Consider the following 144,179-nt stretch of genomic DNA (forward strand, 5'->3'; position numbering starts at 1 on the left):
GCAATTTCCGGACGATATTTGGCAATAATGCGATCATTATACATGACCAAAAGATTCGAAAGGCTATAAACCAATTCGGTGGCCACGGAGGAGTCTGTTATGCGACCTGAGAATTTAGAAAGTTTTAATTAAATGTTTTGCTACCTTGCAAATCGTACCCACCTGCAACAAAATAAGATGCCCATTTTGCTGTTGTTTCAAAATCGCCCACAGTATCGGGATTCTTGGATACCCATGTTTCGTAAGATTTTAGTATGTATTTGATTTTATCCATTATTGTTTTAATCTAATCAATCTATCGAATTAAGGTCGCTAGTATCACAGTTTATACGACACGGATTATCTTGTTCAATTACAACTTCCCCAGTACTTTTTATTGATATAATGGGATTACAAAGCCCTGGGAAACTCATGAAAGTAACGGCGTTGTGAACAAATGCGGCACCAAGCTAATTTGAGACACAATGAAAACAGTAAAACGTATGACGACCAATTAGAAACAATAATAAAGCAAGTTAATTAGGAATAATAAGAGGAAGAAGAAAATTAACAATTATTTATATAATTTTAAAAACATATTAAATAACATAATTTTTCTGTTTATTTGATTAAAGATCCCCATTTTCTCTCTCTCACACACACACAAAACGCTATGTATGAATTTTGTTCAACGGCGCCAAGTTAATTTGAGCTACAATGGTATGTTTGACAAAACGAAGAAAACAAAAAGAAACCTCCTTTTATCAATTCATTTAATAACATTTTCGTATTTTCTTAATAATTTAGTAGATTAAAAAAAACCGCGTGTTATAAAAAATGTAAATTCCGTACATATGCCGCAAATAAATGACATATTTTACCAAAACAATTGCTTCAGGTGCTAGTGTAAATTGGGTTTATGATGTGAGATCCTCTTTTTGTTTATTCATTGCGGCAAAATACAACTCTGCATGTTGTTTATTGTGGCGCACAAAACAAAGGCAGGTGACATTTTCTTGAGGGAAACAAACAAAAGGCGAGAAGGATATCAAGGATACATACATAAGAAAGAATATACACACAATTTTTCAAAGGAATTTTCCGAATTTCCCCGCCGAACCTGAAACAAAGAAAATCGCCTTACAACAACAATGTGTACTGTACTACTAACGTAAACGGCGCGATCAGAGAAACACAAAGTGAAGGGAAAAATATCAAATTACGCAGTATTAGATAAGAATTTGTGAAATAAGGACACTCGCACCAGTCATAAAACAGGAGGATAGCTTTCAAGAATAATTTAAACTGAGTTTATTAAGGAATAGAAAAAGAACAGCAACAAAAACAAAGAAAACTTAGCAGAAAACATGGCTACGCCGCAAAATAATACACGAATAGCATTAACAGATCGTTTGGAGGCATTGCGAGTGGCCACTACACCATCAGCTAGACCGAGTGATCCCATACCAGCTTCAATATTTGCCTCATCACTAATGGACAATACTACGAATGTTGCTTTACAGGATTATGAGGGTCACATAGCATCGCCTGATGAACTGGTGATACGGCAGAGGGGAAGAAGAAGGTAATAGTACGTTTATATATAATCGGATTTTAAATGTTAATTCCATTACATTTACGTCAAACAAATCCTGATAATGAAGGTTAACCTCCCAAAAAGCTCTAATATAAAAAGCATATAACAATTTTTATTTATTTACTTAATAATTTTATTGATTTTCTCATTTTAATTATTTAAAATTATTTATATTAATTGTTATTTATAACAAAATTCATTTTTGTATAACTTGTTATTAGGCCACTAACGGATTGGACACCAGAGCAAGCCTTAAACACGGCCGCTAATATACGTAATCCTTTCCAAAGGACACCCACAAAAATGCCCCTAAGTACAAATATGATATTGAGAAGTTCGCCAAGGAAACGTTTATCCATGGGCAGTACACCACCAGAACCCATAATAATGAATAATTCGCCACATAAAACAAATGCCAAACAACAACTGTGGCCTGGATCACCAAGTGCTGCCAAGAAATTGCGTTTGGGCGATGAAGAACGACCAATGGGCCAGACAAATGAAGAAATACCATTGGCCACAGTGCTGCAAGGATTTTCCCAACAACAACTGATCGACATGATTGTGTCGAAAGTGGCAGGAGATGCCAAGGCTGAGGCAGAGTTAAGGGCAAAACTACCAATGCCGGATATTGAGTAAGTTACAAAATTAAATGATGAAAAAAACATTTTAAAATATAACTTGTTTCTTTTAGGAAATTGGAGCAGGATCTCCTACATGCCAAGCGCATGATATTTAAGTCCCTGCCAACCTCACGTCTTTGCAAGAAAACCGACAGCACAGCCTTTACCAGGGCCGCCCTTCATTTAAGTGAATTCAAGAGACTATTAACACATCACACAAAACAATTACACGACTCAGGACACTGGGATGCCCTGATGGATTATATATTCATGGCATGGCAATGTGTAAAGTCCACACCAAACTGGGATAATCCCATACACAATGCTGTCAGGAAGCAGTGTTTTAAAGTGCTTACCTGTGGTTGTATGGCAGCTGTTAAATTTGGCGGTTTACGTTTGGGTACACAGCGTTTACAGACTCTGGAAAAGAACCTCAAAGAATGGTCTCAAGACTATGAGGATGTTATGTCTTGTGTAAATACCTTAAGTAAAGCATTCACCAAGGGACGTACAAGTTTATGAAAAACTAACAAAACACTTAACGCAATTTTTTAGGACGAAAAAGCAATTTCTTTTTTTGATATTTATGTATTGTACATTTTCTTAGGCTTACGAAAAGAACTACTTTAATTGGGCGTCCCAGCCATTAATTTTCGTTTAATATACATACATTTTGCATTTAAGTATTATATACATCTTATCATCTTATATAACTTGTAAGTTATAATTTTTCCCAACCTGCACAAAGATACTCATTATCATGCATGCCATTTATATAAATAAGAAAATTTGATATTTTTAATATTTTTATAAGGAAATTTATTGCCATATTTTCATATGTTTTTTGTTTTTATGTGAATTTATTTTTTCTGTTTTTTTTTTTTTTATTTCAATTTACCTTCTTTTCAAGCAAACCATTCACAACAAACCCCCCCACAAGTCATTATTTTAGTTCATGTATATTCTTTTATTTTTGTGATGTATTATTGCCCTTCGCTTATAACACTTTTTGTGCATAAGAAATTTGTAAGTTTGTACAAATTATTTTTTCATAATAAACTACACAATATTTTTTACCAAATTAATATTGTTTTTTTTTGCATGAACTTTTCTATACGAAAAGTAGCTATTCAGCAACTTTTCTATACGAAAAGTAGCTATTCAGCAACTTTTCTATACGAAAAGTAGCTATTCAGCAACTTTTCTATACGAAAAGTAGCTATTCAGCAACTTTTCTATACGAAAAGTAGCTATTCAGCAACTTTTCTATACGAAAAGTAGCTATTCAGCAACTTTTCTATACGAAAAGTAGCTATTCAGCAACTTTTCTATACGAAAAGTAGCTATTCAGCAACTTTTCTATACGAAAAGTAGCTATTCAGCAACTTTTCTATACGAAAAGTAGCTATTCAGCAACTTTTCTATACGAAAAGTAGCTATTCAGCAACTTTTCTATACGAAAAGTAGCTATTCGGCAATTTTTCTATGCGAAAAGTAGCTATTCAGCAAATTTTCTATACGAAAAGTAGCTATTCGGCAACTTTTCTATACGAAAAGTAGCTATTCAGCAACTTTTCTATACGAAAAGTAGCTATTCAGCTACTTTTCTATACGAAAAGTAGCTATTCAGCAACTTTTCTATACGAAAAGTAGCTATTCAGCAACTTTTCTATACGAAAAGTAGCTATTCAGCAACTTTTCTATACGAAAAGTAGCTATTCAGCAACTTTTCTATACGAAAAGTAGCTATTCAGCAACTTTTCTACACGAAAAGTAGCTATTCAGCAACTTTTCTATACGAAAAGTAGCTATTCAGCAACTTTTCTATACGAAAAGTAGCTATTCAGCAACTTTTCTATACGAAAAGTAGCTATTCAGCAACTTTTCTATACGAAAAGTAGCTATTCAGCAACTTTTCTATACGAAAAGTAGCTATTCAGCAACTTTTCTATACGAAAAGTAGCTATTCAGCAACTTTTCTATACGAAAAGTAGCTATTCAGCAACTTTTCTATACGAAAAGTAGCTATTCAGCAACTTTTCTATACGAAAAGTAGCTATTCAGCAACTTTTCTATACGAAAAGTAACTATTCAGCAACTTTTCTATACGAAAAGTAGCTATTCAGCAACTTTTCTATACGAAAAGTAACTATTCAGCAACTTTTCTATACGAAAAGTAGCTATTCAGCAACTTTTCTATACGAAAAGTAGCTATTCAGCAACTTTTCTATACGAAAAGTAGCTATTCAGCAACTTTTCTATACGAAAAGTAGCTATTCAGCAACTTTTCTATACGAAAAGTAGCTATTCAGCAACTTTTCTATACGAAAAGTAGCTATTCAGCAACTTTTCTATACGAAAAGTAGCTATTCAGCAACTTTTCTATACGAAAAGTAGCTATTCAGCAACTTTTCTATACGAAAAGTAGCTATTCAGCAACTTTTCTATACGAAAAGTAGCTATTCAGCAACTTTTCTATACGAAAAGTAGCTATTCAGCAACTTTTCTATACGAAAAGTAGCTATTCAGCAACTTTTCTATACGAAAAGTAGCTATTCAGCAACTTTTCTATACGAAAAGTAGCTATTCAGCAACTTTTCTATACGAAAAGTAGCTATTCAGCAACTTTTCTATACGAAAAGTAGCTATTCAGCAACTTTTCTATACGAAAAGTAGCTATTCAGCAACTTTTCTATACGAAAAGTAGCTATTCAGCAACTTTTCTATACGAAAAGTAGCTATTCAGCAACTTTTCTATACGAAAAGTAGCTACTCAGCAACTTTTCTATACGAAAAGTAGCTATTCAGCAACTTTTCTATACGAAAAGTAGCTATTCAGCAACTTTTCTATACGAAAAGTAGCTACTCAGCAACTTTTCTATACGAAAAGTAGCTATTCAGCAACTTTTCTATACGAAAAGTAGCTATTCAGCAACTTTTCTATACGAAAAGTAGCTATTCAGCAACTTTTCTATACGAAAAGTAACTATTCAGCAACTTTTCTATACGAAAAGTAGCTATTCAGCAACTTTTCTATACGAAAAGTAACTATTCAGCAACTTTTCTATACGAAAAGTAGCTATTCAGCAACTTTTCTATACGAAAAGTAGCTATTCAGCAACTTTTCTATACGAAAAGTAGCTATTCAGCAACTTTTCTATACGAAAAGTAGCTATTCAGCAACTTTTCTATACGAAAAGTAGCTATTCAGCAACTTTTCTATACGAAAAGTAGCTATTCAGCAACTTTTCTATACGAAAAGTAGCTATTCAGCAACTTTTCTATACGAAAAGTAGCTATTCAGCAACTTTTCTATACGAAAAGTAGCTATTCAGCAACTTTTCTATACGAAAAGTAGCTACTCAGCAACTTTTCTATACGAAAAGTAGCTATTCAGCAACTTTTCTACACTATAACAAATTTAAAATGCCATTTCCTTATCAAAAAGTTCAATTTCTTTAAAATAAATTACCTTCCCCTAAAGTATAATTACCATTTCCCTAAGTAAATGCACCTGGAAATTTCTATCCAAATTGCCTACGTTATAGAGAAGTTCCACTGTATTGCATTGCGTTAGTTTGCATTCTTGTAATTTTTGTCATATTGCCTCATATTTGGCTTATTACAAAATTCAATGCATACTTTATGGCGGTCTTTCCATCTTGATTTGCTGAAAATATGAAATACAGTGTCATTTAAAACGATACAGGCTGTAGAGATGCTTTACAAGATGTAAAAGCTTGGATTTGTTCAATAAGATTACAGTTATTTTTTCACATAAATATATCTTGATATATGAAGTAACATTCTCCCCTTTGAACCTAACCTCACTTACCTTTTAGAGGAGACCTTTATTAATTTTAACAAAAAATATGTATGTATTTTATGATTTTTATTAGAATTTTATTCCACATTTATTCTATTTCTATTTATAATTTTGATATATTTTTTATTTGTTTTTTTTTTGCTTCATATTATTTGATGTTTAGTTTGTTCTATATACTATTTTCTAAATTTTTATTTGTACAGTAGTTTTTTTTTTAGTTTTTGTTATATTAAGTTTAATATTATTAGAAATTAATATTTAAACACTTAAATTATATGCATTTTTACGAATTATATATAACATCAATTATATTGATACTTAATTTAATTAAATTATTTGTGTGTTTCCTACGTACAAAAAAGGAAAATAAATACAGTGCTACCGTCCAAAAAAATATACTTGGAAAGTAATAAAGACAATGGATGTTGTTGAAGGGATAAAATCCAACAAATGAATGTGAGGTTATAAATGAATGTTAGTATAATGCTTAGTTTACATTTGGCGTCGTTTCGTGATTTCGAGGGCGTTTCGTGATTTCGCGCGAAATCAAGCAAAATTTATCATGATTTCGCATACAAAAATGAAATCCTCTCATTTCGTGATTTCAGCGAAATCAACATCGAAATCACAGTACACATGATATACAACCCTGCTTTTGCCTAAAAAAGTACCAAAAGTTGCAACACTTTTCACGTATCACAATAAACAAGGTAGATGGTCAATTGCTGCAACAAAAAATTTTAGTATCAAAATTTGTAAACAATGTGAAAAAATATTAAATTACTTTGTTACAATGATATTTTTTATTGTGTTCCCGTACTTTTTAATGGTAATGTTAGAAAAAAGTGCGAATTGTCAAAACTTGCTTTCCCATACAAATTTCATAAAAAATAAGGGAACGGAAAAATGACGGAAATTGCAAAAACTCCAGCATAAATATCAAAATCGGCTATAATATTAGATGCCAATGAACATGCTTGCTGCTAGTTTTCTACTAGGCCAAAATTGTATGGCAGAAAACAGAAGAAGAGGGTGTCATTCGGCGCTATTTTTGTTTAAAGAGAAGTGCAAGTCTTGCTAGATTTCGGAGTATGGGAACACATTTTTAGCACTAAACGGGAAAACTACTGCAAGTACTAATTTTGTGCAGGTTCTGAGCACAATTTTTATCTATCGAATGGCCTGTTCCCGTACTTTATAAAGTAGTAAAAGTTGTAACAGTCGTAAACGATTTTCATATACATTTTGCGTAAGGGAACGAAAATGTGTAAAAGTGGTAAAAATTGTAAAAACTTTTTAGTTCTGGAACAGAGCTAAAATTTATTATAACAATTTACAACAACTTGTTTTGAAAATTCATGTTCGATCAGCTGCGCATATGCATCCACCTTGATCATTGTGATATGTTTGAAATCAACAAAAAAATAAGTGTAAACACCGGGGTATATTTCAGGATTTCGTGAAATCCAGTGGATTTTGGAGCGCAAGTATAAACTTGGCATAAAGGAGTCTCTTTTTAAGTGAAAGTATGATTTTTTGTGAAAAAATCCCCCTTTCAAGTAAAAGTTCCTTTTTCTGAGAAATATACACTACATTTAAGTAAATGTAACTTTTTCTTAAGTAAAAATATCGCATCTTTAAGTGCTTCAATTGTCTTCGTATTTTTTTTTTAATTTTCTTGAACAAAAGACACATTCATTAACCCTGCGTTTACAAATGACAGGACAGTTGAGTTCATGTATTGATTGTCAAAATCCCACAACTTGCCTGTGTGACGTAGGCGTCCCGACAACTGCAAAAACAGTTTTAAAATTTTGAATGAAAATGGTCAATTTCTTTTTATTTTCCGTTCAATATTTTGTTTTCAACACATTTCAATTATTATTTCACCTATTTTTACAAAAATGCCAAAAATTTGTCTTCCTTACTGTCTGTGAAAAAATTATGGACAGCTGGGAGACAAACGACAAATGTATGTATGTGTTAGTAAATCAGAGTTGTATTTGAAGACAAACTGTCTGGTGTAAACGCCTAGTAAGTTATCTTAACTAAATTCAACAACTTTATTTGATCAAAATGTCAATTTTTAAAGAACACTTGCATGAAATTGTCTTGTGGCCGGGCAGCTTTAACCCATTTCTAGTCATATTCCAATTACAAATGTGAATGAAGTGTAAAAATGCGAATTCATAATTTTTCTTGTTAAAATTTTTGGAATTTTTAAAGAAATTGACGTGTAGCCTGGCAGCTTCACCCATTTCTAGTCACACCCAGCAAAAAATTTTGGAAGTTGTGCAATTGGAGTTATGATTTCACAACATCTTTCGATGTAGTTCAAAAGAGTTATGAAAAATGCACTCCGTTCTATACATTTTTGGGCTGTTCCTTTACTTTTGAAAATGGTAAAACCGGCAAAAGTGGTAGAAGTTGTAAACTACTGCCACATGAATTGTATGGTCTCTAAAGTAAAGGAACGCTTTTCGAGCAAAAAGTGGTAAAACTTGAAGATTCTTGCACGTAAAGGAACAGAGCTTTTATAAGCAGTTGCTGTAGAGATCCCTAAAGAAAAAAACAGTTGGTTGATCCCTACACATTTCTTCAAAAGATAAACAAGAGTGTATACATTTCGAAGAATTTTGTATAAAATAAAGAAATAACAACTTAAGTTGCGAAATTTTTTGCGGTAATTTACGAGACGGAAATTTTTAATGGAGTGGAGTTGGAGTCCATGTCGAAAGCTGAACTAGTGATGGGAAGGCAACATAAAAAAAAACTTTAGGATGATGAAAGAAAATCAGATGCATTTAGATTAAATCGAGAACGGAGGAAGTAAGCTCACATGTGAATGAATTTAATGGAAACTTTCTTTAATTTGTGTTTATATGTATGTATAATAAAGTTCTTTGTGTTCATGTTTTACACAAATAATACATGCATTTTATTTATTTTGGGATATTTCGCAATGGCTTGCATTTTAATTGTATCTTTAGACTGATTAAAAATGAAATCCGAAGGATGCATATAAATTCAATCCAAAGCACTGCATCTTAAGTTGTGATTTGGATCGAAAATGGAGTGCACCCCAGGTGTGTGCTGTGGAAGCAAATTGGAGTGCATCCTAGCTGCGCGCTCTCTTGTAAAATTCATAAGTGAATTCATAGGAAAAGATATACTCCAACGGCAAATGTACCATACACTTGTAGTGATTCAACTGCATCCGCGGATGCAAACTTTTGCTGGGATATTTCAATTATTATGAATGATGTGTAAATATGACGAATATTGCTCTATTGTTTACGTTTTTGCAACGGATAGGCTCTCAACTTTCTTCTTTATTTACATTGCAGAAAACATAGCATCCTTTAAGGTGGCCATTTGCTTTTAATTGTAAAAAAGAAGTATTTTATAGTTTCCTTTAATGAAATCATTCCTTTAAAGAAATCTGATATGTGGCCTGACAGCTTCATCCAATTCTTGTCATAATAAGAAGGTACAGCGCCAAAAACAGCTTATTTTCAGACTATTTGTCAAAATGCATTATTGTGAATAAAATCTCATACAAAATGTAAACAAGCAATTCACAGCACTGCATTATTGTGATCAAATTTGACGTTTGGTATGATTTGATGTAACACCTTCTTACACTATGTTTACATTTACGAAATCCACTCGATTTCAAATGTCAATTCCATTGCTGAAACGTCAAATGAAATCCAATCGATTTCAAATGAGTTTTCATTTGACGTATACACAAAGGAATTGACAGATGAAATCGAGTGGATTTCGTAAATGTAAACATAGTATTATTCCACCATGATATTGCTCATATTGCAATTACTATTGTGAATGATGTCCAATTGTGACGAATGCCACTCTTTTGTTTACATTTTTGCCATGATGCAATTATAAGGTGGAGTCATGGCACAATACATGGTGGAATAATAAGTGCTCTGTTCCAGAACTTGCAACAAGCTACTATTTTTTTACTACGATAACATTTTTTCCTTTATGTTATCGGAAAAAATAGTAAAAATTAGTAGATTCTTGCAGTTCTGGAACACACCAAAGGTGTAACGCCAAAAACAGCTGATCTTCATTCCAGTTGTCAAAATGCGTTATTGTAAATAAAATCACATACAAAATGTAAACAAGCAATTCACAGTAATGCACTATTATGAGCAAATTTGACGTTTGACATGATTTGATGTAACACCTTCTTATTCCACCATGGCACAATACGGGTACAACGGCAAAAACAGCTGATTATCACATTAGTTGTCAAAATACATTATTGTGAATAAAATTACATACAAAAGGTAAACTAGCAATTCACAGTAATGCCTTATTTTGACGTTTAAGGCCTGCGTACATAAGCTGCCTTACCTGCTTACCTTGCTTACTTCTGATAAAAGAATAAAAAAGAAAAGGGCAACCCAGTTCGAAATTTTCTCGGCCTTCTTTATTCTTTTATTTTTATTATGTCAAAAATGAAGCAGGAAAGCAAGGCAATTATTATTATTGTTATCGATGTAACACCTTCTTATGCTTGGTTTACATTCGGCGTCGTTTCGTGATTTCGAAGGCGTTTCGTGATTTCGCGTGGAATCATGCAAAATTTATCATGATTTCACGTACAAAAACGAAATCATCTTATTTCGTGATTTCATCGAAATCAACATCGAAATCACAGTACACATGATATACAACCCTGTTTTTGCCTAAAAAAGTACCAAAAGTTGTAACACTTTTTACGTATCACAATAAACAAGGTAGATGGTCAATTACTGCAACAAACACTTTTCAATCTGTCAATTTTTTTTGTTATTGTAAATAAATTGTACAAAAACGTAAACAAAAAATTTGACATATTGAAAAATTTTTGGCCAAAATAGAGTTGTTGTAAGAGTGTTTGTTATTATGTTTGTATGTTCATTCTTCTGTTCAATCTGGCTCTGGGTCTATATCCAGTTCCAGAAAAGTGGCTGCTTCGATGGGATGTAACCACAGATCCACTGGAGTTAGATAAGTAGGTTTGGCTGGGCAGTTGAAAAGGTGTTTTGTGTCGTGCGGGCCCATGCCACATACTGGGAAGATGTCTTGCACGGCGCGGTTGATTTTCGCCCAATAAGAATTTAGGCGACTGCAATATCCCGAGCGTAGTTGAGCAAAAACAACTCTAGTTTGTCGCGGCAGCTGACGCTCCTCAGCTGCAATAGATGGGGGATGTATTTCGAGGACTTTATTCACACTATAATTGCTTAAGGCAACTGCATCCGTGTGAATACTATTCAAACCTGCTTGATATGCTTGTTGATCTAGGGGTTCTCTCCTGTATCGTTGGACCTCTCCCTCTAGAGCATGGTTATCCTTCGTGATCTGCCTGAATGTGTCGGGCCTACCCACAAGATGGTTATTGGGATGGCTCGCACGGTAACAAACAAGCAACGAAAGCATCTCATTGTGTTGCTTTACTGGAAGAATCGTTGCCTCCTCATGTAGATGATCCACTGAAGATTTGAGGAGTCACCCTGTTGCTGTTCTCAGGGCGGCATTCTGGCAAGATTGAATCTTTTTCCATAATCTCGGGGACCAGACTGGCGCCGCATAGCTTACCACAGACGGACCTATCGTGTTATATGGGGTCAAGAAGGTTTCTTTATCTGCCCCCTAAAGCTGCCGGCTAGGGACTTGAGGACCTTGTTCCTACTTTTTAGTTTGTCGCCGATAGCTGTGGCGTGCGCGCACGGCGTGAAAGTAGTGTTGAATGTGACCACTAAAATTTTGGGGCAGTTTGTGGCCGGAATTCTGCTACCGTCGACCACGACGTTCAATTCTCTTCAAAACTGCGCTGTCCATGTGGTGAACAGAGTGGCTGTTGATTTTGTGGCGGAAATCTGCATAAAAAAGTTGTTGTTGTTGTGCTACTTATGTGACCTGGTAAATGGACCTTGATTTTTGGCTCACTGTTCTTCTTTAGACATATTACAGAAAATGTAGCATACTTTAAGGCGATAATTTGCTTTGAATATTAAAAAAATAAGTTGTTCATCCTTTTCTAAACTAAAGTCACCACAGTTTATACAGTTGGCCATTCAGCCCAAACTAGTTAGCCCTGACTATTTAGTTTGCTGTCAAATACATTATTGTGACATAAAATACAAAGGAAATCAAATCACAATAATGAACAATCTATTATGTTTATTGTCAAATGTTGTTAACAGAACTCTGAATGGCCAACTGTATAAACTGTGAAAGTCACATATTATTTGATCAAAATTTCCATTTTTAAAGAAAACTTTCATAAATCTAGCATGTGGCCTGGTAACTTCATTCAATTCTTGGCATATTTCAATTACTATTGTGAATGATATGTAAATATGATGAATATTCACTATTTTGTTTACATTTTTGCAACGGAATGACTATCACATTTCTTCTTTATACACATTACAAAAAACATAGCATACTTTAAGGAGATATTTTGCTTTGAATAGTAAAAATAACTTTTAAAGTATATTTTTTTAGAAATGCTGTAGCACTGTGTTATTATTAAGTAATTGTATTTTTCATATACTTTGATTTCATTTGCAGTTTTGTGGTTTCGTTTTTGTTTTTGATTTAAAAGGTTATGTTTTAAAAACTAAAAACAATTAAACAAAATATTACAATTATACATAAATTATTTTATATATGGACACATATGAGGAATTATAATGGTAATAAGTATGTAATTAGCTTACAAACAATATTATGCACAAAAAATACGTATATTAAATAATAACAAAAAAAAAACTATACAGGTAAGCTGTATAAAAAACTTAAAATGGAGGTGTTTATTTGTTTAGAAGCAGACTATGGCGGCTGATTGAGATAATAAAAATTACTATATTTCATTTTAATAAATGTTGCACCTGTCTCTGCATTTGTAACCATTTTGTTTGTCATACTCCCTATAGCCTTTCATAGATAGTTATTAAACAACAAATAAAATATATAGCAATATAAAACACACACATATTACATACATTTCGTAACGTCATGACTAGTTTATAAATATGTAGTTAATTAACACGTTTTAGCACTGCTAAATAAAATAATTTTTTCTTCAATAGAATATTTAACAACTAAATAAATACTTTGACAGTAGTGGTTTTTTTGTTTTCTCTTCGTGGATTGAGGGGGTTTTGGAATTGTTCATCTATGTATGTGCCTTAGAAATACAATTGTCTAATTAATAGATACAAACAGGTGATTAGTAGTATATCATGGTAATTGGAAAATATTGTCGATGAACTGTGATACAGGCTGGGCGAAGAAGATATGTGGCGCCCTGAAAAAAGAGAAAATAACAAAAAAGTCAATTAATAGAAAATAATTATAAATTTTATTAAATAGAAAATATAAATATATTTTTTCTAAAATTAAGAGCATGTTTCACTATGTCGAAAGAAAATGATTGCGAACGAAAAACACCTAAACTTTAGTTTTCATGGCAATATTGACTTTTTGTGTTTGCTTTAAAACTACAAAATTTAAAAATCATACACTGGTTTAGTTGCTTTTCTTTCGTTTTCATTTTCGCTCGACATAGTGAAACAGGCTGTTAAGTCAGGTAACTAATCTAATAAATTTAAAATAGATTTCAAAATTTGTTTTCCTCAAAACAAATTCTTCTCTCTAATTCAACAATTATTAGCATTTATTTCGTTTTCTTTATTTTGTTTATTTGCCTATTAGAAATTTATAATTTATTTACATTGCCTCTTCTCTTTGAAGTCCATAAGTAGTTTATTTGCTCTTGAATGCTCTATTTAACACCTTCTATATAATTAAGTTAATAAACAAATAAAAGTATTATAGACATAAAAACATTAAAGCCATAAAAACCCCTCTAATTTGACACATGCTAATATAAAAAATGTGCTACATAACAACAAAACTTTAATTTAAACAAATCAAATTTTCTTAAAAAATAACATTTTTTGCTAATTTTAAGAACCGTAACATTTATTAGCACTTTTCAAATTCTCAAGAATATTTCTTGACTAATAAATAATTATCACAAATTTATTAAAAATTAAGTGAAGTGTGCAAATTGTTTATATTTCACAAAAAATTCTTTGATGTTTCATTATGAAAACATGATATTGAGCAGGTTTTGTAGGGGAAATCTTGATATTCACCAACATTTCAATAGGAAAATGTGATATTCTAAGAAATTTCAATTCAAACATTTGATAATCAGAAAGACTTCAACACAGGCGCATAATATTCAGGAAGTTTTTGTATGGAAATATGCCAGTCAGCAAGTTTCTTATATGGAAATATGTTATTCAGGAAGTTTCTATACGAAAACATTCTACTCTACATGTTAAATATGCGAAACACTGTTTTTTAGCAAGTTTCCAATACTAAATCATAATTTTCATTTATCAAAATATCCATTTTCAAAGAAAACTTGGATGAATTTGACTTGTGTTCTTACAACTTCACCCAATTCTAGGCATTCGTTTAAATTTTTGCTTCAGAATAGGTCCGTACGATAACTCAAAAGTTTGTACAAACTTTGAAGGAGTTTCAAGAATTTGCAAATATTTTTCTTGCGAAGTTATCGAACAGGCCTAATGTCTCCAATTGTTCTTCTCAAGCACATTTTCTTAAGTAAGGGTACACTATATTTAACCAAAAAGTAACCTCTTCTTAAGTAACCCTGCGTTTACAAATGACAGGATAGTTGACTTCATGTATTGATTGTCAAAATCCCACAACTTGCCTGTGTGACGTAGGCGTCCAGACAACTGCGAAAACAGTTGTAAAATTATGAATGAAAATCACCGATTTCTTTTTGTTTTCCGTTCACATATTTTGTTTTGTACATATTCTTTTGTTTTCAGCACATTTGAATTATCATCTCACTTCTTTTTCACAAAAATGTCAAAAATTTGTCAACCCGGCTGTCTGTGAAAAACTGATGGACAGCTGAGAGACAAACGACAAATGTATGCATGTGTTAGTAAATTAGAGTTGTATTTGAAGACAAACTGTCTGGTGTAAACGCCTAGTAAAGGCAGCTTTTTAAGGAAATGTACAGTTTTCATTAATTAAAGAACAATTTTCTAGAACAAAAGGAAAAATTACCCGTTTGATATAATTTTATCTTTACCATAATTCCAGTCATCAGTTTCATCCATCAACTATTCATTTTTTAAAGAAAATTCTCATTAATCTGACAGGTGGCCAGGCAGCATAATCCAGTTCTGTAGTGGGATTCTGTAACTCATTTTTGCTGTTACCGACAAAAATCGGTAAAATTAAATCGCAAAATTATGACTAAAACATAAAGAAAAGTTGGCATCACTGTTTGTGTCGGTAGAGGCTAGCGACTACTTTTTATTCATCGTTAACTTACCGAAAATTTTCGTTAATTATCGAAATTATAAGTATTTCAATTTTACCGACAATTATCGATAACAGCAAAAATGAGTTAAGGTAGAAACACAATTGGTCTGTTCCTTTACTTTTGAAAGTGGTAAAACCGACAAAAGTAGCAAAAGTTGTAATCTGCTTCCATATGAATTGTATGGTGTCTGAAGTAAAGGAACGCTTTTGGAGTGAAAAGTTGTAAAACTTGAAGATTCTTGCACGTAAAGGAACAGAGCTAATGAAATACGCCGCTTTTTCACGCTCAGTTTCATGTAAATGATTAAAGGCCAAGTACTACCCAATTCAAATGAATTAGGCAGCATTTGAATTAGGTAGTACTTGGCCTTTAATCTTTTACATGAAACTGAGCGTGAAAAAGCGGCGTATTTCATTCTGTTCACACCTTTACAGAATCCCACTTGTGTAGTAGGATTCTATAACTCATTTTTGCTGTTATCGATAATTGTCGGTAAAATTAAAATGCTTATAATTTCGATAACTAACGAAAATTTTCGGTAAGTTAACGATGAATAAAAAGTAGTCGCTAGCCTCTACTGACACAAACAGTGATGCAACTTTTTACCGATTTTTGTCGGTAACAGCAAAAATGAGGTACAGAATCCCACTACTGGTCATATCAATTGCTATTGTGAATGATGTGTAATGCTTGGTTTACATTTACGAAATCCACTCGATTTCAACTGTCAATTCCATAGCTCAAACGTCAACTGAAATCTCATCTGGACTTCATTTGACGTTTAACCTATGGATTTGACAGTTGAAATCGAGTGGATTTCGTAAATGTAAACCAAGCATAAAAGTTAATTTTTTGCAAGGAATGTCAAGTTAGTGGGTTTCCCGCTTCATGTGGTGAATTTTGACGTACAAAAACCATTGTTTAAGCTGGAATGTCAACAGTTCCGAGGTAAAAATTGCTACAGATCTATGGTCTGTAGCGCCTTTACCTCAGAGCAGCATCCCTGAATATATGGAATATATCTTATTGTTCTTCTTTAGGCATATTAACAAAAAATGATAGAATTATAGACTGTGGATAGAATACTTATAGGCTATTATTTGTTTTGATTAGTAAAAATATGAAACCGTTCTACTTGGCAATTTTTTTTTGTAATAAAACGTGTATTCGGCAAGTTTTCGATGTCTTATGCCTCACGCTGAATCTTGCACTAAAAACTTTCCCATTTTATAGGGGTTCTTAAATCGAGTTACCCACTACAGCATTTTAATAAAATTACTCTAATTAGAGTAAAGGCCTGCGTACATATGCTGCCTTGCGTGATTGCCTTGCTTTCCTGCTTCATTTCTGGCATAATAAAAATAAAAGAATAAAGAAGGCCGAGCAAATTTCGAACTGGGTTGCCCTTTTCTTTTTTATTCTTTTATCAGAAGGAAGCAAGGTAAGCAGGCAAGGCAGCTTATGTACTCAGCCGTTAAAGGCTTCGACACACAAGAAGCATGACATTTGGTCTGTTCCTTTACTTTTGAAAATGGTAAATCCGGCAAAAGTAGCAAAAGTTGTGAACTGCTCTCATATGAATTGTATGGTGTCAGAAGTAAAGGAACGCTTTTCGAGTAAAAAGTGGTAAAACTTGAAGATTCTTGCACGTAAAGGAACAGAGCTATTCTTGCTGAAGTCATCTATATTAATAAAAGAGTAGAGTGACTGATTCACTGACTGACTGACTGATTGATTCATCAACGCCCAGACGAAACGGCTGAAGCTAGAATCCTGAAATTTTGGGTGTGGATCACTCTTGGTCCGAAGGGGTCAGATAAGGCTGGGTTTTTGGAAATTCGAACCGGAAGGGTACGAAAAGTACTAAAAGGTACTAAATATGGTACCGTTTGTATTTGGCGAACCGGTAGAGCTAGAACTTTGAAATTTGGAATGAAGGTTACTGATGGAGTGTAGGAAAGATGCACTAAAGGGTTTTTAGAAATTCGAACTATAAGTGTACGAAAAGTACTAAAGTGTACTAAATTTGGTGCCAATTCGTACTTTGTGAACGAATAAAGGTTATAGGTTGAAATTTGGTGTGAGAATCAAGGTTAAAAGGTACAGTTGACATAAGGAGGTGGTTTAGGAAAAGTGTACACATGTGTACGAAAAGTACTAAATGGTACTAAATTTGGTACAATAATGATTTGAGCGAACGGATAGAGCTGGAATCCTGAAATTTGGGTTAAGGCTGCTGTTAGAGAGTAGAATGGAAGTAGTTTTGATAATTCGTACTTATGAGTATGACAAGTAGTCCATATTTACATTAGGCAATTTTCCTTGAAGCAATTGTCAGTTTGTCGGTGAGAGAGGGTGTTGAGAGGCAAAGGGTTACCATATGCCTCACCTCTCTCACCTTCAAACTGACAATTGCCAAAAGGAAAATTGCCTAATATAAATATGGACTTACTAAATGGTACTACATTTTGTACAATTTGGATTTAGGTTGAGCGGATAGAGCTGGAATCCGGAAATTTTGAATTAAGACTGCAGTTGGAGGGTAGAATGGAAGTAGTTTTGAAAATTCGTACTTATGGGTACGAAAAGTACTAAATGATACTAAAATTGGTACAATTATAATTTAGGCGAACGGATAGAGCTGGGATCCTGAAACTTGAATTAGAGAGTAGAAGGGAAGCAGTTTTGAAAATTCGTACTTATGGGTACGCAAAGTACTAAATGGTTCTAAATTTGGTACAATTACAATTTGGGCGAACGGATAGAGCTGGAATCCTGAAATTTGAGTTAAGGCTGCTGTTAGAGAGTAGAATGGAAGTAGTTTTGAAAATTCGTACTTTTGAGTACGACAAGTAGTCCACATTTACATTAGGCAATTTTCTTTGAAGCAATTGTCAGTTTGTCGGTGAGAGAGGGTGTTGAGAGGCAAAAGGTTACCATATGCCTCACCTCTCTCACCTTCAAACTAACAATTGCCGAAAGGAAAATTGCCTAATATAAATATGGACTTACTAAATGGTACTACATTTTGTACAATTTGGATTTAGGTTGAGCGGATAGAGCTGGAGTCCGGAAATTTTGAATTAAGGCTGCAGTTGGAGGGTAGAATGGAAGTAGTTTTGAAAATTCGTACTTATGGGTACGAGAAGTACTAAATGGTACTAAATTTGGTACAATTACGATTTGGGTGAACGGATGGAGCTGGAGAGTAGAACGGAAGTAGTTTTGAAAATTCGTACTTATGGGTACGAAAAGTACTAAATGATACTAAAATTGGTACAATTATAATTTAGGCGAACTGATAGAGCTGGAATCCTGAAATTTGTATTAAGGCTGATGTTAGAGAGTAGAATGGAAGTAGTTTTGAAAATTCGTACTTATGGGTACGAGAGGTACTAAATGGTACTAAATTTGGTAGAATTACGATTTGGGCGAACGGATAGAGCTGGAATCCTGAAATTTTGAATTAAGATTGATGTTGTAGTATGGAGACAATTTGGAAATTCGTTCTTATGGGTTACGAAAAGTAATAAATTTCGTACAATTAAGATTTGGGTCAGCGGATAGAGCTGAATTTCTGAAATTTGGAATAAAATTTGCTGCTGGAGTATAAGACTGGCTACTGTTGGATTGTAGAATGGAAGTTGTTTTGAAAATTTGTACTTAAGTTTACGAAAAGTACTAAGTGGAACTAAATTTGGATTTAGGGTGAACGGATAGAGCCCTGAAATTTCGAATTAACATTGATGTTAGAGTATGGGATTGAGATAATTTGGAAATTCGTACTTCGTAGGCTACATTTGGAGTGTAAAATGGAAGTAGTTTTGAAAATTCGTATTTATGAGTACAAAAAGTACCAAATTTGGATTTGGGTGAACGAACAGAGCTGGAATAATGACATTTAAAATTAAGCTTGCTGTTGGGGTGTAAGATGGAGTTAGTTTTGGAAATTCGTACTTAGGGATACGAAAAGCAATACTTTTGGTATAATTTGGATTTGGGTGAACGGATAGACCTAGAATCCTGAAATGTGTTATTGAGATTTCTGTTGGAGTGTAGGATTGTGGTAGTTTTGGAAATTCGTACTTATGGGAACGAAAAGTACTAAATTTGGTACAATTGGGATTTGGAATCTGGAAACCTTGAAATTAGAATTGAGATTACTGTTGGAGTATAGGATTAAGGTAGTTTTGGAAATTCGTACTTATGGGTACGAAAATTACTAAATTTGGTACAGGTGAATTTGGTAAGACTACGGTTGGAGTATAGGATTGAGACATGAAGGTAGTTTTGGAAATTCGAACTTATGGGCACGAATCCTGTTATTGGAATTAAGATTTCACCAGTAATTAATTAATTATACCAGTGAAGGATTGAGGCAGTTTTGGAAAATCGAACTATTGGGTGTAGGGACAGTGCTGGAATCGGTATTTTTTGGATTTAGAGTATTGCTGTGCAATGTTGGTCTCGCTGTTAATTTTCAGTGCTCGGCATTTCCATATTATATATTGTTTATATGTTTTTTATATCCTTTCCGCATACGAAGTAGCGGGCACTTTGCTAGTATCTGATAAAAGACTAAATACCAAGTTCGACCTAATTCAAATGTGATTCTGAAATATTTTTATTAGGAAGAACTTGGTCGTTGGTTTTTTATCAGATATGACTTCTGCAAGAATGACATGCTTCTTATGTGTCGAGGCCTTTACTCGACGTAAGAGCGCAGAATTTTATTTCGCCGTGTGCTGGGGCTATGCGAAGAGAGGCTACTCGGCAAGTTTTTTTGTACAAAAATGAAAAATGCCTATTCAGCTACTTTTCTATAATAAAAATACCTCTTCGGTTACTTTTCTATACGAAAAATACCTATTCAGCAACTTGATTGATTTCATTGAAAAAATTTCATGAACTTAGGCGTGCTTAAATTGAGTTCCTCACTACAGCAATTTCGTGATGTTACTCTACTATGATCTAGGGACACATAATTTCATGAAATTTGTTCGATGAAATCACTCTAGTGTGGACCGGGACTACCAATTCAGCTACTTTTCGATACAAAAATCTTTATTCGGCTAATTTCTATACGAATAGTACCTACTGATCTTTTGCTATACCAAAAATACATATCGTCACCATAACTGCCCGAAGACGTAGCCCACAAAATCAAAACTTTACAGGAGAAGCAAAAAAAATTAAAAACTGTTTTATGGAATATAATTCTTACGAGGGCGAGTATTCGGGTTATTATCAATCCTATACGAATGGGAGTTATAAATGAAACCAAAACAGCGGAAACGCTTGGTTTTGGGATCCGTCATTACAACAAAATCTGCAATATCAACGCATTTTCCGAAATGCAATTTCCTGAATAGGATCGTTGTTTTTGAACGTAGAAGCTTGAAATTTTGCCAGACCATGTATTTTTACTTTATGTATCAGATCCCATCAAAAAACGAGTTCGATTTGCGTGTAGGTTTCGTCTTCGGGCATTTTTGGTGACGATATTCAGCTTCATTTTTACACCAAAAATATCTATTCAGCTACTTTTTTATACCAAAAATACCAACTATGCTAGTTTTTTATACCAAAAAATCTTATTCATCTACTTTTTTATACCAAAAGTTTGTATTCACCTACTTTTTATACCCTCAGCCTTTAGGCTCATCGAAATAATGGTATGTATGTTTGGACGAAATGTGTTTCAGACAATTTGGAGTTGATTTTGCAATGTCCGTCCGTCTGTCTGGCTGGCTGGAGCGCACGATAACTCTCGAAGGGATAAACCGATTCGGTTAAAATTTTGGCTTTCGTAATATTTTACCCAAACTTAGTTTAAGTTCGAAGATGGTCTATATCGGTCCACTCCTTCCGGTACCTCCCCCACAAAGGTTCCAAAATGTTCGGAAAATTTGTGGGCATGCTAACTCTTGAAGGGAGTAACCGTTTTAGTCCATACTTTGCACATCGTGAAATTTCTACCAGACTTAGATGAGGTTCCAATATGGACCCAATCGGCACACTCCTTCGGGTACCTCCCACACAAAATTTCGGATAAGATCAGTTTAGGGCCTGCTCTCGAATTGTTCTGATTTTTGTTGCAACAACTTGTATTCACTTCCCCCATACGACGGTACATGTTTCATCAGGGGCAAGTCTATACTTCCTGAGGAAATCGGTCCACTCATTCTGGTACCTCCCTCACAAAAGTTCTAAGTTTTTCGCTAAAATGGTGTGCACGGTAACTCTCGAAGGTAGTAACCGAGTTGGTCCATACTGTGCACATCGTAATATTTCTACGAGACATAGATTAGGTTCGAATAATATATATGTCAACTCCTTCGGGAGCCTGCCACACAAAATTTCCGAAAAGTGCAGTTTAAGAGCTGCTCTCGAATCCCTTTGATTTCTGTCGTAGCTATTTGTATTCGTTGTCCCCATTACGACGGAACAAGTTTTTTCAGAGGCAAGCCTATAGTTCCTGAGAAAATGACCCGAAAGCTGTAAAACCCCTACGACGTCAGTAGCTGGAGCGGACGGCAAGTTTCGAACGGATCTGCCGATTCGGTCTAAAGTTTGGCCATCGTAATATTTTACCTCCACCACAAAAGTTAAAAAAAATGTCACTAAAATGGTACGCACTATATCTCTAAAACGGGCATACCGATTTGGTCCAAGGGTATCTAAAGATCTCCTAATATTTTATCCAAATGTAGTTTAACTTCCAAAATGGTCCATATCGATCTTCTCTTTAGGGTTACTTCACACAGGCTGAGGGTATATCTATCTCTGTCGGCAAAGCCGACTGATACTTTTTTACTTGTTTATACCAAAAAATCTTATTCGTCTACTTTTTATACTAAAAATTTGTATTCAACTACTTTTTTATACCAAAATAAATATTTATCAACTTTTTTATACCGAAAATACTCACTCAGCTTCTTTTTTATACCAATAATACTTATTCAGCTACTTTTTTGTTCCAAAAATACCTATTCAGCTACTTTTGTATTCCAAAAAATACGTATTCTGCTTCTTTTTATAACAAAGAAACCTATTCGGCTACCATTTTATACCAATAATATATATTCAGCTACTTTTTTATATCAAAAGTACATATTCAGCTTCTGTTTTGTATCAAAATTACCTATTCAGTTACTTTCCAACACAAAAATCAATATTCGGCTAATTTTCTATACGAATAGTATATTTTCAGCCACTATTTTATACCAAAAATACATATTCAGCTACATTTGTATACCAAAAATATGTATTCAGCTGCATTTCTATACGAAAAATATATATTCAGCTGCTTTTTTTATACCAAAAATACCTATTCAGCTACTTATTTATACCAAAAATGCCTATTCAGCAACATTTCTATACGAAAGTACCTATTCAGCCAATTTTCTATTTTAAAACCAGATATTCAGCAACTTTTCTATGCCAAAAGTACCCAATCAGCAAGTTGCCTATACAAAACCTGATATTCAGCAAGTTTTCTATACGAAACCCTTTCTTTAAGTAAAAGTACAGTTTCTTTAAGCAAAAGTACCCTTTCATTAAGTAAAAGTGTAATTTCTTTGTGTAAAAGTGCTCTTTATTTAAGTAAAAGTACACTTTCATTAAGTAAAAAACCTTTCATTTAGTAAATGTATCCTTTCGTTAAGTAAATGAACCCTTTTATTAAGTAAAAGTAGCCTTTCTTTAAGTAAAAGTACCCTTTCTTTAAGTAAAAGTACCCTTTCTTTAAGTAAAAGTACCCTTTCTTTAAGTAAAAGTACCCTTTCTTTAAGTAAAAGTACCCTTTCTTTAAGTAAAAGTACCCTTTCTTTAAGTAAAAGTACCCTTTCTTTAAGTAAAAGTACCCTTTCTTTAAGTAAAAGTACCCTTTCTTTAAGTAAAAGTACCCTTTCTTTAAGTAAAAGTACCCTTTCTTTAAGTAAAAGTACCCTTTCTTTAAGTAAAAGTACCCTTTCTTTAAGTAAAAGTACCCTTTCTTTAAGTAAAAGTATCCTTTCTTTAAGTAAAAGTACCCTTTCTTTAAGTAAAAGTACCCTTTCTTTAAGTAAAAGTACCCTTTCTTTAAGTAAAAGTACCCTTTCTTTAAGTAAAAGTACCCTTTCTTTAAGTAAAAGTACCCTTTCTTTAAGTAAAAGTACCCTTTCTTTAAGTAAAAGTACCCTTTCTTTAACTAAAAGTACCCTTTCTTTAAGTAAAAGTACCCTTTCTTTAATTAAAAGTACCCTTTCTTTAATTAAAAGTACCCTTTCTTTAATTAAAAGTACCCTTTCTTTAATTAAAAGTACCCTTTCTTTAAGTAAAAGTACCCTTTCTTTAAGTAAAAGTACCCTTTCTTTAATTAAAAGTACCCTTTCTTTAAGTAAAAGTACCCTTTCTTTAAGTAAAAGTACCCTTTCTTTAAGTAAAAGTACCCTTTCTTTAAGTAAAAGTACCCTTTCTTTAAGTAAAAGTACCCTTTATTTAAGTAAAAGTACCCTTTCTTTAAGTAAAAGTACCCTTTATTTAAGTAAAAGTACCCTTTATTTAAGTAAAAGTACCCTTTCTTTAAGTAAAAGTACCCTTTCTTTAAGTAAAAGTACCCTTTATTTAAGTAAAAGTACCCTTTCTTTAAGTAAAAGTACCCTTTCTTTAAGTAAAAGTAACCTTTCTTTAAGTAAAAGTACCCTTTATTTAAGTAAAAGTACCCTTTCTTTAAGTAAAAGTACCCTTTCTTTAAGTAAAAGTACCCTTTCTTTAAGTAAAAGTACCCTTTCTTTAAGTAAAAGTACCCTTTCTTTAAGTAAAAGTACCCTTTCTTTAAGTAAAAGTACCCTTTCTTTAAGTAAAAGTACCCTTTCTTTAAGTAAAAGTACCCTTTCTTTAAGTAAAAGTACCCTTTCTTTAATTAAAAGTACCCTTTCTTTAAGTAAAAGTACCCTTTCTTTAAGTAAAAGTACCCCTTCTTTAAGTAAAAGTAACCTTTCTTTAAGTAAAAGTACCCTTTATTTAAGTAAAAGTACCCTTTCTTTAAGTAAAAGTACCCTTTCTTTAAGTAAAAGTACCCTTTCTTTAAGTAAAAGTATCCTTTCTTTAAGTAAAAGTACCCTTTCTTTAAGTAAAAGTACCCTTTCTTTAAGTAAAAGTACCCTTTATTTAAGTAAAAGTACCCTTTCTTTAAGTAAAAGTACCCTTTCTTTAAGTAAAAGTAACCTTTCTTTAAGTAAAAGTACCCTTTATTTAAGTAAAAGTACCCTTTCTTTAAGTAAAAGTACCCTTTCTTTAAGTAAAAGTACCCTTTCTTTAAGTAAAAGTACCCTTTCTTTAAGTAAAAGTACCCTTTCTTTAAGTAAAAGTACCCTTTCTTTAAGTAAAAGTACCCTTTCTTTAAGTAAAAGTACCCTTTCTTTAAGTAAAAGTACCCTTTCTTTAAGTAAAAGTACCCTTTCTTTAAGTAAAAGTACCCTTTCTTTAAGTAAAAGTACCCTTTCTTTAAGTAAAAGTACCCTTTCTTTAAGTAAAAGTACCCTTTCTTTAAGTAAAAGTACCCTTTCTTTAAGTAAAAGTACCCTTTCTTTAAGTAAAAGTACCCTTTCTTTAAGTAAAAGTAACCTTTCTTTAAGTAAAAGTACCCTTTCTTTAAGTAAAAGTACCCTTTCTTTAAGTAAAAGTACCCTTTCTTTAAGTAAAAGTACCCTTTCTTTAAGTAAAAGTACCCTTTCTTTAAGTAAAAGTACCCTTTCTTTAAGTAAAAGTACCCTTTCTTTAAGTAAAAGTACCCTTTCTTTAAGTAAAAGTACCCTTTCTTTAAGTAAAAGTACCCTTTCTTTAAGTAAAAGTACCCTTTATTTAAGTAAAAGTACCCTTTCTTTAAGTAAAAGTACCCTTTCTTTAAGTAAAAGTACCCTTTCTTTAAGTAAAAGTACCCTTTCTTTAAGTAAAAGTACCCTTTCTTTAAGTAAAAGTACCCTTTCTTTAAGTAAAAGTACCCTTTCTTTAAGTAAAAGTACCCTTTCTTTAAGTAAAAGTACCCTTTCTTTAAGTAAAAGTACCCTTTCTTTAAGTAAAAGTACCCTTTCTTTAAGTAAAAGTACCCTTTCTTTAAGTAAAAGTACCCTTTCTTTAAGTAAAAGTACCCTTTCTTTAAGTAAAAGTACCCTTTCTTTAAGTAAAAGTAACCTTTCTTTAAGTAAAAGTACCCTTTCTTTAAGTAAAAGTACCCTTTCTTTAAGTAAAAGTACCCTTTCTTTAAGTAAAAGTACCCTTTCTTTAAGTAAAAGTACCCTTTCTTTAAGTAAAAGTACCCTTTCTTTAAGTAAAAGTACCCTTTATTTAAGTAAAAGTACCCTTTCTTTAAGTAAAAGTACCCTTTATTTAAGTAAAAGTACCCTTTCTTTAAGTAAAAGTACCCTTTCTTTAAGTAAAAGTACCCTTTCTTTAAGTAAAAGTACCCTTTCTTTAAGTAAAAGTAACCTTTCTTTAAGTAAAAGTACCCTTTCTTTAAGTAAAAGTACCCTTTCTTTAAGTAAAAGTACCCTTTCTTTAAGTAAAAGTACCCTTTCTTTAAGTAAAAGTACCCTTTATTTAAGTAAAAGTACCCTTTCTTTAAGTAAAAGTACCCTTTCTTTAAGTAAAAGTACCCTTTCTTTAAGTAAAAGTACCCTTTCTTTAAGTAAAAGTAACCTTTCTTTAAGTAAAAGTACCCTTTCTTTAAGTAAAAGTACCCTTTCTTTAAGTAAAAGTACCCTTTCTTTAAGTAAAAGTACCCTTTCTTTAAGTAAAAGTACCCTTTCTTTAAGTAAAAGTAACCTTTCTTTAAGTAAAAGTACCCTTTCTTTAACTAAAAGTACCCTTTCTTTAAGTAAAAGTACCCTTTCTTTAATTAAAAGTACCCTTTCTTTAATTAAAAGTACCCTTTCTTTAATTAAAAGTACCCTTTCTTTAAGTAAAAGTACCCTTTCTTTAAGTAAAAGTACCCTTTCTTTAAGTAAAAGTACCCTTTCTTTAAGTAAAAGTACCCTTTATTTAAGTAAAAGTACCCTTTCTTTAAGTAAAAGTACCCTTTATTTAAGTAAAAGTACCCTTTCTTTAAGTAAAAGTACCCTTTCTTTAAGTAAAAGTACCCTTTCTTTAAGTAAAAGTACCCTTTCTTTAAGTAAAAGTAACCTTTCTTTAAGTAAAAGTACCCTTTCTTTAAGTAAAAGTACCCTTTCTTTAAGTAAAAGTACCCTTTCTTTAAGTAAAAGTACCCTTTCTTTAAGTAAAAGTACCCTTTATTTAAGTAAAAGTACCCTTTCTTTAAGTAAAAGTACCCTTTCTTTAAGTAAAAGTACCCTTTCTTTAAGTAAAAGTACCCTTTCTTTAAGTAAAAGTAACCTTTCTTTAAGTAAAAGTACCCTTTCTTTAAGTAAAAGTACCCTTTCTTTAAGTAAAAGTACCCTTTCTTTAAGTAAAAGTACCCTTTCTTTAAGTAAAAGTAACCTTTCTTTAAGTAAAAGTACCCTTTCTTTAACTAAAAGTACCCTTTCTTTAAGTAAAAGTACCCTTTCTTTAATTAAAAGTACCCTTTCTTTAATTAAAAGTACCCTTTCTTTAATTAAAAGTACCCTTTCTTTAAGTAAAAGTACCCTTTCTTTAAGTAAAAGTACCCTTTCTTTAAGTAAAAGTACCCTTTCTTTAAGTAAAAGTACCCTTTCTTTAAGTAAAAGTACCCTTTCTTTAAGTAAAAGTACCCTTTCTTTAACTAAAAGTACCCTTTCTTTAACTAAAAGTACCCTTTCTTTAATTAAAAGTACCCTTTCTTTAATTAAAAGTACCCTTTCTTTAATTAAAAGTACCCTTTCTTTAATTAAAAGTACCCTTTCTTTAAGTAAAAGTACCCTTTCTTTAAGTAAAAGTACCCTTTCTTTAATTAAAAGTACCCTTTCTTTAAGTAAAAGTACCCTTTCTTTAAGTAAAAGTACCCTTTCTTTAAGTAAAAGTAACCTTTCTTTAAGTAAAAGTACCCTTTATTTAAGTAAAAGTACCCTTTCTTTAAGTAAAAGTACCCTTTCTTTAAGTAAAAGTATCTTTTCTTTAAGTAAAAGTACCCTTTCTTTAAGTAAAAGTACCCTTTCTTTAAGTAAAAGTACCCTTTCTTTAAGTAAAAGTACCCTTTCTTTAAGTAAAAGTACCCTTTCTTTAAGTAAAAGTAACCTTTCTTTAAGTAAAAGTACCCTTTATTTAAGTAAAAGTACCCTTTCTTTAAGTAAAAGTACCCTTTCTTTAAGTAAAAGTACCCTTTCTTTAAGTAAAAGTACCCTTTCTTTAAGTAAAAGTACCCTTTCTTTAAGTAAAAGTACCCTTTCTTTAAGTAAAAGTACCCTTTCTTTAAGTAAAAGTACCCTTTCTTTAAGTAAAAGTACCCTTTCTTTAAGTAAAAGTACCCTTTCTTTAAGTAAAAGTACCCTTTCTTTAAGTAAAAGTACCCTTTCTTTAAGTAAAAGTACCCTTTCTTTAAGTAAAAGTACCCTTTCTTTAAGTAAAAGTACCCTTTCTTTAAGTAAAAGTACCCTTTCTTTAAGTAAAAGTACCCTTTCTTTAAGTAAAAGTACCCTTTCTTTAATTAAAAGTACCCTTTCTTTAAGTAAAAGTACCCTTTCTTTAAGTAAAAGTACCCTTTCTTTAAGTAAAAGTACCCTTTCTTTAAGTAAAAGTACCCTTTCTTTAAGTAAAAGTACCCTTTCTTTAAGTAAAAGTACCCTTTCTTTAAGTAAAAGTACCCTTTCTTTAAGTAAAAGTACCCTTTCTTTAATTAAAAGTACCCTTTCTTTAAGTAAAAGTACCCTTTCTTTAAGTAAAAGTACCCTTTCTTTAAGTAAAAGTAACCTTTCTTTAAGTAAAAGTACCCTTTATTTAAGTAAAAGTACCCTTTCTTTAAGTAAAAGTACCCTTTTTTTAAGTAAAAGTACCCTTTATTTAAGTAAAAGTACCCTTTCTTTAAGTAAAAGTACCCTTTCTTTAAGTAAAAGTAACCTTTCTTTAAGTAAAAGTACCCTTTATTTAAGTAAAAGTACCCTTTCTTTAAGTAAAAGTACCCTTTCTTTAAGTAAAAGTACCCTTTCTTTAAGTAAAAGTACCCTTTCTTTAAGTAAAAGTACCCTTTCTTTAAGTAAAATAACCTTTCTTTAAGTAAAAGTACCCTTTCTTTAAGTAAAAGTACCCTTTCTTTAAGTAAAAGTACCCTTTCTTTAAGTAAAAGTACCCTTTCTTTAAGTAAAAGTACCCTTTCTTTAAGTAAAAGTACCCTTTCTTTAAGTAAAAGTACCCTTTCTTTAAGTAAAAGTACCCTTTCTTTAAGTAAAAGTACCCTTTCTTTAAGTAAAAGTACCCTTTCTTTAAGTAAAAGTACCCTTTCTTTAAGTAAAAGTACCCTTTCTTTAAGTAAAAGTACCCTTTCTTTAAGTAAAAGTACCCTTTCTTTAAGTAAAAGTACCCTTTCTTTAAGTAAAAGTACCCTTTCTTTAAGTAAAAGTACCCTTTCTTTAAGTAAAAGTACCCTTTCTTTAAGTAAAAGTACCCTTTCTTTAAGTAAAAGTACCCTTTCTTTAAGTAAAAGTACCCTTTCTTTAAGTAAAAGTACCCTTTCTTTAAGTAAAAGTACCCTTTCTTTAAGTAAAAGTACCCTTTCTTTAAGTAAAAGTACCCTTTCTTTAAGTAAAAGTACCCTTTCTTTAAGTAAAAGTACCCTTTCTTTAAGTAAAAGTACCCTTTCTTTAAGTAAAAGTACCCTTTCTTTAAGTAAAAGTACCCTTTCTTTAAGTAAAAGTACCCTTTCTTTAAGTAAAAGTACCCTTTCTTTAAGTAAAAGTACCCTTTCTTTAAGTAAAAGTACCCTTTCTTTAAGTAAAAGTACCCTTTCTTTAAGTAAAAGTACCCTTTCTTTAAGTAAAAGTACCCTTTCTTTAAGTAAAAGTACCCTTTCTTTAAGTAAAAGTACCCTTTCTTTAAGTAAAAGTACCCTTTCTTTAAGTAAAAGTACCCTTTCTTTAAGTAAAAGTACCCTTTCTTTAAGTAAAAGTACCCTTTCTTTAAGTAAAAGTACCCTTTCTTTAAGTAAAAGTACCCTTTCTTTAAGTAAAAGTACCCTTTCTTTAAGTAAAAGTACCCTTTCTTTAAGTAAAAGTACCCTTTCTTTAAGTAAAAGTAACCTTTCTTTAAGTAAAAGTACCCTTTATTTAAGTAAAAGTACCCTTTCTTTAAGTAAAAGTACCCTTTCTTTAAGTAAAAGTAACCTTTCTTTAAGTAAAAGTACCCTTTCTTTAACTAAAAGTACCCTTTCTTTAACTAAAAGTACCATTTCTTTAAGTAAAAGTACCCTTTCTTTAAGTAAAAGTACCCTTTCTTTAAGTAAAAGTACCCTTTCTTTAAGTAAAAGTACCCTTTCTTTAAGTAAAAGTACCCTTTCTTTAAGTAAAAGTACCCTTTCTTTAAGTAAAAGTACCCTTTCTTTAAGTAAAAGTACCCTTTCTTTAAGTAAAAGTACCCTTTCTTTAAGTAAAAGTACCCTTTCTTTAAGTAAAAGTACCCTTTCTTTAAGTAAAAGTACCCTTTCTTTAAGTAAAAGTACCCTTTCTTTAAGTAAAAGTACCCTTTCTTTAAGTAAAAGTACCCTTTCTTTAAGTAAAAGTACCCTTTCTTTAAGTAAAAGTACCCTTTCTTTAAGTAAAAGTACCCTTTCTTTAAGTAAAAGTACCCTTTCTTTAAGTAAAAGTACCCTTTCTTTAAGTAAAAGTACCCTTTCTTTAAGTAAAAGTACCCTTTCTTTAAGTAAAAGTACCCTTTCTTTAAGTAAAAGTACCCTTTCTTTAAGTAAAAGTACCCTTTCTTTAAGTAAAAGTACCCTTTCTTTAAGTAAAAGTACCCTTTCTTTAACTAAAAGTACCCTTTATTTAAGTAAAAGTACCCTTTCTTTAAGTAAAAGTACCCTTTCTTTAAGTAAAAGTAACCTTTCTTTAAGTAAAAGTACCCTTTCTTTAACTAAAAGTACCCTTTCTTTAACTAAAAGTACCCTTTCTTTAATTAAAAGTACCCTTTCTTTAAGTAAAAGTACCCTTTCTTTAAGTAAAAGTACCCTTTATTTAAGTAAAAGTACCCTTTATTTAAGTAAAAGTACCCTTTATTTAAGTAAAAGTACCCTTTCTTTAAGTAAAAGTACCCTTTCTTTAAGTAAAAGTACCCTTTCTTTAAGTAAAAGTACCCTTTCTTTAAGTAAAAGTACCCTTTCTTTAAGTAAAAGTACCCTTTATTTAAGTAAAAGTACCCTTTCTTTAAGTAAAAGTACCCTTTCTTTAAGTAAAAGTACCCTTTCTTTAAGTAAAAGTACCCTTTCTTTAAGTAAAAGTACCCTTTCTTTAAGTAAAAGTACCCTTTCTTTAAGTAAAAGTACCCTTTCTTTAAGTAAAAGTACCCTTTCTTTAAGTAAAAGTACCCTTTCTTTAAGTAAAAGTACCCTTTCTTTAACTAAAAGTACCCTTTATTTAAGTAAAAGTACCCTTTCTTTAAGTAAAAGTACCCTTTCTTTAAGTAAAAGTACCCTTTCTTTAAGTAAAAGTACCCTTTCTTTAACTAAAAGTACCCTTTATTTAAGTAAAAGTACCCTTTCTTTAAGTAAAAGTACCCTTTCTTTAAGTAAAAGTAACCTTTCTTTAAGTAAAAGTACCCTTTCTTTAACTAAAAGTACCCTTTCTTTAACTAAAAGTACCCTTTCTTTAATTAAAAGTACCCTTTCTTTAAGTAAAAGTACCCTTTCTTTAACTAAAAGTACCCTTTCTTTAACTAAAAGTACCCTTTCTTTAATTAAAAGTACCCTTTCTTTAAGTAAAAGTACCCTTTCTTTAAGTAAAAGTACCCTTTCTTTAAGTAAAAGTACCCTTTCTTTAAGTAAAAGTACCCTTTCTTTAAGTAAAAGTACCCTTTCTTTAAGTAAAAGTACCCTTTCTTTAAGTAAAAGTACCCTTTCTTTAACTAAAAGTACCCTTTATTTAAGTAAAAGTACCCTTTCTTTAAGTAAAAGTACCCTTTCTTTAAGTAAAAGTACCCTTTCTTTAAGTAAAAGTACCCTTTCTTTAACTAAAAGTACCCTTTATTTAAGTAAAAGTACCCTTTCTTTAAGTAAAAGTACCCTTTCTTTAAGTAAAAGTAACCTTTCTTTAAGTAAAAGTACCCTTTCTTTAACTAAAAGTACCCTTTCTTTAACTAAAAGTACCCTTTCTTTAATTAAAAGTACCCTTTCTTTAAGTAAAAGTACCCTTTCTTTAAGTAAAAGTACCCTTTATTTAAGTAAAAGTACCCTTTATTTAAGTAAAAGTACCCTTTATTTAAGTAAAAGTACCCTTTCTTTAAGTAAAAGTACCCTTTCTTTAAGTAAAAGTACCCTTTCTTTAAGTAAAAGTACCCTTTCTTTAAGTAAAAGTACCCTTTCTTTAAGTAAAAGTACCCTTTATTTAAGTAAAAGTACCCTTTCTTTAAGTAAAAGTACCCTTTCTTTAAGTAAAAGTACCCTTTCTTTAAGTAAAAGTACCCTTTCTTTAAGTAAAAGTACCCTTTCTTTAAGTAAAAGTACCCTTTCTTTAAGTAAAAGTACCCTTTCTTTAAGTAAAAGTACCCTTTCTTTAAGTAAAAGTACCCTTTCTTTAAGTAAAAGTACCCTTTCTTTAACTAAAAGTACCCTTTATTTAAGTAAAAGTACCCTTTCTTTAAGTAAAAGTACCCTTTCTTTAAGTAAAAGTACCCTTTCTTTAAGTAAAAGTACCCTTTCTTTAACTAAAAGTACCCTTTATTTAAGTAAAAGTACCCTTTCTTTAAGTAAAAGTACCCTTTCTTTAAGTAAAAGTAACCTTTCTTTAAGTAAAAGTACCCTTTCTTTAACTAAAAGTACCCTTTCTTTAACTAAAAGTACCCTTTCTTTAATTAAAAGTACCCTTTCTTTAAGTAAAAGTACCCTTTCTTTAACTAAAAGTACCCTTTCTTTAACTAAAAGTACCCTTTCTTTAATTAAAAGTACCCTTTCTTTAAGTAAAAGTACCCTTTCTTTAAGTAAAAGTACCCTTTCTTTAAGTAAAAGTACCCTTTCTTTAAGTAAAAGTACCCTTTCTTTAAGTAAAAGTACCCTTTCTTTAAGTAAAAGTACCCTTTCTTTAAGTAAAAGTACCCTTTCTTTAACTAAAAGTACCCTTTATTTAAGTAAAAGTACCCTTTCTTTAAGTAAAAGTACCCTTTCTTTAAGTAAAAGTACCCTTTCTTTAAGTAAAAGTACCCTTTCTTTAACTAAAAGTACCCTTTATTTAAGTAAAAGTACCCTTTCTTTAAGTAAAAGTACCCTTTCTTTAAGTAAAAGTAACCTTTCTTTAAGTAAAAGTACCCTTTCTTTAACTAAAAGTACCCTTTCTTTAACTAAAAGTACCCTTTCTTTAATTAAAAGTACCCTTTCTTTAAGTAAAAGTACCCTTTCTTTAAGTAAAAGTACCCTTTATTTAAGTAAAAGTACCCTTTATTTAAGTAAAAGTACCCTTTATTTAAGTAAAAGTACCCTTTCTTTAAGTAAAAGTACCCTTTCTTTAAGTAAAAGTACCCTTTCTTTAAGTAAAAGTACCCTTTCTTTAAGTAAAAGTACCCTTTCTTTAAGTAAAAGTACCCTTTATTTAAGTAAAAGTACCCTTTCTTTAAGTAAAAGTACCCTTTCTTTAAGTAAAAGTACCCTTTCTTTAAGTAAAAGTACCCTTTCTTTAAGTAAAAGTACCCTTTCTTTAAGTAAAAGTACCCTTTCTTTAAGTAAAAGTACCCTTTATTTAAGTAAAAGTACCCTTTATTTAAGTAAAAGTACCCTTTCTTTAAGTAAAAGTACCCTTTCTTTAAGTAAAAGTACCCTTTCTTTAAGTAAAAGTACCCTTTCTTTAAGTAAAAGTACCCTTTATTTAAGTAAAAGTACCCTTTCTTTAAGTAAAAGTACCCTTTCTTTAAGTAAAAGTACCCTTTCTTTAAGTAAAAGTACCCTTTCTTTAAGTAAAAGTACCCTTTCTTTAAGTAAAAGTACCCTTTCTTTAAGTAAAAGTACCCTTTCTTTAAGTAAAAGTACCCTTTCTTTAAGTAAAAGTACCCTTTCTTTAAGTAAAAGTACCCTTTCTTTAAGTAAAAGTACCCTTTCTTTAAGTAAAAGTACCCTTTCTTTAAGTAAAAGTACCCTTTCTTTAAGTAAAAGTACCCTTTCTTTAAGTAAAAGTACCCTTTATTTAAGTAAAAGTACCCTTTATTTAAGTAAAAGTACCCTTTCTTTAAGTAAAAGTAACCTTTCTTTAACTAAAAGTACCCTTTCTTTAACTAAAAGTACCCTTTCTTTAACTAAAAGTACCCTTTCTTTAAGTAAAATTACCCTTTCTTTAATTAAAAGTACCCTTTCTTTAAGTAAAAGTACCCTTTCTTTAAGTAAAAGTACCCTTTCTTTAAGTAAAAGTACCCTTTCTTTAAGTAAAAGTACCCTTTCTTTAAGTAAAAGTACCCTTTCTTTAAGTAAAAGTACCCTTTCTTTAAGTAAAAGTACCCTTTCTTTAAGTAAAAGTACCCTTTCTTTAAGTAAAAGTACCCTTTCTTTAAGTAAAAGTACCCTTTCTTTAAGTAAAAGTACCCTTTCTTTAAGTAAAAGTACCTTTTCTTTAAGTAAAAGTACCCTTTCTTTAAGTAAAAGTACCCTTTCTTTAACTAAAAGTACCCTTTATTTAAGTAAAAGTACCCTTTCTTTAAGTAAAAGTACCCTTTCTTTAAGTAAAAGTAACCTTTCTTTAAGTAAAAGTACCCTTTCTTTAACTAAAAGTACCCTTTCTTTAACTAAAAGTACCCTTTCTTTAATTAAAAGTACCCTTTCTTTAAGTAAAAGTACCCTTTCTTTAAGTAAAAGTACCCTTTATTTAAGTAAAAGTACCCTTTATTTAAGTAAAAGTACCCTTTATTTAAGTAAAAGTACCCTTTCTTTAAGTAAAAGTACCCTTTCTTTAAGTAAAAGTACCCTTTCTTTAAGTAAAAGTACCCTTTCTTTAAGTAAAAGTACCCTTTCTTTAAGTAAAAGTACCCTTTATTTAAGTAAAAGTACCCTTTATTTAAGTAAAAGTACCCTTTATTTAAGTAAAAGTACCCTTTCTTTAAGTAAAAGTACCCTTTCTTTAAGTAAAAGTACCCTTTCTTTAAGTAAAAGTACCCTTTCTTTAAGTAAAAGTACCCTTTCTTTAAGTAAAAGTACCCTTTCTTTAAGTAAAAGTACCCTTTATTTAAGTAAAAGTACCCTTTATTTAAGTAAAAGTACCCTTTCTTTAAGTAAAAGTACCCTTTCTTTAAGTAAAAGTACCCTTTCTTTAAGTAAAAGTACCCTTTCTTTAAGTAAAAGTACCCTTTCTTTAAGTAAAAGTACCCTTTCTTTAAGTAAAAGTACCCTTTATTTAAGTAAAAGTACCCTTTCTTTAAGTAAAAGTACCCTTTCTTTAAGTAAAAGTACCCTTTCTTTAAGTAAAAGTACCCTTTCTTTAAGTAAAAGTACCCTTTCTTTAAGTAAAAGTACCCTTTCTTTAAGTAAAAGTACCCTTTCTTTAAGTAAAAGTACCCTTTCTTTAAGTAAAAGTACCCTTTCTTTAAGTAAAAGTACCCTTTCTTTAAGTAAAAGTACCCTTTCTTTAAGTAAAAGTACCCTTTCTTTAAGTAAAAGTACCCTTTCTTTAAGTAAAAGTACCCTTTCTTTAAGTAAAAGTACCCTTTCTTTAAGTAAAAGTACCCTTTCTTTAAGTAAAAGTACCCTTTCTTTAAGTAAAAGTACCCTTTCTTTAAGTAAAAGTACCCTTTCTTTAAGTAAAAGTACCCTTTATTTAAGTAAAAGTACCCTTTATTTAAGTAAAAGTACCCTTTCTTTAAGTAAAAGTAACCTTTCTTTAACTAAAAGTACCCTTTCTTTAACTAAAAGTACCCTTTCTTTAACTAAAAGTACCCTTTCTTTAAGTAAAATTACCCTTTCTTTAATTAAAAGTACCCTTTCTTTAAGTAAAAGTACCCTTTCTTTAAGTAAAAGTACCCTTTCTTTAAGTAAAAGTACCCTTTCTTTAAGTAAAAGTACCCTTTCTTTAAGTAAAAGTACCCTTTCTTTAAGTAAAAGTACCCTTTCTTTAAGTAAAAGTACCCTTTCTTTAAGTAAAAGTACCCTTTCTTTAAGTAAAAGTACCCTTTCTTTAAGTAAAAGTACCCTTTCTTTAAGTAAAAGTACCCTTTCTTTAAGTAAAAGTACCTTTTCTTTAAGTAAAAGTACCCTTTGACTAAGTAAAAGTACCCTTTGACTAAGTAAAAGTACCCTTTCTTTAAGTAAAAGTACCCTTTTATTAAGTTAAAGTACCCTTTTATTAAGTTAAAGTACGCTTTCTTTAAGTAAAAGTTCCCTTTCATTAAGTAAAAGTATCGTTTAATTAAGTAAAAGTACCCTTTCACTAAGTGAAAGTACACTTTATTTATGTAAAAGTAGGCTTTCCTTAAGAAACTAACTCTTTGGAGAAGAATTCGATGCGTTACCATGCGGCTTCATTGTATAATTTTTCCATTGTGAATGAAATGCAAAAATACATCCCTGATTATTTGTATGCCCCTTTTCTTGTTGTCACTGTTTGTATGGAATTTCTCTCAGTGCTCTACATTTACCTATTACAAATCGTGCTGCATACTTCTAGGCGGCATATTGCTTTGAACTTGTTAGAATGTCAAGTGACACTTAAGCACAGCTTGTAAATGTAAAGTTCATATAAAACAAGTAAAAAAGTATCAGTCGGCTTTGCCGACAGAGATATACCCTCAGCCTGTGTATATTGAAACAATTTTTTCCCAAAAAACGCATGTATTTAGGGAGTTTTAAAAATTTTGGGCGTTTGAACTGACAAAAATGTTGATTAGGATTAGAGATCAAAAGTTTTGCGGAGGAGATACTTAAAGGAATGGATCTCCAGCCACTACATATGGTACCATAGGTGTTTTTTACAACTTCAGGGATGTTTGCTCAAGAAGTATGGACTTGCCCCTGAAACAACTTTTACCATCGCAATTGAGGCAGCGAATGCAAGTTGCTTCAACAAAAATCAAAGCGATTCGAAAGCAGGTCTTAAAGTGAGCATGTATCCGAAATTTTGTGTGGGAGGTACCGGATGGAGTGGACAAATATAGTCCATATTTGAACCTGATCTATATCTGGTAGATATATTAGGATGTGTAAAGTATGGTCCAATTCGGCCACTCTTTTCAAGAGTTATCGTACGCACAATTTTTCCGAACATTTTTGAACTTTTGTGGGGGAGGTACCTGAAGGAGTGGACCGATATGGCTTATCTTCGAACTTAAACTATGTTTGGACAAAATATTACTAAGGCCAAACTTTGGACCGAATCGGCAGACCTGTTCGAGAGTTATATTGCCCTCCAACCTCCTCACACATATCATAGGGGTTTTTTGCAACTTTCAGGCTATTTTCTCAGGAAGTATGGACTTGCCCCTGATGAAACTTATACCGGCGTATGGAGGGCAGTAAATACAAGTTGCTAAAGCAAAAATCAAAGCGATTCGAGAGATGGTCCTAAACTGAACTTTTCCAAAATTTTGTGTGGGAGGTACTCGACGGAGTGGACCGATTGAGTCCATATTAAAACCTGATCTAAGTCTGGTACACGCTCCACGATGGGCAAAGTATGGACCAAATCGGTTACACCCTTCAAGAGTTATCGTGCGTACAAATTGTCCGAACATTTTCGAACTTTTGTGGGGGAGGTACCGGAAGGAGTGGACCGATATAGCTCATCTTCGAACTTAAACTAAGTTTGGACAAAATATTACGAAAGCCAAAATATGAACCGAATCGGTTCATCCCTTCGAGAGTTATCGTGCGCTCCAGCCAGCCAGACAGACAGACGGACGGACATTGCTCAATTGACTCCAAATTGTCTGAAACACATTTCGTCCAAACATACTTGGGGTCTAAAACCATTATTTCGATGAGGCACATTTTGCCCGTATGAAAGTGTATATACCCTTCATAGCCTAAAGGCTGAGGGTATAAAAATACATATTCAGCTACTTTTTTATACTAAAACTTTGTATTCAATTACTTTTATATATCAAAAATACCTGTTCAGCTGCACATCTATACAAAAAAAAAAAAAAAAAAAAAAACACCTATTCAGCTACTTTTCTATACCAAAAATACCTTTTCAGCTACTTTTTTATGCCAAAAATGTCTATTCAGTAACATTTCCATACGAAAGTACCTATTCAGCTACTTTTCTATTCGAAAACTAGATATTCAGCAACCTTTCTATTCGAAAACTAGATGTTCAGGCACTTTTCTATACGAAAGTACCTATTCAGCTACTCTTCTATTCGAAAACTAGATATTCAGCAACTTTTCTGTACGAAAAGTCGCTATTCTGCAACTTTTCTATACGAAAGTCGCTATTCAGCAACTTTTCTATACAAAATGTCGCTATTCAGCAACTTTTCTATACAAAAAGTCGCTATTCAGCAACTTTCCTATACGAAAAGTAGCTATTCAGCAACTTTTCTATACGAAAAGTCGCTATTCAGCAACTTTTCTATATGAAAAGTCGCTATTTAGCAAAAGTGTTTTTTTATTTAAGTAAAACTATCCTTTCATTAAGTAAAAAAAATTTCATTTAGTAAACGTATCCTTTCGTTAAGTAAAAGTACCTTTAATTAAAAAAAGTAGTCTTTCTTTAAGAAAAAGCAACCTTCTTTAAGTAAAAGTAGACTTTCATTCAGTAAAAGTACCCTTTCACTGAGTAAAAGTACCCTTTCTTTAGGTAAAAGTATCCTTTCATTAAGTAAAATTACCCTTTGTTATGTAAAAGAAGGCTTTCCTTAAAAAAATTTCCTCTTTGGAGAAGAATTTGATATGTTACCATGTAGCTTCATTGTATAATTTTTCCATTGTGATTATTATTTGTTTGCCCCTCTTCTTGTTGTCACTGTTTGCATGGAATTTCTCTCAGTGCCCTACATTTACCTATTATAATTCGTGCTGCATACTTCTATGCGGCATACTGCTTTGAACTTGTTAGAATGTCAAGTGACACTTAAGCACAGCTTGTAAATGTAAAGTTCATATAAAAAGAGGATTATTTTAACTTTTCTTGTTATTTTTGGTAGGGATTTTTGGAATGGGAATAAAAAACAAGGTTAATTCATTCATTAAATACTTATTTTTCATTTACATATGACTTTGACGATTATTTAAGGGCATAAATAAAAGGCAATGAAGACAAAGTAGTAGCACGTTTACATTTCAGGGGATTTAGAAAATCTTTACAAAGGAGGTTAAACTGCAAAAAGGTTTAAAGTAAACATGGATTGGGAAAGGGGACAATATGAGATTGGCTAAATAAATAATAAGACTAAAAATCAAATAAAAATAATAACAAATTTTAGTGTCTATTGTTATTTGGTAGCCTCAAATTCCTAATTGATTATTTCTATTTATTATTTCCTCGAAGTGTGTAGTTTTCAATATGCTGTTTTGATTTATTATAACATATTTTAACATAAAAATATGTACCTCACCACTAAAATCACCACACAAATATGTATAAGAATTCTTTTAATTCTTTAGATGATTTACAATCATGTCTAGCATATTTGTAAATAAAAACATTGCTAAATTTTATTCATAGATAAAACACCCAATCAAATTTAGCTTCTAAAAAACATCCATACAAAATTTAATAAAAACAATGTTTCAAAATCTTTCCCTTCCTTTAGTATCATTCCAAACTGATATATTAAACGTGTAAACGCTGCTTGTCTTATATTTTTTATTAACTTTTTATTAACATTTAAGCTTTTAAATGGTGCCTGCCCGCCACTACCGCCACCATTTAGTCCCGCCCACATACCTGGCGCTGCCACATACACACGACTGACTGCTAATGAGAATGTTGTAAATTATATATTGTTACTTATTTAAATGCTTGATTAACAGCAAAGAATTCTGCTTGTTGCCAACAACAACAGCAATAACAACAACATTTAAATATCTTCTAACACGTTGTAGTTGGAAATGAGGTAGGTAATCTGAGAGAAATTCAATAAATTTCAAATAAAAACGAATTATTGTTCTGTGGAAATTTGTTTTTTTTTTAACAACAAATGATGAGGTGTGAAATTAATGGGTAAAGGAAATTGTATAAATTGGAAACAAAAAGAAGAAGATGAAAGTGAAAGTAATTGAAATTGTTTTTTCAAGTAAAAATAGCAATTTCTGCGGTGATAGTACACTTTCTTCCAAGGGAAAAGCTCACTTTATTTGAAATATGTACACTTTTATAAAGAAAAAGTCCCAGTTTCTATTTCTTAAAGGAAAGATTTTCGTACGTCAAATAAAAAAAAACATTTCCCACGAATATGCCTTAAAGGACAAGGATAAACTTCTCTCATATCAAAAAGTGCAGATCGACTTTTTTATTTAGCTCGGGTCATTATCAAAATTTGTTTGCAGCAGGTGTATGAAGGAGTAGCCCTAACCCTGCGTTTACACATGACAGGACAGTTTAGTACATGTATTGATTGTCAAAAACTCAAAACTTGCCTGTGTGACGTAGGCGTCCAGACAACTGCAAAAACAGTGGTAAATTATGAATGAAAATCGTCGATTTCTTTTTGTTTTCCATTCACATATTTTGATTTTGACCTTTAATTATGCAAGGGTACCATTTATGTTATGTTTTCTTTTATTAAATAAAAATATATTTTCATTATGTAAATGTAACCCTTTTTATGATAAATTGTAATTTTCTTCAAAATTTGTTTCTTTTCTTAAGAAAAAAATGCAAATTGATCCTAATTTTGTGGATGATTTGATGTGTTACCATGCAGCTTCAATGTATAAATTCTCTATGGCGAATGAAATCTAAAAATGTATCACTGATTATTTGTACGCTTCTCTTGCTGTCACTGTTTGCATGGAATGTCATTAATACCCTTTCCTTATGTAAAAGGACCCTTTATTTAGGTAAAAGTACCCTTTCTTTAAGTAAAAGTACCCTTTCTTTAAGTAAAAGTACCCTTTCTTTAAGTAAAAGTACCCTTTCTTTAAGTAAAAGTACCCTTTCTTTAAGTAAAAGTACCTTTTCTTTAAGTAAAAGTACCCTTTCTGTAAGTAAAAGTACCCTTTCTTTAACTAAAAGTACCCTTTCTTTAAGTAAAAGTTCCCTTTCTTTAAGTAAAAGTACCCTTTCTTTAAGTAAAAGTACCCTTTCTTTAAGTAAAAGTACCCTTTCTTTAAGTAAAAGTACACTTTCTTTAAGTAAAAGTACCCTTTCTTTAAGTAAAAGTACCCTTTCTTTAAGTAAAAGTACCCTTTCTTTAAGTAAAAGTACCCTTTCTTTAAGTAAAAGTACCCTTTCTTTAAGTAAAAGTACCCTTTCTTTAAGTAAAAGTACCCTTTCTTAAAGTAAAAGTACCCTTTCTTTAAGTAAAAGTACCCTTTCTTTAAGTAATAGTACCCTTTCTTTAGGTAAAAGTACCCTTTCTTTAAGTAAAAGTACCCTTTCTTTAAGTAAAAGTACCCTTTCTTTAAGTAAAAGTATCCTTTCTTTAAGTAAAAGTACCCTTTCTTTAAGTAAAAGTACCCTTTCTTTAAGTAAAAGTACCTTTTCTTTAAGTAAAAGTACCCTTTCTGTAAGTAAAAGTACCCTTTCTTTAACTAAAAGTACCCTTTCTTTAAGTAAAAGTTCCCTTTCTTTAAGTAAAAGTACCCTTTCTTTAAGTAAAAGTACCCTTTCTTTAAGTAAAAGTACCCTTTCTTTAAGTAAAAGTACACTTTCTTTAAGTAAAAGTACCCTTTCTTTAAGTAAAAGTACCCTTTCTTTAAGTAAAAGTACCCTTTCTTTAAGTAAAAGTACCCTTTCTTTAAGTAAAAGTACCCTTTCTTTAAGTAAAAGTACCCTTTCTTTAAGTAAAAGTACCCTTTCTTAAAGTAAAAGTACCCTTTCTTTAAGTAAAAGTACCCTTTCTTTAAGTAAAAGTACCTTTTCTTTAAGTAAAAGTACCCTTCCTTTAAGTAAAGGTGCCCTTTCTTCAAGTAAAAGAACCCTTTCTTAAAGTAAAATTACCCTTTCATTAAGTGTAAAGTACCCTTTAATTAAGTAAAACTACCCTTTAATTAAGTAAAAGTACCCTTTAAAGTACTTTAAAGTACTCTTTCATTAAATAAAAGTACCCATTAATTAAAAGTAGCCTTTATAATTAAAGTGGGGTACACACGATCAGCTTTGACTGTCAGTTTTGCTCAAATAAATGGTTGTTTGCCAGTGTGACCGTTCATTTTTGTCAGTCATCAGGCAACTACAAAATATTTTGTGGTTGCTGGACAGTTTGACATTTATCGATATTTCCGAAAAATCGACAGTCAAAACTGATCGTGTGTACTCCGCTTAAGTTAAAGTACCATTTCCAAGACCTACAGAAGGTCGGCCATCAAGATTACTGTTAACAACTGGTCTGTTCCTTTACTTTTGAAAGTGGTAAAACCGGCAAAAGTAGCAAAAGTTGTAATCAGCTTCCATATGAATTGTATGGTGTCTGTAGTAAAGGAACGCTTTTCGAGTAAAAAGTTGTAAAACTTGAAGATTCTTGCACGTAAAGGAACAGAGCTAATATTTGACAACAAACATTATAGATTTTACACTAGCTGACCAGGCCCGCGTTGCTCGCCCGTTTTTGAGGTCCCGGTATAAACATTTACAACTACAACTTTTTTCTACAACGGATTTCTACTACCAACACACCAACTAATGATGTAGACCACAATTACCAATGTCACGTTTACCAATAATAATATCTGAAATTTCACGTTTTGGTCAAAACAGTTGTGGGGAAGGTCACCCGAGACCACTACTTCCCGTTATACTATGAGAATTGCATTGAAAGCTGTTATTTCGATATTTTGAAGAACTTTGGCTGATTTCCCAATCGATTGTTTTGGAATTTTGGTCAAGTGCCATTTCAAATTGTCGGAATTTTACTGTGAAAATTGTGAAGTTGACCGCAATGTCTAACTTATTGTAGCCAGTTTTTATAGCGCTTTTAAAGACACGCGTACTAAGATTACGGATATTATCTGCAATTATACATTTTTGAAAAAAAAATGTGGACCGCGATATTTCACTTCCGCGATGATCATTCAGGGTCAGGGTAATAATTACCATAGCATTGCAAACAATTTTTAAACAATAGGTTGAAAAATACCTTCGATTTCACGTTTTGTTAAAAAAATTTGTGTGGGAGGTACCCTGGTCACTCCATTGACCACTATAAAAAGTAGTTAAAACCCTATTCTCAAACCTACAAACTCCACATACAAAATTTCATCAAATTCGGTCCAAACGTTTCGGAGGAGTTCAAAGCCGAACACCGTGACAGGAGAATTTTATATATATATAGATTATTGTGATATTAGTTTCTTTGTATTTTAAATCACATGTTTTTGACATCAAACATCATAATGAGCTGGGCTTATTGGCCGACCTTTTCTTTAAAAATTGTCTCGTTTGAGACGAATTTGATGTGTTACCATGTAGATTCAGTGTATCGATTCCCTATTGTGAATGAAATGCACAAATACATTCCTAATTATTTGTTTAGCTCACTTGTTGTCACTGTTTGCATGGAATGTCTCTCAGTCATGGCACAATAATACAGGTACAGCGGCAAAAACAGCTGGTTATCACACTAGTTGTCAAAATTCATTATTGTGAATAAAAACACATACAAAATGTAAACAAGCAATTCACAATAATACATTAATGTGACCAAATTTGACGTTTGGTATTATTTGATGTAACACCTTCTTATTCCACCATGCTCTCAGTGTTCTACTTTTGTCGTATTACAATTCCCGCGGCATACTTTTGGGCGACATTTTGCTTTGAACTTTTTAGAATACCTGAAATCCTTTGGGAGAAAATTTATATGGTAATTACATTCTTGAGACTTTTTAAGCACTTTTTAATAAATAACTTTTTTCTCAAAAACGTATAGTTTTCCAGTAATTGGGCCTCTTTTGAATAAAATTTTATTTTATGTTTATTTTTTGATTTATTGCAATGTAGCTTCACTGCATGGTTTTTCTATGGTGAACGATCCCAAAATGCCATTTTTGTTAAGTCGAATATACTAATAGGTAATTTTTGTATGGAAGGCTAGCTGAATAAGTAACTTTCGTATTGAAATGAAGGTAACTTTTAAGAAAAGTACACACTACATTATTAATTATTACAGATCCCTCAAGAAAAAGACAATTTATTTAAGAAACGGAGGTATCATTTAAGAAAACAATACATATTTCCTTTAAAAATAACTATACCATTGACTTTTCTCCTTAAATAAAGATATCCCTATTAAAGTGTTGTTTCCTTAAAGAAAACTAACCAATCAATAAAAAAACAAGTAAAAAAGTATCAGTCGGCTTTGCCGGCAGAGATATACCCTCAGCCTATGTGAATTGAAACTTTCATCTACGGATAAATCGACACAATTGTTGAACTTTTGTTCGAGAGTTATCGTGCGCTCCAGCCAGCTAGACAGACGGACGGACATGGATAAATCAACTCCAAATTGTCTGAAACACATTTCGTCCAAACATACTTTGGGTCTAAAACCATTATTTCGATGAGGCACATTTCGTTAGCATAAATGCTGAGGGTATAATTATTTTCAGTTTGATGTATGGCCTACATGGCCATTACATGTTAATTTTATTGTGAATAATTCAAAAAGGCATTACAGTTGTCATTGTTTTGCATAAAATGTCCCTCATTTGTCTCCTTTAGACAATTTTACAAAAACCATTGCATACTTTTAGGGGACTTAAAAGTGAACTAAGCTTTTCTAAAAAACATTTACCGAATTATTAAACGAAATTATGTTAAAACTTAGAATATACTTACATTCTCTCGCTAAAAGCGCTGAACAGCAACATTCCTTCACTTCTTCGTAGACAAAGCACGAACCCACCGATGGTTTGTAGGCCTTCTCACCCACATAGCACATGTGCGGCACAAATGGCAGACCCTCTGAAAAAATATAGAGAAAAGAAAACAATTAAAAATATTAAAAAAAAGAACGATATTTTAATAAGGCATAATAAAAAATAGCTGAATAGGCATTTTCACATAAAACAACGGCTGAATAGGTATTTTTTGTATAGAAAAGTAGCTGAATATGATTTTTTGCTATAAAAAATTAGCTGAATAAGTATTTTTAGTATAAAAATTAGCTGAATAGGAATTTTTCATATAGAATAGTAGGTGAATATGATGTTTTGGTATAAAAAAGTAGCCGTATAGGTATTTTTGGTACAAAACAGTAGCTGAATAAGTATTTTTAGTATAAAGTAGTAGGTAAAAACGTAGTTTTGGTATAAAATGTAGCTGATTATTTTTGTATTTTTGGCATAAAAAGTAGCTGAACAAGTATTTTTGGTAAAAAAATTTATCTGAATAGGTATTTTTGGTTTAACAAAGTAGCTGAGTAGGTATTTTTGGTATAGAAACGTAGCTGAATAAGTATTTTGGTATAAGAATGTAGCTGAATAGGTATGTTTGGTTTTAAAAAGTAGCCATATAAGTATTTTTGGTTTAAAAAAATAGCTGAGTAGGTACTTTTGGTATAAAAAGTAGTTGAATATGTAGTTGCTTATTGAAAAGTAGATGAATAGATATTGTTTAGTACATAAAAGTAGCTGAGTATGTAGTTTTGGTATAAAAAAGTAGCTGGATGTGTATTTTTAGTATAAAAAAATAGCTGAATTGCTATTTTTGGCATAAAAAGCTAGCTGAATAGTTATTTTTGGTGTGAAAAAGTGTCTGAATGTGTATTTTTGGCATAAAAAGTAGGTGAATAGGAACTTTTGGTATAAAAAAGTAGCTGAATATGTATTTAGTGGCATAAAAAGTAGCTGAATAGATATTTTTGGTATAGAAAAGTATCTGAATAGGTATTTTTCCTATAAAAGCGTAGCTGAATAGATATTTAAAAAAAAACGTAGCTGAATACGTATTTTCGGTATAAACAGTTGCTAAATAGATCATTTTTGTACAGGAAAGTAGCTGAATATCTATTTTTGTTATAAAAACGTAGCTGAGTATGTTTTTTTTTGGTATAAAAAAGTAGCTGAATGGGACTTTTATGTATAAAAATGTAGCGGAATTGGTATTTTTGGTATTAAAAAGTAGCTGAATAGATATTATTGGTATAAAAAAGTAGCCGATTATGTATTTTTTGTATAAATAAGTAGCTGAATATGTATTATTGCTATAAAAGAGTAGCCGAGTAGGTATTTTTGCTATAAAAAAGTAGCTGAATAGATATTTTTGGTGTAAAAAAGTAGCCGAATATGTATTTTTGGTATAAATAAGTAGATGAAAATGTATTTTGGCTATAAAAGAGTAGCTATATTAGAATTTTTGGTATTAAAAAGTAGCTGAATAGATATTTTTGGTATAAAAAAGTAGCCGATTATGTATTTTTTGTATAAATAAGTAGCTGAATATGTATTATTGCTATAAAAGAGTAGCCGAGTAGGTATTTTTGCTATAAAAAAGTAGCTGAATAGATATTTTTGGTGTAAAAAAGTAGCCGAATATGTATTTTTGGTATAAATAAGTAGATGAAAATGTATTTTGGCTATAAAAGAGTAGCTATATTAGAATTTTTGGTATTAAAAAGTAGCTGAATAGATATTTTTGGTGTAAAAAAGTAGCCGAATATGTATTTTTGGTATAAATAAGTAGCTGAAAATGTATTTTTGCTATAAAAGAGTAGCTAAATAGGTATTTTTGCTATAAAAATGTAGATGAATAGGTACTTTTAGTATAAAAATTAGCTGAATATGTATTTTTGGTCTACAAGAGTAGCCGAATTGGTATTTCTAGTATAGAAAAGTAATTTTAGTATAGAAATTGTTATTTTTGGTATAAAGAAGTATCTGAATATGTATTTGTAGTATGAAAAGTAGCTGAATAGCTAGTTTTCGTATAAATAAATTGCTGAATAGATACCTTTCGTATAGAATTGCTGGTTTCCATATAGAAAAGCAGCTGAGTAGCTAGTTTTCTTGTGGAAATCTTGCTGACTGATACGTTAGTATATGTCCTAAATTCCAAATATAATTTTCCATTATGATATCATAATTATTGACTGAAAATAGACTCATAATCTTAACACCACTGAAATTGACAACCCCGAAAAAAGAGAAAATAAACATTTACATTTAAGCAAATATTTAGAGTGGATTTTTCAATTACAAACAATTTGTGTGTGTGTTTTTTGTTTGTTCTTAAAGGAAAATCCATAAAGAAATGTGAAAAGAACACGTCCACCGTGCCGTGCTGGCTGCCTGTGGATTTACATGTCGATACTTTTCACAATCTTATTTTCACTGCTGTGTTTTTGTAAATGGAAATCTTTTTACAGATTACTCTTTGTTTGGTTCCCAGTGAGGGTGTGTGTGGCTATTTGGAAAAGTGCAATGTGTTTTTTTTCGCTGCCCATGGTGTGTGACTGGCCAAACACCGATCATTGAAACACCAAAAACATTGACCAACGTCTATATTCTCCAGCTTGCCTTGCTATAGCTGCTGAGTTTATTATTTCTTGTTGTTATAATTTTCCAGAGTTCATAAATTTCCATGCCACATTGTAAACACAATCGAACACACAGACCTATAGAACAGTTTACATTTGCTGCTACTTTTTATTGTTGTTTTGATGTTTGCTGTATAACCAAGAACATGGAAAGCAAGCAAAAAATATTTGTTCTATAATTTGGTCAATGCAAATACTTAACGAGCCAGCCGATCAAAGTAATTTCGTTGTTTTTTCAATCATCGTTTTTATGAAGTCATCATTTTATGATCTACGCCTTGCAAGGATTGATGAGATTTTTATGACTAAATTGCCACTTATGGACATAAATAAATGTGGAACAATCAAGGTTAGAAGACACTTTGAATTGAAAATGTTTCAATCAGAATAAAGGAGAGAAACATCTTTGCCAAATTTTGGGTTTTTTTTTCATTTTAAATTTTAATCGACCTTAGTCATGATAAATTCCTCAGAAACGCCTTGTTTTCATTACCAATTCGTATACAATTTTAAGATGGGTGTACCTGGTTAATGTCTATTTAGAAAAAAATCAACGTTGTTGTGCGTAGTTGAAGGCATCATAAATATTCTTAAAGAAAAACAAATAACATTTTTTTTACCCTCCCTGCCTTTCAATAATTTTCCAATTTTTTGCCAAAGAAAATTGCAATCATCACAAATTCTATTGCAGCCAAATCTCCACCCAAATCTCATACTGAAATGCAATCAATAACATCGACCAACACGAAACTAAATAACAACAAAAACACAGACAACGCGATGAGTGATTTATCGATTTTGAAACATAAAATAAAATTTATTGATTTGTAACATAATGGAAATACTATTCAGCAAGGTTTTGATTTATTTTTTTATTTTCTATGCGAAAATTAGATTTTCATCTAATTTTCGAGAAGAAAATTACCTATTCAGCAATATTGCTCTACGAAAACTAGCTATTCAGCAACTTCTTTAAACGAAAACTAGCTATTCAGCTACTTTTTTATTCCAAATATTCAGTTACGGCTTAATGCCAAAAATACCTATTCAGCTACTTCTTTGTACCAAAAATAACTATTAATATACTTTTTTATATCAAAAATAACTATCCAACTACTTTTCTCTACCAAAAATACCTATTCAGCTACTTTTTTCTTTTTTTTTCAAAAATACCCATTCACCCACTTCTTTATATCAAAATATCTATTGTGTATAACAAAAATACCTATTCAGCTACTTGTGTACACCAAAAATACCTATCCAGTTGCTTTTGTAAGACAAAAATACTTATTCAGCAACTTTTTTATACCAAAAAATACCTATTCAGCTACTTTTTTATACCAAAAATACCTATTAGTCTATTTTTTAAAACAAAAATACCTATTCAGGTACTTGCTTATACCAAACAATACCTATTTACATACCAAAAATACTTTTTAATACCAGAAATACCTATTCAGCTACTATTTGATTCCAACAAAATCCTATTCAGCTAATTTTTTTATACCAAAATACATATTCACCTGTTTTTTATACCAAAAATACCTATTCAGCAACTGTTTATACCAAAAATACCAATTCAGATACTTGTTTATACCAAAAATGCCTTTGTAGCTACTTTTCTGCACCAAAAATACCTACTCAGCTATTTTCAACACGAAAATAGCTATTCAGCTGTTTTTCTATGCAAAAAATGCATATTCAGCTATTTTTTATACAAACAATAGTTACTCTGCTACTATTTATACCAAAAATACCTATTCAGCAACTTTTTTATACCAAAAATACCAATTCAGCTACTTGTTTATACCAAAAAATACTATTCAGCTACTTTTTATACGAAAAATACCTATTCAGCTACTTTTTTATACCAAAAATACCCATTCAGCAACTTTTTTATACCAAAAATACCAATTCAGCTACTTGTTTATACCAAAAATGCCTATTCAGCTACTTGTTTATACCTATTTAACTATTTTTTATACCAAAAATACCTATTCAGCAACTTTTTTATACCAAAAATACCAATTCAGCTACTTGTTTATACCAAAATTGCCTATTCAGCCGCTTTTTTATACTAAAAATACCTATTCAGCTATTTTTTATACCAAAAATACCTATTCATCAACTCTTTATACCAAAAATAGCTATTCAGCTACTTTTTTATACCAAAAATACCTACTCAGCTACTTGTTTATACCAAAAAAATACATATTCAGCTACTTTTTTATACCAAAAATACCCATTCAGCTACTTTTTTATACCAAAAATACCTACTTAGCTACTTTTTTATACAAAAAAAAAATACCTATTCAGCTACTTGTTTATACCAAAAATTCCTATTCACCTACTTTTTTATACTAAAAATACCTATTCAGCTACTTTTTTATACCAAAAATACCTATTCAGCAGCTTTTTATACCAAAAATACCAATTCAGCTACTTGTTTAACCAAAAATGACTATTCAGATACTTTTTAACGAAAAATACCTATTCAGCTACTTTTTTATACAAAAAATTCCTATTTACCTAATTTTTTATACTAAAAATACCTATTCAGCTCCTTTTTTTACCAAAAATACCTATTCAACAATTTTTTTATACCAAAAATACCAATTCAGCTACTTGTTTATACCAAAAATACCTATTCAGCTACTTTTTATATGAAAAATACCTATTCAGCTATTTTTTATACCAAAAATACCTATTCGTCATTTCTTTATACCAAAAATAGCTATTCAGCTACTTTTTTATACCAAAAATACCTACTCAGCTACTTGCGTATACCAAAAATACCTATTCAGCCAATTTTTTATACCAAAAATACCTATTCAGCTACTTTTTCATACCAAAAATAGCTATTTGTCAACTCTTTATACCAAAAATAGCTATTCAGCTAATTTTTATACAAAAAATTCCTATTTACCTCCTTTTTTACCAAAAATGACTATTCAGCTACTTTTTATGCTAAAAATACCTATTCAGCTACTTATACCAAAAATACCTATTCAGCAACTTTTTTATACCAAAAATACCAATTCAGCTACTTGTTTATACCAAAAATGCCTATTCAGCTACTTTTTATACTATTCAGCTACTTTTTATACCAAAAATACCTATTCGTCAACTCTTTATGCCAAAAATAGGTATTCAGCTACTTTTTTATACCAAAAATACCTACTCAGCTACTTGTTTATACCAAAAATATCTATTCAGCTAATTTTTATACCAAAAATACGTATTCAGCTCCTTTTTTTACCAAAAATACCCATTCAGCTACTTTTTTATACCAAAAATACCTATTTAGCTACTTGTTTATACCAAAAATTTCTATTCACCTACTTTTTTATACTTAAATACCTATTCAGCTACTTTTTTATACCAAAAATACCTATTCAGCAACTTTTTTATACCAAAAATACCAATTCAGCTACTTGTTTATACCAAAAATACCTATTCATGTACTTGTTTAAAACAAAAATACTATTTCAGCTGATTTTTTATACCAAAAATACCCAATCAGCTACTTGTTTATACCAAATATTCCTATTCACCTACTTTTTTATACTAAAAGTACCCATTCAGCTACTTTTATATACAAAAATAGCTATTCAGCTACTTTTTTATACCAAAAATACCTACTCAGCTACTGTTTTATACCAAAAATACCTATTCAGCTAATTTTTATACCAAAAATACGTATTCAGCTACTTTTTTATACCACAAATACCCATTCAGATACTTTTTTATACCATAAATACCTATTTAGCTACTTTTTTATACCAAAAAATACCTATTCAGCTACTTCTTTATACCAAAAATTCCTATTCACCTACTTTTTTATACTAAAAATACCTATTCAGCTACTTTTTTATACCAAAAATAGCTATTCATCTACTTTTGATACTCATAATATATATACAGCTACTTGCTTATACCAAAAATACATATTCAGCTACTTTTATACCAAAAATACCCATTCAGCTACTTTTTTATACCAAAAATACCAATTCAGCCACTTGTTTATACCAAAAATGCCTATTCAGCTACTTTTTTATACCAAAAATACCTATTCATCCACTTTTTATATCAAAAATAGCTATTCAGCTATTTTTTTATGCCCAAAATAACTATTTATCTACTTTTTTATAATAAAAATACATATTCAGCTACCTTTTTACACCAAAAATGTCTATTTAGCTACTTTTTTATACCAAAAACACCTATTCAGCAACTTTTTATACCACAAATACCAATTCAGCTACTTGTTTATACCAAAAATGCCTATTCAGCTACTTTTTATACGAAAAATACTTATTCAGCTATTTTTTATATCAAAAATACTTATTCCTCATCTCTTTATACCAAAAATAGCTATTCAGCTACTTTTTTATACCAAAAATACCTATTCAGCTACTTGTGTATACCAACAATACCTATTCAGCTAATTTTTTATACCAAGAATACCTATTCAGCTATTTTTTATACCAAAAATACCCAATCAGCTACTTGTTTATACCAAAAATTCCTATTCACCTACTTTTTTATACTAAAAATACCCATTCAGCTACTTTTATATACCAAAAATAGCTATTCAGCTACTTTTTTATACCAAAAATACCTACTCAGCTACTTGTTTATACCAAAAATACCTATTCAGCTAATTTTTATACCAAAAATACGTATTCAGCTACTTTTTTATACCACAAATACCCATTCAGCCACTTGTTTATACCAAAAATGCCTATTCAGCTACTTTTTTATACCAAAAATAGCTATTCATCTACTTTTTATACTCATAATATATATACAGCTACTTGTTTATACCAAAAATACATATTCAGCTACTTTTATACCAAAAATACCCATTCAGCTAGTTTTTTATACCAAAAATACCAATTCAGCCACTTGTTTATACCAAAAATGCCTATTCAGCTACTTTTTTATACCAAAAATACCTATTCATCAACATTTTATATCAAAAATAGCTATTCAGCTATTTTTTTATGCCCAAAATAACTATTTATCTACTTTTTTATAATAAAAATACATATTCAGCCACCTTTTTACACCAAAAATGTCTATTCAGCCACTTTTTTATACCAAAAACACCTATTCAGCAACTTTTTTATACCACAAATACCAATTCAGCTACTTGTTTATACCAAAAATGCCTATTCAGCTACTTTTTTATGACAAAAAATACCTTATCAGCTACTTTTTTATACCAAAAATACCTATTCAGCTACTTGTTTATACCAAAAATACCTATTCAGCTACTTTTTTAAAACAAAAATACCTATTCAGCTACTTTTTATACCAAAAATGCCTATTTAGCTACTTTTTTAAAACAAAAATACCTATTCAGCTAATCTTTTATACCAAAGATACTTATTCAGCTACTTGTTTATACCAAAATCACCTATTTAGCTACTTTTTTATAATAAAATACATATTTAGCTACTTTCTTTTAACCAAAAAAAGCACGTATTCAGCTACTTTTTTATACCAAAAATACTATTTAGCTACTTTTTTATACCAAAAAATACCAAAAATTCCTATTCACCTACTTTTTTATACTAAAAATACCTATTCAGCTACTTTTTCATACCAAAAATACCTATTCAGCAACTTTTTTATACCAAAAATACCAATTCAGCTACTTGTTTATACCAAAAATGCCTATTCAGCTACTTGTTTATACCAAAAATACCTATTCAGCTATTTTTTATACCAAAAATACCCATTCAGCTACTTTTTTATACCAAAAATACCTATTTAGCTACTTTTTTATCCCAAAAAATACCTATTCAGCTACTTGTTGATACCAAAAATACCTATTTACCTACTTTTTTGCACCAGAAATAGCTATTTATCTACTTGTGTATACTAAAAATACCTATTCAGCTACTTTTTAATACCAAAAATACCTATTCAGCTACTTGTGGAAACCAAAAATACCAATTTAGCTACATTTTTAAAACAAAAATACCTATTCAGCTACTTTTTTATACCAAAAATGCCTATTCAGCTACTTTTTTTCTGCACGAAAAATTCATATTTTAGGTAAAAGTTTCGTTCCCTTATATTAAAGTAAAATTTTCTGGAGCCAATGTCGCATTCATTATGTTAAAGTATTCGCTGTAAGTCCCTGTCCACACTAGAGTAATTTTATTGAAAAAATTTCATGAAAAGAAATGTTCTTAGATCGAGTTCCCCACTACAGCAATTTCATGATATTACTCTACTATGGAACTCGATCCAGGGATGCATAATTTCATGAAATTTTTGCTATGAAATCACTCTAGTGTGGACCGGGACTAAGTAATTTATCCTTCTCCATGGTGGAATAAGAAGGTGTTACATCAAATCATCCCAAACGTCAAAATTGTTCACAATAACGCATTGCTGTGAATTGCTTGTTTACCTTTTGTATGTGATTTTATTCACAATAATGCATTTTGACAACTAGTGTGATAATCAGCTGTTTTTCCCGTTGTACCTGTATCATTGTACCATGTCCTTCTCTTAACTAAAATCATCATTTTCTTCTATCAAAATACCCATTTATAAAGTCCCGGTCCACACTAGAGTGATTTCATTGAAAAAACTGCATGAAATTATGCGTCTCTAGATCGACCTCCATGGTAGAGTAAAATCATAAAATTACTGTAGTGCGGAATTCGATTTAAGAACACCTAATTTCATGAAATTTTTTAATGAAATTCACGCTAGTGTGGACCGGGACAAAGTAAACTTTTATGAATTTGACATGTGGCCTGGCAGTTTCATCCAAGTCTAGTCATACTTCAATTACTATTGTGAATGATGTGAATATCTCTCTTTTGTTTACATTTGTGCAACGACATGACTATCACCGTTCTTGTTCTTCTTTACACATATTAGAGAAAACATAGCATACTTTCAGGCTATAAATTGCTTTGAGTAGTATAAAATAAGAAAGCAGGAGGTCGGTGGTTCGATACCCCGCCCAGGCAACAGCAAACATTTTTCAACGGTGGCAAAATACCCCTCAGTATTGTTGGCGACATTTCTTGAGTATTTCAGCCTTGAAAAACTTCTCTACAAGTGGTGTCTTAGGACACGCCGTTCGGACTCGGCGATAAACAGTAGGTCCCATATCATTGAGCTAAATATGAATCGGGGTGCACTCATTGATATGAGAGAAGTCTCCCTTGTCCCGTATGGGATGTTGAGGAACATTTTTTTTAGAAAGTATTTTGTAGTACTGTGCTATTATTAATTAAGTAGTTGTGGTTTTATATTTTGTGTTCTTTTGCAGTTTCGTGGTTTTGCTTTTGATTGGTTTAATAGGTTGGGTTTTAAAACGAATATGTAGTACCTATCCAGCTACTTTTCTAAACCAAAAGTTCATATTCAGCCAATTTTCTTTATGTAAAATAAGTATTTTCTTTCAATATATCTACACAAATCAATATTCACTGCCTTAACTCTTTGAAGAGGGAAAAACTATTCTCTGGTGTGATTGATTATTTATAAATAACTCTAAGTGTCATTGAAGTGACAATCCCATTTAATTCCTGTGACAGAAAACATTGAAAGCTATTTCCGTTTTAGATTGATGGCCACTAAAAAGCAGCGCTGGTTTGCTGATGATGCACAGCTAAACAACCTCCCACCCACCACAAAATACCTGTCAATGAAGATTTATGAACTTCTACTCTTTGACTGCTTTGACTTAACATAACTCTGTTAAGGTAACATTTCAAACATAATTCTGTTGAGAGAATTTGACACACATACTCAAAGAAAAACAAATTTGGTTATGAGGGGCTCCACTTTGCCCACAGACACCAACCAAATCTGTTATTTAAGTTATTGAAACCGAAATTGGCAATTTTAAAACCGTTTATTATTTTTTTGGTCGGTCAGTCGATGGGTGGGTTGCCTGCCTGCTTGGTCTTGACTCATCAGGTGTTAAACACAACGAGCTGTTTAACTTAATGACCAACATAACGTCAATGTTTCTTCTATTGTTTCTTCGACGCCATAGGAGGAAATGATTAACCAAAACAGAGTCAAACTCAATGAAAGCACGAAGCACACCCACCCCACAAAATACCAAGCAATTCCAAATAGTCCCGCATATTATTCATACTTGAAGAACTCTTTCGATGAATTCTTTCATACGATACAAACAAAAAGTTTGTGAGGTATTGTTGTTGTTGTACAACAACAATAACAAATCACAATTGAAAAATCTGCATTAGGTCTTGCATATTAAACAGCTATCAATTGTTGTAATCCGTCAAGGCTGACTGTGTCTTGAGAGGAAATTCTTACAATAGCTGTTAGGTGGGAAGAGAGAGCATTATTTATACTATGCATCATTCTGAGAGCTAAGGTATTCTAATAAAAGAAGTAAAAAGGTGGCTGAATAGGTATTTTGCTATAAAAAAAGTAGCTAAATAGGTATTTTTGGTGTAATAAAGTAGCTGAATAGGTATTTGTGGTATAAACAAGTAGCTAAATAGGTATTTTTGGTATAAAAAAGTAGCTGAATAGGTATTTTTGGTATAAAAAGTAGCTGAATAGGCATTTTTTGGTATAACAAAGTAGCTGAAAAGGTATTTTTGGTAGTGGCTGAATAAGTAGTTTTGGTATAAAAAGTAGCTGAATAGGTATTTTTGGTATAAACAAGTAGCTAAATAGGTATTTTTGGTATAAAAAATAGCTGAATAGGCATTTTTGGTATAAAAAGTAGCTGAATAGGTATTTTCTGGTATAACAAAATAGCTGAATAAGTATTTTTGGTATAAAATAGTAGCTGAATATGTATTTTTGGTATAACAACGTAGCTGAATAGGTATTTTTGGTATAAACAAGTAGCTGAATAGGTATTTTTGGTATAGAAATGTACCTGAATAGACATTTTTGGAATAAAAAGTAGTTGAATAGGTATTTGTGGTATCAAACATATCTGAATAGGTATTTGTATAAAAAGTAGCTGAATAGGTATTTTTGGTATAAAAATGTAGCTAAATAGGCATTTTGGGTATAAAAAAGTAGCTGAATAAGTATTTTTTGGTATAACAAAGTAGCTGAATATGTATTTTTAGTATAAAAAAGTTGCTGAATAGGCCTCTTTGGTATAACAAAGTAGCTGAATAGGTATAGTTGGTATAAAAAGTAGCTGAATAAGTATTTTTTGGTATAAACAAGTAGCTTAATAGGTATAGTTGGTATAAAAAGTAGCTGAATATGTATTTTTGATATAAAAAAGTTGGCTTTTTTGGAATAACAAAGTAGCTGAATATGTATTTTTGGTATAAAAAATGGCTGAATAAGTATTTTTGGTATAAAAAAGTAGCTAAATAGGTATTTTTGGTATAAACAAGTAGCTGAATAGGTATAGTTGGTATAAAAAGTAGCTGAATAAGTATTTTTTGGTATAACAAAGTAGCTGAATAGGTATTTTTGGTATAAACAAGTAGCTGAATAGGTATTTGTGGTATTAAAAATATCTGAATAGTCACTTTTGGCATAAAATATGTATTTTTCACATACAAAAATAGCTGAAAAGGTATTTTTCACATAAAATGGCAGCTGAATATGAGTTTCTGGTATAAAAAAGTAGCTGAATAGGTATTTTTGGTATAAACAAATTGCTGAATTGGTATTTTTCGTATAAAAAATAAGCTGAATATGTATTTTTGGTATAAAAAAGTTGGCTTTTATGGTATAACAAAGTAGCTGAATATGTATTTTTGGTATAAAAAAGTAGCTAAATAGGTATTTTTGGTATAAACAAGTAGCTGAATAGGTATAGTTGGTATAAAAAGTAGCTGAATAAGTAATTTTTGGTATAACAAAGTAGCTGAATAGGTATTTTTGGTATAAACAAGTAGCTGAATAGGTATTTGTGGTATTAAAAATATCTGAATAGTCACTTTTGGCATAAAATATGTATTTTTCACATAAAAAAAATAGCTGAATATGTTTTTTTCTCACATAAAATGGCAGCTGAATATGAGTTTCTGGTATAAAAAAGTAGCTGAATAGGTATTTTTGGTATAAAAAAGTAGCCGAATAGGTATAGTTGGTATAAAAAAGTAGTTGAATAGATATTTTGATATATAAAAGTAGCTGAATAGTAGTTTTGGCATAAAACAGTAACTGAATAGGTATTTTTGGTATAAAGAAGTAGCTGTATGAGTATTTTTGGTATAAAAATGTAGCTGAATAGGTATTTTTGGTATAAAAAAATTGCTGAATTGGTATTTTTCGTATAAAAAATAAGCTGAATAGGTATTTTTGGTATAAACAAGTAGCTGAATAGGTATTTTTGGTATAGAAATGTACCTGAATAGACATTTTTGGAATAAAAAGTAGTTGAATAGGTATTTGTGGTATCAAACATATCTGAATAGGTATTTGTGGTATAAAAAGTAGCTGAATAGGTATTTTTGGTATAAAAATGTAGCTAAATAGGAATTTTGGGTATAAAAAAGTAGCTGAATAAGTATTTTTTGGTATAACAAAGTAGCTGAATAGGTATTTTTGGTATAAACAAGTAGCTGAATATGTATTTTTGGTATAAAAAAGTTGGCTTTTTTGGAATAACAAAGTAGCTGAATATGTATTTTGGTATAAAAAATGGCTGAATAAGTATTTTTGGTATAAAAAAGTAGCTAAATAGGTATTTTTGGTATAAACAAGTAGCTGAATAGGTATAGTTGGTATAAAAAGTAGCTGAATAAGTATTTTTTGGTATAACAAAGTAGCTGAATAGGTATTTTTGGTATAAACAAGTAGCTGAATAGGTATTTGTGGTATTAAAAATATCTGAATAGTCACTTTTGGCATAAAATATGTATTTTTCACATAAAAAAATAGCTGAATAGGTATTTTTCACATAAAATGGCAGCTGAATATGAGTTTCTGGTATAAAAAAGTAGCTGAATAGGTATTTTTGGTATAAAAAAGTAGCTGAATAGGTATAGTTGGTATAAAAAAGTAGATGAATAGATATTTTGATATATAAAAGTAGCTGAATAGTAGTTTTGGCATAAAAGAGTAACTGAATAGATATTTTTGGCATAAAACCATAGCTGAATAGGTATTTTTGGTATAAAGAAGTAGCTGAATGAGTATTTTTGGTATAAAAATGTAGCTGAATAGGTATTTTTGGTATAAACAGATTGCTGAATTGGTATTTTTCGTATAAAAAAGTTGGCTTTTTTGGTATAACAAAGTAGCTGAATGTGTATTTTTGGTATAAAAAATGGCTGAATAAGTATTTTTGGTATAAAAAAGTAGCTAAATAGGTATTTTTGGTATAAACAAGTAGCTGAATAGGTATAGTTGGTATAAAAAGTAGCTGAATAAGTATTTTTTGGTATAACAAAGTAGCTGAATAGGTATTTTTGGTATAAACAAGTAGCTGAATAGGTATTTGTGGTACTAAAAATATCTGAATAGTCACTTTTGGCATAAAATATGTATTTTTCACATAAAAAAATAGCTGAATAGGTATTTTTCACATAAAATGGCAGCTGAATATGAGTTTCTGGTATAAAAAAGTAGCTGAATAGGTATTTTTGGTATAAAAAAGTAGCCGAATAGGTATAGTTGGTATAAAAAAGTAGTTGAATAGATATTTTGATATATAAAAGTAGCTGAATAGTAGTTTTGGCATAAAACAGTAACTGAATAGGTATTTTTGGCATAAAACCGTAGCTGAATAGGTATTTTTGGTATAAAGAAGTAGCTGAATGAGTATTTTTGGTATAAAAATGTAGCTGAATAGGTATTTTTGGTATAAAAAAATTGCTGAATTGGTATTTTTCGTATAAAAAATAAGCTGAATAGGTATTTTTGGTATAAACAAGTAGCTGAATAGGTATAGTTGGTATACAAAAGTAGCTGAAAAGAGTACCTGAAAAGGGATTTTACTATAAAATGTAGCTGAATAGGGATTTTTACCTTAGAAAAGTAGCTAAATAAGAATTTTTAACCCAGATATGCCCAGCGTCCTATATATAGGACACACAAAATTCTTGCTAATTCGATATGTTATGTTTATCAAAGTACCGTTTATTTTGGTGATATACTCAGTACACATCTGTAGCTCTTGGGATATTATGTGATTCCATTATTTTGAACTACTATTTTTGAGTTTTGAGGTCTAGTTCATCGAAGTTGCCACCGATCGCTTAGTTTTTTCAATGATTTGCGTTATGACCGATTAATTATTGGGTAATTTTATAACGAAAACATACACGATGTGGAGCCTACTACGAAAAAACGTTAACTAGATGCCGAAAAGGTGTCTTTGGACTATATGTCAAATGTTTTGTGTCCCATAACTCCCAGTTATATGATAAAACCCTGTGCCCAAAAGTGGCCTCAAAAACCACTTTTTTCAAAAAATTTTTAAAAAACATATAAACATACTGTTATTATTTCACATTTGCTTCTAAAATAATATAAAAATACTTTTAAAATGATCACGATCAAGCAATGGGCATATCTGGGTTAATTAATTTTGAGTTTAGAAATGTTGCTGAATATCTAGTTTAGTCCAGAAAAGTAGCTGAGTGTCTATTTTGAGTATAAAAAAATATCTGAATACATAGTTTCAGTATATAAAAGCAGCTGAATAGCTAGTTCGAGTCTATAAAAGTAGCTGAATAGCTAGTTTAAGTTTAGAAAAGTAGCTGAATAGCTAGTTTGAGTCTAAAACAGTAGCTGAATAAGTAGTTTGAGTCTAGAAAAGTTGCTGGATAGCTAGTTTGTGTCTAGAAAAGTAGCTGAATTGTTGATTTAAACCTAAAAAAATCAGAAAAATTGCAAAAAATTCAAAAAAATTGCAATTCAGCTACTTGTGAATAACAGTAAATTATTCCCTGAAAACATTCATGCTGCTAATTTTTATGTGCGAAAATTATTTAATTATAGCCAATACAAAATAAATGTCTCTGACATTTTTTTCCAATTTAATGTTATCACACAATGTAATTAAACAAACAACAACAAAAGAATAACAAAAAAATATAAAATACAACATTGGAAAATATTGCAAAATCTGAAACTCATCATCGCCAGTCAACATGATAAGTGGTAATTAAACCCCATTCATGCAGCCTGGTTTCAGTTTTTCAAGTTCATTTTCCTCAAACAACGCCACGAGTTGCAGTCCCATCAATACCGGCCGGCTTTAAAATTAAACAAACAACAATAACAACAACAAAAACTGAGTTTTATTGCAATAATCAAATGCATGTTTCGAAGCTAATTTCGAGGAACAATCTATGCGGACAAATGCAATCAGAAAATCAACAAAACGTAATAATTTTGCTGTTAACAAGGAGAGGAGAGAGAAGGGAAGAGAGAGGTAAAAAAAATTCTCCACAAAATTATCCAAAATTAAATTAATTAAATGATTACAAAAAGCGAATTACACATAAATGGACAATTTTTTGCGGTGAGCAAAAAAGCCCTTCAATGCTGCTGCTGAATTCCGACGATACACGCAAAGTAATGCCAGGCAGGCATTACATTGACGGTGTGGCCTAATCAGCCTGGGATTATGGGTCACCACAAAAATGTGGGTGAGGTTAGAAGAAGATAAAGCGAAAAATTACTTTAATGCAAAAACAAAAACACACGCTCCGCATAAATGTAGGTTAACTTATTTTGCACATGAAAAAAAATTGAAGCGAAGACCTAGGGCAAGTAATTTTAAGCTAGGAAGGCTCAAGGATGGGCAAAATGGCATTACATGAATCATTGGAGGAAATATTTAACATTTTACTTAAACATATTTCAAAACCTTCCCCCCTCCCCCACTTCATCTACTAGCTAGCAAACCATTTGAAGACGAGCAACATTGTTCTGCATGACTTCATTTTTTGTTTGTCTGCAATATTTACGCCTTGGAGACTTTTTAGATTCATATCGAATTGTTTGATGTTAATATTGGAGCAGTAGCATACTGCAGAGCATACTTCCGTAAATAATCGCCATATATGGCAAAGACTTGCTCACACCCATTCTTACAATAGAAATTAATGTAAATTAAAACCACAAATAAATTCGATAAAAATGAACTGTTAATGGTTTTGGGATTTCCCAATAGAAGAAGAAGACAAAAAAATAAAACCGACATTTAGTGCAAATGTAGCGTGGTTTAGGAGAAATAGGTAACATATGTTAGACTTTTTGTGAGAAAAAATTATATTCAGCAACATTTATATATAAAAAATAAATATTCAGCTACTTTTCTAGACTCAAATTAGTTATTCAGCTACTTTTCTAGATACTAACTAGCTATTCAGCTACTTTTCTAGACTCAAATTAGTTATTCAGCTACTTTTCTAGACTTAAACTAGCTATTCAGCTATTTTTCTAGACACTAACTACCTATTCAGCTACTTTTCCAGACTTAAATTAGTTATTCAGCTACTTTTCCAGACACAACTAGCTATTCAGCTACATTTCTAGACTGAAACTAGCTATTCAGCTACTTTTCCAGACTCAATTTAGTTATTCACCTAATTTTCTAGACACTAACTAGCTATTCAGCTACATTTCTAGACTGAAACAGCTATTCAGCAACTTTTCTACACTCAAATTAGTTATTCAGCTACTTTCCTAGGCATTAACTAGCTACTCAGCTACTTCTAGAGACTCAACCTTGCTATTCAGCTACATTTCTAGACTGAAACTAGCTATTCAGCTACTTTTCTAGACTCAAATTAGTTATTCAGCTACATTTCTAAATACTAACTAGCTACTCAGCTACTTTTCTAGACTCAAATTAGTTATTCAGCTACTTTTCTAGACACCAACTAGCTATTCAGCTACTTTTCTAGGCACTAACTGGCTATTCAGCTACTTCTAGAGACTCAACCTTGCTACTCAGCTACATTTCTAGACTGAAACTAGCTATTCAGCAACTTTCTAGACTCAAATTAGTTATTCAGCTACTTTTCTAGATACTAACTAGCTATTCAGCTACTTTTCTAGACTCAAATTAGTTATTCTGCTACTTCTAGAGACTCAAACTTGCTATTCAGCTACATTTCTAGACTGAAACTAGCTATTTAGCTACTTTTCTAGACTCAAATTAGTTATTCAGCTACTTTTCTAGACACTAACTAGCTTTTCAACTACTTTTCTAGACTCAAATTAGTTATTCAGCAACTTTTCTAGACACTAACTAGCTATTCAGCAACTTTCTAGACTCAAATTAGTTATTCAGCTACTTTTCTAGATACTAACTAGCTATTCAGCTACTTTTCTAGACTCAAATTAGTTATTCTGCTACTTCTAGAGACTCAAACTTGCTATTCAGCTACATTTCTAGACTGAAACTAGCTATTCAGCTACTTTTCTAGACTCAAATTAGTTATTCTGCTACTTCTAGAGACTCAAACTTGCTATTCAGCTACTTTTCTAGACTGAAACTAGCTATTCAGCTTCTTTTCTAGACTTCAACTAGCTACTCAGCTACGTTTCTAGACTTCAACTAGCTATTCAGCTACTTTCCTAGACACTAACTAGCTATTCAGCCACTTTTCCAGACACTAACTAGCTATTCAGCTACTTTCCTAGACACTAACTAGCTATTCAGCTACTTTTCTAGACTTCAACTAGCTATTCAGCTACTTTTCTAGACTCAAATTAGTTATTCAGCTACTTTTCTAGACACTAACTAGCTATTCAGCTACTTTTCTAGACTCAAATTAGATATTCAGCTACTTTTCTAGACACTAACTACATAGCTATTCAGCTACTTTTCTAGACACTAACTAGCTTTTCAACTACTTTTCTAGACTCAAATTAGTTATTCAGTTACTTTTCTAGACACTAACTAGCTATTCAGCTACTTTCCTAGACACTAACTAGCTATTCAGCCACTTTTCCAGACACTAACTAGCTATTCAGCTACTTTCCTAGACACTAACTAGCTATTCAGCTACTTTTCTAGACTTCAACTAGCTATTCAGCTACTTTTCTAGACTCAAATTAGTTATTCAGCTACTTTTTTAGACACTAATTAGCTATTCAGCTACTTTTCTAGACTCAAATTAGTTATTCAGCTACTTTTCTAGACAATAACTAGCTATTTAGCTGCTTTTCTAGACTCAAATTAGTTATTCAGCTACTTTTCTAGGCACTAACTAGCTATTCAGCTACTTTTCTAGACTTAAACTGGCAATTCAGCTACTTTTCTAGACCCAAATTAGTTATTCAGCTACTTTTGTAGACACTAACTAGCTATTCAGCTACTTTCCTAGACTCTAATTAAGTATTCAGCTACTTTTCTAGACACTAACTAGCTCCTCAGCTACTTTCCTAGACCCTAACTAGCTATTCAGCTACTTTTCTAGACTTCAACTAGCTATTCAGCTACTTTTCTAGACTCAAATTAGTTATTCAGCTACTTTTCTAGACACTTACTAGCTATTCAGCTACTTTTCTAGACTCAAATTAGATATTCAGCTACATTTCTAGACACTAACTACATAGCTATTCAGCTACTTTTCTAGACACTTACTAGCTATTCAGCTACTTTTCTAGACTCAAATTAGTTATTCAGCTACTTTTCTAGACAATAACTAGCTATTTAGCTACTTTTCTAGACTCAAATTAGTTATTCAGCTACTTTTCTAGGCACTAACTAGCTATTCAGCTACTTTTCTAGACTTAAACTGGCAATTCAGCTACTTTTCTAGACCCAAATTAGTTATTCAGCTACTTTTCTAGGCACTAACTAGCTATTCAGCTACTTTTCTAGACTTAAACTGGCAATTCAGCTACTTTTCTAGACCCAAATTAGTTATTCAGCTACTTTTGTAGACACTAACTAGCTATTCAGCTACTTTTCTAGACTTCAACTAGCTATTCAGCTACTTTTCTAGACTCAAATTAGTTATTCAGCTAATTTTCTAGACTTAAACTAGCTATTCAGCTACTCTTCTAGACTCAAATTAGTTATTCAGCTACTCTTTTAGACCTAAACTAGCTATTCAGCTACTTTCCTAGATACTAACTAGCTATTCAGCTACTTTTCTAGACTTCAACTAGCTATTCAGCTACTTTTCTAGACTTCAACTAGCTATTCAGCTACTTTTCCGGACACAAACTGGCTACTCTGCAACTTTTCTAGACTCACAGTAGTTATTCAGCTAGTTTTCAACACTCAAACTAGCTTTCAGCCACTTTGCTGTACTCAAACTAGCTATTCAGCTACTCTTTTAGACCTAAACTAGCTATTCAGCTATGTCTTTTTGGTATAAAAAGTAGATGAATAGAATTTTTTTGGAAAAAAATTAGCTGAATATGTATTTCTAGTATCAAAAAGTACCTGAATAGGTGTATTTGGTATAAAAAATAGCTGAATAGGTATTTTTGATGTTGAAAATTGGCTGAATAGGTATTTTTGGTACAACAATGTAGCTGAATAGGTATTTTTGGTATAAAAAAGTAGCTGAAAAGATATTTTTGGTCTAAAAAATAGCTGAATAAGCAATTCTTGTATAAAAAGGTAGCTGAATAGGTATTTTTGGCATAAAAATGTTGCCGAATAATGATATAAAAAATAAGCTGAATTGGTATTTTTGTATTAAAAAGGTGGCTGAATATGTAATATTGGTATTCAAAATAGCTGAATAGGTATTTCTGTATTGAAAAGTGGCTGTCTATGTATTTTTGGTATAAAATAGTTGCTGAGTATGTACTTTTTGGTATTAAATAGTAGCTGAATAGGTATTTTTGGCATAAAAAAGTAGCTGAATAAGTAATTTTTGTATAAAGAGGTAGCAGAATAGGTATTTTTAGTATAAAAAGCGGCTGAATAGGTATTTTTGGCATAAAAAGGTTGCTGAATATGTAATATTGGTACAAAAAATTAGCTGAATAGGTATTTTTGTATTAAAAAGTGGCTGAATATGTATTTTTGGTATAAAATAGTTGCTGAATAAGTATTTTTGGTATAAAAAGTAGCTGAGTAGGTACTTTTTTGTATGAAATAGTTGCTGAATAGGCAGTTTTGGTATAAAAAGTAGCTGAATAAGTAATTTTTGTCTAAAACGGTAGCTGAATAGGTATTTTTAGTATAGAAAAGTAGGTTAATAGGTATTTTTGGCATAAAAAGTTTGCTGTAAAAGTAGCTGAATAGGTATTTTTGGCATATAAAGTTGCTGAATATGTAATATTGGTATAAAAAATTAGCTGAATAAGTATTTTTGTATTGAAAAGTGGTTGAATATGTATTTTTGGTATAAAATAGTAGCTGCATAGGCATTTTTGGTATAAAAAGTAGCTGAGTGGGTATTTTTTTCGTATAGAAAAGTAGCTTAATAGCGTATAGAAAAATGTCTGAATAGCGACTTTTCGTTGCTGAATAGCGACTTTTCATATAGAAAAGTTGCTGAATAGCGACTTTTTATATAGAAAAGTTGCTGAATAGCGACTTTTTATATAGAATAGTTGCTGAATAGCGACTTTTCGTATAGAAAAGTTGCTGAATAGCGACCCAAAACTATCTAAATACCATTGTCGGAAGCTATTTACTTAACGTAGCAGTACCTACAAATGTCAACAAACGCAATTAAAAATTGCTGTACAGCCATTTTTACAACGCCACCACCACATCTGTACATACTAATCAAGTTCCTGCTTGGCAAGATAATATTGCATTCTTTTTTTCAATAAAAATTCAAAACTTATGCATTAAACAGCATATTCTCTCATCTCAAAAATGTCGTTTTTTTGTCGTCTATTTGAAAAAAAATTATGGCAACTGAAAACAACTTTTACTTCGTAACAGCAGCATTTACAAATATTTACTTGTATGTTAATGGAGTCGCTAGCCGTGGTTGTTGTTGTTCCGTATGGGTAGGTAGATCACAACTCAGGTGCTGTGCGGCGACAAAAAGCCAACTAGCCGCCCGGGACTAGGCAACTTGTGTTTGATATTAGCACAGAATATCAATTAATTTGCTAGGAATTAGAATAAAGAAAATAAATGCTAGAGAACTGATTTCTTTCTAAGGCGAGCTTTTGGAAAAGGGTTTTGTGCAGCATTATAAATATTCATAAATTACAAAAACAAAACAAAAATATTATATTTATAATGTTATGTTGTCAATTATTTCAGCGATATGTAATTAACATGCATATGTTGTCCACTCCACTGCTGCTATTGTTGTTGTTGGTGTTGTCGTTGTTGATTTTGTTTTCTATATCGCCAATTCTAATCATTTTAGTGCCAATCATTCAGCATTTCCATGCACCATGGAATATGGCTGGTTGGCTGAATGGCCGGTCATTTAGACCCTCTAGCCAGTCATCGTATTATTGTCGTTTTCAATTTTTCATTTCAGCCAACATTGATCATGAAAATTTTCTAATAATGATTTGTTTATGATTGTCATAGAAATGTTGTTATTGTTGTTGTTGCATTTGTTGCAGGAAAATATATATTTTTATGACACTCAACTAGATTGTGAGTGGTGATTGTGACAGACAATCGAGACAGACCATATTTAAGTTATTAGAAAATGTGTTTAATGGCTATTTAGCAACATTTTTGATGAATTCAGAATTTTTGGGATATTTTGTAAAGTAATATTCAGCAAATTATTGAAAAAAACAATAATTCAGCAACTCTTCCATAAGAAAAATAGATAAAATAGATACTGTATCGAAAATGTATTTATTCAGCAACTTTTTATAACAATAATACATATTCAGCTACTATTTATACCAAAAATAACTATTCAGCTACTTTTTTATACCTAAATACCTATTCAGCTACTGTTGTATGCCAAATATACCTATTCAGCTACCGTTTTATGCCAAAAATACCCATTCAGCTATTTTTTATGCCGAAAATACCTATTCAGCTACATTTTTATACCAAAAATTCCTATTCAGCTACATTTTTATACCAAAAATACCTATTCAGCTACTGTTTTATGCCAAAAATTCCTATTCAGCTACTGTTTTTGCCAAAAATACCTATTCAGGTACAGTTTTCATGACAAAAATACCTATTCAGCAACATTTTTATACCAGAAATACCTATTCAGCTACAGTTTTATGTCAAAAATACCTGATCGGCTACTTTTTTTATACCAAAAATACCTAATCCACTACTGTTTAATGCCAAAAATATTCATTCAGCTACTTTTATACCAAAAATACCTATTAAGCTACAGTTTAATGCTAAAAATACCTATTCAGCTACTTTTTTATAGCAAAAATTCCCATTCAGCTACTTTTTCATACCAAAAATTCCTATTCAGCTACTGTTTTTGCCAAAAATACCTATTCAGCTACAGTTTTCATGACAAAAATACCTATTCAGCAACATTTTTATACCAGAAATACCTATTCAGCTACAGTTTTATGTCAAAAATACCTGATCGGCTACTTTTTTATACCAAAAATACCTAATAAACTACAGTTTATTGCCAAAAATACCTATTCAGCTACTTTTATATAGCAAAAATTCCTATTCAGCTACTTTTTATACCAAAAATACCTAATAAACTACAGTTTAATGCTAAAAATACCTATTCAGCTACTTTTTTATAGCAAAAATTCCCATTCAGCTACTTTTTCATACCAAAAATTCCTATTCAGCTACTGTTTTTGCCAAAAATACCTATTCAACTACAGTTTTCATGACAAAAATACCTATTCAGCAACATTTTTATACCAGAAATACCTATTCAGCTACAGTTTTATGTCAAAAATACCTGATCGGCTACTTTTTTATACCAAAAATACCTAATCCACTACTGTTTAATGCCAAAAATACCCATTCAGCTACTTTTATACCAAAAATACCTATTAAGCTACTGTTTTCATGACGAAAATACCTATTCAGCTACTTTTTTATACTAAAAATACCCATTCAGCTACTTTTTTATGCCGAAAATACCCATTCAGCTACTTTTTTATACCAAAAATACCTATTCAGCTACTTTTTATACCAAAAATACCCATTCAGCTACTTTTTTATGCCGAAAATACCTATTCAGCTACTGTTTTATGCCAGAAATACCTATTCAGCTACTTTTTCATGCCAGAAATAATTCCTATTCAGCTACTTTTTTATACCAAAAATACCTAATAAACTACAGTTTATTGCCAAAAATACCTATTCAGCTACTTTTTTATAGCAAAAATTCCCATTCAGCTACTTTTTTATACCAAAAATACCTATTCAGCTACTGTTTTATGCCAAAAATACCTATTCAGCTACTTTTTTATACCAAACATACATAAACAACTACTGTTTAATGCCAAAAAATATCTATTCAGCTACTTTTTTATACCAAAAATACCTATTCAGCTACTGTTTTATGCCAAAAATACCTATTCAGCTACTGTTTTATGCCAAAAACACCTATTCAGCTACTGTTTTATGCCAAAAATGCCTATTCAGCTACTGTTTTATGCCAAAAATACCTATTCAGCTACTGTTTTATGCCAAAAATACCTATTCAGCTACTGTTTTATTCCAAAAATAACAATTAATTTATTTTTTATACCAAAAATACCTAATCCACTATTGTTTAATGCCAAAAATACCCATTCAGCTACTTTTTTATACCAAAAATATCTATTCAGCTACTTTTTTATACCAAAAATACCTATTCAGCTACTGTTTTATGCCAAAAATACCTATTCTGCTGCTGTTTTTGCCAAAAATAACTATTCATCTACTGTCTTCATGCCAAAAATACCTATTCAGTTACTTTTCATACCAAAAATACCTATTCAGCTACTGTTTTATGCCAAAAATACCTATTCAGCTAGTGTTTTGTGCCAAAAATACCTTTTCAGTTACTTTTTTATACCAAAAATATCTATTCAGCTACTTTTTTATACCAAAAATACCTATTCAGCTACTGTTTTATGCCAAAAATACCTATTCAGCTACTGTTTTATGCCAAAAATACCTATTCAGCTACTGTTTTATACAAAAAATACCTATTCAGCTCCTTTTTTATACCAAAATACCTATCAGCTAATGTTTTATGCCAAAAACACCTATTCAGCTACTGTTATATGCCAAAAATACCTATTCAGCTACTTTTCTAAAGTAAAAAAATCCCTCTTCGGTCCATTAGCTCCCGCAACATTTTTCAGAGGTCTCCAAAATGTTCTCCAAGCTTAATTTTAAAAAAATTAACAACAAATCACGAATTCTTACGACACTTTTACGGATCAAGCGAATGACGTGTTTTATTTGCAACGGATATTCAACAAAAAAGATTTTCTATAAACAAAAGTCTCTAAGTCCCAATAAGGTAGCTATTGAGAGAGAGAAGCACATATAGATATGACTCAGTAAGCCTGTAGGTAGGTACGAGCAAATATGCAAATGTCGGATATCATTTGCTGGTTAATATAAAATAAATGTTTACGACGCAAAGAATGTTTCCAGATGACTGCATCTTTGTTCAGGCTTTAAAGATTTGTGGCAATGCAACAGCAGCGGTGTCATACAGTCATAGGCTGTTCAGTGGAAGAAGGAGAATGAGAAGAAAGCAAAAAAGGTTTAGCATGACTAAGGCAATCGCCTTAAGTGCAAACAACAGCGCAGCAGTTAAATCTCCAAAATGATCCTGAGGAATCGAAATTTTGTGACGGATTTCAGGTACCTGAGGTTCAACCCGGGTAATATTTTGCATTAAAAACTGCATTATGTTGCTAATGGCTTCTCATTTTGTTAATTGCCGCACAATGACCCTCACCCCATTCTATGTTAAGTTGATGTTCCGAAGCTGTGACTCATTTTTGTTTCCTTTGTAGCCTACATTCCCTCCTCACACATAATGTGGCTGTCATCTTATTAGCAGTTTAACATTTATCTTATGGTTTATGTGTACTTACCCGTACTGTGACCAAATTCACAATAACAATGGTCATTGATGAACAGAGGTCCGAGGCAATATTTACTGACTTTTTCCGTACAGCGGACAGCATTACAGGAACTATCAGATTGAAGACCTGAAATAGATAAACAGCACATATTAAAAGACGTATTTTTTAAAGGAAATAGAAAAAAATGATAAGGACTAAAAAGTTTCGGACCCTAAAAATTAATAAAATTAACTTTCACCGTTGGCTTAAAATAGAAAAAAAATTAATTCGAAAAATCATCAAAAATTATGACAAGCATTTTGAAAATAAGCTGGACAAAATATCTTCATAAATGACTAAAGCTGAAAAGTCCCGGGCCTAACAGAAATTAAGCCATTTTATTAAAAATTGGGGTTCGAACCTTCTAAAGCGAATGGATCATATAGAAATCGTTAAAGGAAAATATTTAGAGAAATATAAGTAAATACGAGCAAAAAACATTAGGGCTGAAAAGTTTCGGACCTTGAAAATTTTTTTCAAAATTTGCACTTCTACCTAAAAATTGAATTTTTCTTTTCTAAAAATCATTAAAAATTATGACAATCATTTTGAAAAAAATTTGGACAAAATATCTTCATAAATGACTAAAGCTGAAAAGTCCCGGGCCTAACAGAAATTAAGCCATTTTATTAAAAATTGGGTTTCGAACCTTCTAAAGCGAATGGATCTTATAGAAATCGATAATGAAAAATTTTGAAAGAAAATAGAAATAAATATGAGCAATAAATATTAGGGCTGAAAAGTTTCGGACCTTAATTTTTTTTTTAAAAAAGCTTTCAATTTTAATTGAAATTAAAATGAAATGAAATTTTTCTTTCTCAAAAATCATCAAAAATTGTGACAAGTATTTAAAAAAAAAGTTGGACGAAATACGTTCATAGAAGACAAATTGAAAAGTACCGGGCCTAACAGAAAATACAATTTTTATTACAAATTTGGGTTTCGACATCTCTAAAGTGGAAAATCGTTAAAGAAAAATAAATAGAGAAATTAGAAATAAATACGAGCAATAAAAATTAGGGCTGAAAAGTTTCGGACCTTGACATTTTTTTAAACATCTCTTTTTACTTAAAATTGAAATTTTTCCTTTCCAAAAATCATCAAAAATTATGGTAAGCATTTTGAAAAAAAGTTGGACAAAATATCTTCATAACTGACTAAAGCTGAAAAGTTCCGGGCCTAACAGAAATTAAGCCATTTTATTAAAAATTGGGTTTCAAACTTTCTAAAGCGATTGGATCTTAAAGAAACCGTTAAAGGAAAATATTTAGAGAAAATATAAAAAAATAAATACGAGCAAAAAACATTAGGGCTGAAAAGTTTCGGACTTTGACAAATTTTTTAACAAATTTCACTTTTTTCTAAAAATTGAATTTTTCTTTTCTAAAAATCATTAAAAATTATGACAAGCATTTTGAAAAAAAAGTTGGACAAAATATCTTCAAAAATGACTAAAACTGAAAAGTCTTGGACCTAAGAGAAAATAAACATTTTATTGAAAATATGGGTTTTGACCTTTCTAAAGTGATTGGTTCTTATAGAAATCGATAAAGAAAAATATTGAAAGAAAATAGAAAAAAATATGAGCAATAAATATTAGGACTGAAAAGTTTCGGACCTTAAAATTTTTTTAAAAAACTTTCACTTTTAACTTAAAACTGAAATTTTTCATTCTTAAAAATCATCAAAAATTGTGACAAGTATTTTTAAAAAAAGTTGGACGAAATACGTTCATAAATGACTTAAACTGAAAAGTACCGGGCTTAACAGAAAATACAATTTTTATTACAAATTTGGAGTTCGACATCCCTTAAGTGATGGTATCTTATGGAAATCGTTAAAGAAAAATAAATAGAAAAATTAGAAATAAATACGAGCAATAAAAATTAGGGCTGAAAAATTTCGGGCCTTGAAATTTTTTTTAAATAATTTCTCTTTTTACTTAAAACTGAAATTTTTCATTTCTAAAAATCATTGAAAAATATGACAAGCATTTTCAAAGAAAGTTGGACGAAATATCTGCATAACTGACTAAAGCTGAAAAGTACCGGGCCTAACAGAAACTAAAGTTTTTATTAATAATATTGGTTTTGACCTCTATAAAGCGATTGGATCTTATAGAAATCGTTAAAGGAAAATATTTAGAGAAAATAGAAATAAATACGAGCAAAAACCATAAGGGTTGAAAAGTTTCGGACCTGGGTTTTTTTTTTAAATTTCACTTTTACCTAAAAATTTAATTTTTCTTTTCTAAAAATCATCAAAAATTATGATAAGCATTTTGAAAAAAAGTTGGACAAAATATCTTCATAAATGACTAAAGCTGAAAAGTACCGGGCCTAAGAGAAAATAAACTTTTTATTGAAAATTTGGGTTTTGACCTTTCTAAAGTGATTGGTTCTTATAGAAATCTTTAAAGGAGACTATTTAGAGAAAATAGAAATTAATACGAGCAAAAACCATAAGGGCTGAAAAGTTTTGGACTTTGAAAAATATTTTAACAAATTTCACTTTTTTCTAGAAATTGAATTTTTCTTTTCTAAAAATCATCAAAAATTATGATAAGCATATTGAAAAAAAGTTAGACAAAATATCTTCATAAATGACTAAAGCTGAAAAGTCTCGGACCTAAGAGAAAATGAACTTTTTATTAAAAATGTGGGTTTTGACCTTTCTAAAGTGATTGGTTCTTCTAGAAATCGTTACAGGAAATTTTTTCGAGAAAATATAAATAATACGAGCAAAAAACATTAGGACTGAAAAGTTTCGGACCTTGAAATTTTTTTAACAAATTTCACTTTTTTCTAAAAATTGGATTTTTAGTTTCTAAAAATCATCAAAAATTATGATAAGCATTTTGAAAAAAAGTTGGACAAAATATCATCATAAATGACTAAAGCTGAAAAGTACCGGACCTAACAGAAACTAACGTTTTTATTAAAAATATTGGTTTTGACCTGTCTAAGGTGATTAGATCTTATAGAAACCGTTAAAGGGAAATATTTAGAGAAAATAAAAATAAATACGAGAAAAAACATTAGGGCTGAAAAGTTTCGGACTTTGAATTTTTTTTAACAAATTTAAATTTTTTGTAAAAAATAAATTAGTTGGTTCTTATAGAAATCGATAAAGAAAAATATTGAAAGAAAATAAAAATAAATATGAGCAATAAATATTAGGGCTGAAAGGTTTCCGAGCTTAAATTCTTTTAAAAAACTTTCAATTTTAACTCAAAATTGAAATTGTTCATTCTTAAAAATCAACCAAAGTTGTGACAAGTATTTTAAAAAAAGTTGGACGAAATACGTTCATAAATGAGAAAAGCTGAAAAGTACCGAGCCTAACAGAAAATACAATACAAAACATAAGGGCTGAAAAGTTTCGGACTTGAATTTTTTTTAACAAATTCCACTTTTTTCTAAAAATTGAATTTTTCTTTTATAAAAATCATCAAAAATTATGATAAGAATTTTGACAAAAAGTTGGACAAAATATCTTCATAATGACTAAAGCTGAAAAGTCTCGGACCTAAGAGAAAGTAAACTTTTTATTGAAAATTTGGGTTTTGACCTTTCTAAAGTGATTGGTTCTTAAAGAAATCGATAATGGAAAATATTGAAAGAAAATAGAAATAAATATGAGCAAAAAATTTTTTTCAAAAATTGCACTTCTACTTAAAATTGAATTTTTCTTTTCTAAAAATCATTAAAAATTATGACAAGCATTTTGAAAAAAAGTTGGACAAAATATCTTCATAAATGACTAAAGCTGAAAAGTCCCGGGCCTAACAGAGATTAAGCCTTTTTTGTTAAAAATTGGGTTTCGAACTTTCTAAAGCGATTGGATCTTATAGAAACCGTTAACAGAAAATATTTAGAGAAAATATAAATAAATACGAGCAAAAAACATTAGGGCTGAAAAGTTTCGGACCTTGAAATTTTTTTTCAAAAATTGCACTTCTATCTAAAAATTGAATTTTTCTTTTCTAAAAATCATTAAAAATTATGACAAGCATTTTGAAAAAAAGTTGGACAAAATATCTTCATAAATGACTAAAGCTGAAAAGTCCCGGGCCTAACAGAAAATCCAATTTTTATTACAAATTTGGATTTTGACATCTCTAAAGTAATGGGATGCTATGGAAATCGTTAAAGAAAAATAAATAGAGAAATTAGAAATAAATACGAGCGATAAAAATTAGGGCTGAAAAGTTTCGGGCCTTGAAAATCTTTTAAATAATTTCTCTTGTTACTTAAAATTGAAATTTTTCATTTCTAAAAATCATTGAAAAATATGACAAGTATTTTACAAAAAGTTGGACGAAATACGTTCATAAATGACTAAAGCTGAAAAGTTCCGGGCCTAACAAGAAAAAAAAATTGTATCAAAAACTTGGCTTTCAACCTTTCTAAAGGGATAGGTTCTTATAGAAATCATTAAAGGAGAATATTTAGAGAAACTAGAAAAGTTATATTCAATACTCATAAGGGCTGAAAAGTTCCGGACCCTAAAAAAATAAAAATTTCAACTTTAAACTTTATTAATTTTTTTTTCACTTTTTACATAAAATTGAAATGTTTCATTGCTTAAAATCATCGCAAATTATGAGAAGCATTTTCCAAAAAAGTTGGACAAAATACGTTCATAAATGACTAAAGCTGAAAAGTCCTGGACCTAACAGAAAATAAACTGGTTATTAAAAAATTGGGTTTCGACTTCTCTAAGGTGATTAAATCTTATGGTAATCGATAGAGAAAAATATTTAAAGAATATAGAAATATGTATGTTGAAGAAACATAAGGGCTGAAAAGTTCCGGACCCTAAAAAAATACAAATTTCAACTTTAAACTTTATTAAATTTTTTTCACTTTTTACTTAAAATTTCAATTTTTAATTCTTAAAAATCATCAAAAACTATTACAACCCAGCAAAAAAAGTCATTACCAAATAATGACTTTATTCAGTAAATTTTTGCAGTTGTAACTACTTACTAAATGACCGTAAAAGTCATTATTTTAACATGGGGATGTCATAGGGAGGAAGTACTTCCTTAAATGTGTTTTTTAAGTACATATTTAACCACTTACCAGTAGTCAAAAAAAAAGCTAAAAAGCATATGTTCTATTTTTAGAACAAATGTGGTGAAATTATATTCAAATTCAACATTCCAATTATTTTTTGTTTTTATTTCTTCTTTTTCTTTTATTCCGCTTCCTGCCGGTGTCGAACACATGAACTTCTGATTTCTAGCCAAACACACTACACACTAGGCCACTCGTACAAATAGTAAGGGTTGTTTAAAAACATCCATGTACATCAACATTTCTTCGTAATTTTGTCAATAAAAAACTCCCATGCTGACGGTGAGCTTTGAACACACAAACCTAGGATTTGTAGTCAGACACACTAGCCCTGTGCCACCGTACTTATTCCTTTGTAGGTAAGTAGTAAGTAAGGATGTAACTAGTTATATGTTACCTGTTATATATGTACTGCCTGATAATGCGGAGGGTAATGAGTACGCATTACCTGGTAATGCAGAAAGTAATGACATGTGCCTACCAAATTTTTGCTGGGAAGTATTTTTTAAAAAAAAGTTGGACAAAATACGTTCATAAATGACTAAAGCTGAAAAGTCCCGGGCCTAAGAGAAATTAATTTTTTTTATTAAAAATTTGGCTTTCGACCTTTCTAAAGGGATGGGATTTTATAGATGTCATTAAAGGAGAATATTTAGAGAAACTAGAAAAGTTATATTCAATAATCATGAGGGCTGAAAAGTTCCGGACCCTAAAAAAATACAAATTTCAACTTTAAACTTTATTAAATTTTTTTCACTTTTTACTTAAAATTGAAATTTTTCATTCTTAAAAATCATCAAAAATTGTGACAAGTATTTTAAAAAAAAGTTGGAGGAAATACATTCATAAATGACTAAAGCTGAAAAGTACCGGGCCTAAGAGAAATTACAAATTTTTATTAAAAATTGACTTTTGACATTGTAAAGTGATTGGATATTATACAAATCAATACAAGAAAATATTAGGAGAAAATAGAAATAAATATCAGCAATAAATAATAGGGCTGAAAAGTTGCGGACCTTGAAAAAAAAAATTTAAAAACTTTCACGTTTTACTGGGAATTGAAATTTTTTATTCTTAAAAATCATCAAAAACTATGAAAAGTATTTTGAAAAAAAGTTGGAAGAAATACGTTCATAAATGACTAAAGCTGAAAAGTCTCGGGCCTAACAGAAAATAAACTTTTTATTCAAAATTTGGTATTCAACATATCTGAAGTGATTGGATGTTATAGAAAACGATAAAGAAAAATATTTGAAGAAAACCTAAATAAATATGAGCAAAAAATACCAGGGCTGAAAAGTTTCGGCCCCTGAATAAATTTAAAAAAAATCACTTTTTACATAAAAACTTGAAAATTTTTTCTGTGCTAAAAATCATCAAAAATTATGACATGTATTTTTAAAAAAAGTAGGCCAAAATATCTTCATAAATGACTAAAACTGAAAAGTCCCGGGCCTCACCGAAAATTAAATTTTTATTAAAAATTTCGGTGATTGGATCATATGAAAAATGTATTTATTGCTCTGCTTCCATACTTACCATCATAAAAGCTTTCATTCAACTGCTTTAGAGCATTGATGGCATCCTGACGCGTCACCTGATGTTCGAATAGAAACTCTTCGTAGTTGGTTTGCGGATCTTTGGATTGTAAATCATTTTTATCACAGAGTATACACGATTGAGGTGCAGCCAAAGTGTTGAATGGTGCATGGAATAGCAATAATATGGTGGCTATTAGCAGGCATTGACGCCACCACGATGACATGGCCAGCCCACTGCCGCCGATACTGATGCAGCAGGAAAACGTTGGAAATAAATTGGTGGTCATTGATGGTTGTGGTGGTGGGCTGGATGATAATGGAGATGTAATAAAGCTTTGATGGCACGGATTTTTGCTGCTGCTAACGATGATACTTGGTCTACATTGTCGGGTACGCCTTCGTCGTTGTTGCTGTTGTTGTGTTTGTTCTTGGGTTTTTGGAACACTTTGATAACATTGTTTTACATGATAAACGGCATCATCATCATCCATGCCGTAGTCGTCATCATTTGAATATAAATCTTTGTGTTTAACTTTAGTTGTTATTGTTGTTGTTGTTATATGATTTGTTTGTGGGTTTCCCAAAGACATTGATTTATCACTTCTTTTGCTTTGGGTATGGCTATGGTATGGTAGTTCTAAGGAAAAGGCCATATCAGTTTTGAGGAGGTTCGAATGTGGGCCACACAATTTCAAATAATTTCGTTTTATTATTCTTTATTTTATGAAAGCTCTGCTATTTTATTTAAATTCACTTTTTTATCACTTGTTTGTTGTTGCTGTTGTTATATTTACCATAACATTTATCGAACATTGACATTTTGTTGTTGTGTTCTTGTTTTTCCTTTCAATTCCAGCTTTATTTTACTTTTTGTTTATTTTTTTTAGTTTTCTGTTTAGTTTTATGATTCACTTGTAGTTGTTGGCGGAGACTGACTGACCGACCGGTTTTTTAATATGAAATTCAATACTTTTTGCAATTGCCGGAAAACTGGAAAACAAATTTATTTTATAGAATTGAGTAAATTGAATGCGAATGTAACAAAATGCAATGCATTTCTAAGCGAGGAATGTTGAAGATTTTTAATTAGAAGAATTTTTATTAGAAGAATAGAAAAATGTGTACTCTGAAGAGTTGGAATTTTTAATGCAAAATTCTAACTTTTTTTTCATTGGTAAATCATAAAATTTGATGAGAAGAATTTTGAAAAAAAGCTGAACAAAATATCTTCATAAACCACTAGAACTGAAAAGTACCGGGCCTAACAGAAATTAAAATTTTTATTAAAAATTTGGATTTCAACATCTCTAAGGTGATTGGATGTTGTGGAAATCATTAAAGAAAAATATTTAAAGAAAATACAAATAAATTTGAGCAATAAACACGAGGGCTGAAAAGTTTCGGACTCTGAAAAATTTTCTAAAAACTTTAATTTTTTACATAAAATTGAAAACTATCATTTCTAAAAATCATTGAAAATTATGAAAAGTATTTTGAAAAAAAGCTGGACAAAATATCTTGATAAACCACGAGAACTGAAAAGTACCGGGCCTAACAGAAATTACAATTTTTGTTAAAAATTTGGGTTTTAACATCTCGAAGGTGATTGGATGTTGTGGAAATCATTAAAGAAAAATATTTAAAGAAAATATAAATAAATATGAGCAATAAACACGAAGGCTGAAAAGTTTCGGACTCTGAAAAATTTTCTAAAAACTTTAATTTTTTACATAAAATTGAAAACTATCATTTCTAAAAATCATTGAAAATTATGATAAGTATTTTAAAAAAAAGTTGGACAAAATATTTGCATAAATGACTAAAACTGAAAAGTACCGGGCCTAACCGAAATTACGATTTTTATTAAAAATTAGAGTTTCAACATCTCTAAAGTTATTGGATCTTATGGAAATCGATAAAGAAACATATTTAAAGAAAATATAAATAAATATGAGCCATAAACACGAGGGCTGAAAAGTTTCGGACCCTAAAAAAATTGAAAAAAAAATTAAAAAATAACTTTAAAAATAACATTTTTACAAAAAATTGACAATTTTTCATTGCTAAAAATCATTTAAAATTTTGACAAATATTTTCAAAAAAAGTTGGACCAAATATGTTTTTAAATGACTAAAGCTGAAAAGTACCGGACCTATAAGGATTAAGCTTTTTATTAAAAACTCTGTGTTAACATCTCCAATGTGATTGGATGTTGTGGAAATCGATAAAGAAAAATATTTAAAGAAAATAGAAATAAATATGAGCAATAAAGACAAGGGCTGAAAAGTTTCGGTCCCTGAGAATTTTCAAAAAAAAAAAACTTCACTTTTATGGTAAAACTGAAAATTTTAATTCTTAAAAATCATTGAAACTTGTGACAAGCATTTTCAAAAAAAGTTGGACAAAATATGTTCATAAATGACTAAAGCTGAAAAGTCCTGGGCCTAACAGAAATTATAATTATTTAATAAAAACTGGCTTCGAGATGTCGAAAATGATTGGATTTTATGGAAATCGATAAAGAAACATATTTAAAGAAAATAGAAATAAATATGAGCAAAAAACATAAGGGCTGAAAAGTTTCGGACCTTGACTTTTTTTAAATCACTTTTTACATTAAATTAAAATTTTCCATTCTTAAAAATTATCGAAAATTATGGCAATTTAAAAATTTTCATTTCTAAAAATCATTGAAAATTATTTTAAGTATTTTCAAAAAAAGTTGGACAAAATATGTTTATAAATGACTAAAGCTGAAAAGTACCGGGCCTATAAGGCTTAAGCTTTTTTATTAAAAAATGGGTGTTAACATCTCCAAGGTGATTGGATGTTGTGGAAATCATTAAAGGAAAATATTTAATGAAAACATAAATAAATATGAGCCAAAAACAAAAGGGCTGAAAAGTTTCGGTCCCTGAAAATTTTTATAAAAAACTTCACTTTTATGGTAAAACTGAAAATGTTTGTTCTTAAAAATCATCGAAAATTGTGACAAGCATTTTCAAAAAATGTTGGACAAAATATGTTTATAAATGACTAAAGCTGAAAAGTCCTGGGCCTAACAGAAATTATAATTATTTAATAAAAATTGGCTTCGAGATCTCGAAAGTGAATGGATTTTATGGAAATCGATAAAGAATAATATTTAAAGAAAAATATAAATAAATATGAGCAAAAAACATAAGGGCTGAAAAGTTTCGGACCTTGATTTTTTTTTAACATTTTTTACTTAAAATTTTGCACTCTTAAAAATCATCGAAAATTATGGCAATTTGAAAATTTTCATTTCTAAAAATCATTAAAAATGTTGATAAGTATTTTGAAAAAAAGTTGGACAAAATATGTTTATAAATGACTAAAGCTGAAAAGTACCGGGCCTATAAGGCTTAAGCTTTTTTTATTAAAAATTGGGTGTTAACATCTCCAAGGTGATTGGATGTTGTGGAAAACATTAAAGAAAAATATTTAATGAAAACATAAATAAATATGAGCCAAAAACAAAAGGGCTGAAAAGTTTTGGTCCCTGAGAATTTTTATAAAAAACTTCACTTTTATGGTAAAACTGAAAATGTTTGTTCTTAAAAATCATCGAAAATTGTGACAAGCATTTTCAAAAAAAGTTGGACAAAATATTTTTATAAATGACTAAAGCTGAAAAGTCCTGGGCCTAACAGAAATTATAATTATTTAAAAAAAAACTGGCTTCGAGCTCTCTAAAATGATTGGATTTTATGGAAATCGACAAAGAAAAATATTTAAAGAAAATATAAAAAATATGAGCAATGAACACAAGGGCTGAAAAGTTTCGGACTTGTTTTTTTTTCTTTTTACTTGAAATTAAAATTTTCCATCCTTAAAAATTATCGAAAATTATGACAAGCATTGTGGAAAAAAGTTGGACGAAATATGTTCATAAATGACTAAAGCTGAAAAGTGCCGGGCCTAACAGAAATTAAGCTTTTTAGAAAAACTTGCGTTACGACATTTCTAAAGTGACTGGATTTTACAGAAATCGATTAAGGGAAATATTTCGACAAAATATAAATAAATATGCTCAAAGATCATAAGGACTGAAAAATGTCGGACCTTGAAATTTTTTTTAAAATTTGACATTTGGCCGGTGGGGTTTTGGAGATTGGACCGGAAAAAAATTGTGCCGTTGTAAATGAGGCCGCTAGAACAAGCTACTGAAAAAAGAATCTAAACGATGAGGAAAGAGCTCTTAAAATTCACTTTATCCGAATTTTGTGTGGGAGGTACCCGAAGGAGTGGACCGATATAGTCCATATTCCAACCTGATACATGACTGGATGAAATAACACGATGTGTAAAGTCTGCACCAATCAGAAACTTCCTGCGAGAATTATCTTGCGGATTTGCCATTTTGGTTGGTGCCGTCAGGGTTTCTTGCAGCTTTTAGGCTAATAACTCAGAAAGTGTGGACTTCCGCAAGAAAAAAATTGTACCGACGTAAAGGGAGCCGCAAGGAAAACTTACTAAAACAAATTTCAAAACGATCCGAGTGGAGCTCTTAAACTTCACTTTATCCGAATTTTGTGTGGGAGGTACCTGAAGGAGTGGACCAATTTAGTCCATATTCGAACCCGATCTATATCTGGAAGGAATAATACGATGTGCAAATCGATTGCTCCCTTCAGATCTTTATCGAAAAACACCTCCGATACCTTCCTTACAAAATTTCGAAATGTTCGCTTAAATGCCGTTTATGGGAAAATATTGAACGGATAATTTAGAAATTTTTAGCGAATGTACCTCTTGTGGTCCTGTTTACTGCGAGATAAAGTGTTTCGTGGGCAAGCTCTTCTATAGACCTTTTCTGAAAGAAAGGGTGCTTCTATAGACCCTTCTTGAAAGAAAGGGTGCTTCTGTAGACCCTTTCTGAACGAAAGTAAGCTTCTGTAGACCCTTTCTGAACGAAAGTAAGCTTCTTTAGACTCCTTTCTGAAAGAAAGGTTGATTCTATAGACTCTTTCTGAAACAAAGGGTGCTTCCGCTGACCTTTTCTGAAATATAGGGTGCTTCTATAGACCTTTTGTGAAAGAAAGGTTGCTTGTGCTTCTATAGACCCGTTCTAAAAGAAAGGGTGCTTCTATAGACCCATTCTTAAAGAAAGGGTGCTTCTATAGACCCATTCTTAAGAGAGGGTGCTTCTATAGACCTTTTCTGAAAGAAAGTGAGCTTCTTCAGACTCCTTTCTGAAAGAAAGGGTGGTCTATAGAATCTTTCTGAAAAAAAGGTGCTTCTATAGAATCTTTCTGAAAGAAAGGGTGCTTCTATAGAATCTTTCTGAAAGAGGGGTTGCTTCTATAGAATCTTTCTGAAAGAAAGGGTGCTTCTATAGACTTTTTGTGAAAGAAAGGTTGCTTGTTTAGATATTTTCTGAAAGAAAGGTTGCTTCTATAGACCCCTTCCGAAAAAGTTGCTTCTTTAGGTACTTTTACAGACCCTTTCTGAAAGAAAGGGTGCTTCTACGGACCCTTTCTGAAAGAAAGGTTGATTCTATAAACTCTTTCTGAAATAAAGGGTGCTTCTGCTGACCTTTTCTGAAAGAAAGGATGTTTCTATAGACCCTTTCTGAAAGAAAGGGTGCTTCTATAGAACCTTTCTGAAAGAAAGGGTGCTTCTATAGAACCTTTCTGAAAGAAAGGGTGCTTCTATAGAACCTTTCTGAAAGAAAGGGTGCTTCTATAGAACCTTTCTGAAAGAAAGGGTGCTTCTATAGAACCTTTCTGAAAGAAAGGGTGCTTCTATAGAACCTTTCTGAAAGAAAGGGTGCTTCTATAGAACCTTTCTGAAAGAAAGGGTGCTTCTATAGAACCTTTCTGAAAGAAAGGGTGCTTCTATAGAACCTTTCTGAAAGAAAGGGTGCTTCTATAGAACCTTTCTGAAAGAAAGGGTGCTTCTATAGAACCTTTCTGAAAGAAAGGGTGCTTCTATAGAACCTTTCTGAAAGAAAGGGTGCTTCTATAGAACCTTTCTGAAAGAAAGGGTGCTTCTATAGAACCTTTCTGAAAGAAAGGGTGCTTCTATAGAACCTTTCTGAAAGAAAGGGTGCTTCTATAGAACCTTTCTGAAAGAAAGGGTGCTTCTATAGAACCTTTCTGAAAGAAAGGGTGCTTCTATAGAACCTTTCTGAAAGAAAGGGTGCTTCTATAGAACCTTTCTGAAAGAAAGGGTGCTTCTATAGAACCTTTCTGAAAGAAAGGGTGCTTCTATAGAACCTTTCTGAAAGAAAGGGTGCTTCTATAGAACCTTTCTGAAAGAAAGGGTGCTTCTATAGAACCTTTCTGAAAGAAAGGGTGCTTCTATAGAACCTTTCTGAAAGAAAGGGTGCTTCTATAGAACCTTTCTGAAAGAAAGGGTGCTTCTATAGAACCTTTCTGAAAGAAAGGGTGCTTCTATAGAACCTTTCTGAAAGAAAGGGTGCTTCTATAGAACCTTTCTGAAAGAAAGGGTGCTTCTATAGAACCTTTCTGAAAGAAAGGGTGCTTCTATAGAACCTTTCTGAAAGAAAGGGTACTTCTATAGAACCTTTCTGAAAGAAAGGGTGCTTCTATAGAACCTTTCTGAAAGAAAGGGTGCTTCTATAGACCCTTTCTGAAAGAAAGGGTGCTTCTATAGACCCTTTCTGAAAGAAAGGATGCTTTTATAGACCCTTTCTGAAAGTAAGGGTGCTTCTATTGAATTTTTCTAAAAGAAAGGGTGCTTCTATAGAACCTTTCTGAAGGAGAGGGTGCATCTATAGAACTTTTCTGAAGGAAAGGGTGCTTCTATACAACCGTTCTGAAGGAGGGGGTGCTTCTATAGAACCTTTCTGAAGGAAAGGGTGCTTCTATAGAACCTTTCTGAAGGAAAGGGTGCTTCTGTAGATCATTCCTGAAAAAAGGATTCTTATATAGACCCTTTCTGGAAATGGGTGCTTCTTAAGACCCATTCTGGAAGACAGGGTGATTCTAAAACGTATTTAACAGGCAGGTATTATTAAAATTTCAAAATTATTTAATGTTGTAGGTATTTATATTTTTATGTTGGTGTTTTATCTTTTCTTTGTGTTTTAATTTGTTACGCTGTTTTGCAACACTAACTGCAATTTTTTTATTTCAAAATGTTTCCTCCTTTTGTTAATTTTTTTAAGTTTTTTTTCTTCTGTTTTATTTTTGTTCACATAAGTTTATTTTTAATTATAATTTTTTCTTTTCCAAAATTTTAATTTTTTCCCTTTAGTATATTTTACATGAAATTTTTAATAATCTTTTATTCAATGTTATTTTTTATTATCTCTTTTCAATACACTTCATTCGTACACTATTTTTTAGATTTTTATATATTTTTTTCAAGGCTCCAAAATTATAGTTTATTATTATTTGTCTATTTATTTATTTTTTTATATATTAAAATTATTCATAATTTTATACTTTTTGCCAGAAGTTTCTAAAAATATTAATTATAAGTTTTTACATTTTCTTTATTTTTCAGTATTTTAATACCAATCGTACTTTGTATTTTCGCATTTATTTATTTTTTATTATTTTGTTCATTTTTATTTATTATTATTTTTTAATTTAAAGTTTTTTTTTCAATACTTTGAAATAATTGCAACACTAGTTTAAACTTTTTGTTGGTTCCTTCTTTATTTTTTGTAAATTTTCTTAATTTTGTATATTTTTCTTTTATTCTTTATTGTTTTATTATTATATTTTTAATTAAAATGCGTTTTTAGACTTCAAAATTATTTGAATTCTTATGTAGTTTTTCAGAAGTCTGTAAAAAAATGTTATTATAACTTTAGAATTTTTTCTATTTTGTTTTTTTTTTTATTTTTAATAAGTTTTTCCTTTTAATTTCATTTTCTTAAATTTATATTTTTTTCTTTTCTATTTTATTGTTAATTAACATGTTTTTCTAGAAACCAAAAATTATTTCAATTTTGCTATTTTTTTCAGAAGTCTGTAAAATAAATTATTTTAACTTTAAATTGTTTATGCTTTGTTTTTTATTTTTAATTAGTTTTTCCTTTTAATTTTATTTTCTTAATTTTATATTTTTTTCTTTTTTTCCTTTTTCTTTTATTATATTGTTAATTAAAATTTTTTTCTAGAATCCAAAAATTATTTCAATTTTATTTTTTTCAGAAGTCTGTCAAATAATTATTTTTACTTTAGATTTTTTTTTTGCTTTTTAATAAGTTTTTCCTTTTAATTATAAATATTTATATACACTTTCTTAATTTTATATTTTTTCTGTTATTTCTTATTATTTTATTATTATATTTTTAATTAAAATGTTTTTCTAGACTTTAAAATTATTTGAATTTTTTTATAGTTTTTCTGAAGCCTGTAAAATATTTTTATTATAATTTTATTTTTTTTTTGTTTTTTATTTTTTAATTTTATTTCACATTTTATTAAATTGTTCCGTTTAATCCTGTACCTATATTTTTATAATTTTCCACCATTCAGAAATAAAAATAATACCTTTATCTCGTTTGTTAGTATTTGTCGCAGTTACTTCAACATATTTTTTAAAGTCTCTGAAATTTTTTATCATCATTTTATATATTTTTTCTTCATTCTTTAGATGTTTTAAAATTTAATTGAATTTTTTTCCACCCTATTTTATTAATTTTTTATTATTTTGCACAATTTAAAAATTAAAAAATAACACCTTTATTCCCTTCGTTTCATAGTTTTCCGCAACAAATACCGAAGATTTCTTTTTTTATTATTTCAAAATCACTTTTTTATAATCCATTTAAATCCGTTATAAAAAGAAGCATTCGAATCGTAAAAGAAACCATTCGCACAACATTCATCCGTCGTCGTTTTCTTAACACCCGAAAATAACGAAAAATAATGCGCGCCTTTAATCGTTATTCGTCTACTTCTGTTTGTGTACGACGATTGTCTGGTCGTCGTGTATTTTTTCAATGGAAGAAAAAATATAAAATTTTCGCTCTGTGGCCATGTGAGAAAAGTTAATGAACAACAACAAAACAAATGGTTGGGTTGCTCTTTTGCTCAATGTGGAGAAATATTACCACCCTTCCACCACCCCAAAAAGAACGACAATTGATTGTTCTTGTTGCTTATTGTTGTTATGGTGGCATGCACAACAAAACCAAACACGCACACACACCTTGGGTCAGTGATAGCCAGACATGTTTGATTTCGTTGTCGGTGTTCAGAGCAACGACGAGCAACGACTCTCTTACCTATACTAACACCCAAAAATACGGTAAAATACTGTTGAACACCCCTATCATGTGGGGTCTTTTGTTTGCCAGACATGGAGGAGAGTGTTAAAAAACAAGAACAATAACAGTATTGGGGTTAACATTTTTTTCTTTTTTATTTTTCTTTATGTTGTTTTTGTTGTTGTTGCAGAGTCTTATAAGTAGCCGGTCTCTTGAAATTGCCTTTGTTTTGTTATTGCTTTTTTTTTTTAGTAATTTGGGTTGCTGTGTTTTTTCCCCCATTGGGGAGCCCAACCGTCCTAACAACTTGCATTAACTCAATTGTAAGAAAAGAGTAAAGAGAATTGCAGTTTAATGAAGAGCACCGTTGTGAAGTAATGCTCATTGATATGTTAATAAGAGTAATAGTAATGGAATACCTATGGATGGAGTGAATGGAGTGCATTAACAAACAAAAGGGAATTTTAATGCATTTGTTGGATGGAAAATAAAAATGAGTTTCTTCACACCAGACAACAAAGAATTATTAAAAATTATTAAAAATTTATTATTTTAATAATCAATATATAAAAAATATTAAACAAAAATATAGAAATAGGTACAAAGGAAATAATTGGGACATGTGGCGTATGAAGAATATCTTGAGGTTTTCTAAAAGAAAACCTATGATAGATGGGTTCAACGATAGATGGCCTCAAAGGCCATCTAGAAGGCCCTTAGGCGTGGATTGTTTAAATAATTTTTATTGTTTTTATAGGCCTAAGGGCCTATAGGTGGGCAATAAAAATTATTTAAAAAATCCACGCCTAAGGGCCTATAGGTGGGCAATAAAAATTATTTAAAAAATCCACGCCTAAGGGCCTATAGGTGGGCAATAAAAATTATTTAAAAAATCCACGCCTAAGGGCCTATAGGTGGGCAATAAAAATTATTTAAAAAATCCACGCCTAAGGGCCTATAGGTGGGCAATAAAAATTATTTAAAAAATCCACGCCTAAGGGCCTATAGGTGGGCAATAAAAATTATTTAAAAAATCCACGCCTAAGGGCCTATAGGTGGGCAATAAAAATTATTTAAAAAATCCACGCCTAAGGGCCTATAGGTGGGCAATAAAAATTATTTAAAAAATCCACGCCTAAGGGCCTATAGGTGGGCAATAAAAATTATTTAAAAAATCCACGCCTAAGGGCCTATAGGTGGGCAATAAAAATTATTTAAAAAATCCACGCCTAAGGGCCTATAGGTGGGCAATAAAAATTATTTAAAAAATCCACGCCTAAGGGCCTATAGGTGGGCAATAAAAATTATTTAAAAAATCCACGCCTAAGGGCCTATAGGTGGGCAATAAAAATTATTTAAAAAATCCACGCCTAAGGGCCTATAGGTGGGCAATAAAAATTATTTAAAAAATCCACGCCTAAGGGCCTATAGGTGGGCAATAAAAATTATTTAAAAAATCCACGCCTAAGGGCCTATAGGTGGGCAATAAAAATTATTTAAAAAATCCACGCCTAAGGGCCTATAGGTGGGCAATAAAAATTATTTAAAAAATCCACGCCTAAGGGCCTATAGGTGGGCAATAAAAATTATTTAAAAAATCCACGCCTAAGGGCCTATAGGTGGGCAATAAAAATTATTTAAAAAATCCACGCCTAAGGGCCTATAGGTGGGCAATAAAAATTATTTAAAAAATCCACGCCTAAGGGCCTATAGGTGGGCAATAAAAATTATTTAAAAAATCCACGCCTAAGGGCCTATAGGTGGGCAATAAAAATTATTTAAAAAATCCACGCCTAAGGGCCTATAGGTGGGCAATAAAAATTATTTAAAAAATCCACGCCTAAGGGCCTATAGGTGGGCAATAAAAATTATTTAAAAAATCCACGCCTAAGGGCCTATAGGTGGGCCATAAAAATTATTTAAAAAATCCACGCCTAAGGGCCTATAGGTGGGCAATAAAAATTATTTAAAAAATCCACGCCTAGGGGCCTATAGGTGGGCAATAAAAATTATTTAAAAAATCCACGCCTAAGGGCCTATAGGCCACAAGGCGTGGATTTTCTAAAGAAAGATTTTTGTAGAGGCCTCCAAAGGCCACAAGGCGTGGATTTTCTAAAGAAATATTTTTTCTAGAGGCCTTCAAAGGCCACAAGGCGTGGATTTTCTAAAGAAATATTTTTTCTAGAGGCCTTCAAAGGCCACAAGGTGTGGATTTTCTAAAGAAATATTTTTTCTAGAGGCCTTCAAAGGCCACAAGGCGTGGATTTTCTAAAGAAATATTTTTTCTAGAGGCCTTCAAAGGCCACAAGGCGTGGATTTTCTAAAGAAATATTTTTTCTAGAGGCCTTCAAAGGCCACAAGGCGTGGATTTTCTAAAGAAATATTTTTTCTAGAGGCCTTCAAAGGCCACAAGGCGTGGATTTTCTAAAGAAATATTTTTTCTAGAGGCCTTCAAAGGCCACAAGGCGTGGATTTTCTAAAGAAATATTTTTTCTAGAGGCCTTCAAAGGCCACAAGGCGTGGATTTTCTAAAGAAAGATTTTTGTAGAGGCCACCAAAGGCCACAAGGCGTCGATTTTCTAAAGAAATTTTTTTTCTAGAGGCCTCCAAAGGCCACAAGGGGTGGATTTTCTAAAGAAATATTTTTTCTAGAGGCCTCCAAAGGCCACAAGGCGTGGATTTTCTAAAGAAATATTTTTTCTAGAGGCCTCCAAAGGCCACAAGGAGTGGATTTTCTAAAGAAATATTTTTTCTAGAGGCTTCCAAAGGCCACAAGGCGTGGATTTTCTAAAGAATGTAATGTTTTAGAGGCCCCCAAAAATTAACCATAACTTGGTCATTAAGATTACATTTAGCCATCATCATGCTCTGCTGCTCATTGTAACAGGTCTCTTTTTTCATGTTCCTTCGCTTTTCCGCCTATTTTATATTTTTAGCTGATGTTTAGAAGAACCCAGTGCCCTATAATGTCTGGATAAAAATAAAATTTTATGTTCTCGTGCAATTTTTGTTTATTTTTTTCGTAGAAGCTGCGGCTTCTTTTTTTTGGTTGCTGGTGGTTGGCTGCTACTGCAACTTGTTGGTGGGCTTTGTTATTGTTTGCTGTTTATTTTATTTACATGATCTGTGTTATTTTTAAAACTTAAACAAATGATGAAGACGAGAAGGAAAAATGGTCTATAAAATACGATAAAGTTTACAAAAAGAATTGTGTAAGATTTTTTTCTTTTGGCCCAGACAAGAACATTTTTGTTTGCATTGCCCACAGGTTGTATATGGCCAGAGGTAGTTAGATGAAATAAGTGGTCTGGCAATTGAATTAGCGCTTTGAATCTCAGTTTTGCTTTCGATTTAGAATAAAGAAGGGCATAGTTTTCAATTCTTAAAACGAAGGTGTTTCTTTTTTCACATCATGCAAAACTAGAAACACCAAATACTCCACCAAAATATAATTATAGGAATAATTGAAGGAAGGCGAACTAGAACCTGAGGCCAAAAAGAACTCGTTTGGCTGAAAATATCTAAATATCATGAAAAGTTTGAAATTAAAAATATTTACTTTGTAATTATTATATAATTTTTTTAAATCTTATCTTTCTATCAAAAACAAAGAAGAATCTTTACACTGCCCACAGGTCGTCGTCAGTCATCTGCGGAATTTGTCATTTCAGAAAAATACGGGGAAGGGACTTTTTACAAAAATAGCTTTATTTGAGTTGAAATTTTTCGCAAACATTTTTATTTTCCCTCTAAACGAACATTATCATCACCACCAGGGACGTACGCAGGATTTCATTTCGGGGGGGGGGGGGGGGCCCAACTTGACCAAAAATCATGAAAAATTGAAATGTTATGTAGCGTTATGTAAAGCTATTTTAAAGGGTTTGTAAGTTGATTTTATACGATATATTGACACAAAGTACATGAATGCAGTAGTATTGTTTATGGTACAATTTTATTTTTTACAGAGTATAAAATATAAGTTCTCGGATATATAGAAGTGAAAAAATCACATCTATATAGCGAGTAGGAAAAATTAACTTATACACGGGTTAAATGTGTTGGAAGGTATACCTCGAAAAAGAAGAATAACTCGAATCCGCAAGTGCAGCTTAGACTTCTATATCTAGATATTGTGTCGATAACCTAAGAATAAAATATTTTCTTGTCATAAGAACGCCAAATTTGCTTCTTTATTAGAAGTGATAGAGTATGTACAAGACAATTAAAAACTTCAGAAATTTAAAATCGGACGATACCGACTACGACTCATACACTCCCAATCCTTCTCGCAGTACTGTTTGAGACTACAAAACTCATGTTTGGGCTATGTCAAACCATTCGGCAAACTCTTAGCTAAATCGTGACAAAACACTTTAAGTGGTAATGATTGTTGTTCCGGCTGTTACAGAAGAACCATTATTTTTTTAATTTTACAGGTGGACTGACATTAAACACTTTGCTGGACTCCGTTCTTGCAAATTATTGGAGCTAGAATTTAAATATTTCTTGAATCGATACTTAAAGAACCCCACATAATTATTCGCTAATATAAAGCAAATTAATCAAGAAGGATTACTCTTGTCCAAAAGAGTTTTATATTTATCATAACTTGTAATCGGTTGGAAACGAACAAAAAAATCTTTAATTTTGATTTCTGAAAAAATTGGCCAAAAGATATGTGCTCCCAGCCTGTGTAAATACACAATCCCAAATATTTTCCCCAATAAAAATGTATTCAAGAGCTTTTAGAATGTTAAGGCCTATCTAGACGAACAAAATTGGTAATTAAAATATCGTAACTTTGGGGACATTTAGCTTAACGATTGTGGACGTTCGGAATACATGCATACGTTTTGCTAAAAAAATTAATTTAGATCAAAGCGCAGAAGTGTTAAAATTTTGCGGAGAAAGTACCTGTAGAAATGGAGCGACATAGTCAATTTTGGAAATTGATCTTATCCTTTCAATAGTTACCCCAACACAAGCCGTTTTAGTTAATCACCGTAGTATTTTGAGCTTTGTCAGGAAGATTGGACTTGCCCACGAAAAGTAGGATATCGCAGTAAACTAGACTACAAGAGTCAACAAGAAAAATGTCCAAAGTATCCTCGAATAGTTTTCAAACTGCAATTATGTTGTACGTTTAAAACGACCCTTTTCGCATTATTTGTTTTCCAGTCTTTAGCACTATTGTAGCCCGTCCTCAGGCAGCAGAACGTATATGTCATAAAAAAATCGAATAAATATAGAAAATTTTACATAATTTCTGAAATTCTAGTCAATAGCTGCTAAACCATTGGGAGTAGAACCATGTTACCTTAGCAGAAAATCTTCCAAAAAGTGCGCTTAACAAATCCTTGGAACATTCTGAAGACGTAAAATGCTTCCTTCATGTTGTTTCATCAGTATTTTATGTCACTCTTTTTACATCATGTATATCAAACACCGTTGACAAGAATAGATTATTCTCATATTTGGCAACTCGTGGTGAATTATTGATATATTTATTACATGATCGTGGAAAAATATTTAAGATATACCGTGATAGAGACATTAGACAACAAAGGCATGTTTAGATGAATTGTGTATCACATTCAAGCGAATATAGTCCGGTCAAAATAGACATGCGTACAAGGGGGAAATAGCAAAAATTCCCACAAAGCTGAATTTTGGTGGAGAGCTAGGGTTCGCCATTAGAAGCAACGAACTAAAAGTCCCCATCGATCCTATGTGTGCAAAACATGTTATTCGGGGTCAAAGGTCATTTTTGGAGGCATTATTCAGTTTTTTTTTTTAATTTTTCTCAAAAACGGTAAGATTTAGCAAATGCCGGCTAAAGTAAAAGTTGTAGATTTAATAATTGTCTACAAGAGTGGTCTTATGATTTTTTAAAAAAAGACTTACCATTTTCGAGATATCGAGATCTAAAGGTCAAATAAAAAATTAGCATCGTAAGTACATTATGAGGCGAACCGGTTAAAGTAATGACACTATGTGTTAGATACTTTAATAAGCTTTCAAACGATATCCCCTTTGCAGTAATCGGTTCAGTAGAACCGGGCCGAACCCGGATTTTAAATTTGGCCTTTCCGGTCGAATAGCCGGCGAACCGGATCCGCAACCGTTGAAAATTATATATTTCCGTAATCAACGCAACAAACTCTACCTTCTGACAAAACAAAAAAAAAAAATCGGAGAGTTTTCATTGTGGTCGGACTAGTTTTGCATAAAATGACTCTAACATTGAATCACTCTACTAAACACGGTCCGATTTTGTTGGAATTTTTTTAAAATATAGCTATAATTTCGCTCTTCAAGAAAATATATATTTTTGGGGGACAGACCCGGTTACTTATTATTTTATTTTATAAGCCGGTTTATTATTTTAGCCGGTTCGTCTGAATATGTGCATATTTCCCTTATAAGTGCATAAAAAGCATGTGTTTTTTAAGACAGCTATATCTTAAGAATGGTTACCTCTAGGAAAAAACTATAAAGATCAAACTTGTAGATAATTTTTCTGTCTACAATATTTACTTTAGTCGCTTTTTGATTAGATCAACCGTTTTCAAAAAATAAATCCGAAAACCTAAAAACCATTAAAATTTGACATTTGACCCCGAATAACTTTTTTTTGCACATATGGGATCGATGGGGAAGCTGTGAAAATTCTCCACAAGATTGACCTTTATGGTATTTTCGCAGGTTTTAACGTTTTTGAGATATAAAAGTTCAAATTGAGACAATGCACTGACTGTGTCGCCTCCTTATAAAACAATGTTATTACTGCAATTTCCCAAATTAAACTTATATATCTTGAAAATGGTACACCCTAGGAAATCATGCAATATTGTAGAGAATTTTTACAGCTTCAACATTTTCTTTAGTCTCATTTTGATATGACTTGCGGTTTCCAAGCTAAATCGTGAAAACCCACAAAAACCCTAAAATTGTGAATTTTGATCGCGATTTATTTATAAATGACATTGTTTTATAAGGAGGCGATACAGTCAGTGCATTGTCTCAATTTGACCTTCTATATCTCAAAAACGGTAAATCCTACGACAATATCATAAAGGCCAATATTTTTACGGCTAAAACATTTTCTTCAGGCCCATTTACATAGGACTCGCGGTTTCCAAGCAAAATCATGAAAACCTAAAGAACCCCTAAAAATATGAACTTAAATCGCGATTTATTTGAAAATCCCTCCGGCGATTTTTTTTGTTTCTTGATATTTCTCATCTATGAGCATTGTAGTTTCATAATCTGCAAAAACTTCCCAGGTGTAAGCACCTTCCATTTAAATTTGGTTAAGGCGCACCGTGTATAAGTTTGCTAAAAAGGTCAAAACAAATTTCGAATTGGTTTCCGAGATATAGCCCAGATTTGTTTGAGAAATTCAATATTTAGCCATTTTAAGATGAGAACATAAAATCTTAGCTAGATCTGACAAAACAATACCCAAATAGTGTTTTTGTCGTTTGGGTCTGTACATTCATAAAATCCTCGGTAGAAGTTGTTTGCACACGACTACCTTAAAAATGTTGGACAGAGTTAGTTGATGATCGGGCAAACATTCAAGTGGATTTGCTAAATATAGCAGATTTTAGCTGCTTTTGACATAAACAAATTCATTTTACGTCATTTTTTCCCCTACTGTCTGGCAAACAATTTGTCAAAAATAGCATAACAAAATTTTGGTTAAGCCTCTGAGAAAAATTTCTAATTGGCTTTTAAGATATTGTCCACGGAAAACCCTTTTGTCCAATAGACATTTTTTCATGCATTTCCATTGAGTGTAATGCCTCGATACCTCTATATAGCTCGAATATGGCATAATTACGGAAGTCGTATGTAATAGTTGATTGATATGACATGAAGAAGTAATTCAGAAACCATTAGAAGTTTCTCTCAAAACAAAATATTTGAAAACATTTCTTAAAAAAAACTTATTAATGATGCTCATTTTCTGAACAAAAACTTCAGAAAAATATAAGTTTTCGTATAAGTTTTCATTTCATTTGAAATTTCCAATCATTAAAATAATGTTTATGAGAAAGAAAATATGTAATAATTTTTTACAGTAGCTTAACAAATTTTGTTCGACCAAACCATTTCGGGGGGGGCCCGGGCCCCCTGTGCCCCCCCCCTGCGTACGTCCCTGACCACCACCACCATACTTCAAAACCACCAGCATTATATTCCATGATAATGCGAAGTGGAGCATTGCCAAATTGGCTAATTTTTTTTATTATATTTGGATTGTCTGTTTAAATTGCAAATAACCCGAAATGAAGAAGATAACATTTGACTTTACAATGTGTACTTCCCAAAAGTTTCATACAAACATTTTCAACTGAAGAGAATTGGTTTTTTGAGAAAGGGAACGGATGTTTCATTCTTTTTATTGGGCAAATATAAATATTATTTAATGATAAAATAAATTTGTATGGAATATACAGTTGAATTTATTAAAAATTTGCTGTGGATCGATATTCTGATAAATTATTAAACCAATATTGGTTGTGTAATAAATAAAAATGAGATAGATATGAAGAACATTGGCATAAAGAGGTTAATAATCCCATATGGAGTTTGTAGGAATTGATTGGTGTTCCCTCCAGCAACAACGATAGATGGCCTTTAAGCCCATCCATCCAACGATAGATGGCCTTTGAGCCCATCTATCCAACGATAGATGGCCTTTGAGCCCATCTATCCAACGATAGATGGCCTTTGAGCCCATCTATCCAACGATAGATGGCCTTTGAGCCCATCTAACCAAAGATAGATGGCCTTTGAGCCCATCTAACCAAAGATAGATGGCCTTTGAGCCCATCTATCCAACGATAGATGGCCTTTGAGCCCATCTATCCAACGATAGATGGCCTTTGAGCCCATCTATCCAACGATAGATGGCCTTTGAGCCCATCTATCCAACGATAGATGGCCTTTGAGCCCATCTATCCAACGATAGATGGCCTTTGAGCCCATCTATCCAACGATAGATGGCCTTTGAGCCCATCTATCCAACGAAAGATGGCCTTTGAGCCCATCTATCCAACGAAAGATGGCCTTTGAGCCCATCTATCCAACGATAGATGGCCTTTGAGCCCATCTATCCAACGATAGATGGCCTTTGAGCCCATCTATCCAACGATAGATGGCCTTTGAGCCCATCTATCCAACGATAGATGGCCTTTGAGCCCATCTATCCAACGATAGATGGCCTTTGAGCCCATCTATCCAACGATAGATGGCCTTTGAGCTCATCTATCCAACGATAGATGGCCTTTGAGCCCATCTATCCAACGATATATGGCCTTTGAGCCCATCTATCCAACGATAGACGGCCTTTGAGCCCATCTATCCACCGATAGATGACCTTTGAGCCCATCTATCCAACGATATGTGGCCTTTGAGCCCATCTATCCAACGATAGACGGCCTTTGAGCCCATCTATCCACCGATAGATGACCTTTGAGCCCATCTATTTAACGATAGATGGCCTTTGAGCCCATCTATCCAACGAGAGATGGCCTTTGAGCCCATCTATCCAACGATAGATGGCCTTTGAGCCCATCTATCCAACGATAGATTGCCTTTGAGCCCATCTATCCAAGGAGAGATAGCCTTTGAGCCCATCTATCCAACGATTGATGGCTTTTGAGCCCATCTATCCAACGATAGATGGCCTTTAAGCCCATCTATCCAACGAGATATGGCCTTTGAGCCCATCTATCTAACGATAGATGCACCATTTCTTTTAGAAAGGGTCTATAGGGGCACCCTTTCTTTTAGAAAGGGTCTATAGGGGCACCCTTTCTTTTAGAAAGGGTCTATAGGGGCACCCTTTCTTTTAGAAATGGTCTATAGGAGCACCCTTTCTTTCAGAAAGGGACTATAGAAGCACCTTTCTTTTAGAGAGGGTCTATAGAAGCACCTTTCTTTTAGAGAGGGTCTATAGAAGCACCCTTTTCCTTAGAAAGGGTCTATAGAAGCACCCTGTCTTTTAAAAAGGGTCTATAGAAGCATCCTTTCTTTTAGAAAGGGTCTATAGAAGCACCCTTTCTTTTAGAAAGGGTCTACAGAAACACCCTTTCTTTTAGAAAGGGTCTTTAGAACCACCTTTTCTTTTAGAAACGGTCTTTAGAAGCACCCTTTCTTTTAGAAAGGGTCTATAGAAGCACCCTTTCTTTTAGAAAGGGTCTATAGAAGCACCGTTTCTTTTAGAAAGGGTTTATAGAAGCACCCCTTCTTTTAGAAAGGGTCTATAGAAGCACCCTTTCTTTTAGAAAGGGTCTATAGAAGCACCCTTTCTTTTAGAAATTGACTATAGAATCACCCTTTCTTTTAGAAAAGGGTCTATAGAAGCACCCTTTTTTTAGAAACGGTCTATAGAAGCACCCTTTCTTTTAGAAAGGGTCTATAGAAGCACCCTTTCTTTTATAAAGAGTCTATAGAAGAACCCTTTCTTTTAGAATGGGTTGATAGAACCACCCTTTCTTTCAGAAAAGGTCTATAGAAGCACCCTTTATTTTAGAAAGGGTCTATAGAAGCACCCTTTATTTTAGAAAGGGTCTATAGAAGCACCCTTTCTTTTAGAAAGGGTCTAAAGAAGCACCCTTTCTTTCAGAAAGGGTCTATAGAAGCACGCTTTCTTTCAAAAAGGGTCTATAGAAGCACGCTTTCTTTCAAAAAGGGTCTACAGAAGCACCCTTTCTTTTAAAAAGGTCTATAGAAGCACCCTTTCTTTCAAAAAGGGTCTATAGAAGCACCCTTTCTTTCAAAATGGGTCTATAGAAAAGCACCCTTTCTTTTAGAAAGGGTCTATAGAAGCACCCTTTCTTTCTTTTAGAGAATCTATATAAGCACCCTTTCTGAAAGAAGGGTCTACAGAAACACCCTTAATGAAACGAAGGGTCAATAGAAGCACCCTTTCTGAAAGGAAGGGTCAACAGAAGCACCCTTTCTGAAAGGAACGATCTATAGAAGCGCCCTTTCTGAAAGAAGGGTTTATAAGGAAGGGTCTATAGACCCTTTCATTCAGAAATACTAATAATAATTTGATAAAATAAAAATTCGCTTGTTATTATTAACTGACATTCAAAAGTCTATCACAACCAAAACACCACAGTCGCCGCCAGTCTGGTGGATATGATACGCGTTGAGTTTGAGGTAACTTTGTTTAATCGCCGTTTACTCACAGATCCATTTTAGCAGATGACATATTGACTCAAACCTCTTTATTTAGGTGCCGGTGCAAATAATGCTTGGTTTACATTTACGAAATCCACTCGATATCAACTGTAAATTCCTTTTGCGTATACGTCAAATGAAAACTCATATGAAATCCATTGGAAATCGAGTTGATTTCATAAATGTAAACTTACAATAAGATTCTAATATCAAAAAGAAGCATCAAATGATTGATTATTCAAAACCGAAACAATTACTCAATTCCGCACAGCTACTTTACGTTACGTTAAAATGGAATTAGTAGATCAGTAAAATGTGTGACACTTGTGTATCTCTTGCCGCATCAAAAATTGTCCTATCCAAATGTGGTCAATTATTCAAAATTTGTCAGTGCTAAAAATATCTGACCCAAAGAGGAAAAAATTTCCAAATTTCAAAATTGACAAATTTCTAAATATGAAATACTTAAACATTTTGAACAAAAACCTGCCCTGTCTAATAAATGAAAGCCATTAGCGAAATGTTCAACAGATTTCATCAGAGGAAATTTGTCAAAGTCAGAGAAGAAGAGAAAAAATATGTTCAACAAATTTCCATAAACGCCTTAAGAAGAAAAAATCTCACTTATTATTTTACTAATTAATAACTAATTTAATTAACAAATAAATGAAATTCTCAATATAAAATATTTTTTTAATTCCATTTCCCACCTCTCCATAATTCATTTCGAAGGTAGAAAATGCCATTATCAAGCTCCCCCTTGTGACTCATTCGAAGAGGAACAGACAATCAAATAATTTGTTCCAACAACATTTCTAAAATAACTTAAATACCTAAGGAAAATGTTGACACACTTCTCTACTCACGTTGTGGCGGATGAATGAAAGCTTCTTCTTCCTCCCCTCTCATTGTATTCATACATTTTGATTGTTTATCATTTTGAAATAGATTTTTTTTCGAAAAGATTTCTTTGGACGACATTTTAATCTGCCACTTTTGTCTCAGTGGGCACATCAAAAGATCATCATAAACATTTATGTTATTAGCAACACAATATGGGCATCGTGTGCTGGAGATTGAGGAAATACCACCTTAGCCAAAAATCTGTGGACTATAGGAATTAATGAAGTTATTATTTGGTGAGAAAATGTGATACACTTAGAAAATATGAGGAGTGAAAAGACTTTCGAACAAGAAAGACTCTCCCGGCTTTGCTAAATAATGGCAGAGAGAGAGAGAGAGAGAGAGAGATAGTTGCCAAGAAAATTGTTATCAAAGATGGATACTTGCTTATAAGGGTTCTTCTATTGGCCCCTTTGGCCTTTGAGACCATCTATCCAAGGATAGATGGCCTTTGAGAGAATCTATCCAACTATAGATGGCCTTTGAGACCATCTATCTAAGGATATATGGCCTTTGAGACCATCTATCCAACGATAGATGGCCTTTGAGCCTATCCTATCCAGCGATAGATGGCCTTTGAGCCCATCTATCCAGCGATAGATGGCCTTTGAGCCCATCTATCCAGCGATAGATGGCCTTTGAGCCCATCTATCCAGCGATAGATGGCCTTTGAGCCCATCTATCCAGCGATAGATGGCCTTCGAGCCCATCAATCCAGCGATAGATGGCCTTTGAGCCCATCCTATCCGACGACAGATGGCCTTTGAGCCCATCCTATCCGACGATAGATGGCCTTTGAGACCATCTATCCAAGAATAGATGGCCTTTGAGCCCATCTATCCAACGATAGATGGCCTTTGAGCCCATCTATCCAACGATAGATGGCCTATGAGCCCATCTATCCAACGATAGATGGCCTATGAGCCCATCTATCCAACGATAGATGGCCTATGAGCCCATCTATCCAACGATAGATGGCCTATGAGCCCATCTATCCAACGATAGATGGCCTATGAGCCCATCTATCCAACGATAGATGGCCTATGAGCCCATCTATCCAACGATAGATGGCCTATGAGCCCATCTATCCAACGATAAATGGCCTATGAGCCCATCTATCCAACGATAGATGGCCTATGAGCCCATCTATCCAACGATAGATGGCCTATGAGCCCATCTATCCAACGATAGATGACCTTTGAGCCTATCCTATCCAGCGATAGCTGCCCTTTGAGCCCATCTATCCAACGATAGCTGCCCTTTGAGCCCATCTATCCAACGATAGATGGCCTTTGAGCCCATCTATCCAACGATAGATGGCCTTTGAGCCCATCTATCCAACGATAGATGGCCTTTGAGCCCATCTATCCAACGATAGATGGCCTTTGAGCCCATCTATCCAACGATAGATGGCCTTTGAGCCCATCTATCCAACGATAGATGGCCTTTGAGCCCATCTATCCAACGATAGATGGCCTTTGAGCCCATCTATCCAACGATAGATGGCCTTTGAGCCCATCTATCCAACGATAGATGGCCTTTGAGCCCATCTATCCAACGATAGATGGCCTTTGAGCCCATCTATCCAACGATAGATGGCCTTTGAGCCCATCTATCCAAAGATAGATGGCCTTTGAGCCCATCTATCCAACGATAGATGGCCCATCTATCCAACGGTAGATGGCCTTTGAGCCCATCTATCCAACGATAGATGGCCTTTGAGCCCATCTATCCAACGATAGATGGCCTTTGAGCCCATCTATCCAACGATAGATGGCCTTTGAGCCCATCTATCCAACGATAGATGGCCTTTGAGCCCATCTATCCAACGATAGATGGCCTTTGAGCCCATCTATCCAACGATAGATGGCCTTTGAGCCCATCTATCCAAAGATAGATGGCCCATCTATCCAACGGTAGATGGCCTTTGAGCCCATCTATCCAACGATAGATGTCCTTTGAGCCCATCTATTCAACGATAGATGGCCTTTGAGCCCATCTATTCAACGATAGATGGCCTTTGAGCCCATCTATCCAACGATAGATGGCCTCTGAGCCCATCTATCCAACGATAGATGGCCTCTGAGCCCATCTATCCAACGATAGATGGCCTCTGAGCCCATCTATCCAACGATAGATGGCCTCTGAGCCCATCTATCCAACGATTGAGTCCATCTATTCAACGATAGATGGCCTTTGAGCTCTATCCGTCTGTTTGTAATTGTAAACTACATCTAACATTATTATTACATCAAATGGGAGTCCTAACAAGAATGATGACATCACATCCATAAAAAACTAAAGCGAGTCCTTCAGAGCCGTGGAGAAGTTGTTAAAAGCTAATGGTTAACACCCTGTCAGAGGAATAATAAACCCTTGTGGGTTAACATTCTCTCAAAGACTACATCCCTGGGTTGACGCTTCACGCTTTCATTCATAAATTTAAACAAGGATACGAGATCCTTGTACATACCCATCCATGCCCAAGTACTTGTTGGGAATTCACAACAGTCACGGATAGGATGTTATTGTTCTTGTTTTTGCGCAATTTTCTTCGCCTTCTATGGCGAATGTATGTCATCCATCCAGATAAGAATAATGACGCATCGGTACAAACATTTTCCAAGTAATTGTGAGGAATTGTGTTAAAATGTGGAGTGGAGGAGAGTATGTGGAGCCAACAAAAAGGATAGATTGCTAAGCAACACGAACAAAAAAATTTCGTTGGAAAGCAACCAAGTTGAAAGAGATTTCGAAAAAGGGATGTGGGGAGTTCGGTTTCAGTTTCATCCTAAAAGTGATGTTTTGCATTGATGTGAGAAAGTAACTTTTTTAATTTATTCGGAAAAAGGAAAGAAGAATTCCGATTTCTTCCACAAGTGAATTGAACAGTCGTAATTTATAAATTATTAAAAACTTTTCAAAATTCCACAAAGTAAATAATATTATGTTTATTCCCATAATTTCCAAAATCAATCTCTAAAGGCCTCAAACTCAACAGAATTCTCAATATACCTCTTATTTATGTTATGCATAATTTTGTGGATTTTATTCTTGACAGACACATTTTGATTTGTTAACTCAATTCAGAAGAAAATTAGATTGAAAAAAACAAAATATATTTTCAATGATTTTTCCACTCGACTACCACAACAACAAAATTGAACATAAATCATTACTAATTTTTTTATTGCTAAGATTCCAGAACACTTTTGGTCGAGAACAAAAACATCAATCAACGAATTTATGGAAAATAAAATATTTACCAATACGTCAGCACCTATTTATGGATATTTATGAAATGTTTTACAAATATAGATTTTCATCGAATTAAAAAATAGAGAATTTTTAAATAATTTTTCCAAGGCTCGTGGATTTTTTAAAGAATTTTTCCAAGGCTCGTGGATTTTTTAAAGAATTTTTCCAAGGCTCGTGGATTTTTTAAAGAATTTTTCCAAGGCTCGTGGATTTTTTAAAGAATTTTTCCAAGGCTCGTGGATTTTTTAAAGAATTTTTCCAAGGCTCGTGGATTTTTTAAAGAATTTTTCCAAGGCTCGTGGATTTTTTAAAGAATTTTTTCAAGGCTCGTGGATTTTTTAAAGAATTTTTCCAAGGCTCGTGGATTTTTTAAAGAATTTTTCCAAGGCTCGTGGATTTTTTAAAGAATTTTTCCAAGGCTCGTGGATTTTTTAAAGAATTTTTCCAAGGCTCGTGGATTTTTTAAAGAATTTTTCCAAGGCTCGCGGATTTTTTAAAGAATTTTTCCAAGGCTCGTGGATTTTTTAAAGAATTTTTCCAAGGCTCGTGGATTTTTTAAAGATTTTTTCCAAGGCTCGTGGATTTTTTAAAGAATTTTTCCAAGGCTCGTGGATTTTTTAAAGAATTTTTCCAAGGCTCGTGGATTTTTTAAAGAATTTTCCAAGGCTCGTGGATTTTTTAAAGAATTTTTCCAAGGCTCGTGGATTTTTTAAAGAATTTTTCCAAGGCTCGTGGATTTTTTAAAGAATTTTTCCAAGGCTCGTGGATTTTTTAAAGAATTTTTCCAAGGCTCGTGGACTTTCTAAATAATTTTTCCAAGGCTCGTGGATTTTTTAAATAATGTTTCCAAGGCTCGTGGATTTTTTTAAATAATTTTTCCACAACTCGTGGATTTTTTAAATAATTTTTCCACAACTCGTGGATTTTTTAAATAATTTTTCCACAACTCGTGGATTTTTTAAATAATTTTTCCACAACTCGTGGATTTTTTAAATAATTTTTCCACAACTCGTGGATTTTTTAAATAATTTTTCCACAACTCGTGGATTTTTTAAATAATTTTTCCACAACTCGTGGATTTTTTAAATAATTTTTCCACAACTCGTGGATTTTTTAAATAATTTTTCCACAACTCGTGGATTTTTTAAATAATTTTTCCACAACTCGTGCATTTTTTAAATAATTTTTCCACAACTCGTGCATTTTTTAAATAATTTTTCCACAACTCGTGGATTTTTTAAATAATTTTTCCACAACTCGTGGATTTTTTAAATAATTTTTCCACAACTCGTGCATTTTTTAAATAATTTTTCCCAGACTCGTGGATTTTTTAAATAATTTTTCAAAGAGTTGTGGATTTTTTAAATAATTTTTTTAAGGCTCGTGGATTTTTTAAATAATTTTTTTAAGGCTCGTGGATTTTTTAAATAATTTTTTTAAGGCTCGTGGATTTTTTAAATAATTTTTTTAAGGCTCGTGGATTTTTTAAATAATTTTTTTAAGGCTCGTGGATTTTTTAAATAATTTTTTTAAGGCTCGTGGATTTTTTAAATAATTTTTTTTAGGCTCGTGGATTTTTTAAATTATTTTTTTAAGGCTCGTGGATTTTTTAAATTATTTTTTTAAGGCTCGTGGATTTTTTAAATTATTTTTTTAAGGCTCGTGGATTTTTTAAATTATTTTTTTAAGGCTCGTGGATTTTTTAAATTATTTTTTTAAGGCTCGTGGATTTTTTAAATTATTTTTTTAAGGCTCGTGGATTTTTTAAATTATTTTTTTAAGGCTCGTGGATTTTTTAAATTATTTTTTTAAGGCTCGTGGATTTTTTAAATTATTTTTTTAAGGCTCGTGGATTTTTTAAATTATTTTTTTAAGGCTCGTGGATTTTTTAAATTATTTTTTTAAGGCTCGTGGATTTTTTAAATTATTTTTTTAAGGCTCGTGGATTTTTTAAATTATTTTTTAAGGCTCGTGGATTTTTTAAATTATTTTTTAAGGCTCGTGGATTTTTTCAATAATTTTTTTAAGGCTCGTGGATTTTTTCAATAATTTTTTTAAGGCTCGTGGATTTTTTAAATAATTTTTTTAAGGCTCGTGGATTTTTTAAATTATTTTTTTAAGGCTCGTGGATTTTTTAAATTATTTTTTTAAGGCTCGTGGATTTTTTAAATTATTTTTTTAAGGCTCGTGGATTTTTTAAATTATTTTTTTAAGGCTCGTGGATTTTTTAAATTATTTTTTTAAGGCTCGTGGATTTTTTAAATTATTTTTTTAAGGCTCGTGGATTTTTTAAATTATTTTTTTAAGGCTCGTGGATTTTTTAAATTATTTTTTTAAGGCTCGTGGATTTTTTAAATAATTTTTTTAAGGCTCGTGGATTTTTTAAATTATTTTTTTAAGGCTCGTGGATTTTTTAAATAATTTTTTTAAGGCTCGTGGAATTTTTAAATAATTTTTTTAATGCTCGTGGATTTTTTAAATAATTTTTTTAAGGCTCGTGAATTTTTTAAAAATAATTTTTTTAAGGCTCGTGGATTTTTTAAATGATTTTTTTAAGGCTCGTGGATTTTTTAAATAATTTTTTTAAGGCTCGTGGATTTTTTAAATATTTTTTTTAAGGCTCGTGGATTTTTTAAATAATTTTTTTAAGGCTCGTGGATTTTTTAAATAATTTTTTTAAGGCTCGTGCATTTTTTAAATAATTTTTTTAAGGCTCGTGGATTTTTTAAATAATTTTTTTAAGGCTCGTGGATTTTTTAAATAATTTTTTTAAGGCTCGTGGATTTTTTAAATAATTTTTTTAAGGCTCGTGGATTTTTTAAATAATTTTTTTAAGGCTCGTGGATTTTTTAAATAATTTTTTTAAGGCTCGTGGATTTTTTAAATAATTTTTTTAAGGCTCGTGGATTTTTTAAATAATTTTTTTAAGGCTCGTGCATTTTTTAAATAATTTTTTTAAGGCTCGTGGATTTTTTAAATAATTTTTTTAAGGCTCGTGGATTTTTTAAATAATTTTTTTAAGGCTCGTGCATTTTTTAAATAATTTTTTTAAGGCTCGTGGATTTTTTAAATAATTTTTTTAAGGCTCGTGGATTTTTTAAATAATTTTTTTAAGGCTCGTGGATTTTTTAAATAATTTTTTTAAGGCTCGTGGATTTTTTAAATAATTTTTTTAAGGCTCGTGGATTTTTTAAATAATTTTTTTAAGGCTCGTGGATTTTTTAAATAATTTTTTTAAGGCTCGTGGATTTTTTAAATAATTTTTTTAAGGCTCGTGGATTTTTTAAATAATTTTTTTAAGGCTCGTGGATTTTTTAAATAATTTTTTTAAGGCTCGTGGATTTTTTAAATAATTTTTTTAAGGCTCGTGGATTTTTTAAATAATTTTTTTAAGGCTCGTGGATTTTTTAAATAATTTTTTTAAGGCTCGTGGATTTTTTAAATAATTTTTTTAAGGCTCGTGGATTTTTTAAATAATTTTTTTAAGGCTCGTGGATTTTTTAAATAATTTTTTTAAGGCTCGTGGATTTTTTAAATAATTTTTTTAAGGCTCGTGGATTTTTTAAATAATTTTTTTAAGGCTCGTGGATTTTTTAAATAATTTTTTTAAGGCTCGTGGATTTTTTAAATAATTTTTTTAAGGCTCATAAATTTTTTAAATAATTTTTTTAAGGCTCGTGGATTTTTTAAATAATTTTTTAAGGCTCGTGGATTTTTTTAAATAATTTTTTAAGGCTCGTGGATTTTTTAAATAATTTTTTTAAGGCTCGTGGATTTTTTAAATAATTTTTTTAAGGCTCGTGGATTTTTTAAATAATTTTTTTAAGGCTCGTGGATTTTTTAAATAATTTTTTTAAGGCTCGTGGATTTTTTAAATAATTTTTTTAAGGCTCGTGGATTTTTTAAATAATTTTTTAAGGCTCGTGGATTTTTTTAAATAATTTTTTAAGGCTCGTGGATTTTTTAAATAATTTTTTTAAGGCTCGTGGATTTTTTAAATAATTTTTTTAAGGCTCGTGGATTTTTTAAATAATTTTTTTAAGGCTCGTGGATTTTTTAAATAATTTTTTTAAGGCTCGTGGATTTTTTAAATAATTTTTTTAAGGCTCGTGGATTTTTTAAATAATTTTTTTAAGGCTCGTGGATTTTTTAAATAATTTTTTTAAGGCTCGTGGATTTTTTAAATAATTTTTTTAAGGCTCGTGGATTTTTTAAATAATTTTTTTAAGGCTCGTGGATTTTTTAAATAATTTTTTTAAGGCTCGTGGATTTTTTAAATAATTTTTTTAAGGCTCGTGGATTTTTTAAATATTTTTTTTTAAGGCTCGTGGATTTTTTAAATAATTTTTTTAAGGCTCGTGGATTTTTTAAATAATTTTTTTAAGGCTCGTGGATTTTTTAAATAATTTTTTTAAGGCTCGTGGATTTTTTAAATAATTTTTTTAAGGCTCGTGGATTTTTTAAATAATTTTTTTAAGGCTCGTGGATTTTTTAAATAATTTTTTTAAGGCTCGTGGATTTTTTAAATAATTTTTTTAAGGCTCGTGGATTTTTTAAATAATTTTTTTAAGGCTCGTGGATTTTTTAAATAATTTTTTTAAGGCTCGTGGATTTTTTAAATAATTTTTTTAAGGCTCGTGGATTTTTTAAATAATTTTTTTAAGGCTCGTGGATTTTTTAAATAATTTTTTTAAGGCTCGTGGATTTTTTAAATAATTTTTTTAAGGCTCGTGGATTTTTTAAATAATTTTTTTAAGGCTCGTGGATTTTTTAAATAATTTTTTTAAGGCTCGTGGATTTTTTAAATAATTTTTTTAAGGCTCGTGGATTTTTTAAATAATTTTTTTAAGGCTCGTGGATTTTTTAAATAATTTTTTTAAGGCTCGTGGATTTTTTAAATAATTTTTTTAAGGCTCGTGGATTTTTTAAATAATTTTTTTAAGGCTCGTGGATTTTTTAAATAATTTTTTTAAGGCTCGTGGATTTTTTAAATAATTTTTTTAAGGCTCGTGGATTTTTTAAATAATTTTTTTAAGGCTCGTGGATTTTTTAAATAATTTTTTTAAGGCTCGTGGATTTTTTAAATAATTTTTTTAAGGCTCGTGAATTTTTTAAATAATTTTTTTAAGGCTCGTGGATTTTTTAAATAATTTTTTTAAGGCTCGTGGATTTTTTAAATAATTTTTTTAAGGCTCGTGGATTTTTTAAATAATTTTTTTAAGGCTCGTGGATTTTTTAAATAATTTTTTTAAGGCTCGTGGATTTTTTAAATAATTTTTTTAAGGCTCGTGGATTTTTTAAATAATTTTTTTAAGGCTCGTGGATTTTTTAAATAATTTTTTTAAGGCTCGTGGATTTTTTAAATAATTTTTTTAAGGCTCGTGGATTTTTTAAATAATTTTTTTAAGGCTCGTGGATTTTTTAAATAATTTTTTTAAGGCTCATGGATTTTTTAAATAATTTTTTTAAGGCTCGTGGATTTTTTAAATAATTTTTTTAAGGCTCGTGGATTTTTTAAATAATTTTTTTAAGGCTCGTGGATTTTTTAAATAATTTTTTTAAGGCTCGTGGATTTTTTAAATAATTTTTTTAAGGCTCGTGGATTTTTTAAATAATTTTTTTAAGGCTCGTGGATTTTTTAAATAATTTTTTTAAGGCTCGTGGATTTTTTAAATAATTTTTTTAAGGCTCGTGGATTTTTTAAATAATTTTTTTAAGGCTCGTGGATTTTTTAAATAATTTTTTTAAGGCTCGTGGATTTTTTAAATAATTTTTTTAAGGCTCGTGGATTTTTTAAATAATTTTTCCAAAAGTTTTGGATTTTTTAAATAATTTTTTTAAGGCTCGTGGATTTTTTAAATAATTATTTTAAGGCTGGTGGATTTTTTAAATAATTTTTTTAAGGTTCGTGGATTGTTTAAATAATTTCTTTAAGGCTCGTGGATTTTTTAAATAATTTTTTTAAGGCTCGTGGATTTTTTTAAATAATTTTTCCAAGGCACGTGGATTTTTCAAACAATTTTTCCAAAAGTTTTGGATTTTTTAAATAATTTTTTTAAGGCTCGTGGATTTTTTAAATATTTTTATAAGGCTCGTGGATTTTTTAAATAATTTTTCCAAGGCTCGTGGATTTTTTAAATAATTTTTTTAAGGCTCGTGGATTTTTTAAATAATTTTTCCAAGGCTCGTGGATTTTTTAAATAATTTTTTTAAGGCTCGTGGATTTTTTAAATAATTTTTCCAAAAGTTTTGGATTTTTTAAATAATTTTTTTAAGGCTCGTGGATTTTTTAAATAATTATTTTAAGGCTGGTGGATTTTTTAAATAATTTTTTTAAGGCTCGTGGATTATTTAAATAATTTTTCAAAAATTTGTGGATTATTTAAATAATTTTTTCCAAGGGACATGGATTAGTCACACACATACATACTACTCTTCCTATTCCATCATCAACAGCTGTTTGTTTTTTATGACTCACTGGGCTTTCAAATGAGCCACATAACCTCCAAAACTGGCGCCTTTTTCCATTAGGCCCATGACTTTTCAGCCCCAAACATTTGACATAATCCAATTTTTATGTTTTCCATAATTCATTTGTCTATTCTTCTTATTCACAAAATTTTCAATTTTTATGTAAATTCAAAATTCACTCTTACTTAGCCTAGACCCCGTCATATAAACAAAACAAAACAAACGGAGGCGAGAATTTATCCAAAAGGGGTGACAGTTCAAGGCATTGACTGGTGAAAACATTGAAAATCGCTTTAATTTTTGTTATTTTTATAAATCTTTACAAATCACTTTTTTTCTGAAGAAAACAAAGCAAAAAAAAAACTATTTCACATTTTTCTTACAATTTCTGTTTTGCTGTTACAAACAGCTACATAAATAATCATGCACACGTCATTGAACTTTGATTTGGTGTCTCCACTAATCATTGACAAAGTATTGGTGAAAAAACGTATGACTTTGTTGAACAGATGCCCACTAAAAATTCCGTTAAATCGCGTTACCGTAAAGAATCTAGGATTGCAACTAAACAAACTCTATTCATGCGGTTTTAGTAGTAGGCAAAAGAAATCCTACTTTGTTTCATGTACAATCATGTCCTATGCTTGAAATTTCCTTTTGTTCTCCCCTTGCCAGTTAATAAAAAGGTATGCTCTTAAAGAGCATAAGAGAGCAGGCCGGTGTTTGTTTTGGTTTTGTTGAAGGTTTTTTTTTTTGCTAACTTTCGTTCATTGTTGTCGAAGGGAACGAACTGCATGCAACACACGAACACTGTCAGAGTCATGGGGGAGAGAGAAATTAGAAGAAAAAATATTTTACAAATTTCTTAGAAAATTTTTAGTTTACCGTATTTATTGTTGTTGTAAACAACCCCATAGTTACCAGCAAGGAAATTTATTATATCATATCATGTTAAGACAAGAATATTCACGAAATTTAATTCCGTTTCTTTGTCATTTATTGCCATTGATGGAGAGAGAGAACGAACATAACACTCTTGATGGTTCAACCGTTTGTTTTGGTTTTCATTGATGGGGGTTTAGGGAGAACATTGTTTTCTAACCAAAACAACTTCCATAAAACACCAGGAGAGCCAGAGTGGCAACAAGAGAGACTTATTAAAAAGTAAACAATTCTACAGTTTTCTAAGAATTTTACGTTATAAACACGTTTTATTGTTGTTGTTATCAACCCCTAATGAAACGTAAAATAAACTAAGGGTTGCTTCGACGTAAACCACGACTATACTTCTTTCGTTAAGTTTCCATTGTCTCAATGTTACCTAAATGGAATGGAGCTAGTGGCTCGGTGTATGACGTGTTGTTGTTGTTGTTATTGTACCGAGACAAAGAAAGTTTCTAATAAGAATTTTGTTTTTTGATTTGTGGTGGGGTAGGTACGGTTTCATATGAGAGGCAGATAGAGAACAAACAAAGGTAGAGTAAAAATTTATGCTAATAAGCCAAGCCAGGTGTTAAAATAACAAAGAAAACAATTTTTTTGGGATGTCAGTCTTAGAAATGAGTATAAAATTATTAAGAAGGGAAAAAGAAGACCTTTAGGAGGAGTCATATATACATATACATACATAGGTATGAAGTTAGAAGACTTAAAGGTCTTGGCAAAATTATTTAACAAATCCACGAGCCTTGGAAAAATTATTTAACAAATCCACGACTTGTGGAAAAATGATTTAAAAAATCCACGAGCCTTAAAAAAATTATTTAAAAAATCCACGAGCCTTAAAAAAAATATTTAAAAAATCCACGAGCCTTAAAAAAATTATTTAAAAAATCCACGAGCCTTAAAAAAATTATTTAAAAAATCCACGAGCCTTAAAAAAATTATTTAAAAAATCCACGAGCATTAAAAAAATTATTTAAAAAATCCACGAGCCTTAAAAAAATTATTTAAAAAATCCACGAGCCTTAAAAAAATTATTTAAAAAATCCACGAGCCTTAAAAAAATTATTTAAAAAATCCACGAGCCTTGGAAAAATTATTTAAAAAATCCACGAGCCTTAAAAAAATTATTTAAAAAATCCACGAGCCTTAAAAAAATTATTTAAAAAATCCACGAGCCTTAAAAAAATTATTTAAAAAATCCACGAGCCTTAAAAAAATTATTTAAAAAATCCACGAGCCTTAAAAAAATTATTTAAAAAATCCACGAGCCTTAAAAAAATTATTTAAAAAATCGACGAGCCTTAAAAAAATTATTTAAAACATCCACGAGCCTTAAAAAAATTATTTAAAAAATCCACGAGCCTTAAAAAAATTATTTAAAAAATCCACGAGCCTTAAAAAAATTATTTAAAAAATCCACGAGCCTTAAAAAAATTATTTAAAAAATCCACGAGCCTTAAAAAAATTATTTAAAAAATCCACGAGCCTTAAAAAAATTATTTAAAAAATCCACGAGCCTTAAAAAAATTATTTAAAAAATCCACGAGCCTTAAAAAAATTATTTAAAAAATCCACGAGCCTTAAAAAAATTATTTAAAAAATCGACGAGCCTTAAAAAAATTATTTAAAACATCCACGAGCCTTAAAAAAATTATTTAAAAAATCCACGAGCCTTGGAAAAATGATTTAAAAAATCCAGGAGCCTTGGAAAAATTATTTAAAAAATCCAGGAGCCTTGGAAAAATTATTTAAAAAATCCAGGAGCCTTGGAAAAATTATTTAAAAAATCCACGAGCCTTGGAAAAATTATTTAAAAAATCCAGGAGCCTTGGAAAAATGATTTAAAAAATCCACGAGCCTTGGAAAATTTAATTAAAAAATCCACGAGTTGTGGAAAAATGATTTAAAAAATCCAGGAGCCTTGGAAAAATGATTTAAAAAATCCAGGAGCCTTGGAAAAATGATTTAAAAAATCCAGGAGCCTTGGAAAAATTATTTAAAAAATCCAGGAGCCTTGGAAAAATTATTTAAAAAATCCACGAGCCTTGGAAAAATGATTAAAAAAATCCACGAGCCTTGGAAAAATGATTTAAAAAATCCAGGAGCCTTGGAAAAATTATTTAAAAAATCCAGGAGCCGTGGAAAAATTATTTAAAAAATCCAGGAGCCTTGGAAAAATTATTTAAAAAATCCACGAGCCTTGGAAAAATGATTTAAAAAATCCAGGAGCCTTGGAAAAATGATTTAAAAAATCCAGGAGCCTTGGAAAAATTATTTAAAAAATCCACGAGCCTTGGAAAAATTATTTAAAAAATCCAGGAGCCTTGGAAAAATGATTTAAAAAATCCACGAGCCTTGGAAAATTTAATTAAAAAATCCACGAGTTGTGGAAAAATGATTTAAAAAATCCAGGAGCCTTGGAAAAATGATTTAAAAAATCCAGGAGCCTTGGAAAAATGATTTAAAAAATCCAGGAGCCTTGGAAAAATTATTTAAAAAATCCAGGAGCCTTGGAAAAATTATTTAAAAAATCCACGAGCCTTGGAAAAATGATTAAAAAAATCCACGAGCCTTGGAAAAATGATTTAAAAAATCCAGGAGCCTTGGAAAAATTATTTAAAAAATCCAGGAGCCGTGGAAAAATTATTTAAAAAATCCAGGAGCCTTGGAAAAATTATTTAAAAAATCCACGAGCCTTGGAAAAATGATTTAAAAAATCCAGGAGCCTTGGAAAAATGATTTAAAAAATCCACGAGCCTTGGAAATTTTAATTAAAAAATCCACGAGTTGTGGAAAAATGATTTAAAAAATCCAGGAGCCTTGGAAAAATTATTTAAAAAATCCAGGAGCCTTGGAAAAATTATTTAAAAAATCCAGGAGCCTTGGAAAAATTATTTAAAAAATCCAGGAGCCTTGGAAAAATTATTTAAAAAATCCACGAGCATTGGAAAAATTATTTAAAAAATCCACGAGCCTTGGAAAAATTATTACAGTGATGCCAAGTTTGTTCTATAAATATAATTCATTAGGAATTCGGTTGTCCAAATCTCTATTGAATGATGTGACAATATTTCATTAGCTCCATTAGCCACAACAAGAGCAGTAAAACTAGCCAGAAGATTCTGTGGCAAATTACTGGCCTTTCATTCAAAAAAAAATATGTATTTTTAAATACTGAAACATAATAAAACATAACACAAATCATAATACAAATTGAAAAATAAACAAATAGTATGTGACAAAATATGCTGATGGTGCTGCTGCACTACCCTTTTGGAATCAATGGACAAAGCATAGAAATCTGTAAACACCCACTCAAATCATAAAGAAAAAATATTGACATGCTACCCGATTTAAAATAGCTTAGACGTATGGAATGGACAAAAAATTGGCCTACCTCAAAAGACAAGCAAGAACACTTTTCGAAAGAACCCAGCTGATATGAAAAAGAAAGACAAAGTATGCCAAGCAGATCATCCCCATTTGAAAGTCTTATGATTTTACCTCTAGTGGGCTTTTGTGAATTGCTCTTTTCCCATTTTTAGTTTCTTTCGTTCAACAAGAATAACCATTCCATGGACTAGAAAAATGCCTTTTAAAGAGCTACTACCAACCAAGTGGTTGTTGGAACAATGCCAACAAAACAAAAATAGGGGGGGAAACGATGTCTTCATCTTTGACAGACACGCATGGGGAAATCAATGTTTGTTTGTATGTCAAAATCTGACACGCTCAATATAAATGCTATTGCTAAAGGTCGCTTTATGGTGAGGATGAGAGGGGACAGAAAATTCATGTCATGTCACCAAATGCTAATTTGTACAGGTATTTTACAGGTATTAACCCGCTTATCGTATCCTCCAACTTGTTAATTGGCCATCATCTCATAGTTGGTCTTGTTGTCTTTCAAGGATATTTGAATATGTGGTTTTCTTTTTCTTTTGAAGGTTAAGGACATTTTGCGTATGGAATTTGAATTTGCCAGCCAGCGGAGAAAGGTGGGGCGGCGGCACACCTTTCGCGGTTTTAACTGGGCAAGCGATTGCGGTCATAAATTGGTTTTTGTGAATCATTCACCATTCAGCAACACCTTTTGTGATTTAATACACCCAAAATGTCGAGGAGGATATTTAAATGAGCAGCAGCGTTCTCAGCATGACATTAATAAAAGCTAAACAAATAGCGTTTTAATTAAAATAACAAAGAAATGTGGAAAGAATTTTGGAAAATACAAAATAAAAATTATTTAAAAAATCCACGCCTAAGGGGCTATAAGTGGGCAATAAAAATTATTTAAAAAATCCACGCCCAAGGGGCTATAAGTGGGCAATAAAAATTATTTAAAAAATCCACGCCCAAGGGGCTATAAGTGGGCAATAAAAATTATTTAAAAAATCCACGCCCTAGGGGCTATAAGTGAGCAATAAAAATTATTTAAAAAATCCACGCCCTAGGGGCTATATGTGGGCAATAAAAATTATTTAAAAAATCCACGCCCAAGGGGCTATAAGTGGGCAATAAAAACTATTTAAAAAATCCACGCCCAAGGGGCTATAAGTGGGCAATAAAAATTATTTAAAAAATCCACGCCCAAGGGGCTATAAGTGGGCAATAAAAATTATTTAAAAAATCCACGCCCAAGGGGCTATAAGTGGGCAATAAAAATTATTTAAAAAATCCACGCCCAAGGGGCTATAAGTGGGCAATACAAATTATTTAAAAAATCCACGCCCAAGGGGCTATAAGTGGGCAATAAAAATTATTTAAAAAATCCACGCCCAAGGGGCTATAAGTGGGCAATAAAAATTATTTAAAAAATCTAGGCCCAAGGGGCTATAAGTGGGCAATAAAAATTATTTAAAAAATCCACGCCTAAGGGCCTATAGGTGGGCAATAAAAAATATTTAAAAAATCCACGCCTAAGGGTTAATGGGTGGGCAATAAAAATTATTTAAAAAAACCACGCCTAAGGGTTTATGGGTGGGCATTAAAAATTATTTAAAAAACCACGCCTAAGGGTTTATGGGTGGGCAATAAAAATTATTTAAAAACCCACGCCTAAGGGTTTATGGGTGGGCAATAAAAATTATTTAAAAAATACCTTGTTACTAGGTGTTATTTACATTATATTATTATGAAACAGTTGTTTTTGTTTATTATTTTTTTTTTTTGCACCAGCAGATGTTTGCAATAACTTCTAATCCAGTTTGAAACTATGTTGTATTTGTTTACAATATTTGAAAACACAACAATTTGTTTATCTCGCTGTAAAGTTGTTATGGAAATTTTGTTTATAAACTCGTTGTGTGAACTACATATGCGAGACACGGCAGACACTGACTGGGTATTGTAACGAGAATTTCTTTGAAATATGCAAACGATATTGAAATTAGCAGACACACATGCCGGCTATTAATTACAACAAAAATATATCACAAATATTTTGTAAGACTTTTGAATGTCAGTTAAACAAAAAAAAAAATGGGTTATTATTTGGGACAAAATGTTAGGGGAGGTACCTCATGATAGCCTCAATGGTTTTGCTCCCCGAAAAAAATTATGTCATCGTAATAGGGAATGTGAGGACAAGCTGCTGCAAAAAACCATCTGAGGATTATCCTTAATGTGTAATTTTGCGAACAAATTTTGAAATGTTGTGTGGGAACAACCCGAAAGTGTGGATAGATATATGTCCTTATTCAAACCTAATCTACGTCTCCATGTGCAAAGTTTGGATTAAATCGGCTATTCCCCTCGAGATTTTACGTGTGCACCATTTTTGGGAAAAATGTTTGATTAATCTATTTTGACTAATCTAAATTTGGACCAAATAGGGTGATCGGTTAAATCCAATATTTTATGCATTTATAGACTCCTCACAAATTTTTTTTGTTCGGCTACCAATAGTGGAATTTGGTGTAGAACATTTTGCCTATTGGCACTTAGCTGCTATAATGAAGTTCTAAGGCCCAATTCGGTGATTTGTGGAAATAGCTGTAAAAACCTATAAAAATAAGTTTAACTTTTTCTTTGTAAATCCAACTTTAAGCCCTATATTTGATTGCTTTATAGAGCCCTCGCAAATTGCTTTTGTTCTATGACCCATAGTGGAATTTGGTGGAGAATATTTTGTTCATTGACACTTAGTTTCTACAATGAAATTTGAAGGTCCAAATTGGAGATTTGTGGAAATAACCTCAAAAAGACTGTAAAAATAATTTCTTGATTATAAATCCCAATCTAAAACCGAAATTTTTCTTGATATATATTTCTTCTACAGCTTTAGTTTGTTCGGTGGCCCATAATGGAATTCGATGAAGAATATTTTGTCCATTGACACTTTACCCCTGCAAATATAAATTGTGATCCAAATCTGAGATATTTGAAATACCCCCTAAAAAGATGTAAACATAATTTCTTGTTTATAAATTCCAATTTAAATTCGTTATTTCCTGCGTTTGTAGTATCCGCAAAAGTTTCTTTTGCTTAGTGACCCGTAGTCAAATTTAGTAAAAAAATTTATCCATTGACACCTAACTCCTGCCGTAAAGTCCTGTGGTTCAAATCAGAGACTTGTGGAAATAACCCCTAAAAAATTGCACAAAACAATTTCTTATTTATAAATCCCAATTTACATTCGATTTTTTATGGGTTTATGCTATCCTCAGAAATTTCTTTTGTTCGGCAACCCAAAGTGGAATTTGGTGGAGATTATTTTTCCCTTTGGTACCTAACACCCACAATAAAATCATAAGGTCAAAATCGGAGACTTATGGACATGACCATAAAAAACTATTAAACTAATATCTTATTTATTGAGCCCAATTTAAATCCGACGTCTATTTAGTATATATATTAGATGTACAGCTTTTACTTGTTCAGTGACCCATAATGAAATTCGATGTAGAATAATTATTTAATTTGCACCAGGGTCCTATAGTGAAGTCGAAAGACCTAATTAGATGATTTATTAAAATAACCCCAAAAATAATAAAAATTACCTTCTATTTTGAAGAACCCAAGATATTTTCATTTTTATCTTGGCAAATATTGAATTCATAGATTTCTTTTGTTCGGCGACCCATAGTGAAATTTTGTGTAGAATATTTGGTCCATTGACACCTAACAGCTGCAGTGAAATCTAAAGGTCCAAATTGGGCATTTATGAAAATAACCCAAAAACTGTACAAAATAATTACTAATTTATAAATCCCAATTTAAATCCGATACTTCTTGGGTATATAGCGGACCCACATATTTTATTTGTTCGGTGACTTATAGTGAAATTTGATGCAGAACATTTTGCCTTTTGGTACCTAACATCTACAGCAATATCTAAAGGTCCAAATCAGAGATTTATGGAAATAAACATATGTTTGCTGCAAGAGGCCATACATGGTGGTACATTCTAATGGTGATTAGCTTTATTATGATATTTTATTTTAAAATGTGGGTCACGTGCCCTTTCAGCTTCTTTAGCAGGTGTTCTGTTTTCATAAGAAAGTTACAATTTCATTACCTTTTTTAATAAATCCCCCCTTCCAGTTGTCAAGTCTGTCTGCCGCAGTAGTCACTCTTTTTCTAAATTAATTCGTTATCCAATGTGTCGCATTATTTTAAAATCAAAATTTTTTTTATTAATATTTATGAGAATATTCCCCCACCCTCGAAAATTTCAAAGATCGAGAAATAGAAGCCGGCTTGATTATTCAGTACCACTTTTGGGCGGAGAGAAAAAAGGTAGATTTGGATATAAAAATCGTAGCAGTAGAAGCGGTTGGTGACACGCGACTTTGTTATAAAATTCAATGAACAAATTATGAAGGAAGGTGAAAGAAACGTTGAATGCGGATTGGTGTGGATATTTTTAGAAAAAAAACTACTACATTAGGGAAGAAAACAAATTTAGCAAATGTTCAAAGAATTGTAATTTTCCAAAGGTAGAGGGGAGGCACTTTACGGCCCAAAACTCGAATTCTTGAAGATTATGAAATTTTTTGGCGTATGTGTATGCAATGGAATTGAGAACTTTGATCTCAAGTTTTTTTCCAGATTTACATTAGGACAGTTCTAATAGTACATCCAATATTTTCTGGGTTTATGCTATACTCAGAAATTTCTTTTGTTCGTTGACCCATAGTAGAATTTAGTGCAGAACATTTTATCCTTTCGCAGCAAACTCCTACAATAAAGTCTAAGGGCTCAACTCGGGGGTTTGTGGAAATAACCCCAAAAAAGGTTGTACAAACAAATTTTTTATCAATTTAAATTTTTAATCCGATATTATCTGGATTTATAGTATACCCACAAATTTCTTTTGTTCGATGACTCATAGTAGAATTTGATGCAGAACATTTAGTCTTTTGGTCTCTAACTCCTGCAATGAAATCTTGTGGTCCAAATCAGAGATTTGTGAAAATAACTACAAAAAGTTGCACAAAATAATTTCTCATTTATAAATTCCAATTTACATCCGACATTTTCGGGGCTTATAGCATCCTCACAAATTTCTTTTGTTCAGCGACCCATAGTAGAATTTAGTACAGACAATTTTGTCCTTTTGCAGCAAACTTCTACAATAAAGTTTAAGGGTACAATTCGGAGGTTTGTGGAAATAACCCCAAAGAAGTTGTACAAAAAATTTTCTTATTTATAAAATTCAAATTTTAATTCGATATTTTCTGGGTTTATAGTATCCTTACAAATTTCTTTTGTTCGGTGACCAATAATAAAATTTAGTGCAGAACATTTTGTCCTTTCACAGCAAACTCCTACAATAAAGTCTAAGGACCCAATTAGGAGATTTATTAAAATAGCCCCAAAAACGTTGTACAAAATAATTTCTTATTTATAAAATTTAAATTTACATCCCATATTTTCTGGGTTTATAGTATCCCTACAAATTTCTTTTGTTCGGTGACCCATACTAAAATTTAGTGCAGAACATTTGGTCCTTTCACAGCAAACTCCTACAATAAAGTCTAAGGACCCAATTAGGAGATTTATTAAAATAGCCCCAAAAAAGTTGTACAAAATCATTTTTTTATAAATTCCAAATTACATCCGATAATTTCGGAATTTATAGCATCCCCACAAATTTCTTTTGCTCGGTGACCCATAGTAGAATTTTGTTCGGAACATTTTTTCCTTTAGCAGCAAACCCCTACAATAACGCCTAAGGGCCCTATTCGGGGTTTTGTGGAAATAACCCCAAAAAAGTTGTAAAAAATAATTTCTTATTTATAAATTCCAATTTACATTCCATATTTTCCGGGTTTATGGTATCCTCACAAATTTTTTTGTTCGGTGACCCATAATAAAATTTAGTGCGGAACATTTTGTCCTTTCACAGCAAACTCCTCCAATAAAGTCTAAGGACCCAATTAGGAAATTTATGGAAATAACCCCATAAAAGTTGTACAAAATAATTTCTTATTTAATAAATTTCGATTTTTAATCCGTTATTTTCTGGATTTATAGTATCCTAACAAATTTCTTTTGCTCGGTGACCCATAGTAGAATTTAGTGCAAAACATTTTGTCCTTCGGTAGAAAACTCCTACAATAAAGTCTAAGGGCCCAATTCGGAGATTTGTGGAAATAACCCCAAAAAAGTTGTACAAAATAATTTCTTATTTATAAATTCCAAATTACATCCTATATTTTCTGGGTTATAGTATTCCCACAAATTTATTTTGTTCGGCAGCCCATAGTAAAATTTAGTGCAGAACATTTTGTCCTTTCACAGCAAACTCCTACAATAAAGTCTAAGGGTCCAATTAGGAGATTTGTGGAAATAACCCCAAAAAAAGTTGTACAAAATAATTTCTTATTTATAAATTCCAATTTACATCCCATATTTTCTGGGTTTTGTATTATTCACACAAATTTCTTTTGTTCGGTGACCCATAGTAGAATTTAGTGCAGAATATTACATCCTTTGGCAGCAAACTTCTACAGTAAAGTGTAAGGGCCTAATTCGTAGATTTGTGAAAATAACCAAAAACGTTGTAAAATTTTTTTTTTATAAATTTCAATTTTTATTCCGATATTTTCTGGGTTTATAGTATCACCACAAATTTTGTTCGGTGAGCCATAATAGAATTTAGTGCAGAACGTTTTGTCCTTTGGCAGAAAACTCCTACAATAAAGTGCGAGGGCCTAATTCGCAGATTTGTGAAAATAACCCCAACAAAGTTGTGCAAAGTTCAGCGACCCATAGTAGAATTTAGTACAAAATATTTTGTTCTTTGGCAGCAAACTCCCACAATAAAGTCTGAGGGTCCAATTAAGAGATTTGTGAAAATAACCCCAAAAAAAGTTGTAAAAAATAATTTCTTTTTTTATAAATTTCAATTTACATTTGATATTTTCTGGGTTTATAGTATCCTCACAAATTTCTTTTGTTCGCCGACCCATAGTTGAATAAAGTCTAAGGGCTCAATTCGGAGGTTTGTGGAAATAACCCCAAAAAAGTTGTACAAAAAAATTTCTTATTTATAAATTTCAATTTTTAATCTCATATTTTCTCGGTTTATAGTATCCTTACAACTTTCTTTTGTTTGGTGACCCATAGTGGAATTTAGTGCAGAACATTTTATCTTTTTTCAGCAAACTCCTCCAATAAAATCTAAGGGCCCAATTCGTAGATTTGTGGAAATAACCCCAAAAAAAGTTGTACAAAATAATTTCTCATTTATAAATTCCAATTTACAACCCATATTTTCTGGGTTTAAAGTATCCCCAAAAATTTATTTTGTTCAGTGAGCCATAGTAGAATTTAGTGCAGAACATTTTATACTTTCGCAGCAAACTCCTACAATAAAGTCTAAGGGCTCAGTTCGGAGATTTGTGGAAATAACCCCAAAAAAGTTGTACAAAATAATTTCTTATTTATAAAATTCAAATTTAATCCGATATTTTCTGGGTTTATAGTATCCCCACAAATTTCTTTTGTTCGGTGATCCATAGTAGAATTTAGTGCAGAATATTTTATCCCCTTGCAGCAAACTCCTACATTAAAGTCTAAGGGCCCTATTCGGGGTTTTGTGGAAATAACCCCAAAAAAGTTTTACAAAATAATTTCATATTTATAAAATTCAAATTTTAATCCGATATTTTCTGCGTTTATAGTATCCTTACAAATTTCTTTTGTTCGGTAACCCATAGTATAATTTGATGCTGAACATTTTGCTTTTGGTTTCTAACTCCTGCAATGAAATCTTGTGGTCCAAATCGGAGATTTGTGTAAATAACCCCAAAAAAGTTGTACAAAAAATTTCTTATTTAATAAATTTCAATTTTTAATTCGATATTTCTGGGTTTATAGTATCCTTACAAAATTCTCTTATTCGGAAACCAATAGTAGAATTTAGTGCACAACATTTTGTCTTTCAGTTGCAAACTTCTACAATGAAATCTTAGGGTCCAAACCGAAAATTTATGGAAATAATCCAAAAAAAGTTGTACAAAATAATTTCTTATTTGTAAATTCCAATTTTTAATCCGATATTTTTTTGGGTTTATAGTATTCTCACACATTTCTTTTGTTCGGCGACGCATAATCAAATTTAACGCAGAACATTTTGTCTTTTGGTCCCTAACTCCTTCAATGAAGTCTTGTTGTCCAAATCAGAGATTTGTGGAAATAACCCCTAAAAAAATTGTATAAAATATTTTTTATTTAAAAATTCCAATTTACATTGGATATTTTTCGGGTTTATAGTATTCTCACAAATTTCTTTTGTTCGGCAACCTATAGTGGAATTTGTTGCAGAACATTTTGTTCTTTGACACCTAACTGCTTCAATGAACTTTAAAGGTCCAAATTGGAGATTTGCGAAATTAACCCCAAAAAAAGTTGCACAAAATAATTTCGTATTTATCCGCTGTTTTTCCGGGTTTATGCTATCCTCAAAAATTTCTTTTGTTCGGTGACCCATAGTAGAATTTGGCAAAATATTCTATTTAGATATATATGCAATTGAATTTAGTTGTGTTAGATTTTTGAATGTCAGTTAATAATAATAAGGATTAATAATTATGCTATGTTTACATCAATAGACCCCTTTACAATGTAAAGGATTTTTTTTGTTCTTAATCAATTGCATTGTTCCCCCAGATAACAAATTCATACTCAAAACCCCACGTGTCTATTCAAAATTCTGAAACTTCAGCATGAGTTTTATTTCACAAAAAATACCTTCAAGCCAACTACCAGCCTCTTTAAAGACAAGCCTCCAAAACGAAAAATGTTATTTGCAATATTAAAAAAAAAACAACAACAACAATCTGTCCGGCCGGTATCACTGCTGGCCCGGTTAACAGACGGTTTCAACAATCTTATGAATTTTATAGATCACTCACACCATCACAAATCCGTCCGTCATTTGTTTACCACCAGAGTTTAAAACAGCCGATTTGAATATCACTCCGGTGTTCTTAATTTATGCACATTTCGATTGAGAAAAGAAATTAAAAAAAATTGAAAACAAGAACAACTATTATTACAGTTTCAGATAGATACGAGAAAAACAAAATACTTGTTTCACTATTTCAGGCGGCTATAAAAAAAATCAATAAGATTCAAAATAAAATATAAATATTCAAATTATTATTAAACAAACATCTCGAACATACAGCGATCGATGCTTGGGACAGGATTTTTATTTCACCTGACAACAGGTCATTGTTGTTGGGCTATCGTTTCTTGAGGCCGGCCCAAAGCGCCACCTCTCTTCTCTGGCAACAGAAGCTATATAAAGCTTTAAGCCGGCCATGCGTTTTAAGTTAGTCTTAAATAAGTTACCCTAAGTGGATCAAGTATTGAATTGATTTTTTTGTTGATTCGGTGAAATCTCTTAATAAACCTATAATGGTATGTGTCAAGTGTGAACGAATGTGTGTGTGTCCGATAATAAAACGGTTATACAAGAGTTTTCAAATTTTAAAAGATTATTCCAGAATGACAAATGAATAAAACATATAACGAATGATATAAAAAATATATACTAAATGCAAAGTCCTTAAAATTATAAAGCTATAGAAATCATGTTCAAAGCTCAGTGTTTTAATTCCAAACTTCAAAAAATTGAAATATGAATTCGGAGATTTGTGGAAAGAACGCTAAAAAGGCGGTACAAAATAATTATTTATAAATCCCGTTTTAAATCCAATATTTCTAGGTATAAATTATACCTACAAATTCCTTTCGTTTGATGACCCATAGTGGAATTTGGTGCAGAACATTTTGTACTTTGGTTGCTAACTCCTACAACGTGGTGTAATGGCAAAATTCGGAGATTTATGGAAATAACCATGAAAAACTGTAAAAAATATTTTATTATAAATTTAATACTATATTATCTTGGTTTATAGTATTGCCACAAATTTCATTTGTTCGGTGACCTATTGTGGAATTTGGTGAAGAATATTTTGTCCATTGACACCGAAATGCTAAAATGAAACCTAAAGCTCCAAATCGGAGAATTATGAAAATTATCCTAAAAAACTGTAAAAAATAATTTCTAATTTATAAATCCCAATTTAAATCCGATTTTTTCTCGATACATAGCTTACCGACTTATTTCATTTGTTCGGGGACCCATAGTGGAATTTGGTGTAGAACATTTTATGCTTTAGCAGCTAACTCCTGCAGTGAAATCTTGTGGTCCAAATAAGAGATTTGTGGAAATAATCCTAAAAAACTATACAAAATAATTTCGTATTTTTAAAAAACTCCAATTTGCAAACGACATTTTCTTGGTTTAGAGTATCCCCACAAGTTTCCTTTGTTCGGTGACCCATAATGGAATTTGGTGCAGAATATTTTTTTCATTGACACCTTACTGCTACAATGAAATCTAAAGGCCCAATTCTGAGATTTGTGGAAATAATCTCAAAAAGCTGTAAAAAATAATTTCTTACTTACAAATCCCAATTTGCATCCGATATTTTCTGAGTTTATAGCATCCTCACAAATTTCTTTTGTTCGGCGATCCATAGTAGAATTTAGTACAGAACATTTTGTCCTTTAGCAGCAAGCTCCTACAATAAAATCTAAGGGGCCAATTCGGAGATTTGTTAAAATAACCCCTAAAAAGTTGTACAAAATAATTTCTTATTTATAAATTCTAATTTACATCCGATATTTTCCGTGTTTATAGTATCCTCACAAATTTCTCTTGTTCGGCGACCCATAGTAGAATTTAGTATAGAATATTTTGTTCTTTGGGAGCAAACTCCAACAATAAAGTCTAAGGGCCCAATTCGGTGGTCTGTGGAAATAACCCCAAAAAAGTTGTACAAATAAATTTCTTATTTATAAATTTCAATTTTTAATCCGATATTTTCTGAGTTTAAAGCATCCTCACAAATTTCTTTTGTTCGGCGACCCATAGTAGAATTTAGTACAGAACATTTTGTCCTTTAGCAGCAAACTCCTACAATAAAATCTGAGGGCCCAATTCGGAGATTTGTTAAAATAACCCCATAAAAGTTGTAAAAAATAATTTCTTGTTTATAAATTCCAATTTGCATTCGATATTTTCCGGATTTATTGTATCCTCACAAATTTCTTTTGTTCGGTAACCCATAGTAGAATTTGAGCCAAAAAATTTTATCCATTGACACCTAGGCGTTACAATAATTTCTTAAAGTCAAAATCGGAGATTTGTGGAAATAACCCTAAAAAGTTTTACAAATAATTTTTTAAATAAATTTCCCAATTTAATCCGATATTTCCAGGTTATATAGCATACCGACTTATTTCATTTGTTCGGTGACCCATAGTGCAATTTTGTGTAGAACATTTTGTTCATTGACATCTAACTCCTACAATGAAATATAAAGGTCCAAAGCGGAGGCTTATAAAAAATAATGATCAAAATATCTCAATAAAAAAATTCTTATTTATAAATCCCAAATTCAATCCGATATTTTCGAGATATATGGTATATCCACAAATTTTATTTGTTCGGTAACCCATAGTAGAATTTAGTGTAGGACATTTTGTCCTTTGGCTGCTAACTACTACAATCAAATCGAAAGGGTAATTTCTGAGGTTTAAGGAAATAACCTGAAACTGTAAAAAATAAGTCAAAACGTGGATTTTTAAAGAACTTTTTTAAAACTTTTTCTTTAAGGCGTGGATTTTTTTAAGAAATTTTTATAAGGCCTCCCTAAGGCGTGGATTTTTTTAAGAAATTTTTATGAGGCCTCCCTAAGGCGTGAAGTTTTTTAAGAAATTTTTATAAGGCCTCCCTAAGGCGTGGATTTTTTTAAGAAATTTTTATAAGGCCTCCCTAAGGCGTGGATTTTTTTAAGAAATTTTTATAAGGCCTCCCTAAGGCGTGGATTTTTTTAAGAAATTTTTATAAGGCCTCCCTAAGGCGTGGATTTTTTTAAGAAATTTTTATAAGGCCTCCCTAAGGCGTGGATTTTTTTAAGAAATTTTTATAAGGCCTCCCTAAGGCGTGGATTTTTTTAAGAAATTTTTATAAGGCCTCCCTAAGGCGTGGATTTTTTTAAGAAATTTTTATAAGGCCTCCCTAAGGCGTGGATTTTTTTAAGAAATTTTTATAAGGCCTCCCTAAGGCGTGGATTTTTTTAAGAAATTTTTATAAGGCCTCCCTAAGGCGTGGATTTTTTTAAGAAATTTTTATAAGGCCTCCCTAAGGCGTGGATTTTTTTAAGAAATTTTTATAAGGCCTCCCTAAGGCGTGGATTTTTTTAAGAAATTTTTATAAGGCCTCCCTAAGGCGTGGATTTTTTTAAGAAATTTTTATAAGGCCTCCCTAAGGCGTGGATTTTTTTAAGAAATTTTTATAAGGCCTCCCTAAGGCGTGGATTTTTTTAAGAAATTTTTATAAGGCCTCCCTAAGGCGTGGATTTTTTTAAGGAATTTTTATAAGGCCTCCCTAAGGCGTGGATTTTTTTAAGAAATTTTTATAAGGCCTCCCTAAGGCGTGGATTTTTTTAAGAAATTTTTATAAGGCCTCCCTAAGGCGTGGATTTTTTTAAGAAATTTTTATAAGGCCTCCCTAAGGCGTGGATTTTTTTAAGAAATTTTTACAAGGCCTCCCTAAGGCGTGGATTTTTTTAAGAAATTTTTATAAGGCCTCCCTAAGGCGTGCATTTTTTTAAGAAATTTTTATAAGGCCTCCCTAAGGCGTGCATTTTTTTAAGAAATTTTTATAAGGCCTCCCTAAGGCGTGCATTCTAAGGCGTGCATTTTTTTAAGAAATTTTTATAAGGCCTCCCTAAGGCATGGATTTTTTTAAGAAATTTTTATAAGGCCTCCCTAAGGTGTGCATTTTTTAAAGAAATTTTTATAAGGCCTCCCTAAGGCGTGGATTTTTTTAAAGAAATTTTTATAAGGCCTCCCTAAGGCGTGGATTTTTTTAAGAAATTTTTATAAGGCCTCCCTAAGGCGTGGATTTTTTTAAGAAATTTTCATAAGGCCTCCCTAAGGCGTGGATTTTTTTAAGAAATTTTTATAAGGCCTCCCTAAGGCGTGGATTTTTTTAAGAAATTTTTATAAGGCCTCCCTAAGGCGTAGATTTTTTTAAGAAATTTTTATAAGGTTCCCTAAGGCGTGGATTTTTTTAAGAAATTTTTATAAGGCCTCCCTAAGGCGTGGATTTTTTTAAGAAATTTTTATAAGGCCTCCCTAAGGCGTGGATTTTTTTAAGAAATTTTTATAAGGTTCCCTAAGGCGTGGATTTTTTTAAGAAATTTTTATAAGGCCTCCCTAAGGCGTGGATTTTTTTAAGAAATTTTTATAAGGCCTCCCTAAGGCGTGGATTTTTTTAAGAAATTTTTATAAGGCCTCCCTAAGGCGTGGATTTTTTTAAGAAATTTTTATAAGGCCTCCCTAAGGCGTGGAGTTTTTAAGAAATTTTTATAAGGCCTCCCTAAGGCGTGGATTTTTTTAAGAAATTTTTATAAGGCCTCCCTAAGGCGTGGAGTTTTTAAGAAATTTTTATAAGGCCTCCCTAAGGCGTGGATTTTTTTAAGAAATTTTTATAAGGCCCTCCCTAAGGCGTGGTTTTTTTTTAGAACATTTGAAATCGATAAAGTCACGTTTTATGGGAGCTTTTGACACTTTTTCACAAAAGGGCCCAAAAAGACCCCTACAATGATGAGCTAGAGGGTTAAGATGTTCCGCAAAAATGTTCCTTATAGTGTTGTTAGCAATATCTCCAAGCATACCCCATAGCTAAAATATAAGGATCTCAAGGAATTTAGGGTCATTTCATTATATCATTGTTCAAAATAGAATTAGTAAGAGGTTTCACAAGTTTTCAATCATTTCTGAGATTTCCATTCAATTTTGAGCCGAGACATATTCAGACACTTATAATAAAATTTTCTGGCGAATATTATTGTGGAACATTTGGAAGCGATAAATAGCCGATTTATGGTAGTTTTTAACACTTTTTCACAAAAGTGCCCAAAAAGACCCCTAACATGAATTGCTGGAGGGTTAATGTGTTCCACAAAAATGGTGCTTATAGTGTTGTTAGTAATATCTCCAAGCATACCCCATAGCTAAAATATAAGGATCTCAAGGAATTTGGGTTCATTTATTATAACATTGGTCAAAATAGGATTAATAAGGGGTTTCACAAGTTTTCAATCATTTCTGAGATTTCCATTCAATTTTGAGCCGAGACATATTCAGACACTTATCGTAACATGTTCTGGTGAATATTTTTATAGAACATTTGGAAGCGATAAATAGCCGATTTATGGGATTTTTTAACAGTTTTTCACAAAAGGGCCCAAAAAGACCCCTAAAATGAATTGCTAGAGGGTTAATGTGTTCCACAAAAATTGTCTTTATTGTGCTATTGGTAATATCTCCAAGCATACCCCATAGCTAAAATATAGGGATCTCAAGGAATTTAGGGTCATTTCATTATAACATTGGTCAAAATGGGATTAATAAGGAGTTTCACAAGTTTTCAATCATTTCGGCGATTTCCATTCAATTTTGAGCCAAGACATACTCAGACACTTATAATAAAATTTTCTGGCGAATATTTTTGTAGAACATTCTGAATCGAATTTCGCACGTTTAAGGGGAGTTTTTGACACTTTTTCACAAATGGTCCCAAAAAGTCCCCTGAAATGAGTTGCTAAAGGGTTAAAGTGTTCTACGAAAATGTTCCTTATAGTGTTGTTAGAAATATTTCCAAACATATCCTATACGGAAAATGTAAAGATCTCAAGGAATCTTGGTTAGTTGCATTGTAACTTTGACCTAAAGAGGGTTAATAAGGAGTTTCATTAGCTTTCAATTATATCTGAGTTTTCCATTCAATTTTTACCTTTGATTTATTTGGGAACTCATAGTAAAATTTTCTGGCAAATATTTTTGTAGAACATTTGGAATCGAATTTCGCACGTTTAAGGAAAGTTTTTTACGTTTTCGGAAAAAGAGTCCCATAAGACCCCTACATTGTGGTGCTAGAGGGTTAAGATGTTCCACAAATATGTCCGTCGTAGTGTTCTCAGTAATAATGCTGAACATAATATATAGTTAAAAACTAAGAATCACAAAGATTTTGAGTACTTGCACTATAGAAATGCTTAAGAGAGCGATTCTGGCCTTGAATTGCAGAAACCCTATTAAGTGGATCCCTGGAAGCATAAAAATCTTTAAAAATCAAAATTATTTACTTGATAAAATCCTTACCTCTACACTTTTTTAATAATTTGTTCCTTTTCCATTTCTGTTACAGACCTCCTACACCGACAAAGGCCCCAAACCAGAATTTGGTAAATTCTTGTCCTTCGACCACTTGACATTCTATGTGGGCAATGCTAAACAGGCAGCCAGTTACTATACCACACGCATGGGTTTCTCACCTCTGGGTTATCAGGGTTTGGAGACAGGCAGTCGCCGTTATGCCAAACATGCTGTCAAACAAAATAAAATTGTGTTTGTTTTCGTTTCCTCCTATGAAACTGATGACGAGGAACATGGCATGCACTTGATGAGACATGGTGATGGTGTTAAGGATGTTGCCTTTGAGGTGGAAGATATTGAGGCAATTTTCAATTTGGCCAAAGAGCGGGGAGCTGAGGTGGTGCGTGAATTGTGGGAGGAAAGCGATGAATTTGGTACAGTAAAATTTGCCACAATTAAGACGGTGAGTTGTGATTTTTCCTGGAAGAAGAAGAAAAGTTATTAAAATTTGTATTTCCCTTTTAGTACGGTGACACCACCCACACCTTTGTTGATCGCACAAATTACAAGGGTGTCTTTTTGCCAGGCTTCAAGGCTCCCGCCGAAGATCCTCTGCTGAAATTGTTGCCTCCTGCCAAATTGGATTTCATTGATCATGTTGTGGGCAATCAACCCGATTTGGAAATGGAACCTGTTGCTGCCTGGTATGAACGTGTCTTGCAATTCCATCGTTTCTGGTCGGTGGATGATTCACAAATTCACACCGAATACTCTGCCTTGCGTTCCATTGTCATGGCCAATTATGAGGAGACGGTGAAAATGCCTATCAATGAACCTGCAAAGGGTAAAAAGAAATCACAAATCCAGGAATATGTGGAATATTATGGTGGTGCTGGTGTCCAACACATTGCCCTCAATACCAGTGATATTATCACCGCCATTCAAAATCTCCGTGCCAGAGGCATGGAATTCTTAACCATTCCATCATCGTATTATGAAATTTTGACAGAAAACCTTAAACACAGCCGCACCAAGATCAAGGAAGACATGGAAGTGCTGAAGAAATTGAACATTCTCATTGATTACGATGAGAACGGATATTTGTTGCAGATTTTCACCAAAAATATGCAAGATCGTCCCACATTGTTCTTGGAAGTTATTCAGCGTCACAATCATAATGTAAGTAAAGAGGGAAATGGAAGAGAGAGAGAGAGAGAAATTAATTGTTTTTGTTTTGTTTATTTTTCAGGGTTTCGGTGCCGGCAACTTCAAGTCCCTGTTTACCGCCATTGAAATTGAACAGGAAAGACGTGGCAATTTGTAAATTTTTGACTTAAGTAGTTCAGTCTCTGTTTTAAGTTTAATTCGCCTTCTATTTGTAGTTTAGAAAATAAAAATAATTAATAAAATATGCAAAAAATAAATTAACCAAAAATTTATGATTTCAAAATTAAACAGTGGATTCCAAGTGATCGTTACATTTTAGGTATATGGTATGTTTGGAGATATTACTAACAACACTATAAGGAACATTTTGGTGGAACACATTAACCCTCTAGCACCGCAATGTAGGGGTCTTTTTAGGCCCTTGTTTGAAAAAGTGTCAAAAACTCCCCTAAAACGTGCGAATTCCTTTTCCAAATATTCTACAAAAATGTTCGTCATAAAATTTTACTAGAAGTCTCTGAACAGGTCTAGGTCCAATATTGAAAAGAAATCTCCGAAATAATTAAAAAACCCCTTCTAACCCTCTTTTGTCCAAACTCACAATGAAAATACCCAAGCTTCCATTGAAACCTTACATTTTAGGTGTATGGTATGTTTGGAGATATTACTAACAACACTATAAGGAACATTTTAGTAGAACACATTAACCCTCTAGCACCACAATGTAGGGGTCTTTTTGGGCCCTTGTGTGAAAAAGTGTCAAAAACTCCCCTAAAACGTGCAAATTTCGTTTCCAAAGCTGTTTCAATGTTTTGTTTTAGAAATCAAAGAAGCACATGTTTATTAGGGCTTTATTTTTTTTAATTTTAACAAAATACCTCACATATTATCAAGCGTTGTATCGCCTCTACAAGCGGTGATTTACTGCGCGGCTTATCGTTCGAACTTGGAGGAGGTTACATATCATTGATATGAAGAAGTCTTTCTGGGAAATGGTTTTTTCCGAATGATATATTTTTTTCTCAAAAAATATATGTCCCTAATGTACATCGAAATAGAAATGAATGTATAAAATGTCATATGAAATTTGACACTTGTAGTCGAATAAAGTAATGAACACACCTAGTTTAAGTAAAACACATATCGATAGTGGTTATTAGGTTGAATACAACCATGTATTTAAGTAATCGATAATTGTACAGTAGATAATAGGTGTGTCTTTTTACGTGATAATTTGTAATAATTATTACGAAATGTTACTAAATGCTGTCTTTTTACACAAAAGTTCAGTAAAAGAGAGCGAAGTGAGAGAATAGTTTTGACAGATGTTTGCTGAGAAATTGCTAAAAGTTGCTGAAAGAATTTTTCCCAGCAACCTTTAGCAAGTTCGATCAGCTGTTTTTTAATCATCTGCAAATGGTCAGCTGCTCAATGTTTATCTTATTTTTTGTGGAAAAATACTATAAATATTACGACTCAGGTTTATTTATTGATTATTTTATTAATATATTAATTATTTTCTATTTATTTTGCTTAAAATTGAAGAACTTTTTCATTGCTTTGGAGTTATTTTTTCGTTCATGCATTGGCGCCAATGTTTTTGTTTTGGTTATCAACTGTTATCTTGCTAAAGTTTACTAAATGCTGTCTTTTTACTTTTTTCTCTATTTTCGTATCAAAGAGAAAAATCTCTCTTACTCTCTTGAAAGAAGTTACTGAATAATTATTACTGAAAAAGTAAAAAGACACAACTAATAAGGGTTGATAAGAATAAATAATCGCGTCATGCAGACATTGAACGTTTTCAGACGATAAGGTTTGACTGCTCAAAAACGTGGTTTCCGTTTTGACTCTCATTCGTAATTTTCACATCTAGTGTTGCGTTTTTGAAGTCATTGTATACAAGCGTACTTTTTGAACAAAAAGAAGTGCGGTTTTACATAAATGTACCAAAAAGGTTTATGTGTGTATTGTATTTAAAAATTAAAAAAGTAATTCTTGTGAATCCCATAAAATTGGGTAAAATGTATGCGTTGTTAAAATTGTTGCCTCATGCGCGCATGCCATGTAAAAAATAATGTAATAATTCTTACCACCTGAAGGTAAGATGATACCTGCGTTACCAGCGTAAATTTTTCAAGAAAGATTTTTATGAAATAGGGAAATACCTTTGTTATTAACAGGTACGTAGAAGTCATGTTTTATAGAACACCTTTATTTGTAAAAAATATGATGAAACGGGTAGATAATATCTTACATGCTAGTGTTGTATGTATGGTACTTTATGTACGTTTTCGTTCACTTACTTCCACATTTTGTTTCAACACTGACACAATTTACGAATGACAATCAAAACGGACAACGCATTTTTGAGCAGGCAAACCTTATCGTGTGAAAACGTTCATTCATTGTGTGATCGGCAAACTGAACGGACGTGTTTCAACAACTTCAGGTGTATAAAAGAACGACGCTCAACCACCAATTGTGAAATTGTGAAATAAAGACAAAGCCAACCAATGAAAGTGCGATTTTAACAAAAGTTAATGAAAATTAATTAAATAAAAACTGAGGAACTGAGGCTATTGAAAAATAAACTTAAACAAAAACTGAGGAAATAAGAAACTAAACCTAAAACTAAAAGTGGTTAAAAAACGAAAAGAAAAACTAAAAAGAAAATGGTGAACGGAAAATTAAAAGCTCATCTCGAGCAAATGGGCATAAACTGCCCACAAACACCAACTGTCCAAGAGCTAAGGGACTTGTTGGAAGACATTCGAGAAATTAATGCATCAACGCCACCAGCACTCCGGCCAGATGGTGAGTCATCAAAAAATCAAGCAAGCGACGACAGGCACGTACAACAAGAATTTCATCAGCCAGCAAGCCAGTCGTTACATACACACACACACGTACAGCAACCAGCCAGCATACCATCGCAACAAGCAGAAACAACAACTACGTCACAAACGCACGTAGCCACAAACATGCATGCACAGACAAACGACGAAGCCGTTGATAGAATAGAGAAGTTAAAGGCGCAATTAAAAGAAATGAAGTTGCAGAATGAAGAGGAAGAGAAGAAGGAAAGTGTGGTTACGTTTGCGGACATAGAAGCAGCGTTGCCAAAATTTACTGGTGACGACGGTTATGCTGTTACTAAGTGGGTAGCAGAATATGAAAAAGTAACGAACGTTCTGAACTGCACGGAGGCAGAGAAATTTTTGTATGCACGTCGAATGTTGGCTGGTAGTGCAGGCTTGTTCGTGCGCGGAGCAAAGGCGGAAAGCTGGTTGGCACTAAAGAAGGAATTGTGCGATGAGTTCCAGAAGCCACTTGGAACTAAAGAAATACTACGGCGGTTGGACAACCGCAAGTGGCAGAGAGGCAAGGAAAGCCTACATCGATATGCATTGGAAATGCAGCAATTGGCAGATGGGGCCCCCATCACAGAAGCAGAATTAGTCGAGTATATCGTAGAGGGAATGTGCGACAAGTCGGCGGCATCCCTAGTCTTCCTACACGCAGCAACAGTGAGTGCTTTTAAAAGATTGATTCCACGCTATGAAAAGATGGTGGCCGAGAGGGCCCAGCGGCTAGCAAGAAGCAACACGATCAGTCCAGCCCTGGCTGGAACCAGATGCTACAATTGCCAGGGGTTCGGACATTATCAGTCCAGTTGTAAGAAGGAGCAACGGCCCAAGGGGGTCTGTTTTAAGTGTGGTCGGTCGGGCCACTTGAAAATACATTGCCCACTCAGAGCTGTGGGAGCGGTGCAGGAGCAGGAGGTTGACTGGAATATTAAGGTAAGAGTAGCTTTAGGTCCTAGAAATTCCGGGTCTAATTTTTATCTCATTTCTTCCCTACTTGACACGGGTAGCCCATGTAGTTTCATCAACCAGGCGCTGGTTAGGTCCCTATGCCCAAAATTTAGAATGAAAAAGGAGAAGCCCTCTCGCTTTAGGGACCTAAATGGAGGGAGACTGCAAGTGTGTGGCCAAATAAAGGCAGCCCTTGAATTTGGAGGGAGAAGAAAAATTATTGATTTAAAGATTTTAGTGGATAAGGCTCCGTGCACTCTGGTGCTCGGAAGAGATTTTTTGAAGTTATTCTCAATTAATTTATGTGTAAGAAAAGGGGACCCGGATCCCAGTGAATCATGTAAAAATACCGGGAACACTTATGTTAAGATGGTTTTAAATACGGACCCAAATGATGAGAAAAAACAAGGGCCGCTAATAAAAAATGAATTGAATCATAAACTGTGTGGTGTTCTTTCTAATCCCAATAAAGGGGAAAAGCCTAACCCTGTAAAGGCAGTGAGTGTGGATAAAGGAGTACAAGGTACAGGAATAAAACTGATAAAAGAAATAAACAAAAGAGAAAAAGTACAGGGTAAGAAAATGGAACTTAGCGAAGATACAAACAATAATGAAAAGGAACAGGGTGCGGAATTAAAACTCATGAATAAAGTAAATGATAACGAAATACAGGATATGAAGTTCAAGCCTATAGAAGGAATAGAGAACAATAAGATAAAACAGGGTGAAGAGTACAAACATGATGATCCCGAAAGGGAGGTGGATTGGGGAAAAGTTCATCATTGTGAGGAAGTTCTTGAATCTGAGGTACTGGTGGGGGAAGATCATCCCCTACAAGGAGTGTATGTTGTTAAGGAAATACAAAAGGGGGATGAATGTAGTGCAAACACCGAAGACACTGAAGAAAGGTGGGATATTAACCCAGATTTAAATGAATATGAAAGAAAGGAGCTTTGCAAGTTGATTAAGAGGAATTATTTTGAAAAGATAGAAAATGAGCCAAGGGCTTCTGACTTCAAAGCGTCAATTTTGGTGAACTCAGGGAATGCAACCTACTGTTCGCCGAGGAGACTGTCCTTTGCGGAGAAACAGGAGGTTAGCAAAATTATTGCGGACTTGTTAGAGAAAGGGATCATAAGGCCCAGTAACTCTCCTTATGCATCACCAATAGTGTTGACCAAGAAGAAAAGTGGGGAGATTAGGATGTGCGTGGATTATAGAGCACTTAATAAGATGATCGTAAGAGACAATTACCCTCTGCCCCTAATTGAGGATTGTTTAGAATACCTCGAAGGAAAATCGTGGTTCACGATAATGGATTTGAAATCAGGTTTTTATCATGTGAGACTAGAAGAGGAATCGGTGAAGTATACGTCATTTGTAGTGCCAAACGGTCAGTATGAGTTTTTGAGGTTACCATTTGGGTTGAAAAATGGACCAGCGGTATTTCAACGTTTCATTGCGGGAATTTTTCACGACTTTTTGGAAAAGAATGAAATGGTAATCTATATGGACGACATCGTGATAGCATCAAGGACATTAGGAGAGCATATTCAATTGATGAAGAGGGTACTGGACAGATTAGCCACGTACGGACTGAAGCTCAAGATAGAGAAGTGTAAGATTGAATATTTGGGTTATAAGGTTTCAAGAAAAGGTATTGCACCTTCAGACGGGCATGTTAAGGCAATCGAGGAGTACCCGATGCCCAAGAATGTAAAGGAAATGCAAGCATATTTAGGGTTATGTTCATATTTCAGAAAGTTCGTTAAAGGCTTCGCATTAATAGCAAAGCCCTTGTATGCATTAACTAAAAATGGAGCAAAATATGAAATTACCGACGAATGCAGGGAGGCCTTCGAGATTTTGAAGCGTCATTTGACTTCAAGCCCTATTTTAGCGATTTATAACCCAAGTAGGGAAACGGAACTGCACTGTGATGCGAGTGCAATAGGGTTTGGGTCTATCCTGATGCAGAAACAGGATGACGGTGTATTTCATCCGGTAGCTTATTTTTCGAAGAGAACGATAGATGCGGAAACAAGATACCACAGCTTCGAGTTAGAAACGTTGGCAATTATATATTCATTACGAAGATTTAGAGCATACCTTGAAGGAATACAATTCAAGATAGTAACAGATTGTAATTCGCTCGCGTTAACATTAGCAAAGAGGAATATAAATAGCCGAATAGCGCGCTGGGCATTTGAATTGGAGAACTATAGTTATACCATCGTCCATAGAGCGGGCGAGAAAATGGCCCATGTGGATGCATTGTCAAGAATAGAACAGGGTAATAGGGACGAGGTGGTAGCAACTATAGAAGTAGAGGATATAGATTTTCAGTTATGCGCAGCGCAGGCTAGGGATGCAGAAGTCAGTGAATTGAAAGAGAAACTAGAACAAGGACCGGTAAATGGATATGATATGGTAAATGGGGTGGTTTATAGGAAAATTAACGAGGATTTGCGATTTTTCGTCCCGAAGGACATGGAAACGGAGATTATTAGAACCATGCATGAGAAGTTAGGACACCTTGGAGTAGACAAGTGTTATTTGAAAATGAAAGAGCATTATTGGTTTCCAGAAATGAAGCAAAAGATAGAAAAATATAAGAAGACTTGTATCAAGTGTATCATGTATTCCGCTCCTCATAGGCCTAACGCAAGGGCGCTACACAGTATCCCGAAGGAACCTAAACCGTTCCACACGGTTCATTTGGATCATTTAGGCCCCTTACCGTCCCTTCAATCAAAAAGAAAGCATATTCTAGTTGTTATAGATGCTTTCACGAAATTTGTTAGACTTTACCCAGTATTGACGACGAGCACCAAAGAGGTCAAGGCAGCATTATTAAAGTATTTCGATTACTATAGTAGGCCAGTTAGATGCATTACGGACAGAGGAAGTTGTTTCACCTCAAAAGAATTTGAAGAATTTTTGGAAGAGAAAAACATAGACCACGTTAAGGTGGCTGTCCACTCGCCCCAAGCAAATGGTCAGGTTGAGCGAGTGAACAGAACCTTGGTGGGAATGTTGGCTAAACTTAGTGAGCCGGTAGCACATGCTGACTGGGTGAAACAACTTAGTAAAATTGAATTCGCATTTAACAATACAGTGAATAGATCGATTGGGGATACTCCGAGTAGGGTACTTTTTGGAGTCAACCAAAGAGGAGAAATAGTTGACAAGCTTACAGAATACCTAGAGGAGAACTTTTCAGGCCCGGGGGGGGGTATCAAAGAAATTAGAGATAAAGCCGAATTAGCTATTGCGAGGACGCAAAAATATAACGAGCAGCGATCCGAGGAAAAAGGTATCAAAGTAAATTCATTTAAAGTAGGTGATTTTGTAGTAATCAAAAATGTAGATACGACAGTGGGCGTAAATAAAAAATTGATACCAAAATTCAAAGGGCCTTACACCGTGCGCAAGGTGTTGCCACATGACAGATACGTTGTGGGCGACATAGAAAATTGTCAAATCACCCAGATTCCTTATGATGGGGTGATAGAAGCGTGTAATATGAGATTGTGGAAGACCGATGACCCTGGTAATGGGACCTAGGGCTGCTCTGCCCGATGTATATAGTTGTAAATAAATTGTACATAGTAGTTGTTAAGTAGTTTAAGTATTTAGTCCATTAGTTTAAGTACACTATACACTTGCGTAGTTAACTTGACCCCCATGTGACCGGGGCGGTCACACCTATCAGGTTGGCCGAGCTGTAGTCGAATAAAGTAATGAACACACCTAGTTTAAGTAAAACACATATCGATAGTGGTTATTAGGTTGAATACAACCATGTATTTAAGTAATCGATAATTGTACAGTAGATAATAAGGGTTGATAAGAATAAATAATCGCGTCATGCAGACATTCATTGTGTGATCGGCAAACTGAACGGACGTGTTTCAACACACTAACACTACAACCCAGTTCAGTCAGCTGGGTATTGTTGCTACCTTTTCTTGTTCTACCATGGAAAATACCCAAGATTCCATTGAAACCTTACATTTTAGGTATAGAGTATGTTCGGAGATATTACTAACAACACTATAGGGAACATTTTTGTGGAACACATTAACCCTCTAGCACCACAAGGTATGGGGCTTTTGCGTCCTTTTTTTGAGAAAGTGCAAAAAACTCCCTTAAAACGTGAGTATATCGGTTCCAAACATTCTACAAAAATATTCGCCAGAAAATTTTACAATAGGTCTCTGAATAAGTCCAAGATCAAAATTGAACGGAAATTTCAGAAATAATTGAAAACTTATGAAACTCCTTTTTAACCCACTTTTGCCCAAAGTTACAATGAAACTAACCAAGATTCCTTGGGATCCTTTTATTTTGGGTATAGAGTATGTTCGGAAATGTTGCTAATAACACTGCAAGGAACATTTTGGTGGAACACATTAACCCTCTAGCACCACAATGTAGGTGTCTTTTTGGGCCATTGTGTGAAAAAGTGTCAAAAACTCCCCCAAAACGTGCGAATTTCGTTTCCAAATATTCTACAAAAATGTTTATCATAAAATTTTACTATAAGTCTCTGAATAGGTCTAGGTCCAAAATTGAAAAGAAATCTCCGAGATAATTAAAAAACCCCTTCTAACACTTTTTTGTCCAAAGTCACAAGGAAAATACCCAAGATTCCATTGAAACCTTACATTTTAGGTTTATGGTATGTTTGGAGATATTACTAACAACACTATGAGGAACATTTTTGTGGAACACATTAACCCTCTAGCGCCACAATGTAGGGGTCTTCTTGGCCCTTGTGTGAAAAAGTGTCAAAAACTCCCCTAAAACGTGCCAATTTCGTTTCCAAATATTCTACAAAAATGTTTGTCATAAAATTTTACTATAAGTCTCTGAATAGGTCTAGGTCCAACATTGAAAAGAAATCTCCGAGATAATTGAAAATCCCCTTCTAACCCTCTTTTGTCCAAAGTCACAAGGAAAATACCCAAGATTCCATTGAAACCTTACATTTTAGGTTTATGGTATGTTTGGAGATATTACTAACAACACTATGAGGAACATTTTTGTGGAACACATTAACCCTCTAGCAATTCATGTTAGGGGTCTTTTTGGGCCCTTTTGTGAAAAAGTGTTAAAAACTCCCATAAATCGGCTATTTATCGCTTCCAAATGTTTTACAAAAATATTCGCCAGAAAATTTTACTATAAGTGTCTGAATATGTCTCGGCTCAAAATTGAATTGAAATCCCAGAAAGACATTGAAAACTTATGAAACTCCATATTAACCCTTTTTAGGCCAAAGATACAATGACATCCTTACATTTTAGATATGGGGTATGTTTGAAGATATTACTAGCAACACTATAAGGAACATTTTCGTGGAACATCTTAACCCTCTAGCACATCATTGTAGGGGTCTTTTTGGCCCCTTTTGTGAAAAAGTGTCATCAACTAGGCCTTATAAAAATTTCTCAAAAAAAAATCCAAGCCTTAGGAAGGCCTTATAAAAATTTCTTGAAAAACTCCACGCTTTAGGGAGGCCTTATAAAAATTTCTTGAAAAACTCCACGCTTTAGGGAGGCCTTATAAAAATTTCTTAAAAAATCCACGCCTTAGGGAGGCCTTATAAAAATTTCTTAAAAAAAATCCACGCCTTAGGGAGGCCTTATAAAAATTTCTTAAAAAAATCCACGCCTTAGGGAGGCCTTATAAAAATTTCTTAAAAAAATCCACGCCTTAGGGAGGCCTTATAAAAATTTCTTAAAAAAATCCACGCCTTAGGGAGGCCTTATAAAAATTTCTTACAAAAATCCACGCCTTAGGGAGGCCTTATAAAAATTTCTTGAAAAAATCCACGCCTTAGGGAGGCCTTATAAAAATTTCTTGAAAAACTCCACGCCTTAGGGAGGCCTTATAAAAGTTTCATTGAAAAATCCACGCCCTAGGGAGGCCTTAAAAAAATCCACGCCTTAGGGAGGCCTTATAAAAATTTCTTAAAAAAAATCCACGCGTTAGGGAGGCCTTATAAAAATTTCTTAAAAAAAATCCACGCCTTAGGGAGGCCTTATAAAAATTTCTTAAAAAAATCCACGCCTTAGGGAGGCCTTATAAAAATTTCTTAAAAAAATCCAAGCCTTAGGGAGGCCTTATAAAAATTTCTAAAAAAAATCCACGCCTTAGGGAGACCTTATAAAAATTTCTTAAAAAAATCCACGCCTTAGGGAGGCCTTATAAAAATTTCTTAAAAAATCCACGCCTTAGGGAGGCCTTATAAAAGTTTCATTGAAAAATCCACGCCCTAGGGAGGCCTTATAAAAATTTCTTAAAAAAATCCAAGCCTTAGGGAGGCCTTATAAAGATTTCTTAAAAAAATCCACGCCTTAGGGAGGCCTTATAAAAATTTCTTAAAAAAATCCACGCCTTAGGGAGGCCTTATAAAAATTTCTTAAAAAAAATCCACGCCTTAGGGAGGGCTTATAAAAGTGTCTTTAAAAAATCCACGCCTTAGGGAGGCCTTATAAAAATAGCTTAAAAAATCCACACCTTTGGGAGGCCTTATAAAAATTTCTTAGAAAAATCCACGCCTTAAGGAAAAATTTTTGGAAAAGTTCTTTAAAAATACACGCCTTAGGGAGGCCTTTTAAAAATGACCCTTTCGATTTCATTGTAGTAGTTAGCAGCCAAAGGACAAAATATCCTGCACTAAATTCTACTATGTGTTACCGAACAAATAAAATTTGTTGATGTACTATATATCTAGAAAATATCGGATTGAATTTGGGATTTATAATTAAGAATTTTTTTATTGGGATATTTTGATCATTATTTTTATAAGCCTTCACTTTGGACCTTTAGATTTCATTATAGCAGTTATGTGTCAATGGGCAAAATGTTCTGTACTAAATTGCACTATGGGTCACTGAACAAATGAAATAAGTCGGTACACTATATAACCTAGAAATATCGGATTTAAATTGGGAGATTTATTTAAAAAATTATTTGTACAACTTTTTAGGGTTATTTCCACAAATCTCCGATTTTGACCTTAAGAAATTATTGTAACGCCTAGGTGTCAATGGATAAAATATTCTGTACCAAATTCCACTATGGGTCACAGAATAAAAGAAATTTGTGAGGATACTATAAACCCGCAAAATATCGGATGTAAATTAGAATTTATAAATAAAAAATTATTTTTACAACTTTTATGGGGTTATTTTAACAAATTTCTGAATTGGGCCCTTAGACTTTATTATGGGAGTTTGCTGCTAAAGGACAAAATGTTCTGTACTAAATTCTATTACGGGTCACAGAGCAAAAGAAATTTGTGAGGATACTATAAACCCGCAAAATATCGGATGTAAATTGGAATTTATAAATAAGATATTATTTTGCACAACTTTTTTGGGCTTATTTTCACAAATCTCCTAATTGGACCCTTAGACTTTATTGTAGGAGTTTGCTGCCAAAGGAAAAAATGTTCTGAACAAAATTCTATTACGGATCACCGAGCAAAAGAAATTTGTGGGGATGCTATAAGTCCCGAAAATATCGGATTACATTTTGAATTTTATAAATAAGAAATTATTTTGTACAACTTTTTTGGGGTTATTTCCACAGACCACCGAATAGAACAGAAACACCCCTAAATCGTGCGAATTTCGTTTCCAAATGTTCTACAAAAATGTTCGTCATAAAATTTTACTATAAGTCTCTGAATAAGTCTAGGCTCAAAATTGAAAAAGAAATCTCTCTCTAATTAAAAATCCCTTATTAGCCCATATTTAGTCAAAGTTGTAATGAAATAACCGAAGATTCCTTGAGAGCCTTATATTTTAGGTATAGGGTATGTTTGGAAATATTGCTAATAACACTACGATGAATATTTTTGTGGAATACATTGACCCTCTAACGCTACATTGTAGGGGTCTTTTGTTACAGGACCCTGTACGCGACTTCGAGGGGGCATCATTGATGGTCCGCGGCTAGCTCTGTCCACCTTCAGGGTAGGTCCCAACCCTTTGCCACCCAGTCCCAAGGTCCGTTGCAATAAATTTTAATGTCTTTCCTACAAACAACTTTTATATTCCACAACAGTTTCCATTTGAGTTAGAGGACACCCTAATGTCCTTCGCCGCCCGCCCAACCATGATCACCCGGTCCAACTACTCCGCCAGTGACCCCACTACCCCGCCCACATCACATCACTTTACCACCTTACCTTTCCTTTCCTTATAAATTCCGTACTAATACATGTTTAAAAGTCTCTTTTCACAGCATAATTAATTTTTATTAAAAATAAGTAAAACTAACATTAAATTTTGATCTACAACCTAATCATAATTACAAGAAAAAAAACGATATCAATTCAATATAATAAAAGTCAATAAAATCATGTATATATATATATTGTTTGTTAATTTCTTTTGTTAGCCAAATTAAAGGGCAAAATCTGGAACGCTTACGCAAGCAATTACAAAGAAAACATCGAATGTATAAAATTTCACTCTAAATCCGAATGGCCTTTTTGACCTTAATCATTCACAGGGAATTATTTCCTTAGAGGCTATTTAGTCTCCTGGCTTAATACTAATGTGCCTTACTCGAACCTTTAAATAATTGTCCTATATTAAGGACAAGAATATTAATCGTTAATTTACACTAAATGTTATACGCTTATAAGTACTTCACAAAACATAAAAAAAAAAACAACTGGAATCCTATCTCCTAAGAGGCACACTAACGTAGGTTTTAGCGCAGCGCTACTGCTGCATTAATAACTGCGGTAACTGCGACGCAGACGCTTACCTATATGATCGTAAAAAAAATTTGAGGTTAATGATCATCAAATGGACTTTACTATTAAAATCTAACCTTGAAGGAGCTCCCTAAAGATTTGTTTTTTTGAAAATATTTTTTTTTGCTGTTCTTTTATTATGCTAACACATATCCAAATCATATAAATAAATCGGTACGTTTGCAGCCCTCACAATAGCTTTGATACTCAAGTATACCGCTACGGATTACACAACACCAAATTACATATAAAAAATAGGTTAGAATAAATAATAAAGAAATAACTATAATGATTAAAAATAATGATCGTATTTTCTTTTTTTCTTTTTTGTAGCAATTGTCCGTGTATAATAATATTATTTAAATTTTCGGGAAATAAAATAACTCGTCGGATACTCTTGATCTCATTTTTTCTTCAGGCCTGATCTCGTTTAAAAATCATGGATTTGGAACACTCCATTTGGCTCCTGAAATCTTACACTAGCGGTCTGACTTACTGTGTGGATTTAAGCATTAAGGATCAAATTAGCATCCACCAGGATTCGACTGTAACAGGGCAATCTACACAGGCCCCCAGATTAACCAATCCGTGGGGCTAGTTTTCATAACTTGTAGTTAGTGGAAACAGAGATTGATTCCAAAATATTATTTCCTCGTTTAGGAGCGATACTCTATGTTTAATAAAAAGAAAAAAATCACTACCACTTCACCTTTGGATTACCCTTTTACTTGCCTATGAATATATAGTCGCGCTGGGTTTATTTCGTCAGACCCCTTAGATATGCTGGTATTTATAAACCACTCTTTTTCACTCTAAAATAGGAATCGCATTTCTTCAAATGAAAAATGTTCACTAAATTCTTGTTACAGAAAACTCACTTTTCGTTTATTACAATTGACTATTTTGCAGTGTTCAACTAGTTATTAAAAATTATTTTGCTTTATACATTATATTGGCACTTAGACTTTGTACTTCATCAGACTATGTATGTCTTTAAAGATTACGGTTTACTTAGCAAATGATTCTAGAAGGAGCCACGTATACTTGGCAAAGTCTAAAAAAACATGACTTCCCTCTTATTCATTACATATATTCCGTAATAACTTTAAATAATTTTCCCCTCTTTGAGTTCATTAGAATCCTACTCTTAGCTCATCATCATGTTCAAGTACATTTCCGGTTTTGCTAGTAAGAGAGGTTAAATGCACTTTTGCACAAGATTCCCTCTTAAGGGTATTTTTATACCAACAAACAGTATAGGGCAACAACAACACAGTGGCAACATCATTTTTTTAGTACTTCTGACGTTAACAGCTGATTGTTACCAAACATCAGTTTTGCCGGCTCTCACATGTAGAGCAACATTAACAATTTTTCTATTTCTTTAATTTATTTTTGTACTTATAAGCTTATTAATATATTTTTCTTTCTTTTCCAGGTCTTCTCATCATCCATTTGGAAATGCACGGTGATGTTCCTGGTGGGATCCATGAGACTTTCCACTTCGTGGGATTTCTTTGGACCAAGCCAATGTGCATCCTGGTGCTTGACAAAATGGTTGGCATCGGAAGCAGTCTTTTCGGGTTCGGGGAGAGTCGCAACCATAACCCAGTTGCAAAGGAGGCTCTTCCTGCCTACATGGGTGGTTCCAGAAGAAGGCCCACTCCAACGATAAAAAAAAACAAAACGCATCTAACAATACACACACTAAAGCCCCCCACCATCAACTACAGCCAAAAATAATGCATCTTGAATTCAGCCACCACGGCAATGTGGCGAATCCAAAAGACACAAATTGCATGCCCTAGTCCTTACACAAATTATAATTAAGGACATGGCTGAACTGTGGACTAAAATTGTCCCGAAAACTACAACGAACAAAATTGATTGTATTTGTCTCGGGTGTGGACCGGATCGTTCCACCACTGCAATGTGGACGATCCAAGGCAACGTCCACTAGCTTCCCTAGTCCCTCCAGCATGATGAAATAAGGGACTGGGTGGTAAAAAGGTGGAATAGAGGCCGCCACGTAGGGCGTTTTTGGCCTCACCTAAGGGTGGGTCCACGCAAATTTTTTTTTTGCTGCTTGCTTGTTGTACATTTGCGGACTGCGGGTATGTGAGGGCCCCGCAACAAAACTCCATCGATGGCAAAGGAAGACGCCAGGGATGGTGTGCGGTGGTCCTCTATGTTGGTATGGGTGATTGTGATTTGTTCCAACGTGGGGAACTCCCACACCCTGAGATGCGCCGGGCATTATGGATATTAGGGAAGTATACTCGGTATAAGATAGTATACTTTCTGATTATGTTGGTCTCTTTTCAGACAATGGTGACGAAGTTTACTATCCATGACTGTTGTCCTATGCTTTGTAATTGTCTACGAGGGAGGTTTGGAAAGTGGGGAAGCATACTTTTTCTAAACTACAGTGAGTATATCTATAAGTATTGAGGGGTGTATAAATTAGCTGGGGTATAATTACGGTTTGTTGAATAAAAGCAAATAAATAGGGACAGCACGAACAAGGAGATTAGGTAGAAAATATCACAGGTATAAATAAGTCATATTGCACTTATAAAATGACTTATATACTATTAGGACGGCACATAACAAAAATGCTTATCCTAATAATATCACAGACTATTTCTATTATTGCATTTATGACTTAATGTCCTTTACATGATATACCCCAATTGGCCTTCCTTGTAGATTTTCGAGTTCATACATGTTTTCACCTACTGGTTTTACAATACGACATTTCAAGAACTTTTTGCAAAACTTGGCATTTATGTTCTTCGAAAAGTCGGATTGCGCTACGTTGCGCCTGTAGACCTCCTGGCCGGGACGAAATTTGACAACTCGGGCCCTTTTATTATATCTTTCAGAACTTCTTTGATATGCTTTGTGGAGATTTTCTTTAATCTTGGCTCTGATAATTTCTAATTTCTCAGGTCTTTGTAGATCTGTGACCTCATGGTCAGACATAGACATGAGTTTTCTCGCTAATACATAATCATGCCCCCCTGAAAACATATGAAAC

General features: G+C 32.0%; 5 protein-coding genes and 1 long non-coding RNA gene across 13 annotated transcripts in view; 3 read left to right on the forward strand and 3 right to left on the reverse strand.

The window, feature by feature from the left end:
• The window catches only part of Pex16 (peroxisomal biogenesis factor 16), a 1,732-nt gene extending 1,288 nt beyond the window's left edge, over nucleotides 1–444 (reverse strand). Inside the window, exons 1-2 of the mRNA XM_073981736.1 lie at nucleotides 163–444; nucleotides 1–106 (exon numbers count right to left, since the gene is read on the reverse strand). The exon at nucleotides 1–106 is cut by the window's left edge and continues 1,288 nt beyond it. Coding sequence (XP_073837837.1) covers nucleotides 1–106; nucleotides 163–274 — 218 coding nt within the window. The 5' untranslated portion in view covers nucleotides 275–444. The remainder of the gene's footprint in view (nucleotides 107–162) is intronic.
• A 239-nt stretch (nucleotides 445–683) lies between these two features.
• On the forward strand, nucleotides 684–3,280 carry LOC141403978 (uncharacterized). The gene is made up of 3 exons (XM_073987121.1): nucleotides 684–1,564; nucleotides 1,798–2,211; nucleotides 2,271–3,280. The coding sequence occupies exons 1-3, from the start codon at nucleotides 1,347–1,349 to the stop codon at nucleotides 2,719–2,721; spliced, it is 1,083 nt and encodes a 360-aa protein (XP_073843222.1). The 5' UTR covers nucleotides 684–1,346; the 3' UTR covers nucleotides 2,722–3,280.
• Nucleotides 3,281–12,609: 9,329 nt separating this feature from the next.
• On the reverse strand, nucleotides 12,610–108,300 carry LOC141402641 (uncharacterized). 7 transcript variants are annotated; one of them, XM_073984337.1, is made up of 5 exons: nucleotides 108,118–108,300; nucleotides 76,682–77,673; nucleotides 70,029–70,145; nucleotides 44,429–44,554; nucleotides 12,610–13,355 (listed from the first exon to the last, which is right to left on the reverse strand). In XM_073984337.1, the coding sequence occupies exons 2-5, from the start codon at nucleotides 77,334–77,336 to the stop codon at nucleotides 13,237–13,239; spliced, it is 1,017 nt and encodes a 338-aa protein (XP_073840438.1). In that variant the 5' UTR covers nucleotides 77,337–77,673; nucleotides 108,118–108,300; the 3' UTR covers nucleotides 12,610–13,236. The 7 variants fall into 7 exon arrangements, with proteins under 7 accessions (XP_073840438.1, XP_073840439.1, XP_073840434.1 ...); XM_073984338.1 differs by having other exon boundaries at nucleotides 108,107–108,300; XM_073984333.1 differs by lacking the exon at nucleotides 108,118–108,300 and adding an exon at nucleotides 85,135–85,655.
• A 13,122-nt stretch (nucleotides 108,301–121,422) lies between these two features.
• Nucleotides 121,423–128,807, forward strand: Hpd (4-hydroxyphenylpyruvate dioxygenase). Of its 2 annotated transcripts, none has more exons than XM_073984330.1 (4): nucleotides 121,423–121,555; nucleotides 127,425–127,835; nucleotides 127,898–128,551; nucleotides 128,622–128,807. In XM_073984330.1, the coding sequence occupies exons 1-4, from the start codon at nucleotides 121,553–121,555 to the stop codon at nucleotides 128,694–128,696; spliced, it is 1,143 nt and encodes a 380-aa protein (XP_073840431.1). In that variant the 5' UTR covers nucleotides 121,423–121,552; the 3' UTR covers nucleotides 128,697–128,807. The 2 variants fall into 2 exon arrangements, with proteins under 2 accessions (XP_073840431.1, XP_073840432.1); XM_073984331.1 differs by lacking the exon at nucleotides 121,423–121,555 and adding an exon at nucleotides 125,421–125,926 and having other exon boundaries at nucleotides 126,589–127,835.
• A 2,060-nt stretch (nucleotides 128,808–130,867) lies between these two features.
• Nucleotides 130,868–132,798, forward strand: LOC141400678 (uncharacterized). The gene is made up of 2 exons (XM_073980048.1): nucleotides 130,868–132,342; nucleotides 132,417–132,798. Exons 1-2 carry the CDS (start codon nucleotides 131,215–131,217, stop codon nucleotides 132,423–132,425), a joined length of 1,137 nt encoding a protein of 378 aa, XP_073836149.1. The 5' UTR covers nucleotides 130,868–131,214; the 3' UTR covers nucleotides 132,426–132,798.
• A 7,808-nt stretch (nucleotides 132,799–140,606) lies between these two features.
• Nucleotides 140,607–142,217, reverse strand: LOC141401230 (uncharacterized). The gene is made up of 3 exons (XR_012412292.1): nucleotides 142,018–142,217; nucleotides 141,872–141,951; nucleotides 140,607–141,809 (listed from the first exon to the last, which is right to left on the reverse strand). It is a non-coding gene; the product is annotated as an uncharacterized lncRNA (long non-coding RNA).
• Between the last annotated feature and the right edge of the window lie 1,962 nt (nucleotides 142,218–144,179).

Source organism: Musca autumnalis, unplaced genomic scaffold (assembly GCF_047663935.1).
Source record: "Musca autumnalis isolate F117 unplaced genomic scaffold, ASM4766393v1 scaffold_4, whole genome shotgun sequence".
Lineage (NCBI taxonomy): Eukaryota > Metazoa > Arthropoda > Insecta > Diptera > Muscidae > Musca > Musca autumnalis.

Bases quoted from the DNA above. Each gene is read 5' to 3' on its own strand.
- LOC141403978 (XM_073987121.1), top strand. From the start codon at position 1,347: ATGGCTACGCCGCAAAATAATACACGAATAGCATTAACAGATCGTTTG. The intron at 1,565-1,797 runs GTAATAGTACGT...ACTTGTTATTAG, and splicing joins CGGCAGAGGGGAAGAAGAAG to GCCACTAACGGATTGGACAC. The intron at 2,212-2,270 runs GTAAGTTACAAA...TGTTTCTTTTAG, and splicing joins CTACCAATGCCGGATATTGA to GAAATTGGAGCAGGATCTCC.
- LOC141402641 (XM_073984337.1), bottom strand. From the start codon at position 77,336: ATGGCCTTTTCCTTAGAACTACCATACCATAGCCATACCCAAAGCAAA. The intron at 44,555-70,028 runs GTAAGTACACAT...ATATTTTTTCAG, and splicing joins TGAATTTGGTCACAGTACGG to AGGGTCTGCCATTTGTGCCG. The intron at 13,356-44,428 runs GTAAGTATATTC...CTCTTTTTTCAG, and splicing joins AGCGCTTTTAGCGAGAGAAT to GGCGCCACATATCTTCTTCG.
- Hpd (XM_073984330.1), top strand. The intron at 127,836-127,897 runs GTGAGTTGTGAT...TTTCCCTTTTAG, and splicing joins AATTTGCCACAATTAAGACG to TACGGTGACACCACCCACAC. The intron at 128,552-128,621 runs GTAAGTAAAGAG...TTTATTTTTCAG, and splicing joins TTCAGCGTCACAATCATAAT to GGTTTCGGTGCCGGCAACTT.
- LOC141400678 (XM_073980048.1), top strand. From the start codon at position 131,215: ATGGTGAACGGAAAATTAAAAGCTCATCTCGAGCAAATGGGCATAAAC.